Source organism: Diadema antillarum, unplaced genomic scaffold (genome assembly GCF_040938485.1).
Source record: "Diadema antillarum isolate AM-2024a unplaced genomic scaffold, OU_Dant_1.0 seq00000451_RagTag, whole genome shotgun sequence".
NCBI lineage: Eukaryota > Metazoa > Echinodermata > Echinoidea > Diadematoida > Diadematidae > Diadema > Diadema antillarum.
In genome coordinates, this window is record NW_027271424.1 from 855,363 (window position 1) to 999,541 (window position 144,179).

A 144,179-nucleotide genomic window follows, 5' to 3' on the forward strand; every position below is an offset into this window, starting at 1 on the left:
TAATAATGTGAGACACATTTTTTTCTTTTCATGGAAATTTACTGACTGAAATAAATATGCTACTTTAAGCTTAGACAAAGTAAAAAAGATGACAATACCTTGCCTGTAAAGCACTCTTTTCTCTGAAATGCATAAATATTTTCTATGGATGAAAATTAATGCACTAAGGATATATTTCCCACATTATGTGTGCATGTATCTATATATCTCTCTTCCTATCATTCTCTCTCTCTCTCTCTCTATATAATATATATCTATATATATCTATATATATATATTTATAAACTAGAAAAGCACTCTGAGCGCAAACCTCCGCCAAGCATGCAGCTCATTTCCACCACTGATTTTGTTCTTCCATAGAGATATCAGTGATTTCCACCCATACGTACTTATAGCATTGTGTGCTGAAAGTCGCCTGATTTCCCAATATAGAAGCCTTTGTTACGTCATAAACCCTCAGCTGCACGGCGCGCCTCGCCCTAGCAGAAACTAGAGCGCGCACTTTAGTGCGCCCATGCAAACCTCAAATACGCGCAGCCTGAACTCCCAAGTTCATTGACCCTACCTGCCAAAATATCAAAAATCCTTCATAAATTCCCCAAAATTTCTCGGATCACTACCAAAAGTTAATAATTTGTTACTTGTGTCATTCTCAACCTTTCCTGCAAGTTTCATCCAAATCCGTTAACTACTTTTTGAGTTATTTTGCACACGGACAAACAAACAAACTAACTAACACTAACTAACGAACGAACAAACAAACAAACAAACATAACCTCTCTTGGCGGAGGTAATAAAAGTGCACATATATACAATGAATAAATATATATATATATATATATATATATATATATATATATATATATATATATATATATATATATAAAGTAACAGTAAACCCATTCATATTGTAGCTACAATATTTACAAGAAAACAAAGCAGTTGTGGAAAGACAAGAAATGAATATCTCATCTTCTTCTGCATGTAGCATAGGTTGTTTTTAATGATTTATTCTGATACATCAGTTGCCACAAAGAGTCACACATTTAAAAAGATAAGCCAAATACACAATATTAATGGAGATATTTTTGACCGTGATTGTTTTTTTTTTCTCTCATAAGACTCGTACATATTACTCCATACACATATCGTTTAGTGAAGAAGTATATTACATCAAAGTATGTGATCACATACACTTAATATGATTAGCGACACGAGTACTGTACTAAACAATGATATCTGAACAAGTATGTACAATGACATCTCAATGGTATTGAAAACTGCATGCAGGGAATAATCCATGCATCGGATGCGTTAGCATACTAGTTGTTGAGATCCTATGGTGTACCAGAGTCCATGTGCCTTATGAATGACGACCTGGATGTAAAGTGTAGAGATTATACATTTTGTTTTGTTTTGGTTTCTTTTCTTTCTTTTTTTTTCATGAGAAGGGGAGGGGCGGGGGGGTCATTTTTATGATTGCCCGCTGCCCCCTGAACCATGACCATTGAGGACGAATGAGCTCCAAAATAGCCTTCACACCGGAAATACTACCATAACTTACAATAGAGAAATGTACAAGACTCATCAAGACCAGACAAAAAAAAAAACAAAACAAAAAAAACTCTCCTCTTTCATTTGTTGTTTCACGCCATGTGACCCTTCACAATTGAACAATCCCTAAATTGGCAACAACATCAACAACAACAAAAATAATACGTGTAAACAAAATGGAAAAAAAGAAGAAGAAGAATAATGACATATTACAGTCTATGTACAGTATAAAGATTGCATCAGGAAGAGACATGGTAAGGTGCATACCGCGTAATACCAGTTGAAAAAATTAATTAACTTAAAAATCAGGAGCTGATCCACATTGTACATTAGTTCTCCTACAGAGTTCTATTGATTGAATTGTGTGACTCCACAGGTAATCAAAATTTCCCTTTGATTGGCATCTATATTAGTCTTTTATTTTATCATACATTGCAAACACTTTACACTAGTTACAAATACAGCGGGTAGAGATATGGCTTTGGAAAGGAAGTTCAGAAGATTATGTACTTGTACTTTATGAAACGCAATAAACATGCAGGATTGTATCCTACCACAGTTAATTAATCAACTTCGGTGACTGAATTTAATCAAACATATCGTTTCTATTCGTCTGTAGGTCTGCTAATAATCTAGATGCAAAAAGCCTGAAGGTTGATTAGTGTGCACTGAACAGCAAACAACATTCAAACAAAATTTTGCATTTGGAAAAAACAAAAAATCATCAAAATATATGTTCACTTCTTTTGTTTTCTTAGCAGCAAATATAAGGTATAAAAATAAGTCAAGTTTGAGTTGAAGATCTGTTCAGTATACACTCACAGATATGAAATATATTACCATCATTTATTAAGCAACATCAAAATACACTGTATCCAAGATAATTGTAATAGACATGGACTTGGCAATCAATACTCAAGTGCATTTAGTACAAAGGTTTCATTTCAATCACATGCATTTAAATTGTCTTATTTGTTCACAGTACAAACTCACATGATATATGCACGATCAGTGCAGTTTTGATACTAATATGGTTGCTTTACACTCAAATAATTATAACTGCACATCTGTTTTGATACTGAAATGAGTACAGTGAAATAATTGGTACATAAACACCATCAGAGTGAGCAAGGAAAAAAAAAAAGATATTGCACAAACCTTGTCGTAATTTCACCAAACAATTTGCAGTGAAACACGTCAAGGGTATCAGCCATTCCAGAACAGCGAGGCGGTAAAAGTTAACTTCAAGACAACCATACACACTCATCTTAATATTTCTTCAACTCCTTTAATTTTAAATATAAAAATACGTCTGCAAGTAACACAAGTTGTCAATCCATGAGAGGTTCTTAAAGCAAATATTCTCCTCTCGACGTTTGTCCATGGAACTAATTTGGTGACTTCTCATATATATATATATATATATATGCCAAGCTCTTGATGTACACAAAGATGTACACATAATTCCCACATGTCGATATAGCAGCCAAAATGGAACATCCACATTTACACGCATAGCTGTCATGAATATAAGCAGCTATCTAGATAAATGACACCGGGCCTATGTAACTGATTTGTAATCAACTGCCGTTCCACCTGGCCACACCGCATGCTTTCAACTTTACAAGTGTATCCAACAGCTTTCGTTCGGAGCACGTACACGTACGTCCTCAGCAATTACAAGATATTGCAAACCGAGCGTACGAAATCGTCATCTGATTCGGTGATGCTACCCAGATACATGTATCTCCAGCACATGCATGTACAAAACTCGCAAATGTACACTGTGACGACTCTCACTTTGGTGCGAACATCGTCTGCACACACAAAAAACCCTCATGGAATGTGTTCTGAACATTTAGTCTTACTACATCTGTCATATGCCTATTAGAATAGAACATAATCCTGCCTAACTTGGCTGCCTTCTGGTAAAACAGCAAAGAGGCTTGTGCCGCCTTCAAGCTTCTGTTCATATTTTCTATGGGTGTTTTTTTCTCATCATTACCAAACAGGCAATAAAAAAATTTAAAAAAAATTGAAAAGAAACTGAATAGAGGGACTGAGACCCACATACTACATGGGTATTCCGCATCTACCACAGGTGAATTCATGTATTAGACTGACCAGTGCTACATCAAATAAGTAACAACATCACATAGTAAGATATAATATTGCATGTATGAATCTTGGATCATGATCCATACAAGTTGTTCACATTCATGGTATAATTACGCTCATAAAATAACCATAGAAAAAAGGGAAAAGCACAATGGCCTTACAGTCCATTGTACATGATTTTTCTGCATGATTATTTACAATTGGGGTAGATTTATCGCACGTATCTACTAAAAAAGCGTTTGTAGTCTCAACTCGGGCGCTGAAAAACACTGTACAATTACCTCTGCTGAATATTCTTTTACACAATAATGTAAACGGTATGACACAAAACATAACATACAAAAAAGATCGCTGCACATTACTCTGTCTTCTTTGCTTGTGTCCACCACTGAGCGAAGTTGCACACGTTGAACATGGAATGTCTCATGAAGAACAAAAAAAATCTTGTGGCATTACACCATAAAAATTAATTCATCTTAAATGTAACGAAGGTCTTATGCTTCTGTATCATCAATAAAACCACCGATAAATTTCAAACACAGGCATATGCTTCACACCCTTGATATATAAAAAAAGAGAAGAAAACAACATGTGAGGATGAATGCACACCCATTCACATCTGAAATGAGATGTATTCAACCCTTTCACTTCCAAATATTGCCACTCTTTACGTGGCTATTGCATGGCACGCACAATTTTCGCAACTTGATGGGTTATTTGTGAATCTGATTACGCGGTACTGGCCATATGGGGAGCGTCGCGGCAAAGTCGCAAATGAGAAACATGATCATTAGCACTCCCTCTTTTGACACTTCATTTTCCCTCGAGAGGAGATGTCAGATGCTAAATATGATGAACACTTTCTTCAACCCATAGGAAGGGTCTCTTGCTCTGTGATTGAATCTATTGTTTATTGGGTTTTTTTTCTATTGTGCAATTGATTTAATTACCGTGAGTTTGACATGAGTGTTCTATTGCTGTCTAGCACTGAGTAGCGTATGTTTGTTTATCCTTTTTAATCGCATTTCACTGCCTTGTCTTTTGCTAGATGCGAGTGTCTGTCTTCTGGTTAAGGAGGTAAGATTTGCTCCCACGTTTTTTGATTGTTTTTATTTTAAACAGCTGATAAGCATGAAAATAAAGGAAAAATTGTCAGTGAGAACATCGAGAAGTATGGCTCGAAAAAATGTCACGCGCACCATCTGTAATCATTCAATTCCAAAGTAGGTGTGAGTGATTTTGCAGAGTTCAAAATACAACACACAGCATAAAGAGTGCTTGCAAAAGAAAGGAAGGATTGAATAAATGTTGGCAAAATGGGCAACCAACTCCTAGCTCTGTACACTAATCACACATGCATTGATCATTGTTGCATCATTACCCCTAGACTTGTGAAATTCGAGACACTGGGTACCGATGAGGCAAGTTTTTTTTTTTTTTTTTGCAGTAATACTTTCAAACTTCCAGCAATATTGCACAGTTATGAGGGATGAACATTAAAAAGAAAAAAAAAACTGTCAAAAAAGAGAAGAAAGAAGACAATATGAAAAAATCAAATGGAAGAGGTAGTCTTTGTTGCTATTAAGTAGACATAACCACATAATATCAAGCTGCAGTGGTGCTGTGTTCTGCATTATCTATGATCTTTACCGCTATTTCTTGTCACTGTAATTTTTCGTGAGACATGCAAGTTTTTGGCTAATATGTCGCCAAACGTACAAATGACAAATAGTTCATCTATGCCATGATGCATGCAGAAACAGCGAAAATTGCACGGCATCTTTGATGACTAAGAGGTACTGTTTTGCAAGAACGATATACCAGTAAGTAGCCACCTCACTCCTCTGTGCCATCCATGCACTTGCAATGTTGCACACTGGAATATTCTCCCTGACACCAGTTCATCCCTCTCATTGCAAATTTAATAAAAAGCGCTGAAGCTTCGAGGGCATATATAGCACTCACAGTGCATCCCTTTGCACAAAATAATCATTCAAAAAATGAAGCCTTTCCCTAATTCTCTCCATTCATCGTATTAATGGCATTTCGAAGCTCTTCTTACTGACTACTGATAACTGGTGTTCATAAATATAGGATACATTCATGGGAACAAACAGCACAGTCCTAGCTCACATGATATACCAATGATTATTATATTCGTTACCCATACACGTTTTCAAGTTCAAATAAATTCACAAGTTGAGCATTCTTGTTAAGTATGTAACTCCAGGTAGTTCACAAGACACTTCTCTCTCTCTCTCGAGAGTTTTCATATTTCATTTCATATGAAATTTTAAATTTTCTAAAAAGCAATAGTCAATATTGCATGCCATCCTGAAAGAAATCTCTCCGTAACTTTGTTTTATCAACAGACTTTTTCCCCCACACAATGCATATTTTAACCTGTCGAGGACAAGCGGATGTTGCTACAACATACACTGCCCGTAGACACCTGCCCGAGTATACTCGAGACTAGTCTTCAACGGGTTAAAGAGTGTGGGGGTTCTGTATGGGCACATATTCCAACATTTCGACAACACCTGCCCACAAGTTCAGCTTCTGCATCAACAGATCGAAAGATGCGGGGCATTTTTGAAACACTTCATCTAAAACAGCACCGAGATGGCCCATACATGCAAATTCAGATCAACATAGGCTCTTCCTTCAGACTGCGGCTGGGTGCTTGCATCAGCGCAAGTCAACGGGGTATTTCTCACGTTCTCCAAAGCGAGGCAAATTTCAGATTGGCAAGAGGAATGCAAATGTCTTGAGGAGAAACAAAGATTGCACAGAAATATTGCCAATGAAGGTGCATAGTTTACTGACATTAGTCCATCTTTTCCGAGCTGGTCTTTTCTATCAAACATCTATCAAGTTTAGGCATTGTTATCTATCAATTTTTCAGCATTACAACAATGGTACAATTTATCCCCCCCCCCCAATATTTGTGGGTATGATGTTGAATGCCTGTGAAAGCTAAGGCAAGACTTCTGCTGGCCAATGGATACAGAATGATATGGGTACTGCTATCTAAATCTGCTGATGTACAAACTTCATAACTACAAATGTGGAAACTAACTTGTGATAATTTTTCTCTTTTTTTTTTAATGTGCTGGGCTACTTTCTGTGAACTTTGCAAGTTTTTAATTATGTGAATGACAGAGGTTTTGTACATGATGTAGGACATATGAAAACCTACTTTGTGTGTGACTATGTTTGCAGCGGTTCTGCGGAGTGGGAACTTTGCCTACAATTTTCACGTAGCAAGATATGTCATGTTTGTGGAGCAGTGAAACTCTGAAGAAGCAGCAGCACGTCATGAGCTCCTCTCGCGGTTCAATAGCAAGGTGATGGCATACTTTACCCTGGATTTCAGACCTATTTCAGTGACAGTGGCTGCTTGAGAAGGTACAGTCCGACCTCTATTATCCGGCCCTCTCTTATCCCAACTTCTCTATGATCTGGATGCCTCCAAGCAGTGAAGGCCAGAAAAAAAGCGATATAAAACAGAGTTAAAACTCCTACAGAACTCACAGAATTTATCTATTATATTCCCTACAGAAACATTTTCCAATTTCATGACTATGATTAATTAAGTAGACGAGCATTAATTACAATTTTGTTGTAATGTACACTACCTACAGTGTACATAGCTACACTGGGTTGGCAGCCTACTTTTACTCATTGTTTCTCCCATATCCGTCCAAATCGCTTATCCGGATGAGCGTCGGTTCCGACATGGCCGGATAACAGAGGTTGGACTGTAGATGGGTAAAGTAGTATTGTGTGTAGTGTGCTTTGTAAACCCTGGTTCTATCGCTAGATGTTGTATCAATGCAGGGGCGGATCCAGGAATTCTGTAAAGGGGGGGCGTGACTAATATTTCTGGTGCCACTTCCGGGTTTCATTTCATTTTTTTCTTTTTATTTCTTTTGTTTTTAACGAAAAATAAAGGGGGGGGGGGGGGCGTGCGCCGGTTGCGCCCCCCTCTGGATCCGCCACTGCAATGCATGCACACTGGCACGGCAGTACTATTGACCTAGATCATACATAACTTATTCATCACAAGATTCCTCTGACAGATGATAAGAGTACAATATGCCCCTACTAACAAAACTAAATGCAGCTGCCATGAAAAGCAGGACAAGTCAGCTAGGAGATAAATCTCAGCATTTACTTCTCTGATGACAGGGTAAACAAATACTTTGTTGGGCTTGCAACTGATCACAACATCGGCAGCAACCCCATCCCCATCCCCTCCTCCTCCCTCCAATAAAAAGAAAGGAGTACAAATCAAATGATGTTTTGTATTCTGGGATTATGAAAATGTTTTTGACAACAAACAAGCCACTGGGAGGCTAAACATATAATGTAAATTTATGGATAAAATGACAAAAAAAAAAGTGTAACCAGACAATGACAGCTCTGATGAAGTCCATCAATATCAGCCCTAAACATTACAGTTCGTCCATCTAAAATGTTTGCATTGCCCTTTCTCTATACACATGACCACAATACATATGACTTGTTTCTCTCTTTCTGGTCCTTCTTTTACCTTCACGGGCACTGAGCATGTCATCCTTTCTACAAGCCCACAGACAATTAGCTTTGTGAATGCAACACGCATCCTGCAACTTACTGTGTGGTATTGCTGCTCTTTAAAAAAAAGAAGGACAACTGCATATTTTGCAGATGTTTCAGTTTCTATTTTTGACTCCTCGGCTACAAAACCACTGTGAAATCAATCTCACCGTTTAAGTTTTGCTTCCATTACCATATTTTTTACCACTGTAGCATCCTCCTATAAAAACAAATCACACTTTCATTGTCGAGTACTACATGTACAGCATTCATGTTCTGCCCTATGAAATCCGGCAGTTCCCTACTTCTCCATTCAGCCTGGTAAAGGATTAAACGTAAAATCTTGACAACGCCTTGAATTGAACACCATCAATTCACAGTGAAATGATGCACGTTCCCCTTCAACGACTCAAAAGTCTCATAGTGAGTTCAAGCTACCAACGCTTATTCATCCCCTCTGGGAGCGGTGGGGGTGGCAAGAGGGCCGGCTATACGATGCGACACACCCCCGACCGCTTGTTGCGCTTCATCTTGCCCGTGGAGCCGTTGCTGGAGCTGTTGTCCGAGTAGCTCTGGTTGCGTCCCTTCTGGTTGTTGGCCGCCTTGATGCGGTTGGTGTCCGGCGCCGAGCTGGTGGACTTGCGGCCCACGGCAGGCATGTGTACAGACGTCTGCTTGTGGAGGAGGGGCGGGTGGGGCTTTATTGGCAGCACTGTCTGGGACTCTGTAGGGAAAGTAGAAAGAAAACTGCATTACAACTCTGTGGTGGACCTCCTCCTCCAAGCCTACAGAAAAACCACTTCACTATGCTCTAGTTTTTACTGTCACAATGAAATCAAGACATATGTGTGCTTCTTTCAATTATCAAAGTGAAAGTACAAAATGCTTCAAAGACATACATCACATACAAATCTCTAAATTTTTTGTAGCACATAAAAAGAAGAAGAAATATTATTGACAGAGATTACTGACAGATATCTAACCACTATTTCAGGCTTGTTGAAGAGAAAATAAGTCAATGGGGAGAAACAAAGAAATCAAACCAGGCTAAAAGACAAGACATCAAGCGCCAACTCAAAAAGCCCATTCAAAGTCCCTCCTGTTGGTGTAAAGTTCAATACCAACTGCATGGTATGCACAGTGTTTTGGTCAGCAGTGCTTAATATACATTAACTGTAAAACAAAGAATATTAAGGTGCATAAAACTTTTCCAAATTTTGTGAGGAGCCAAGAAAAATGCACATGAGTTTTTAAATTTTTTTTTGGTCTATACAATGCATTGAATGACAGTATTATGCTGTACACCATCATGGTCAGCAATTCGTGAAAGTTTGGTGCTACGAAAAAAAGGCCGTTGGCTCCAATTCCCGTAAGTGTCATGCAGAGTAAATCTTTCTGGTTTTACAGTATATTAAAGACAGTGACTGATGCAGCAGGTCTTCTTGAGACATGCAGAATACTTATATTCTATGACCAGGGGGTCACTCTTCACTGACCTTCTTTGAGGTCAATGTCCACCTGGCTCTGGCTCTTGATGTCTGAGGCGGGGCTGTTGTGCAGGCACAGCAGCGGGGTGTTGCCCCCCTCCACCAGCTGCAGGACGATGAAGCTGGCGTCGAAGGACATGTCCAGTCCGGCCACCGCCTGCCTGATGTGGAAGGAGGTGATGAGGACCCCAGTCTGCACCAGCCACACTCGTATCGTCCCATCATGGGAACCTGCCAAACAATAATAAATAAAGTATAAATAAACAAAATGTAAAGTGCACTCCTATTATAACAAACATGGTTGTAACGAAACTCCCGTTGCAACGAAGTGAAAATTTAGGCCCCCCAAATTATTGTCTATATCATATGTTCATACACTTTATTGTTTGGCCATAATGAAATTTTGATATAAAGATAGAAATTTTTTTTTTGCATGAGTGATTTTTCATGCAGAACCGGGCAAGATGAATTTCACATGATTTTAATGCTGCCAATATGAAAACATTAAATAGTATTACTAATAACAAGCAAAAAATATTGTGTACTTTTATTCTTGCACGAGTTTCCGGTCGAGCGAAATACGCCAAAAAAAATTATCACTTTTACAGTATCACATTTCCAAAGCTAGAAAAAGAACAATTCCAAACATTGCCATACCCCCTTCCCTAGCCCCCACCCCTTCCCTAGCCTCCACCCCTTCCCTAACCCCCACCCCTTCCTTAGCCCCCATCCCTTCCCTAGCCCCCACCACTTTCATCCCTCTACCCCCTCCTCTTTACCCACCTGACACACAAATGCTGCCATCGCTGGTCATCTTGCAGCAGGTGACGATGCCTGTGTGTCCCTGCAGCGTCTTCTCAATCTCCCCTGTCGACATGTTCCACACGATGAGGGTGGAGTCCTCTGAGCCTGATATCACGTGCCGGTTGTGATCTGCCGTCGTCACGCATGTGACCTTGTCATCATGACCCGCCAAAATCTGTTCCACATGCAAAAAAGAAGAAGAACAAAAAAAAGACTAGATCAGAGTCTTATTCATTTACATGGAATACTTTATTTCTAGTGGAAAAGATTACTATGCAGGAGATGATAATTTTGATGCTAATATTTACCATCTTCTGTAGACATCTACTCAATAGATAAATAAACTATACATAATAATCTCCATCAAAAACAATTTCCTGTTTCTTCTTTTTTTCACTTTCCTTTCCCATCTAATTTGTTTTTTCCTTCCACTTCTGCTTCCGCACCCTTTGTGATTGTAAGCTTTTCAATGCTTTTTTCTTTCTTTTTTACCGAGGGACCTATATATCTAATATGCTGCATTTGAATGTCTTCAAGGCTGCTATAAGAGGCTCTGGAACCACCCCTTGCAGGTGGTTTTAGAACCTGATTGTATCAGATTGCCTTTCTCATATTTTGTCTGTTTATACTGAGCTGAAAGACTGCTCAAGGCTGCTTGAGGAGGGTTCAGAAACCAACTTTTGCCTAGTAAAAATGGGGCATTAACTGACTGCAGCCTCAAGGACATAGGCTATGGCTGGTAGGGACATCTGAGCTCTGAGCCCTGATACCGTGAAACATTACGGTAGAGTTCCCTGCTCTGCATGGCCGGCTTCACTGTACCTGGGTCAGTTTCCCCGTCTTGGTCTCCCAGATCTTCAAGGACATGTCCTCTGACCCCGTGATGGTGAACTGACCATCCCTCGTCACCGTCACACACGTGATGACCTTTGGTGCCACACGGGGGAGGAAACAAAGAAAAATGTTAACTGGTCAATCAAGGTCACTCATGAAATGGTTTACTGGCTGGCTTGTGTTAGTTCTGAACTGTCATCCTACAATATTTTAAACACATCTTGATGCAAATACCACCAGCCCACATCCCCATGAGTTTCTAAAATCCCCACAGACTTTCTACAGATTCAACAGGTTTCAGCTGGTAATGAGTTGAATATAACATGGGACTAAACGAACCATCTTAGATACAAACACTGGCTCAACCGAATGGCCAGGTGGAAAAGTGGAATCTAACGGATGACAAAACAGTTCTAACCAGTGAAATGTAATTTAGACAACAAACATAGGGTCCTACAAACATCACAACAAAACTGTCACGGGCATATGACTATGCTGTCTCTTGCAAAGAAATTTCCTATTGTATCTTCGTGAAACATTGTACTAATAGCATACTTGCTCAATCAAGCCATTTTCACATTTACTTTGCTGGAGCTGTGTCAAGGATATGAAAGCTCATACAACTCTTGGAGGTACAGGTGGGAAATCAATTTTACCAAGACTTTCCTGGTTATTTTGACCCAAGGTCATTCTTGAACCACAAACGGTCACTCACCTGCACATGGTTGATGGTCTTCACAGACTCTCCACTGCCCGTCGTCCAGATCTTCATCAGCTCGTTGCGGTCACCGCTGATGGCGTAGGTGTCGTCCGGCGTCAGAATGACCATGGCTGAAGGACCCATGCAGGACAGGAGGACCTGGCCAGAGAAGAACAGATAAGTGTATGCTCCATTCTTGCACCTCATACAAATGTGAAAATTCATTTTGCATCTACTGCAAGACTGCAAGACACTATGGGACCCTGTCTTTTGATAAAAGATGATGTACAAGATCAACACTTGCAAATAAAGAAAAGACATTTTACGTTTTAATTGTGAATTTGATTGACACGATAGTCAACATGCATTATCTTGATTTTCTGACATTCATGTCTCCACGTAGGGTCTAGGGTTCATCAAGCATTCTCTGGCCTAGGACAACAAATTTCCAATGAATCCAGATGCCATGGGGTAAGATTTCACTTTTTTTTTTGTGTAGGCAGGTAGTGACCGCAGATCACTGGTCAAAGGGACAATGTGAACAGGTCACTCCTTCATGGATGGGCACACACAATTATTGATTGTCTGCCATCCAACAGACAATATTTGGTCAATTTCTTCTCTTGGAACACAGTCTAGAAGTTAGAAACTCTCATCACAAAGACCTACCTCACCGGTAGCAGCTACCCACAGCTTCATGTAGTTGCTGAAGTCGGCGGAGAGGATCCGCTTGCTGTCCGACGTGATGAGAACGGAGGAGATCGCGTCCTCGTGTTCGGTGAACGTGACGACGACCACGCCGCTGTCTGTGCTCCACACATTGACTGTGCCATCCTCAGAGCCTGCAAATCATGATAGAGTGGTATTTCAGATTACTTTCAAAGTCAGAGTATTCAACAGTTTATAGAACAAGGAAAATGTAAACTGTTGACTATCATTCCCAGTCAAGTTGGCCAGGTAGTGTGCACTACAAATGCTCTCATCCCATCAAATTGTGATACTTTTATTATAAGACTTCTAAGACCTTAACACAAAACAGAAATTGCATTAGCAGCAACACAATGTCACAAGTCTTTTCTAGATTTACATCCAATCCTTTTCCATCTCATGAAATATCCTCTCGCCCCTCTTTTTCTCTTTAATATTATTACTCTTTTTCTCTATCATTTTAAAGCGACACTTCTACCATCATCAATACTGCAATCTTCATCGCAATAACAATTGCCATCATCATCACAAGCATTATGCCACCACCTCTACTACCATCCCTAACATCATGGTCATTGATGCAATTATTAAACTCACACTCAAAATCTTGATCAAAACCAATACTAGCACAATGGCAATCATTATTGTCACCATCACCATCATCAGTGTCACCATTATCATCAGCACCATCACCATCATCATCATCACATCACCATTATCATCATTATTGTCATCTTCATCATCATCACCATCATCACCATCACCACCACCATCACTAGAACCATCATCATCACCATCACTGTCACCATCATCATAATCATCACATCATCATCTTCATCATCATTACTACCATCATATCACCACCACCACCACTACCACCATCATCATCATCATCACCTTCACCATCATCACTAGAACTACACAGCAGTATCATCATCAGTATCACTGTCACCATCATCATCATCATCATCATATCACCATCATCATCATCACTAAAACCATCATCATCACTGTCACCATCATCACCATTATTATCACAATCTTTGTCATCATCACTGCCATCATCATCACCACCATCACCATCATCATCACCATCATCACCATCACAACCACCATCATCCTCATCATCATCACTGCCATCACCACCACCATCATCATTATCACTGTCATCTTATGTCATCATCAACATTATCACCGTCATCATCATTACTAATAGCATCACTTTCATTATCATCCTCTCTCACCTGAAACAGCAAAGCTGCCATTGTCCGCCATGGCAACACACGAAATTGGTTTGGTGTGGTCGCTGAAGGCGTGGATGATCTGGCAGAGGTCGATGTTCCACAGCTTCAGGCTGAAGTCAGCCGATCCGGTGATGGCAAAGTTTGCATCCTTTGACATGGCTGCCACGAACAAAGTCAAAGACATACAGAATCAGTAAGTTTGATATTTATGTGCCATCATTGGGTATTTCTGGACAACAAATGTCCCTTTGGCAGTGGAGATGGCTTTGGAAAGAAATGCACACCCGAAATCATAATGCTGTCTAAGGCTTGATGAATCACAATATTATTAATACTTAATCCATGACAGTTCAATATTAACTGCACCTATGTGTGTTGCATGTCGAAAGTTAGAGTAAATTATTCTAGAATAAGCAGTGACGTACTCTCATATAAAGATATCAATTACCACGCTTTATCAAACAAGCATCTCAGCCCAAAATGTGTAATTTTGACAGATGTTGGTGACTATAATCAGTGTTATGATTTTGTTTTCTTTTTGGCTACACTCTGATATGTGCAAAAATATTGTTCGTATCTAAAGCTTCTAAAAAGCCCTAACTTTCTGTACCCCGTTATCATGGGCACGATACCCTCAAGCCTGTGAGGAAACTATAATCCCACTTACCTATACAGGTGACCTTGTCTGTGTGTGCCGACTTGCCCTCCCCTTCCTTCGCCTTGGGCTTGGGCAGCAGCCACACCCGAACGTTGCCGTCTGCCGAGGCGGTCACCAGGAAGTGACCGTTGGGGGTGATGGTCACCCGTCGGATGGGGGCCGAGTGGCCGGTCAGCGTCTGTAGGAGCTCCTGGGAGCGGATGTTGTAGACGTAGACGACCTGCTCTGACGTGGCCACTCCGGCATACAGGCCCTCGGGGCAGAGACAGATGTCGACGATCTGGGGAAGGGGATGGGGGTGGATCAAAGGGGGATGGGGTAGGGAGGGAGAGACAAGTTGGTAAAAATATTTTATGATTGTCTTAAGAAATTCATACTTTTGTCTTCTGCATAAAATGCCCTCCTAAAAAAAAGGAATGCCGCAAAGAACGATCTACTGGAATTAAAACAAATACATATTTTATCACAGAAAAAATACATCAAAGTACTAACATGTTATACATGCATATTGCACGACCAAAAAAGACAGTATAAATATTTCTTGAAAAAAAATAGTGGGAAAGTTCTTCTTGTGCAAGAAACCTCTCCTTGAGGTCTACAGATTTCCACTGTCCAATATCTTCAGAAAGATCAAGTTATTCTGACATCCTAACTGGCATCACAGCTGATATGACTTTACCTTTTCATTCGACAGTTTGTGATTTTTTTGTCAAATACTTCTTTTGTGTGTATATGACTACAATTCATGACATTTGTTTCCTGTTTATTTGTTTGACTTCATTGTAATGTCAGGCAAATGCCATTAAATGTTTATCTCAGCATGAAATGGCTGATCTACACATCTCAAATATCCACAGAGTCAACACATCGAAATAAACCAAATACACACAAACATGTCTCGCACCCACCTTTCCTTTGTGTCCCTCCAGTGGGTGGACAAATGTTCCCGTCACCAGGCAAGACAGGTTCAATCGGGAATCCTCGTACGCTGCCAGATACACACACAAAAAATAAATAATCATACCAACAATATTAAACAAGTGGGGAATACACATAGTTCAGAAAGGTTACCGCCATGTCATGGCATCTTGACAACTTCTATCATTTGTCTACTAGAGATTCTACTGCTCCATAGCGACAAATTGTGAACCTAAATCATCATGAATCTGAATCTCTCACTTTATTCTCTCTTCACCATAAACAGAGCACAAACATTCATGCTGCATACCCTCTGATGCAACAGTGGACTCACACATTGACTTTGTTATGACTATTCACTGCCTATATTGAAGAGGAGCATTATCTTCAAGGGTATTGGCAGAGGAAAAGCGATATCATCAAGTTTTGGTGCCAGAAAGAAAGATGCGCACAGGCCCATGGCTGTGGCAGGTGCCTGGTTCTCTCTCGGCAAGAAAACAAGCAGGACAGGAAGTGAATAGTTTGTAAACAAAAAATGTGGGAGATGGAGATGGCAAAAAATGGCACTTACCCCTCAGGAAAAACATATCGTCCCCAGATAGGGCCATCTGAGACATGACCCCTCCTTGCCCTTCAATCACATTCAGCTGAGAGAAGTCCCTTAGACTCCACATCTGCAAATAGTGGGGCAACAGAGACACAAAACATTTAGAACCAACACCTCTTTCAAGGTGTTCTGATTATGGTAAGAAAAAGTGTAACTATTTTCTAAACTGCTATTACATGAATTTCTCAACTTTCAAACTTAACTGACATTTGTACAAAAATGAGCTATTTTCATAAGAATTGTAAATCTTACATGTCCTCTTTTGCAGAGGGAAGCAGTGCATCAACGCTGCTAAATATGCATCTGCGAGTGTGTTTTAATGTGCTTACTGATTATACTGTACTAATGTATTGGCTGAGTATGGAGCATACAGCTGTATGTCCCTGCACCTACAAACAATTGTACACATAAGGGTGTGCATAGCACTGGTTTTGACATTGAAACGATTCCAACTTTCTGTTTTTCAACCAGAGAGAAAGGAAGATGTTAACCTACCCGCACTTTGCAGTCTGCCGAAGCAGCAATGAGGATATCGCTGTACTTGTTGGATGTGACGGCTACGACCGAGTCCATGGATCCAGTAAGACTCCACACTAGCTCCCCATCCTCTATGTTGAACACCCTTACCATCCCATCCAGCGTGCCGCTGACGACCCGTTGACAATCCGGCGTCACGGCAACGCAGGAGATGGCGCCCTCGTGCTTCTGGATCGTCTTGAGCAGCTTGCCGCCGTCCGCTGTCCAGAGCTTCAGGGTCTTGTCCGCCGATCCCGTCACGATGATGCGGTCGTCCTTGGAGACGGCGATGCAGGTCACGTCCTCCCCGTGGATGGCCTTGCAGGACCAGAGCTTCTCGCTGGAGGCCAGCTTGTAGCAGGCCAGCGTCCTGTCATTGGTTGTGGCGAAGATCTGCTGGTTGTCGTACGACACGGCCATCTTGACGATCTCGCTGCCGCATTGGACCGTGGAGATGAGAGAGTCGTGTTGGGTGGGCAGCCAGGAGGTAAGTGGAACCAGCAAGGGGCGGGTGAACTGGTCGCACCATTCCATGGCCTGTGTCACCAGCGAGTCCAAGTCACGTGGATATTGACCTATCAAATGAAGGGTATATTAAAAATTTAAGCGTTCTTTTCATGAGCAGTTATGGTGTACATGAAGCATTCCCAAATTTGCCTGGCATATGATAGATGACACAACTTGGTGATAACAAAAAAGATAGATGAAGACAAAAGTTTTGAGAGAATTCACAGCCTTTTGTCAAGGTAACAAAATAACAACTGCCATCAAAATATAGATTTTATCTTCATCACATACCCAAACTTAAATCACTAGTTTTCAGCATGGTAACAAAACAACTATTGCTGTCAAAATAGATTTTATCTTCATCACCAACCCAAACTGAAATCACTGGTTCAACGTAATGACATTGACTCATTACATGTTAAGCCTGAACTTATTGATGCTGTACCACTCTAGATGACATCAACATACAGTACATGTGAATAAACACTTGGAGAGTAAGGAACCAATCAGAACACACAATACGGTGTTTCACTTGAAACACTTTCAATACAAATATTGGCACACAGTTTCCCAGAGCCAGATATAATACAGTCACAAGAACATAATTGACTTTTACAATGAAAATACCACTCCTAGATGTCATTCAATAGTACTCGAGTGTCCTGTTTCATTACAGGAGGAAGTATGAAGAAAGAAATATTGATGTACAATGTACGATGTACAATGTGTCACGTTGCAAGGAAAGAGAGATTTCCGCCAAGCGAGATGTTTAGCCTTTAACAAAGACAACATGAGAGTCAATATGAGTCTTTCCGGATCCGACTTCAGAATGATAGCAGTTAACTCTTCATGTGCCATGGTGGAAACCCCCTGTGTGCCACACTATTTTGAGATACCAACGTTGTCATGCTTTGAGGAAACATTCTATTTTTCAAATCTATGTTACTTCTATAGATATCTGTTATAAGGTGGACGTATAGCAAGTAAAGTTGTAGAGAAAATGCCAAGCTTTGCTTTGATGTTTTTCTTTCAAATGACTAGTAGATCTCTGGTAAATACTGTAAAGGCATGACTTCTACACACAAAACAGTGACAGAAACTTAGAATTTACACGCAAATCCGGTACGTAACACCACTTGTTAGTCAATCACCACATAAAATGCAAGCTTTATGTGAGAGGAACGGAAGTGCGAGGACCGCTTTCATTGTACTGTGGCATTTGGCGATTAATCGATCGGTTTGGGTGAGTTTGTGTGTTTGAGCAGAATATGTGAAGTTGGCACACTGTCAACTGAGTCGACTGAGTCGGACGTGCGAACGTGGCACATAAAGAGTTAAAGGACAAGTCCACCTTCATATACATTAGGATTGACTGAGCAGAAACTTCAAAAATTCATAACTGTTGAACGGATTGTCCGATTTTCCTCAAACTCTCACTGATGTGTTCTACTAATATTGCTGCATTCACTCAACCCACATGTCTATGAAGGTGAACTTGTCCTTTAAGTACAAAGAACAAATTTGTTGTCATTAGTTAAGCAAAAATAATGACAAAAAATATGAAACTTGGAATCTAGTGACAAGTGAATATGAAATCTGTGTGAAAATGAAACAATGGTACATATATAATGTAATCAATCTTAAGTGTATGGACAATCTAATGCGACAAACAAAGTGGTAAGACCAGTCTAATCTGCAACAACAATGAGTTTAGGATGTTTTTAATTTTGTGGACAGTCATTTTATGAACAGGCACTTAAAATAACTTACTGCTGTGAGTGCAATTACCCTCTCTGGCAGCAGATACTTTGGTAAAAGGTAACTGGTACAAGGAAATTCAGCTATGCTACAGAACTAATGAATGCAGAAAAAACTACAAACAACATACCAGTTATAGCCCTAAAATACAAGCTAAGTAACTGAGTACAGAAAGGATTATTAAGTGTCTGGGCATAAAAAGGGTTTATCAGCTTTATGTCTTATTGTTTGTAATGCTGTCTGTTTCTGTTATCTGTGTCTTATAGAAGTGTTAAATAAAATAAAAAACTTTGACTCGATAGCTCGACTCAAAGTGATGATGATCTGGTGATATGAGAGCTGCTTTCATGCTGGCATATATCTGAGTAAAGGGCAAAAATGAAGGGGAGGGTGTGGGGGAGGAGGGGTGGAGGGGAGGGTGACTACAAAGAGGAATGGGTCACACTACCTTTGAGTGGGAGAAGCCGCCCAATCAGCTCCGCCGCCAGCTGCAGCGGATCGGCCATCAGCGCCTCGGCCGACTTGGCCAGCGCGGCAAAGACCAGGTCTATCTCCAGGTCCAGGACCAGGCAGCGGATGGTGGCCAGCTCCTGCAGCACGTGGTGAACGGACGAGGCGTGCGTCTTGGCCAGCAGGTACTCAAAGTTGCAGACCACCGAGGACTTGAGGGTCTTCAGGTCGCCTGGAATTTATCAGCACGAAAAATGCATGCAAAGAGTCAGGGCCAGAGAAGGACCAAATATTTCTATTGTGTGAGTGGAGGCTGGCAAACTGGCATGTTCTCATGCTACTACTTTGCATCCCTCTAAATAATTTCAGTGACTCAGATGACTACATTGACGATAATGACGATGATGGTGGTGTAAATCAAGCTCTGTGGTTATTTCTAACTCAGTCAAAAAAAATTCCTTGATCTTCTTATAGGCTGTTGCACAACAGCCTCTGAGTAGGACCACATTCTTCCTCAAAACAAGCACGCAGGTCAAATTCATCTTTGTGACAGCCTGCACAGCCCCTTGAAGATTAAGAAAGAAGAAGACTGAAATCATTGCTACCCTAAATGTATTTACCTCCCATCAACACTTTCAATGGTGTTGTTTCCCCTTGACATTATGTACAATATGAAATTATATCATTTCATTTTTCTAGCTTCTCCATTTAAGTATTGATAGAGTGAGATCATAAATCAAATGTTGTTATTTGCCTAGCTGTTGTGGCATTCTGGTCATGAACTCGTATGAGCGTATAGTGACAGAAATGCTGGTCAACATTTCTTTTGGTGATGAATGCAAGTAGAATCAACTTGCCCTCTCAGACGATTCCAACAGGTAATTAGGCATCTATCTTCAGATCATTCAAGGAGCATTTCCAGCACTGCAGATTCTGACATGCTGCATTCTGTTCCCAGCTCCTCCTAATGAGCAATAAATACATTTGAGCAATTCAGAGCTCTCCACCTTCACAATTAATGAAGGTGCAAATTATGTACCTGCATTCGCCAGGTGGTACCACAGCTCGCTCAGTCGGCGCAGGTTGTACTGTGTCTTGCCGTACAGCAGGGGCTGCAGCGAGATGTACCGGCACCCATCCACCTCTTCTGAATCCTCCATCTTCCTGTCATCTCTCTCCCACTTCTTTCCTGTAGGAGGGAACGATACCACCGGTGGCAAGAGGAATTAGAGGATATGATTCTATTCAAAGTACTTAGTACATATGCATGACAGATTGGAATACATGGTATAGATATATTGAAGGTGTCATGTCACTTGTTTGTTTCTTTGTTTGTTTGTTTCATTTCCATCTGAGAAGATGGCTGGATATCCCATATTCAGCTGCGATAGCTGGTCTTCCATCGGGTCCAGATGGATGTGAGGCGGGAGCACTTCACCTGATTAAACACCCTGCTCTTTGCAATGAATAACACATGATTTATGAGTAGAAAGAGAAATACGAACATAAACAGGATGTCGAAAGTTTACTTCACACATTAATGTAAAGCCGACGCTTGCTTAATAGCAAACTACTCTACCATCATGCATAATTCTTGTTTGCTCCTTACAAGCTAACTCTCATGTGTACAAGTAGGGAATTGAGCCAAATACTTAATATGTTGCCCAGTTATACTCCATTACATCTACACGGACCTTGCCTTACTAAGTGATTATTAAGTAAAAATCAACACTGCACTTCAATGCGGATGGTTGACCTAAAAAGATGAAACTTCAGTTCTTGAAATGTAAATTTATATCTCCATTTCTTTCTCTTCTCTTCTCATGCTGACACAACTTGCAGGACACTTGTTGGTTTCAATGCAAAGCACTCTATCCTGGTTGTGCTTGGAATTTGTTGCCGCTCTGCACATCTTTACGCATAGGTGGCCATGTGGCCTTTGTTCCAGGCTTTCAGACATATACATACACAAGCAGAGCACTGTGAATGGCAAGCTGAGAACAACAAAGGAAAATATTCTATGTTATGCTAGAGGAGGGAGTCACATTGTACCTTTCGTCCAGGTCTCCAGGAAAAGACTGGCAAGGTGTTTGTGTGCCTTGATGCTCTCCGAGTTGGAGCTAAGGTAGCGTTGCTGGGCAACCTTCTGTATCACGGAACTGGACCAGGTCATGAGTGTCTTGTTGTCAAGGTTACGAATGGCTATCAGTGGACCTGGGTGAAGCGATAAAAAATAAAAAAAAAAACTTTAAAATCAGAAAATAACTCAGCACTCTGTACATCCAAAGATATGCACTTACAAAACAAAATGAAAACACATCTATGGGTACTTTCTCAAATCTGATGAATTCTGAAAGTGGAGATATCGAAATTATTACACGAAACTGCAAAATGATGTAATATATATAAGTGTCTCAGAGTCAATATCTGTGACATATTCTCTAAAAATATATAGATAAAAGTTTACACTCGTGATATGCTCAACAATTTCAAATTGAATCTATTTTCGTTTTTTAATTGACAGAAAAAAAAAATCATCCAGCATTTCCCAGTCTCAGCTATTTCCTTGATGAGCTGACGTTACCATTACACTAACCCTTGGGATGACACCCCCCCCCCCCCCCCCCCCGCCCCTACACACACAAGTTGCAGAGACTCCAACTCTCCCGTTTTCACCGAAAGCCCATTTTTGCACAATCTCCCATTCTCCAGGTTGAGAATTGATTTCTCCCGCCCTGGCTCTGTGTCTCCCGGTGGAAAGGATTTCTTACTTATTTCTATTGTATGTTGACAAAATAAACCTCAGATAGCACCAGAGAACATCTAGAATCCTAGGAACTTCGCGCTTTGCACACATCAATTTGGAGTCTCCTGTTTGCTAGGGGTTTTGGGCGGGAGAATCTCCAGATCAGAAGGTGCTTGGGGTTGGAGTCTCTGAAGTTGTCATAAAGCAACCACCTATATAGATAAGTAAACTGTTCACAACATTAAGCTACGTGTGACCATAAGGAACGATGCTAATTGTTGGAGTGATAATGATGGCCATTTAAGATGCTGGCCACTGAACCCCCCCCCCCCCCTGACAACAACAACAATAACAACAACAAACAACCCCCTCCCCCCCAAACAAAAAAACAAAACAAAAAAAAAACAACAACAACATCCAAAATGGCCAGTAGTACATACATATGAATCATATGAATTACTGGAACATCAATGGAAAAATTGTCAATATAAAGATATACTATTTCTTGACAAATTAAATTACCAATATAAATTACCGGAACATCAATGGAAAATTTGTCAAGAAATAGTATATCTTTATACTGAGATGAATTTGTGCAACACTGTTTTTTTTTTTGTTGCCATCACTTTCTGATCTTGGTGTGATTTGAGACATAAGGTTTTTAATTCATTTATTATTTTTTTGTTTTGTTGACTGACCGAGGTCGATCCTGATGTTGATCCAGACCCTGTGTGGGAACCGGAGGACCCGGGGCAAGGTGTGGGGATAGACCAGGGCCAGGAGCTCATCGTCACACGAGAGGAGGTCCATCAGCTCGGCTTCCGTCAGGCCGTAGCGGGCCGCGGACAGGTACCTGGGTGGGCATGGCAGGGAATGCAGGCAACTGACTATTGCATCACTTTGAACCGAGTGCAGTTCCACTCTCCGAGTTACAACTAAGCAGCATCATCTTCCACCATTAAAAAAGTTCTTACTGCTCACTTTAATGTTGCTTCAATTAGATTTCTCTGTCTTTGTAGTAGTATCAGTGACACTTGGTTTAATAGGATGATTGTTTTTAATAAATTGTTCACTTTTGGGATTCTTTCTTCTTTTCATTATAAAAGAAGCTCCTGCATGACGGTAACACCTGACACTCACTTTCTGAACTGAAAATGAGAAGCACTACCCATTTGTGGACAACCTTGCATTCATTTCAATTATCAAAGCTACTATGAACTCAAAGCAAAGAATACAAAACTTGTGATATCCAAAGAAACTTGAAAGAATAAAGACATACACCATGAATAATATTAATAGCGAGGTGTGATAGGGAAAACATTACTCTACACACCATATTTTTCACAAGTATAATATTTTGTGAATTGAAATTGGTACAACAATGCCTGAGCACTGAACTTGTGATCAAGAATCGCAGTAATGGAATGAGAAATATTTATCATCCATTTTCAGGAGAAGAGTTAGTGATTTCCCCCCACCCAATGGTGACAATATTTTTGGGAGTTGTTAGGTTCGCAATTATCAGTCAACATGCAGAATTGGCACAAATAAAAAGGCACCATGAACTATACCACGTTTGCAGTATTTGATGTGAGAAAAACCTGATCAAACAAGTGGAACACTGACCTTAAAATTCGAGAGGTGACCTCAGGGCCATTTCTCTCTTCAACGTGTTGGAGCAGAATGCTGGCTGCATCCACGGGGGAGGAGATGGGGTCTTTCCCGTTCCCTGACGGGTTGATGAATTGAGTTTCCCGGCAGAGGAGCTTGGCAAAGATGGGCAGTGGATGCCTGGCTCCCGCCCTCGTCACGATCTTGACTTGCTCTGGAACGAGGAGCCTGCTGTTGTCGGTGAGAAAGAGCCTCACCATCTCGGACAGCTCGCGGTCGTTGAGCGATGTGACGCGGATCAGGTTCGCCTCATCTGCGATGCGCTCTCGGAACAGCTTTAATGCCGGGCTGTCAGTGAGGGCGATGACGATCGTCGTCGACGCCTGAAAGTTTGTCGGCAGCCAGTCTAGATTATCGCCTTCGAGCTCCTCGACAAATTCTGCCGGGAAATCCAGCACAATGCACAGCGGTCGGTTGGGGGAGGGCAGTTTGTCAATCAAGTTCTTGAAGTACGGAATGAGCTTCTCCAAGTCTTGCGGAATGTCGCCAAATTTACTCTTCTTGGGTTTGTACACCTCGTATACCTGGTGGCACACCGATTCCAGCATGTCACGTACAGTCCTACAGGTAGTGGTGGCCCCAAGGAATCTTGGCACAACAATGACAGAATCCCCTAACCACGTGGGCATCATCTTGACGATCTGGGACGTGACCACTGTCTTGCCGCTCCCTGGTTCTCCGTGCAATAAGATGGCGTTGTACGCTTTGTCTGACTTCCCCTGCGCTTGTTTAACAAGTCTCTCAACCTGGTTCACGACCGAGTCGCGTGACACAAACCTTTTGGTGTAGCTATCAGCCACTTGCAGGTGGGACAGCACCTCGCTGGTCAGGCCCGCCCCCTCCTGCATCTGAAGGTTTGACTTCTCCTTGACCACAAACTTGTCCACAAGCTCCTTGACCTTTGTGGTGAACTGCCCGCAGAACTCCTTTAAGTACTGTTCGTGCTCCTCGCAGGTGGCGGGGTCGATGCCGTTGGCCATCCAGGGGATGCAAAACTTGAGGATGTTTTCCTCCGGCAGCATCGAGGGAATCTTCGTGTCTTTCAGTGCCTTGATGCGCTCCTGGGCCTTCTTGTAGATCTTTGGACGGTTGGGTTTGCGGATGTCGACGTAGTTGTGCATCTCCAGTGACTCCACGTTCTGCGGGAGGTCCTCGAAGGAGCGGTACATGCAGATGCATCGCTCAGCGGAGCCCTCGGTCTGGTACACAGCACTGGTCAACTCATTCTCAAGGGCTGAACAGAGAGATCAGAGGAATAAGAGATGGATGATGATTGTATCTCCACGTAGAAACATCAAGGTGTATTTGTGGTATGTGAGATGGGTAGAATACTGGGTGGTCTATTTTTATGCTCACTCTTTCCCCCAAGTACCCCTTGACCAATGCACATTAATTTGCAAGCTAGTGTATTTACTCCATACAGTACAGAACATTCTTTTTGTTTCATTATCACAATGGGCAAGTGAATGAAATAAAAATGACAAAACAAGATACAAAATGGTTTATGAGAAGATAATTAACTCATAATTTTGTAGAATGAATTTAGAAAAGTAACAAAGTAAACCAATTTGACTCATTATTGTGTCCTGAAACTTGTCCTTATTCCTTGTCAACCTGCACATTTCTTAACCCCAGTGACAAAGTTATTCTGACAAAATACAACATGGTAGGAAAATAATGAGAGACTCACAACTATTTGACATGCAGAAGATAACTGTCTCGGTCATGTAATTATGTTATCACCTACTTAACTCTTACCTCACTTTTACTTCAACCTACTCCACCTCTATTACAAAATGTATGCAAACATATACATGTACTATGCAAACAAGAATATCATTTTGAGGCATCCATAGGTTGTCTTGAGAGATAATCTTGGAGCACTAAAAACTGTCACCTTATCAACTGTCCTGACATCTGTCAAGATATTCGAAATTCTCTAACTGTTCCCTTTAAAGTCTTCCTCACATAAGGGAAATATTAGTAAACTTTCCCTTTCACAAGCATTGTTGCGATTTCACAACCACACTGTATTTACATCGCCTGTATTTACACTGCCTGTATACAAATTTATGGTTCTGGTTTTGAATGGCTACAAGGTCCTCCTATAAACATCCAGGGATGGACTTTGGACTTGAGACTTTGAACTCTGGGACGTTGGCCAACCTGACATGTGGTATTTGTGGAGCTGCTCCTCGTTGAGGAGTCCCTCGTCGTGGACGTACTCCGCACACTGCTGGAGGATCTCCAGCAACGCATCGTGGGCCTTCTTCCACTTCAGCAGGTCCTTCTCGTTGAGTTCTTTGTTTTCTGGGCTCCTGACAATCGTAGAAATTGTGATGATGATGTTGAAGAAAATTGTGTTAATCCTGATTAAGTTATCATGAAAACAGAGCAAGATGATAATAAAAAGAAACAGCTACAACACAATAACAATGATGATGATGATAACAATCATCATCATCATCGTCATCATCATCATCATCGTCGTCATATTGATAATGATAATAATGATGGTTGTCACCATCATTATGAGTGATGATAGCTCAATAATAAATCAAGTGACTGTGTAATTCAACACCATCACAATGATACATAATAAACCATTATAATAACACTTAGGGTGTCATCCTTTGATAATTTGATGCATTCGACATGTATTGGTACAGTAAACATGGAGGAGCAGTAACTGTGTACACACAGGGAGACAAATGTACCTATTAAATAATATATTTATATAACAATGGTACATGTACATTTATGTGAAAAGATCTGATGGTGTACAGCTTGAATAGCTAGAAACTAAAAGTAAGTCTATGGGGATATAAATTTAGCTACATTATTAGATACCAGCAATTCGAAACATGGGAAAATACACAATGCTCAATGAATTTTTACTACTGGTAGACATACATATGGGTAAATATATATATAGCGATAATATGAAACATGAGTATAGCACTCAAGATTTCCATGTGAATGGGATTGCAGTTGTTTTCTTCTCCTTTGAGAACATGAAGACTAAGTGAGTCTTAGTCTTAGTTAGCGAAGACTAAGTAATTCATGTGAGTTTCAAAGATGTGAAAGTGTTATACAATAGAATGGACACATACATTGTACATATGAAGAGTTTGTTTGCAAAAACCGATAAGTCAATTTTTGAAGATTTTGAAGTACGATCTCTGTCATAAAGCACAAAATAATACCTTTTAAATGATATATTGGTCACTACATAAAAAGGTACATTTTTGAAGTTATGGTCAAAAGAAGCAAAAATTTTCTTATTATTCTCTCATATTTTTCTTGACCTTTAATGGCAAATATCTCCATTTGGCAAATATGGACTTATCGGTTTTTGCAAACAAACTCTTCATATGTTGCCGACTCAGCAGTGATCTCACAAAGCTAGTGCTAGACTTGTCATGGACTCATTGACGAGCATCAATCCATATTCACATAGCCTGCCCACCAATGCTTTAAAGGGTGTGTACAGTTCTGGTCGAGGTGAGGATTTAGCATTAAACGTTTTGTCAGAAATTCAGAAACCACTCTATACTCTAACCACTCTAAGAGCATGCAATTCTAAGGAGTATTAAAAGTTTATTTGATGAAAATCGGTTTTGAAATGGCTGAGATATAAAAAAACAAGGTGAAACAAAGAGATCCTAATAAAAGGCGTGGCCTGTCAACTTTATTATTATCATTTTTTTGGATATCTCAAGTATTTCAAAACCGATTTTCATCAAATAAACGTTGAATCCTTCTTAAAATATCATGCTCTTTCATATTTTATAAGAGGTTTCTCATTGTCTCAATTAGGAATGTTCAAAACATGAATCCCCACCTCAACCAGTACTGTACAGTCCCTTTAAAGCTATCACACATAAACTCATAAGGAGTAAATAATTGTAAATTATGCATTTGCAATCGCTTTCCCCACATACATAAAAAAAAGTTTATATCTATTTCGATCACAGCCCCTTGTTGAAGTCGCACAGCATGACAAAATATCATTTAGTGAACTGCACAGAGATAGTGCACTCATTCTCCCGTTTTCGTTTTTTTTTCTCCATCCTTTGTTACTGCTACAAAAAGGTCACGTGGGCACAAGTTGCCCTCACGAAAGAACACTCGACCGAGATTCGGTGCACTCACGAGTCGTAGTAGTATTTGAGTTTGGACGAGATCGGCTGAAGTACGTAGACCTGTTCCACTCCATCTCCTTCCTGGATGTACCACTCGTCCAAGACGTTGATATCTTGGAGGAAAATAGAGATATAGATTACAAAGAATCTGCATTCAACATCTCACATCTGATTGGAGTAAGGGCTGAACTTCTTGGTTTTTTTTAAAACGCCCTCCGTACACTTGTACATCCATCAAATTTCTTGAATCTAGGGCACGATGCCAGGAGGATGGGTGATAGACTGTACCCCATGTGGAAGATTGACATTTTTAGAGAATTACAGGGTGTTTATTGAATTAATTGTAATCCACTCTGTTGGAATGCAGAAGGTATCTTCCAAGTTCCTTTATCTGGAGGACATTGTGCAATTTGACATGTACACTTCCCTTGGAAGTTGTTACATGTAGTTCAAACCAACATCATTTCCGTTCAATACTTTCATTGCCGTTGTGCTCTCACAGGCTGCATGCACACAGTCTGTTGGTATTCGTAGTACGTAGCTCCCCTTTTGTTAATGCCTTCAAAATATCCATGGCATTTCTTGTGAAATTGTTTGTTTGCATCATAATAATCATTTTTCAATAAACATGTTTCTCTGTTATACACAAAGAAGTCAAGAGGTTTTCTGATTTTTGAAAGCCATTTCATTAAATCACATTACATAGGTATTCACCTTCAATTTGTCTTCCTAAAAACATGTAGGCCTACCTGTTGAAAGATTTTGAAACATACCCTACTTAATCACACTGTAAACACTGTTATTGAACAAATAACGAAAATAATCGGAAGATCCTCTAATGACAATTCTTTTGGTGGGGACAAGGGTCAGTTAATCTTTCTCCTTTCCCCACCCCTTCCTCTCCTGCCAAGTAATGAGATAAAGGCAGCAAGATATTCAACATCACAGTTGTATATGCCAGGGTCCTCACCTTTTCCAGCCTCAAATGCACAGTCCCTTATGTGGCTGAACTCTGTCGCGTCTATCCTCGAGGGCAGCACGTAGTCTCCGTACTTGTTGCCAATGATCGACTGAGGAGAGCGGATGTATGGAACAACAAATTATATTTAATAGTAGCCATCAGTGACAGCAGTCCGACCAAAACAACAATAATAATAATAATAATAATAATAATAATAATAATAATAATAATAATAATAATACTACTACTACTACTAATAATAATATATATAATAATGATATATATATATATATATACATATATATATTATAAATATACATGTATATAATTATACATATATACATGTACATATTAAAAAAAAAGGCTACTAAAGTTCAGATACTCATGAATTGTTTTAACCTTTCTTACTAAATGCATACTCAAAAATTTTGTTCACTGTACATTCTAAAGTTATGTAATTTCAATACATCTTGATTTTTGCGAAACTGTGATGTTTTTGCTAACAAAGGGCAGATTTGCTGCAATTTGGACCATGGAATTACTAGTATTTGACATCCGGCACCTTGCGAACACTCATACTTTCAATGTTCAATTGTATCTTATGAGCAGATTCAGTCGATATCTTGTAACAACAAACTGTCAGATCACACACAGTGTTCCTGCCAGTTTTGATATTGATATTTTATCATTAATATTATTATCATTATCTTCTTCTCTTTTTTTTTTTTTGGGGGGGGGGGGGGAGGGTTCTGTCACTATCATTGGTAATTGAAATGACAAAAGATCAAAAGAATTATTGATTATTGGTTATGAGAGGAGTATTAAAGCTATAATCAAACATCAACATCGGCAAGCTGCATTGATACACAGACACGAAATACATTGTATACTGTAGTTGTCCTGCAATATTTCATGTACCATTTCATGTAGTGAGGACGTTTCTATACATTTCATGCAAGTTTGGCCTTAATCAAAAGTCGGGGTGTTGTCGATGCTCACAGGGAAAAAAATAATGTATTATGCAGCAGTCTGTTTCACAGGCTGGTCTTGTAAAAGTAATAAAAAAGATATAAAAACTTGCAAAAGCATGAAGCCCTGACCATAAAAATTTGCAAATGATCTAAAAAGAGGGAGTGAGTCATCCTCATGAAGTTTTACTACAAAGACTTTAATGCATTTATACAATAGCTGGCTGGTTACAAAATATTAAAGCAAAAAGTTACAATACATTTATATGCATCTAATGAACTCATAAACATCTTCCACACTGATCCAGCCACCTCATCAGGCCTGTCTTAAATCACAAAAATTATGGCATAATATAGAGTAGATGTCTCTAGTGCTGCATAAATTTTTCACCATTTCCTTAAAACCATCCATTACACTAGTACACAATCTAATGATTCCGGATGCCCAGCCAACAGCTCACAGATTACTTTAGAATAAGAAAGGGCATGGCTGTTATCAAAGCCACGCGGCACAACTTGTATCTTTGTTTTCCTGGATATATTTTCAGGATATACACCTCATCATTCACATGCCTAAAAGTACTTTAAAAGTTTTCTGAGGAACAGAGGAAGGGAAATGAAAAGAAAGCTACTTATGATACGCATTAGCAAAGATTAGGAAGGACATAAAAAAACACATAAAAACTAGCATGAAAATCAACTTCGCTTCCTGCATCAAAATACAGTATATATATATAAGTGTGGGGAAACTATCCAAGTTTTGTCTTTGGTTTTCCAAAGTCTTGATAAAGGCATCTTGTAATGGATATATCATGAATCAGCTAACATGACAATCCAATGGTCAGTCTGCACCATACCCTGTTCAGAATTGTCTGAATTATAATTTCTTGCAGATATAGAAGGTGTTAATTCATGGTAATTTTAATACGTGAATCTGTTGCACCGTCTCAAATCTTTAGTTGGCAGCTTTAGGAGAACACATCGTCCTTCAACGGGTTTATTTTGTGTAGTTTCGCTTGCCACAAATAGCCGGAATGAGCCGTGTCATTAGCAAAACCAAACCTAGAACTTACGGAGCATGCCTAGCGCTGCACTGTCATGTGCCATGAACACAAATATATGCAATTAAGGGGCAAATGCTTGGAGTAAGTAGATAAAGAACACTGGCATTACAGGGGAACTCCAGTGCAATTGAAAGTCAGTCTGAAAAGAAGGAGCACACTTTTCTTAGCACAACAATGAAAATTTAATCAAAATCAGATGAAAAATAGGGCAGTTATAACATTTCGAAAATTCACTAATCTTTCTCAAAACGTTTTTTGAACAGTCAATGTGAAAATACAAATACAATGTAGTGAAAAGATGATGTCATCCCCTCAAAACTTGTGTTATCGTTTGTGAATAAAATTTCAAAATTTTTAGCTTTTCATTCAAATGCGACTGATCATTATTTTGAAGTTGAATACTCAACAGAGAACGAATTATATTTTGCACTTTTACAGCAGAAAAATTTGATTTTTGAGATTTTTTGTACACGATCAATGGAAAATTGTGAGGTAATGACATCACCAGCTCACTCATTTACAAGTGTATGTATTCATTTCAATTGCTCAAGAACCGTCACACAAAAATTAGCAAATCTTTGAAATGTCATAACTTGCTTACTTTTAGTCCAATTTTGACCAAATTTTCACTGTTGTGCTTGTCACAATTTACTCTTTCTTGTCAAGCTAACTAACAACTAGCCAGGAATTCCTGTTATATGGCATGACAGAGCTACAATTAGAATAATTCTTCCTCCAACTCAAAGAAGAAGCAATATCTTCTGTCAAAGGATGTGTGATAGTACAAAATTCTTAACATTTCTAATGTGTGAGTCATGAAGGCTACACTTCTTTTGAGAAAACATGTAACATGTTGGATTTCTCGTACAAAACTTATGTACGCACTGCCATTGGTGCAGAAATATATTAAGGGAAACTCTATTTTTGTAAACACTGGAATTGGAACTTTTTTTTTTTTGGTGGGGGGGCGTGATTGCTGTGAAGCCAATAAAAAGATTCACATGTCAGCACATGTGGATGTCAGCAGACGAGGCTACACCGCATGAAAACATGTTGGAAGGAGACAAATAAAGAACAAAGAAGAAAAAAAAATAGCCCTCAACCTCCTTGCGTGGGTACCCATCAATTTCCTGCATCTCTCCCTGCATCTTCTTTTTTTTTTCGTTCTCTCCATGTAATTACATGCCCGAAGTGAAGCTGAGTGGACCGCAAGAATGAATACGCGGACATCTGTTACTGAAAATGCCAAAGAAGAGAACGCATCACCCACCATCAACGTATGGACGACATGCTACAAATCAGAAAAAAAAAAGGCCAGGACAGAGTTCTCATGTTTTTACATCTCGCAGCCTGCTGCCTCCTCTAAACTGCTCAGGATTGGCGAGGGCCATTTTGCATACTGCAGACAATAAGGTTGGGTGCATGAATTTTTATTTCCCCCCCCCCCAAGTTCTGTTCATTTCCTTGACATCTTTGAGATGGGGAATCGTGACCTTGAGGGTGGCCGTCATGTAAAGTCGTCCCCTGACAAATGGCGTACACGATGTACATACAAACATTTACTTGATGCATGTTGTGTACCAACTCTCACCTACAAGCGTTAACATACTGTTTCTATCTGCATCACAGCACCTTGTTATTTAAGGGAAAATTTAATCTACAATGCTTCAGTACCACGTGATGTTTATAAAAATAAAAAGTGGTACGAGACATCACATGAATCTGTATGGTTTTCACAGCAGGAAGGGATCATATTACATAGGCCTACTGATCACATCAATAAAAGATGTGTTTATATTTTGTCATATTAAAGACAAAGATATTTTAAAACAGACTATCAAAACATATGAATATTGACTTTGTTTATATATCTGCAGTACGAAGGAACCAAAGGCGCCATTGGTTTTACTTATTGCAGGGTGACTGTGTACTGCAAGTTTAGAGTACTACAAGGCACTGCCCCCATTTCTTCATACATATACAAGTACTCTGGTTTTCATGATGTGAATTATCATAAATGAACTTATTGAAGTCTAAAATGACTAGCTTTGCATTTTCTGGGTTGCTTGGGGTGTTTCTTCTGTCACTTTTTGCCTACAGGTACGTTCAGTTTACATATTGCTCCATGATTATTTGTTAAATATGGGCAGCAGTCATTAGCTGAGAAATCTATGATCAATTTCCTTCTCTGTACCCACTAATGACGTCACATCCGAATGCTGTCTGCTTTTCATCGTATGAAGGATGTTAGCCTCGCGAACAGTATGTACTGGCTTTACGGGTAAACAGACAAATAATTAATGAAATGACTGTAGGGCAAGGCTGAACAAATAATTATCATGAATAAAAACAAACCATTAATAGCTTTCAGGACTCTAAAAAAGATATAAACCCTGACCACAAACTGAAGAGTGTGCTTATGCAGCATCTGAATTGTAGCTTATTTGTATTATATGACTGATAATATTTTTGAAAGTATCCAACATTACATTTCCTGTGTTTCTCTCCTTGCCAGACACAATTTCACTCAATCTTCTCTCTCCTCCAACTCATTCCTCCATCTTTTCTTTCTCTTGTGTCCCTTGCTCTCGCTGTCATTCTTTCGTTCTTCTTTCAGGGCCCATCTCAGGAAGATGTTTACAACTGTTGTGAGTTGCACGCTGAAAGTCGTTACCCCAGCAACAGCTGAAATACTCGCCTCATCAGATAGCCTGTTTTCCCCGCCGACTGCGATGATAACGGCAATCATAGCAACTCACAATACTTGCAGACATCTTCGTGTAAATGGGCCTCCAACTAAAACAGATCACTTTATATCACCCACACACGTCCCTCATGCCCCACCCACGCCCGGCCTTACCACAAAGAACGGTCCAAGGGACATCTTGTGCGCATCGCTGATTTCCTGGATGCGTAGTCCGGCCATCTCATGGTCATTGGTGGACGTGTTGGATGGTCCCTGGTGCATGTCCACCAACTGGTCAGCACAAACAAGAAGTGGGAAAAGAAAAAGAAGAAGGAGGCCATCTTACAGGGTTGATATCAAGGACAGCCATGATGTAAAATGATGACAGATGCAAAACACCAGTTCCTGATTTAATACCAAGTTGCAGCATTAACCTTGAAGTGGATCATATAACTGTGTGTTGCAGTCTATGTCATCTTCATCCTGTATCACCAGGCGGTGCTTCTTCATAAATCCAAGCTTGCTACAAGCTTATGTAGACAGGCAGGTAAGCTGCCAGCTGGTAGCAATCTCCACAAGCTTGCCTGCCAACAATTACCAGATGCAACACTTTGCAAGCTGACAGGCTCAGTGAAACCTGCAATTTTACATCAAAGTTTCATGTACACATCAGACATTGGGTTTTGAAATGAACAAAATCTCCTTTCACAAAGTGCACAGCAATATAATGTTTAATTTGCATTGAGAGTAACGGAGCACACGATATGAGCTCATTGTCATGCATAAATTTGCGGAGTGCAAAAACTTCCTATAATTTTACTGCTTATGAGCAATGTTCACTTACTACACTTTGTTTCAGTAGTTTTAACTTGTTACATTTGCACTGCTTACTAAAACACACACATTATTGATTAACAAATCAAGATCATATCCTGAAATAGATCAAGGTGTGGCGTAGCAGGTACTGCAAACGTAGGAAATTTTTCACACAAGTGATTTTTGGTGCTTAGTCAAGTACGATGAATTTTCATGTTTTTAATTCTGTGGATTCACAATATGAATTCACATTGTATACGATGAGCTAAAAATTGCATGCTTTTATTTTTGTGTTATAGTTTCATGTCACATGAAATGCGTCAAAATTTCCACACTGCAAATATGTTCCACTTTTACAGTGGGCCCTAATTTCCCATTGATCAGGCTAGCCCCTTGCACGCTATGCATGTGATCTACTTTTATCTGTGGAATAGCAAAGTTCGGCAAGTCTTGTACAACCCACAATTTCCCCATCTACATGGCATCCAGATCTAGGATTAGCATAAAAAGCGAGAGCTTCAGAAACAGCACTCAATCAAGTAGAGCACTGTTTGTCAGTCCTAAATGGCAAGCCTCTCTACTTTGATATGCAATGTCTGTCTTTATACATACTTTATCAACCCACCATCCTGATTAGGGACTAGAAACACAATGGGTCGGTGGCAGGTTCATACAAAAGTGATCTGGGCGTTCAAAGCAAAAGTCATGAATATGGTGATTGTGTTATATGAAGCTACAGTAAGGATACACAAATAGTTAATCATTCATGGCAGATGGCACATATATGTCCCATCTAACGTTCACTGAAATGGTTAAATCATGTAACTCCAGCAGATTTTGCTTCCTTTTTCTTCATTACCCAATCAGAATATTTCTAATTTTTCATACATTGCGCAGTTAGGGTAGCAATGATCTAGGTAATGCAAAAATCCTGTGCAATTTTGTTTTTTATTTTTGCCTTATAACTTAATATCATCAATACACTATAGTAATCACTGAAATGCAACTCTAAGAATTTGATTTTGCACACAAAGCTCAAATGAAGCACAGTAGTATTGATGTACATGTGATAAACCTGTAGCCCTCTTGAATCTTCAGAAAGCTCTGATATTCAATGATAGTCCCACAGGCAACAGAGTACACATGCCTAAAGCATGCATGTTAAAAAAATAATGATAAACAATTGCTCTATGAGTTTATTTTTGCACGCAGCAAAGTCATGCAGTTGCATGTTTATAGAACATTCACGCACACAATCGTGTAATGTACAGGAATAACAGCGCATAGTTTTTCGGTAATGGCTGATCCATTAAGAGCAGTTCGCTCTTTATCTCATTTTTGACATGTCTCCCTGGCACTCGCCCACTGATTCATTACGCACTTGCCGCAGAAGACTGCCTATATGATGTTAATTTCACACGCTTCTGCATACCAATCAATTAAGGATGTGTTCGTTCGTGCTTGTTGCTCGCACTTCAGGCTGAAAATGATTGAGTGCCAGAATGGCGCTATTGATTCATTCTTGATATAACATAGGCTGACAGCAAAGTTGGGATTTTAAAGGTATTGTCACATTTTTGCAAGCTCCTGAGACATTCACACGGAGTTTACACACACATACACATACAAATGTGACCCTGCACCACAAAACACACAAAAAGTCGCCAGACATGGATTTTTAGTTAAGGACAGATTCTGAAAGAGCAGACTCTATGCTTTAAAATTATGTATAACTCAATTCAATTGGATTCTCCTAATCTATATAAATATTGGAAAGAAAGCACACACTCAGGAAAAGTGTGAACTGAGAAAAGAGGCTTTGAAGTACAGTGTGTATTCAAGCGCTTTTAATCTCTACCAAGCCGTGCTGCCTGTGTGATGAATGGGACAAAAACAGGAAGTAAACCACCGGAGTAACAACAATGAAGGGATTATCAAATTGAACTGAAATTTAAGATGTCTTATTAACACACTCTGTCCACAATTAATGCCAACTTTCAAAGCAGTAGCGTTATCCCTTCAAAAGTTATTAGAGTTGAAAGTGAAGAGTGTGCGCAAGGTTTCTCAGAAATGAAAATTGGACTCTAAAGACACATCTAATCACAGCATTCTACCGACAATGTTCGAGATAAACTGCTAAAAAACACACTTTCCTGACCGTTTTATGATCCCAAATTTCAACATAATGTAGAAGAAGACTTGCTCTTTTAGAAAATATGAAAAAGTCAAGATTGGCTAGGTTGACCCATTTCACCTATTTCCAGTCCTCACTAAAAATCAGTGTGTGTGACTTTTTGTTCGTTTTGTGATGCACGGTCACAAATACTATCAGGTTGCCTAAACATCTAATTTGTCAATCGCAACAGCATTCTGTAGCTGTACTCATTCTCTACACCCTTTATTCAATTGCTGTCTGTTTAATATGATGTTCATCTCACAAAAATGTTTCACCATCACCTCTAACTGAAATGTTTAACACATTCATTGTGGGCGATTCAGACTATTCCTGCTTTAAAGTGGCAATGATATTCGTCATGCTTTGTAATGTGCCAATCAAGTTCACTGATAACACCGATAACATGCAATAACACTATGCATGAGAAATGAGTCCATTATATCATGTGCATAATTTTCTCAGTGAGGCAGATTAAGACTGGGATGATGTGTTTAATATGTGTAGGTGATTATCATCAAGTTCACCCATCTCTAGCCCCTGGATGAACCCGGCACTGAAATAAAAGCATGACAGCACCAAGCACTGTCACCCATGGGGCAGGCTGATGGGCTTAAAGGTTGCATATCGAATCCCTTTTGGAAATGTCATGAAAGTTTGCATGGTTGAAGAATAATGTCTCCCAACATTATGTGTCAAATCCTATAGTAATACACCACAGAGTTTGAAAAAAAAACCACTAGGGACTAGTCTTCAACGAGTTAAAAACTACCACAGCAATGACCAGAAAAAACCTTGTGACAAGTTTTGAGAAAATTGACTTTGAAGTTCAGAAGCACGAGATGTGTAGATAGGATACCAAACTTTTGATTTCTGAACACTTCTTGATTAGCTTTTAAAGCGAAAATTTTCCTTAGGAGTAAACACACATGTGTGCAAGTGTTTGACGAGGGTCATGTGTTTCAAATGTGTGTTTTCTGATGCAAAAATAAATTGGAAAAAAAAGCTCCTGATGCCATTAAGGTTTGAAAATCAACCCCGCCTGTTGAGGCCAAAGGCAAATGGAAGTAATTTCGTGACAGCACAGAAAAATGTGTCGTATTACAGGCATGACTAACCCTGAACTAATACTGCGAGTAGTTCATATCGGCTGCCATGGATTTCTTTGATATTCATTCTTGCATGAAGTTGCAAAATACTTCACACTCCTGGAGGTTTTTTTCCATTAAAATTTTGAAGCTCAAAAGAAATGAACAATGTGTTTTTGTCCTGTTTTTCTGGGTCAGTTCTTGTTTTCATTTGACAGAAAGTAATCCTGAAGCAATGAATTAAAACAAGTCAATATTTTGCTCAAAGTCTGCCAAACAAAATTTGCACACCGAGGAGCGAGGTAATTGAAAGTAATTTTCAGACACAAGCGAAACATTTCTTAGTATCCGCCACATCAAACTTCAACCGCATAATGTGAGAAGTTCACACGCTCATTGCCTGAGAATTTCTGACTCCCTCTTCCGCACAGTTGAACGACAAAATTCATTTATGATCATACTAGCTCAAAACAAATGAGAAAACCTCATTTCTTTGGCAGGTTTTCTGGGTCATTTCTCTCTTCCTCTTTCTAACAGGGCATAACATATCGGAAATGAATAAACAACTGCTGTTGCAATGGTCTACCCAACAATTCTGCCTTTGGAAAAGAGCTAGGCGACTGATCAGAAAAAGTCACTGTGGTCATTTATAGTGAAACGAGTGGTATAACCAGCATGCTGAATTTTGATTGAATGCATTGTTCAGTTCAGGCCAATTGCAACATTTCTTTCTCATTTCCAGTTTCATGCATAATGCTGCAATTGTATTCCATGTATTTAATGACACCACACATCCAATTCACAAACCCTTGAACTTATTCTGTATTCTATGTCCAATGCTTTTTCGCTACAGCCACTGGTATTTTGTTTGAATTCTATGTGTTACCCTATATCACAAGAAACCAATAAAAAAGTTTTTCACATTGGAAATCTTATTTAGGGTCAAATTCTGAAAGAGGAAACACTATGCTTTGAAGAGATTATATATATGACTACAACTAAGATTTGATGTTCATAATCCATCAAAGCAAATGACACAAACATATGCATGGATGAAGGTTACTTTGGATAAAAAGAGCTCTGGAGTTCAGGGTCTGCTCAGGAGCGCAAGGTCATCCTCTATTGTGTGTGGAACAACACAGGGATTTAAATTCCATGGCAACTATTTTGAAGGGATAATCAGATTAATGTAAGATTTGGTATACCCATACTAACAACATTTCATTCATGATCACATCAAAGAATTAAAGCTACAAATGGCTGTAAACTTGAAACTTTGTTGGGTTTTTCAGGCTTACTTTCAAGCAATTAAGGGTGAAAAATGGAGGAGAACAACTTGAGACAATAGATACATCAGTCCACAAAAATCATTAAAAACACCACTTAAATTTATCTTCTTGCTTTCAAATTTTGAGTCTTGATAGAAGAAAAAGGGTAGCTCCTGTATGCCAGAAAACATCATAATAAAAAAAATAATAATTTGAGCTGTTCCAAACTGCTATTTTCAGGCCTACTAGAAAATCAGTCCTCGCGATGGATATCATTTTCATCATCACTGTTCGTGGGTCTTTCTGCTTCTCCACACAGGTTGGGAGAGCCACCATAGTATTGTCTTGCTCAATAATGTGAGCTGTGAAAGGGGACTATTGTGAGTCTACTGTGATGATGCTTACTCTACTGTTGTTACTCAATGGTTCATTTCATCTTCATGGATAGATATAAGCTTTAGAAAGTGCATTTCATTAGGTTGGAAGTAGTAATGAATTAAACATTCCAAGAATAATAACTTAATGATATGTCCAAAATGTACACATCATACAAAATGAGTATATGGTCCTATGCCATAAGATTATGACAATGAAACTGTAAAGAAAAATAAACAATTTAAATCATCAGAATTCTTTTTACCGCACTAGTGATGTATTTCATACTGCACGAAACATTTAGAGGAGAGTGCTCAGTGTCAACAAAGAAATACTGACGTCAATGGGTTAGATAATGAATGCACTCGGCATGATCATTGTCGGCCAATTTGCATATCAAACCAACAAAATGGCCTCTGGAGGGAATTCTGCTGGGAAACAAGATACGGAGCGGTTTTCCGAGAATACAATCAAACAAATACTCGACAATGGATTTCCAGCAATATTCCCAAAACTCAAATTTCCGAGGAAAAGAGGAAGTTAGAATGAGATAGAGAAAAAGAAAAAAAAAACCCATCAAATGAACCACAGTAACAAGAGTAAGGACAGGAAATTCATGAAGTAGATATCATGTGTGGCTTCTGTAGGAAAATTTGAAAAAAAAACATTTAAAAAGATTGTCTATTTACCTGGAAGTCAAGACCATACTGCTGACAAAATCTTTGCAATTCTGGAACGGCATCACGAAGGAGTGTCAGCCTCTCCTGTATGGTATCTGTAGAGGGCAAAATAAGAATAAGAGCACAAAAACCTAGAGCATCATTGCTTTACACAATAAAAGAAACCAAAAAGATGACAATGATAGAGTACTTCAACTGCAGTGCCCCCCTCCCTCTGGCAACGGTTGAGGACAACATCAAGAATCATTATTTTTGAAAATTGTAAGCAGGCTGCAATTTTTTTCTGACAAGTTACCACATGACATGTAAAAAAACAACAAAAAACATCCAAACTACAAATGAACACTTGTTCACATTACTGGAACAAAATATTAAAGGCTAGCGATAAATCTGCTTGAAGAGAACACTTGATCTTTTTTTTTTCTGAACAATCTTAACTCAACATAATGCAGTACCTAAAATAAATGTAAAGGGTGCCCTTACTTCTACTAATTTGAAAAAAAAGGAGATAGCTAGACACAAAGATGATATCAAGAGTAACACCATGAGGAGAATACACTGGCTGCACTCACAGGGTTAGATTGGCAAACACTTTGATACTGATCTCTCTTTAGCAGGCATGCAGGGGTACCACACATGCCAGCCTGATTAGATTGGAAATATAATTGTTGTCATGGGATTTGGGTAATGTTCCTGGAGTAGCAGCCAACTTATTGAAAAACTACAAACATCATTGTTCTTCAGCACATTTTTAAAAAAAATAATATTCTTTATTTGAGTTTCATTCAATGTCAAATCCATATTGACAATAAAATTAATACGCCCACCAAAAAAAAACAACAAAAAAAACAGCTGTATTCTTCTTTCTTGTGCTGCTAAATCATTTTTCAAACATACAGTACGATAAGAGAAATGACATGAAAATCTGCATAATTCTCAGAAGAAGCTATTTTGATCAGCCTAATCAAGCCAATCCGAATGTGCCTTATCACTCACACACCGAATAAGAAATGTGTGCTACTCAATCACTTTTTAACTTAACTTCCTTCTTTTTTCTTTTTTTTTGGCAGAGCACACGCTGTATACATAAATATATCAGATAAAGTATAACTCTTCAAAGGGAAAAAAAATTCTTGATCAACTTGATCAGATTGCTCAATATCCACTTCATAACATAAATTCTCTTACACTCTCTTAAGAATACAGCATTTCCTGAAACATATCATAAAAAAAATCCACACACACACACACACACACACACACACAAAAACAAACATGCATGCACACACACACAAACAACAACTCAAGCTTGACTTTGTACAGAAAGAGAAAGTGCACAGCAAGATAAGGACGCAAAAAACAGAAATATGGAAATACATAGCAGTGAAAGTGAACAAGAGTGAGTGACAGAAACTAAGTGAGTGAGACAAGGGCTGCGTTGATCAACTTTCCCACGTTTCACCGCATGTCAATACCCACAACGAGAATGGGTTTGCCAACGCATTTCCGATTGTGTTTCTTGAGTTGTTGCATTCATCAACTCTGATGTGAGCTGATTGGGAGGCCTTGTCACTGCACAGCTCCATTGCGCAGTTTGACCTGAGGAGCAGAGATGTGTAGTTGGCAGTGGTTGGTGTGGGCAGGTCCCACCTATAAACGCATATCAAAATGACTTTGCAGTCATCAACTCTACAGAAACACCTTTCTAGATAAAAAACGTGTTTGCGCTCGCACTTTTTTCAGCATATCAGAAATGCATTTCTAACTCCATAATCCAAACAGCTTTGCAAAAATCAACTCCCCAAAACTCCCTGAAAAATGTGAAGTGAGCTGATAAATGCACACAAAGAAAGAAAAGAAGAAGAAGAAGAAGAAGAAGAAGAAGAAAGAAGGACGGAATAGAAGAAAACAGATTTTTGTGCCCCATTTTTTTTTTTGTGATGCCCCTATCAACGGAATTTGGATGCAGAAAATAATGGTGGAGACAACACCGTCTGACTACAGAGTAGAAATTCTGGGATCACGAAAAGACATACAATGTACAATGGATGATAACAACAGAAGAGAGAGAGAGAGGGGAGAGAGATAGAAGAGAGAGAGAGGAGAGAGAGAGACAGAGAGAAGAAAAGGAAGAAAAAAGAAGGGGATGAAAGGATTAGAAGGGAAAAGGGGTAAACAGCTGTCGTAAAACGGAAACAGAAATCCAAAGTCTTCCTGGAGGCGACAAGGAGTGAAGAGTCACAAAGGCTGGGATCTTCAGATGCCAGAGATAAAAAAGAAACATACTTAAAAGAGGTAAGAAATAAAGATGAAGGTGAAGTTTGACTACCAGCCGTTACCCTGACAACGCACCATCCGCAGCCTGTCAGTGAGGCACCGTTTAGCCAGCAGCGAGATCAGACCAGGCTGTGACATCAGTCTACATCCACCATCCAAGATGGTAAGATTCTTTGTTATCTACTCATCTAGCAGTCTCCATCCAAACAATGCACATCAATCCAGTAAGCTCACTCTGGATTATTGAACACAATGATGTCACATTTGAGCAAGCACCAACAACAAACAAACAAACAATCAAACACAAGCATTACAAAATCTAAAGAGAATGCTTGAAAAGCTAGAAATACAGTTCAAAAGAAGAATGCAAGAATATTACATGTAGCCATATTGAAAGATATAAATGAATAAACTCCAAAAGCAAATGAATAAATAAATAAATAAATAAATGAATAAATAAATAAATAAATAAATAAATAAATAAATAAATAAATAAATAAATAAATAAATAAATAAATAAATAAATAAGTAAATGAATAAATAAATAAATAATAAAATAAAAGAATAACACCTCAAGGATATGTTACATTGACAGTTCACTAGAAGAATACAGAGCTTTTGTATTACATTAAAACAAAACAAAAGATATTCACAAAAAAAAATAATCCTAGAAAAAGCCAGAAAGAAAGCGTAACGGCATTTTAGGATGATACCACATTTGGAGACATCATGAGAGATACAATACATAATTATATAATATAAAAATCATTCAAAATCTATACATAGACCAAGAACTATCAGGGACACGAGTGTTTCAGGCTCTGCTCTGCTGTAGCAGTGATTTGGCCGTTTCCACTACCATGATGTTTCATTTTCCAATGAGAGAATGTATGGGGCTATCCTTTGTCAACACCTGTAACCAACCCCCACATCTGTTGATTGCACACCTCAAAACAGGCTAAAAATAATCTTACCGAAAAGACTGAAAGTCATGATTGATGGCATGCAATTAAACAAAATGTCCACTTACACAGACCTCAGATTGAGAAATTAAAATGCCATTTAATGTGGACACTGCCAATAAAATCCATAAGTTTCCTCAAACACAGAACAGCTGCTAGCACACAAGCACACGTAGAGGTGTGTGCCGCTGCTGGCATTTTGTCCAATTTAAATCAATGAATTTGTGTTGTATGCTACACTTGAGGAAATTTATACTCTTAAAGAAGTTCATCTCCTGAAAGAAGTTTATACTCTTCATTGTATGACAGGTGAAAGTTCAGACTTGAAACTTCATTTCAGACAACATATTTTTGTCCAACAGTCTGAAAGTCCCTTTTCCCATTGTCATTTTTACTCTTCTTGATTAAACTGACCACCAGAATCTGCAACAGCTAGACTGACCCATGAATAAGAGAATGAAAACTTATTACCTCCGACACCCCTTGGGATAGTGTCATAAATTTAAAACTGAACAAATCAGCCCGAGCATCCCTGCTGAAAATCCCAAGCAGATCACAAGCCTACTTTAGATAATTATGATAATGAAAAATTGAAACTCTGTTTATCTTTTTACATCCCTATGGAAGAAAACCAATTAAGGGTTCCATCCCTGCTAGAAAAAAAAAAAGTGTCAAATTGAAGCCAAACAAACACACGCAAAAATTCTGCAATACACACACACACACACACACACAAAAAGATGACACCCCCTCCCCCTAAATGACTAATCTTATCAGAATAAAAACAGAAAGTTGGTAAAATTACATGTATATGGAATGCCACTTGGTCACTACTCACCTGACTTGCAGCAGCTGAGAATGACCTTGACTACCTTTGAGGTCAAAGGTGGCAGGCTGGTCAGCCGGCCAGTGAAGATGTTGTCCATCTCTTTTGCCTTTGACAGCGTCATTTGGTCGGGGCCAAATCGGCTGCCTGACTAGCTCCGCATGAATAAACAGTCCGCTAGGGGTCTAGAAGTGCCGAGGTCACTGAGTCTACTCGTGTGGCAGTAAAGCTCATATGAGGATATCCTTGGAGAAATGCAAATTTAAGACCTGTGCGTAATCCTCAGAACAAGCAAGAAACCGAGTGCAAAGATTGATCCTCTCATTGATTTCGTGAAATCTTAACATGCTCGCGTGATGCACAAGACGGTGTATCATGTAACTCTGCCCGCGATGTCTACGATCTCTCGGATGTGTCCAAAGAGGGTGCCCATTTGGCCGAATCTCCACATGTGAACTCGTCTCCGCGTGTCACATGTTCCATGTCCACAGATGAGAGGTTGTTGGTGTCAGCAGGGCAGGGGTCAAAGTGTCTCACACACGTAATCCAAATATCCAACAGCATTTGATCCTCCTGCCAAGATGCGGAAATATTGACTCCCTCCAAGTTTGGCAGAAGAGGCTCGAAACGATTCCTTTTATTCCTGTTAAAGAATCTGCTCTTGCATGTAAGCAGCCAAGAACTTAATATTCCCCAAGTTGAGCCTTGTTCTGGGTCAAACAGCTCCAAATATTTGTCTTCATATGATCCAATTATTTCCTGGGAGTGGGGCTCAGTCAGTACACGTAACGCATCTCTCCTCCATCCAACTGTTGGTAATGAGAACCTGGCTGCAGATGCTCTCCACAGAATACTACCGTGCTGCCGTCCCGCGAGGCCGTCCACAACATCACGCGCTCATCGACGCACGCCCGGCAAATTATCTCGGCAGGTCGGGCGGCTGCGGCAATTTTGTCGTGTGTGCGTTGGAGCCTGCAAGAATGGGAAGGACGAAAAATCAATCCATTAGTGCTCTTAATACTGGCGAAGTGGATTCCAATGAGTACCTGCCAAAGTATGAAAAGATGGAGACTGGATGGATGACAACAAGTACTCAAAGAGATATGATGTCCGTGACACCAGGCTCTCATTAAGCATTTTATCACTCTTACAAAACATCGGTAAAGGCATTCAGTATTTGCTGGAAGACAACATCTCGGGTGTAACTGCGCCAAAATATTGAACACACACACACACAAAATACGCTAAATGAAGAGCGTGGGGACCGGGAGAACCATCCGTTGTTTCTTGATCAAGTAAATGAAGCCTACATGGACGTGGACATCCTCATGTCAGGCCCACAGAAGGAGATGAATCGGGGAAGAGTAAGAGAGAGAGGAACTAGTAGTCCATCTCCATCAAGTATTCATCGACACAAGTAATTGCCTTGCAGAATTGCGTGAGGCTGAGGCCATAAATCCTGTCCCCCGGAATGATGTCCACGAGGGGATGCAATGATGACAGATAACGACAGATAACCTTTGCACGAACAAACTATTTTTTTTTTTCACCCTCATCCTCCCTCTAAAAAAAAAAGATGAATCAGATACAGAAAGGAAATCATAAGACAGTATGGGCTATTCTACATTTACATATTAAAGGTCCGTACAGCAATAATAACCCTTACCTCCTACCCTCACGAGTGCATATACATATGTGTTTTCATCTGCTGTCTGAAAACAAGTTTGTCACCATGGCGATTGAGAGAGTTGCACAAATTAATTGCGCCAGTGTCCGCCAAATTGTGTGCGCATTGTGCTGATACGGACCTGTGCAAGTCTTTTATGGGCAGCACAATAGCACACAGCTATTTGATATCTAATGGTTGTGTACATTATATGTACCGTTATGTGTGTGCATATATATTTAAATGTGTGTATGTGTGTGGGTGTGTGTGTATGTGAGTCCATGTGTGGCCTTTATTTGCTAAGCAACCAATGCAACATTACATCATAGATGCTGGTGAATGAAGCAAAAAACAACAGCAAATGTTCTTTGCACTCATCCAACGATCCATGCAAAACTGGATCGGCATAAAGAAATTAATATGACACAACAACTCTTTTCCAAATCACTCCCAATTATTCTAATAGAAACACTTTCCGAAAGACCTTTTGAAAATCTGGAATTATTATTAATACTATCTGTTTCTGAACTTACTGTGTCAGTGATGTTGACATGGCAACAAATTTTTTGGCATTAAGACATTCCAGAATGACGAAATGTGCTTCTGCCTGAGTGTCTTAATACAAACTCATGTCTTTCATCCGTAAACCAACAATGACAAAATGTATCACTGTAATGTTTGTTTGTGCAAGTCACAGCAAGCTAGTAGAAAGAAAAAAGGAAAAGCCTATGTACTATATACATCTAAATCTCAAAAAAGACAAAAGAAATCAGTGAATGTGACACAAAAGATAGGGAAAACACAACACTGGACAACTGTTTGGAACATCAAATAAAAACACGAAAGTGATGTGTCTGGTTTAGCTGCACTAATTCTCACATGTTTACAATGCTCATAATTTTTGCTGCATTCTGCTTTCCTTGAATACAGAGAAAATCAATACTTTTCTGCTTGAATTCAGGATAAATCAGGTATACTATGATACTTCCACATTTTTGCACTAACATTGTACAAAATCAGGCAGGAAGAGAAAATCACCAACAATGATATGACCACACATTGTTAAATATTCTCATGAAAACAAAAATACTCTAAAATTTAAACATTTCAAACAATCTTGATATCATTCAACAAAACCTGATTTTTTTTAATATCATTGACTTTCCCTTTATGCAACTATTCTCAGTGAAAGATACAGTGTATATGTGACTTTATATTCAAATATAAAATGTTTATTCTAAAACACCAAAGACATCTGTAAAATGCTCATACTTCAACCATATGACTACTGCAAACTTACTTAACTCCTTCCTTTTTGCCTGAAATAAAATAGCATATATTGCATTAAAAGTGCTAATGCAAGAAGTTTGCAAGTTTGGACGTTATTCTTAAATGGAGAGATATGTACAAAAATAGAGGGACGTATATTTTGGCAATTTAGAAATAGAAAGTAGTAACTAATTTGCCTTTTCGTAGGCAAATTTTTTGCTGTTCTGGCACTTTTGGAAAGCAATGTTTATGAGCAACGAGTTCTCTCGAAAGAAACATTTTTCCTTGATCTTCGACAGATTGCACTGAAATATTCACTGATCAGCTGGTGCCTCTGCTTCCTTGCTTTAATTCACATAACTTCTTTCGTCTAGATAACTTTTATGAGGCTGTTTTCACACTGATCGAGAAACTTAATTGTGATATTGCATTATAATTACGAAGACAACCATGATAAGAATTATCGTCCCTACACATGACCGAGGAATTCTTCACAGATTCTGCAGTTTCAGATTCAAATTACACACTCATGGTACATGCGAAAAGAGCCTTACATACAAATGACAATCCTTCGAACCAAAATCGACGCAGTGACATCCTATGCTCTTGTGGCAGATGATCCTCTATCCTCAAACCATGCTTTTCTCACTTCTCAGATCATTTCCTGCTGGTTCCGACAGATATCTCTGCCATGTCGGTAGGTACCAGTGCATTTACCACAATCTTGAAAAATGCGGCTTTCCCATTCCGTAAACATTCACAGCCTAGTCTTTGGCACACGCAGTGAGGTAGGGAAAAAAAAAAGATGACACTTTGTTTTCCGGTCAAGTACCAGAAACTGGGTTTGAAAGTACATTGTATTCTACGTTCTAAATCACTACAATAAAAAAAGATATCTGGCGGCAAGTCGGGGAAGTAACAACAAAAGCAGGATCCTACGCGTGATGTAACTGCAAAGGGTATATCAGTTGACTGGAAGTGGCAGTATTTCTTCCTTCTTTCACAGAAAAGAGTAGTAAACAACCATTCACCCTTACATACAAACATAATTAAAGTTCATTAGCAAGTGACACAAAACAAATTTCTTGCCTGAAGTTAGTGCTAAATTCTCAAAACAGCCAACAAAGGGAATAATGGCGGATGCTCCACTGGAGGAGGCTGCAGGCCAAATTTGACATTTAATTCTGCGCACACAGTTTCAGAATTTGCCTTAGATTTGCTCAATAACCGCCATTAACGTGCCCTCATTCGCTGAGTCAGCTTGAAAAATTTGATTACCTCCAAAATACAATTAAGATGCCCTACATGTGCATTACATTTTGTCTGCCTACATACTCTCTATCTCTTTCTTGCTCTTAATTTCCCCTCCCCCTCTCCGTTTTTCAAAGCTATTTCTTGGAATAATGATCTCTGTAAATCCCACCATCACAGTCTTAAAGGGAAAGTTCATCCCGAGGTTATGTAGCTTTGTATGAAAACAGAAAAAATCAGAGAAGTATAGATCAGCAAAAAATGTGGAAAATATGTCTTGGACACATTTAAAAAGTTACCAAACATTACAAGTTTAGTGCAAAATCATTTCTGAGTGTCTTGGTGTTGAGCAAGTCTCTATTTGCTTTATACACAAAAATTCACAATTTTTATATTCCTCCAAGATTTTTTTTTTCAGACCCATTCTTGGTATAAAGCTACAGAACAATACATTTTTGTATGTCGTTCTTAGCACATACTATCCATCCTTGGACAAGTATTTGAGAAAAAAGAAATGAAAATCAGTGAAATTTTACATGTGAAACAAAAAGGAAAGGTGCTCAACAGCAGCATTAAAAGATTTACCAAAATCTCCTTTGCACTATGAAATTGTACAACATAGTTTTGCAGTATGTATCTAATTTTTCTCATTCATCTACTAATCTGCTTCTCTTACTTTTCTACTTCAAGATTCAAGATTCTCCATTGTCTGATAATACAGAAAATCACCCTCCACTGGCAGAAGAAAAAAAGTATCATACTGACAACAATATGCAAATGACTGATAAAGGTCACATAGACGATATTATACAAATATGTCTCTTTATATCGGACATCAATACAGAATGTTGTGATGAAAACCCTCACTAAGCTTAAATCTAATTCATGTATTTCATCTTTAAATGTCAACTTTGTCAACTTGCTCTCGTTGCCCCCCCCCCCCCATATGAAAAGAGGAAGTACACAAAAGGGAGAAGATGTGAAAGTAATAAAAGAAGTATCAAAGAAAAAGAACAAACTATTGAGAGTAGAGGAGGGGGGGGGTGGTGTGGGGGAAGAGCAGGAAGGGTCTGACTGTTAAAATGATCATATTGTATCAGGCAACACAATGCTAGGTTGGACTTCTGCTTAACTCATATCATATTTGATTTTGAAAGTCCCGCAGACTTTGCACATCTCGCACCCATCTGGTTCCTTCAGGGCTATGGGTTGATGTTGTCGAACATGGAGAGGGAGGGCGGTAGTCATGGCGACCACCTCCAAGGAATGACAATCTCCACCTTCATCTCGAGAGTCAACGCTGCCATATATCACCACTCAAGGGTGCTGTAAGATCCTCTTACACACACAGGTACATCAATGCATAAAGGTCCTAAGACCTTTGTTGTATGCCATCAGCTCTATGTATGCCATGGTCTGAAACCCCCTGTGCTCCACATTATTCTGAGACTGCAACGCATGAGCACTTTTTGAAAACATTGAGCACTTTTGGAAAACATTAACACTTTTAGAGCCATATTGCTTTTTACAGAGGTGTTTATGCTAGTATTGCTGTACAGCAAAGTCGTAGAGAAAATTGCAGGGCTTCGTTGTGACGTAAATATGTGTGAGGAATGGGATCGCGCATGACGTTTTCCACGCACTGTGGCATATTGTAATTTAGGATCTACTGGTTTGTATGTGGTTGTGCGTTTGAGCAAATTTCAAACTGCATGAGGAAATTGACTACGCAAGGAAGCCTTCTGAATTCTGGATGACGCACATCATTGACAAACATGGTACCAGCATTTCCAGAAAGTTTTGTCACTAATATGTAAACATTTCATTTCTATCATGATGTCTACTATGGTTCTGAATGTACAACATTTTTTTAAGGTCAACATTTTATAACTCATACAACTGCATGTCCGTCTAACAGTAGCCTTCTTCCTGATGATTTACATGTATGGTTGTAAGATTGTTACTGATGTTGTTTCAACTGAGCAATGCATAATCAATGAACGGGGCAGAACACTACTCAACAGGTGGAAATTGACACCATGGAAGGCTGTAGATGGAGTACACCAAAACAGGGATGAAAAAATAATGCTGGAATAATTACACCAACTTCCTCCACAACAACCAAACTTCAGTCATATATAAAAGGCACTAAGATTTGTCATTGAATGAGGTCCTTTAATCACCCACAGATGGGACAAACTGAGAACATCTTTTGCAACACCAGAGGAAATCTATATTAATGCATACATGTATGTTTCTCTTCAACCCCTTGGGTGCTTTGAGTGCTGATAGGCAAAAAAACCCTCATAGCATTGTACACACTGTCCAATGTGTCTGGCATGGAAAGGGTTAACAGCATGGCAGTATGCTAGGATGTTGAACTGCCTTGTCTGCAGTTTGATTGGTTCCTGTGATGTCCTTAAAATCCACAGCATTTGTGATACAAACAGATCAATTTTGTAATATCCACGCATGATTTACAAATCAGCAAGAGTGTGCAAGCAAAGCAAAACATACAGCCAAACGAAAAACAAAAAGGCTGATCAAGTCATATCATGACATATTCACATATCATAGTGTCATATCAAATGTGACCAAAATCCTGCAAAAACAAAAACAAAAACATGAACCGTAATCATCCTTGGAAAACACTCAATTCAGATCAAACTAGATATTAAAATACTGATTTTGATGAAAAATGGGGGGGGGGGGCAGGAGTGATCTTAATGAGGGAATTCAATTAATAAACTCAACATATGCTTTAGCATTTTATGGTGCAAGACCGCAAGACCATGATATTCGTCAGAACTCACTGCGCTACATTATATCGCCACACAAAACATTGTCAGATGAATATTACATATTAACAATACAAAATAAACAGCATGAAATTTTGTAGTAATTTAAACAAAATAATGCAAATCCTCATCTGCGGGGAAGAAGAAGAAGAAGAAAAAAAGCTACGATACTTACAATTATAAAGACGTGTCTTAACCTACTTTCTGTCCTACTGAGGGAGTTGATTTGAACAGCATGTTAGTCACAAGACATGCATTCTGCAAATGTTTGATGGGAACGTGCAGGAATTAATTTCGAAGATTGCGGGGAAGTATGACGAGGACAACAGCATGTTTTGCAGGAATTCTCCTTGAAATCTCCTTTGCGGATTCCCCACGGCAAAGGAGAAAAAAAGTCCAAGATATCCCCGCGGGAAATGACAACTAATAAGGGCAACACTTGAGGATCTGAGAAAATACTCCAAATTGCAGCATGCATCTCTCCTCCGTATCGCCCGCCTTGTGCTCGATATGAAGTTCACAGTGTCCCTGACATTCCTGGAGGATTTGTCGTTCTCTACTTATCTTCAGGCTAATATCGAGACTGTTATTTCTAATCAGAGCCTCGCATCAAAAACCATTAATCGTCCCAATTCCACATATATGCATCATTTATAGACACTGCCAGGCTTTTGATAGGCAGTTGCTTTTCTCAGGGAATTACTTTGCAGACAGAAGTGATTATGAAATAATACACCTCCTCTTCTGGAAAGGATCTTGCAAGTTGACAGCACTGAAAATTCCTATGATGGTTGTAAATAAAGCCAAGCTATCGACAGCACATGGAGACACGATCTTGCCACAGATTAATTTACATTGCATGAACAGCGTCTTAGGTAAGTAGGGCTGAGAAAAAAAAAATAGTATGCTTCTGATTTCTATCCAGCATTTCCTGAGGGAATTAGTCCTTGGTTGACTGATGACAGAGCATCAATACAATGGAGATGAAAAAAAAAGAAAAGAAAAGAAGCCCAAGAACCGAACGTGACTTGAATTTGAGGTCACGGCATGAAAAAACCTTGCCCTTACCGAGTATTTCAGCAATGACAACTCTTATAATACTTCTCAAGTTTAAACCACCACTGTGCTTATATAAATGTGCCAAATCTGATCAGGATTTGGTTGGACTGTTCTCACAAAGAGGCAGGCTAATCCAAATAGGTAAATTGCCCGGGGGTAGCATGACAGATGGAGCACAAAATCTGTAAAAGCAACTTGACTTATAACAAGGCCTTTGTAGAGAGAGACGGATGAATACAGCTACATTTCTTTTCCACATTACCGCAAACATTTCAAAAGCATTTCTAAAGCATTTGAAAAACAAATTGCTCTATGGAAATCATGTCTGTTGTTGTTTTTTTAATCACTTTGCAGGCATACAGTGTACCACTAGTCTGCTTGGCCAATTCTAGTGAATATGGAGATAAACGCAGCACTGCAGCATATTCATAACTTAAAATTAGGGGCGAAACATATAGATACGTATTTGCCCTGTATATATTTCCCTTCCTTCCTTCCTTCTTTTTGTTTTTTGTTTTTGAATGACAGTTTTGCTGCAACTTCTGTCCACTTGAAATGATTCAATTACAAATTGCACTGTTTTCTCCGGCTCCATCTGAGATGCCATGCCGGAATTGTGTCAAGGAGGCGCATGTATGCAAAATAGCAGCATTGGAAATGTCAAATTGATACCCACAGGAGAGACACTTTTTTTCAATTGGCACGTCCACAATACAGGCATGAGACAGAGAAAAGTTGAAAAAAGAGGAGAAGAGTTTGCGAGGGAGCGAAGCGACCAAGCTGCGAGGGAGCGTAGCGACCGAGCGGGGGGAGGGTGTGGGAGGGGGGTGTCCCCCCTCCGACGGTGAGGACTTTTTGAAATTCAAGGTACGAAAAAACTCATTTTAATGCATTTTACAACTGAAATTTACTATTGTTATGAGGTACATTTTACAGAGAAACATTGTGATAATTGAACTCATAAATGACACTTGCAAAATCTAAAGGAAGGAATAGTATGCTTAACTGTTGAATACCTAGGACCTACTCAAATGTGAGGCCATAATAAATCACAGTAATGTACACCCAGGTGACGTCTTGCTGGATTCAGTTCATACGGGTACAAAAAAAAATCACAGCTTAGCATTGCCATTGTTGGCTGTCTTTACCTCAGTCCATTAACAGTTTACAGTGCGCAGACCAGGCAAAGTATTGCTGATCTTGTACTTGGTCCATGTAGTCTAGTAGAGAATCATATACCATGGTATGTAAGAGAGCTGAAAATAAATCATACATGCAGCTCAGCACTGTTGACCGTCTCTACGTCCATGCAACAGCTAACTTAGACTGCCTATAATACCTTACAGGAGGTACAAAAATTTGTAGACCCGGTTAAGTCCATAAACATTTTCTCGTTGAAGAAAGAAATATTCTCACCGGTCCACAAAATCACGATGACAAATGTAACGTTAGGTCACGCCAACGTAATCAGCGGGATACAAAAGCAGCGCATCGCGTTGACCGAAAGATCGGTCTGTATCTGGGGAATGTTCCGCGGAGACTGCGTCTGGCTTCACGGATCCCTACGGAGGTCTACGCATCGCGTAGACAGAAAGATCCGTCTGTCTGGAGGACTCTTTTATATTTTGCCATAACGCTGTCCTCCGTATACGGAGATCCGTGAAGCCAGACGCAGTCTCCGCGGAACATTCCCCGCCCGACGGACAGATACAGACCGATCTTTCGGTCAACGCATCGCGCTGAATGCTGCGGCAGCATGCATGCCGAAGCTCCTTGATAGTAATGATACACGTAATACGCAGTTACAGCCTCACGTGTGCCCGTGCATCATATCACACCACACTGCAAGCTACACTAGTATAGTAGCTACAAGTTGATCGACACGCACGTTTCACATCAATTTAACGCATGAAACATGCAACATCGCACAGCTGCCCGCTGACAAAATGCACTCATCACCATTCACACACGGCGAGATATGGTGGCTGCAAAAAAAAAAAAAAAAAAAAAGAAAAAGAGGAAAATCACGGAAATTTTCCCGACTGTGTATTTTCTAACCAGAATTTCAAAATCCGCGGAAATCCGCGGATCCGCGGAGAAATCTCATGCCTGACAATATGACTGTGTCCGCGTCGTAACTGTCCGGATGCGTGTAATTCATCTCTCGGTTTATCAAAGCGAGCCTCACAAGGGTGCGTGTCGTTACGACACACATCCTTCTATGCTCAACGACTGCCTCATTTAATTCATCTGATTGTCATTTGCAGTTAAATCAGTGTGTGTATGTGTGTGTGTGTGTGTGTGTGTGTGTGTGAGTGTGCCATCACTTTTACTGTATCCATTATTGTCATTTAAATACTTTCTTCATGAATACTAAAGCCACTGTTTACTATTGGGAGCAGTGATTAAAAAAATGTTCAAGTTATCACATTTGATGCACATGTTTAGTTCAGTTGAATTACTAAACAACCTACCATATAAAACTTTGTAATAAAACCACTAATACAAGTGTATAGGGAGATATCACTAATTTTCAAAAAACAAAAACAACAAAAAACATTACTATAGATGGTTTATTCTAAAAAAATGTTTAATAAAACTATTGTTTGCATTTTGTACATTTAACAATAACTCCGCCCCAAACTCACATTTTTGAAATATTTTGAAGCGCTTAAGCTGGTTTTTTTTTTAATCTGCAAATGGTACAGAGTGGCTTTAAAGTATTATTGTCATTGACTGTACAATAAATATTAACGGATTTGTAACACTGTCCTCAATTATCATTACAGTATGTGATGTGCAATATTCTAGATCAAATGTGAGGGGAAAAATGTAAATACTTCATTACTAGACATTAAACAGACAAACAAACAAGTACACAAAAAATCAGCCCCTACACAATTCATCTACCTAAGATATGAACATGGCATATCATCATACATGAATGTATTTTTGTTATCCTTATAGTACACCAAACTCTTCTCTCTCTCTCAATATGTTTTGTGTTGATTGTCTCTTAAAGATTTCATACCAGCTTATAAAAACAGAATTATGTTGTCATTTGAATGTACTTGATGTTTCCCTTCATTTTACATTGTTGCCCGTTTGGTTTCTGCATTTTTACTGCTTTGCTGCACGACCCAGCATTACACAATATTAGGTGTCATAACCTGTTAGCTCTTTGAAGTGTAGCAAAGAAAAAATAGGCAAGACAAAATGAGTTACCCTGGTAATTAGCAAAAGTGCATATCACAGATACCAACTCAGTTGGCATGGTTCATTTTGGAAACGGCGCTCACATTGCGGCATTCTCAACAGCACCCGTCACCCCGCATCACAAGCTCATTTGTTTTCCCAGTGATCGGCGGATTATTAACCCTTTGAAGATGGAATTGAGTACATCATTGTAAATCCCCAGGGACCCAGTCCGAAGTACACAATTAGAATGGATCCCCGAAGGGTTAAAGCAGTGCAGCCATGCAAAAACCAAAAAAAAAAAAAAAAAAAATGAATAAATGCAAAAATAATAATAATAATATATGAATAAGATAAGTAAATACAGGGATGCCAGTGGCAAATTGCTCTTGGGCCGGAAATTTTTTTTGTGTGAACGAAATTGATGTGCGCAAAGCGCACATCACGAGCGCGAAGTCCCTTCGGCCGGGGTCCAGGGCCCGCTCAAGGGCCCTGGAAGCTCTGGGGTTCTTAGATGCTCTCTGGTGCAATCTGAGCATTTCTGAGGGCTCTTCTTCCCTCAAATCTAATCCAGAGAAATGAATTTGTAGCAAAAATAAAGAAGCCCTAGCGCCGTAAACTCCGTAGTTTTGCTTCGTTCAGCTGACTCGATCGACTCACCATACTCTCTCAGCGCTGTAGCTATAGCGAGAGCGCAGCATGATCCATGCACTGCACATATAGATCTAGTACATCGCCTAGAAACACCATACGTTGTTCGATCGCGATCGCACGTGCTGGTATAACGCTTTCCAGACAACAATGTGGTCGTATTCTAGAAAAAAAAAGGAATTTGTAGCAAAAATAAAGAAGTCCTAGTGCCGTAAAATCCGTAGTTTTGCTTCGTTCAGCTGACTCAACCGACTCACCACACCGTCTCAGCGCTGTAGCTATAGCGAGAGCGCAGTATGATTCATGCACCGCGACCGCACATAGTACATCGCATAGAAACACCACACACTGTTCGATCGCTATCATCGCACGTGTTGCATGTCCCAGCTAGCAGCAGCAACATCGCGCTAGTTTTGCATGACAGTCGTTTTGTGATATTCTCATGCCCAAGTATATGCGAAACATACTACGGAAATCGTGAAAGTGAATGTCCCGTAAGTTTAGATGATCATATTTTTTCGCTTTTCTTTCTTTCTTTCTTTGTTTCTTTCTCGTGTTTTCCGGCTTTCCCACACAGACGGAAATAATATCACGAAGCCGGAAATTGGACACCAAAATATGAAAAAGCCGGAATTCCGGCTATTGCCGGAAAACTGGCATCCCTGTAAATAGAAATATAAGGGCTGTAGCTCTGAGAAGTCTGCACTCCATTAAGTGCTCTGATGTCAAACTTTCAAGAGCCAAAAATACAAGCACAGAATGATTTTCCTGTATGTCTGTGCACACGACATGATTGATCATCAGCTTTTTCAAAATCTGGGATGTAGCATGACTGGATTCAGTGGCATTCTATTAAACTTCACAATATTTGGCCATCACCCTTAAACAACAGACAACAAACAAACATATCTGAAGCACAAGATAATACAAAATGGTAATCACAATGTCAGGCAATTGATGACTAAAGATAGAGTGGAGGTTCTAAATTTGAAGACGGTCTGGAAGACTTCTGCATGTGTAGATTTTTTTTCCCCTCACTTTCTCATGCTGTAAATCTTACTATGAGATGGTGGGACAATCGTGACAGGTCTCTAGGTTTCGTGTGATACACCTGACGACGCAATTCTCCCTATCGCATGTATAGCTGATATCAAGCAAGATATCGCCTCGCGATACCGATAAAAAAAAACAACCAAATTGCTGAACTTTGCTGACTCAGCTGTGTGATGGTAGAATATATGAAAAAGCACCTACAGCATGACAAAAGGTTTTGATACTTCTGTTGTAATCATCAAGAGATCTACAAACATTTATAACCATCATAACATGCTTCTTTTTTATTGTGTTTTACTTCTCGAATGGTTTATTTGAACACAGCTGTCTAAGAGATTATCGAATATGGGGTCTTTTGTAGATTTTCACTAATTTGAAGGTATTAGCATTAAATCATTTTAAATCCTAATCATTTATAGTTCCGTGTTTTACAGTTGATGAGAGTCTAGAAGCACTTTTTAGAGTCATGCAACTCGGATTATGTAAACTGGAAACATTCTTAAAATGTGCCTTTAAATGACAGGATTGGAGACAATGTTAACAGTGTCAAGAGGTCTTCTGGCACATAAAACCAATGGCATCAGTACAGTGCTCACCACTTAATCGGGAAGGGTCGGAGACAAGTTTTTCTCCCGTTTAAGCAGTGCTCCCGCTTAAATGGTGGCCGGTACTGGCCCATGCAAAGCACACAACATGAAGCCCAGTATGTGGGCATTACACTAAACCATTCACAGTTATCAAACCCACCAATAACCATAGCAATAAAAATTAGTACACGCGCGCTATGACATGACACAATACGGCAATAAGAAAAGACACAGTTTTAGTCTTATGATTTTGGCAAATGCGTCATCGGAACAAACCTTCATTCATTTGATCCACAAAATAATCCTCTTTTAGAGTTCAAGATACATACCAAGTCACGGTGCCTACCCTATTAATGCAGAGAAAGAGGCAGCTATGCCAACTTCCACATACTGTTTACCATGTCAACAACATGCACATTGCAACAACACTGATTGTGACAACTGTACAAACACATTTTTCTCATATCCATGCCCCCTGTTATATACTGTCACACACAAACTCACACGATGCATGCATGTATACTGTGCACGAACAGGCAGAGTATGGGCTGCACCTGGGGAAGGTGACTCTCCGTATCGCACTGAAGGGGTGGTACAGTGTAAACGGTGCATGAGTAGAACCTGACAATGCACGATAAGGTGACACTCGACAAGATCTCCTCTGCGCTATATGTCTCACTGTCTAATGGCAAATGTTTAGACTGCAGTCAGCATGATGTATCGGGAGCTGGTTACAAAATAACACTTCTGGTATTAGGATATGAAATCCCTGGATTTTTTTCTAAGGATTTACATCATATTTAGATATTAATACACAGACAAATGAAAGTGTTTCAGCCAGATTTGTCCTGATAAAGTGGTTCATGCTTCTGATTAAGTGGTGGAAATAACCCATGAAAAATCTGTTACATCAAGTTTTGTTGCACTTAAGCGGGTTCCCGCTAAAGCGGTTCCCGATTAATTGGTTAGCACTGTATAACTGGCAAAATTATATACAAATGTAATCAAGCCTGCCACACTTCCTGCCTACCTCTTATCTGTACAATGTAATTGCTCCTACCCTGGAACATGGCTATCAGGTTACCAATTCACTTCGACCTTGAATTTCATTAAGTATAGTGTTTATACTTTAAACAATGTTCAATAGAAAGTGTCTAGACATAAGAGTCCTGACAAGTGCCCTCAAATGACATTAAAGGGTTCATCTAAACTAAATCAACAGATAAATCATTTTTAAAGTTTGATGAGACAACACGCAGTTATACATTAATGATAACACAATCAATCAGTATCATTTAAAAGGCACACAAACTATATAACAATGCTTTCCGGCTTAAACTATCTGTCACTGACTGAAGACCATCAAGATAAGACTGATGAGAGAAAAAGCTCTGACAGAAACATGTAACGATTGATATGGCTTCTCTTTATGTGCTCATAGAAATGCACTGAAAATAAGGAACTAGAGAGAAAAAGTACACTATACCCAGATTAAAGCCACATCTTACAAATGTGCATCATTCACATTGTATCCAAGTATCCCTGAAAGAGAAAAATCTGAAAACGAGTATGAAATGATTGATAACATCTTCTTTTTGATATCAGGAGAAACAGAGCACCATATAAGTGGATTAAGTCCCTAAAAAAAAAAAACAGCTTTGAAGAGTCTGCTTGGTCCTTTCAAACATTCTTACTTCAAGATGGATGTTCTAAAATTCTCATAAAAGAAAAGACCCTCCACAGTCAACAGCCCAGACACCTTTTTCGGATTCCCTGCTGCATAGCCATACACGTAATCTCATCAAACGTTTCTGGGAGAGCTTAGGGAAAAACCCATCAGAAATATGCATATATATTGTCTTCACTGACCTGAACGCAAGGGGTAATATCAATTTTCTCATAAACTAGTTATCTAATGATCAGGAGTACAAGCAAACTGTTCAAATAGAAAGTACTACCACCAAAAAAAACAAAACAAAACAAAACAAAAAACGATGAGAAAGGGAAAATACCACAGGGAAATGATGTGTAATGCCTGGGTTGCAATGTGTGACTTTTTGTGCATCTGTTCCCTGGCCCAGCATAAGTTACCGCACAAATGGTGGAATAATACACACAAGTGTTTCTGGTTATTGCAATGTATGTACTGTCAAACATGATATTTTAGTGGCATGAAATTTCTGCAAATTGGAGCGGCCTTTTTCATGGAATGAAATTATCATGAAGTGCCTCTGGCATTCAATGCATGTGGTGTAGACAAGAGCCTTCGCATGCATTTTAATTTTGCGAATCTTGGCTCTCACGAAATTCGCAAAATTAAAATGCATGCGAACATTCCTCGTTTTACAGTATACGCTGCAAACATTCATGCATACACAACACACACATACACACAAGCACAATTTCTTATTTGTATTCTCTAATAAATTCTATTTACATGAAATCTAAATTACATTCACAACATACACACCCATCTGTATACCATTTATGCACAAACACAGCAAACATGCACAGGATTACAAATTTAAGCTTGTTCAAATGAGAGGGTTAGGCAGACTTTATGGTCTTACGTACGAGACCACAGGTTTCAAGTCAACATCTACTTTGACAATATTAGTATAAAGCGTAGTACCGGTAATTGACATTCATGTGCTTACCAAAGTGTATGATTTACGATTATAGTACCTTCACTTTCAGCGCAAACTGTACATACACGTAACACAAACCAACTACGAAACTACTTTGCAACATCAGAGTGCACCATTAGATGGTTCAGATTTGAGAAACTTAGACTCATAACTAAAGCTGGAAATTTCCGAAGAGCAAACCAATGACATTTGACAGTCCAGGGCTTACAGCAAACAAAGAAATTTCAAAAAGAAAATTTAAACCAAGAAACAAATACCAATCTCCAGCTGCTCACACCAAGAGATAGACTGTATAGATCAAAAATTTGAGGCAAATAAACTTTGAGGAAAATTTAGAAACTTGCAAATTAAGATACTTTAATATTGGGCACTTGCCACACAACAATGCAAGGAGATCATACAGAATAGTCAGGCTAACATTTGCTGTCGCTGATTGCAAAGATTTTTTTCCCTTCTTTGCTCTTAGTACCACATAACTTCACACAAAATGCTGCGATGAGCAATATACAATGTATATGCCCCACCCCAAGCCCATCGTCATACCGTAGATCGTAGATCACAGTCATGCATCAAAGCACGTTTAATTACTCATGAAATGCCAAGACAGAGTGTTTCACTACATGAATCAGTGCCACTTAATGAAAACAGGGGCCCCTCTTCTGACTACTGAAGTAAGTAGGTGACCCTGGGCAACGGAGTGATACATGAAGCTCATAAATTTTCATCCAGCAATTCTCTTTAAAACAACAACAGCAAAAACAAAGAGTGATACAATTAAAAAAAAACCAAAAAACAGAGAAGCGCACCTGACAAAGTATGGTAAAAAAAAAAGATAGAGAGTAATGGCTGACATTAACCTATTCAGGCCCATCATGTCAGAATGTCACTGATATTGTGAGAGAGCAGTTGCACACAGAAGTGACAGGGTTAATCCTTAATACAGTTGAAAGAAATATGGGCCTCAGGTACAGTAATTCATTCCTCAGCAAAGAAAGAGATTAGGGGACTTATGCAACAACTGGTAAATACAGCTGACCAAGATTATGATATCACAGACAGACAGACAGACAGACAGATAAAAGTCTTTCAATACCAACATAGAAAAGCATCGACATACATGTAAAAGCCTGGGGTATGATTGCAAGTCTGAAACGGGGAGGGGGGGGGGGGATGAGAAGAAGCAGCTGTACAGATGGGGCTCCTTCGAGATATGCTATCGCTATAGCCAAAAGCTACACAGCTGAATGTAATGGTGTGACTGTGTGTGTGTGCTGCAGGCAGGATGCCCAAAGGATCACGGCCAACAGGTGAGGAGGAGGAGGAGGAGGGGAAAAAAAAACAACAACAAAAGGATCAACCACAACAGAACATATTGCATGCTGGTGCCCTAATATAAAAAGGGGCCACACACCCCAGAAATGTCACCATTCCCCAAAGTCTCGCCCACTCTGATCAGAGTTGAGCTGAGGTGCAAGAAGCTAGATGGAGTGCATCTTTCGCTAAATGACGTCACAGTGCCTCTATAGCCTCCACAGCACACTGTTCTCGTCTCATCCTACATGCTCTATCTCTCCCTCTCTTTTCTTCCCGTCTCTGTCACTTTTGTGTCTATCTCTCCAGAGCTGTCTCCCTCCCCCCCCCCAGCTCTTTTTTTATATTTGCATAACTTCTACTGTGACGTCATGAAACTCGTCCGAGCTCATGTAAGAAATTACAGCAAGACTATAGCAGTGCATTCGGTAACACACTGTTGATTGCTAAAAATACTCCTCCATCGAAAGTATGCATGATACTGCTCATATGCCATATCAGTTTTCAAGCATTAAATCTTGTAAATCGGGACATGGAAAGCATTTATTCAAGTGATGAAGTTCAATTCAATTCAATTCAATTCAAATGAAATTTTACTTCCAATAACATATGTTTGTTGTTTTTAAGGAAGAACCATAGTGAAGAAATACGATATGAATATTAGCCCTCTTCTAGAAGCAAACTACATTTTTCTACAATTCATCTTTATAAAGAATGTTACGAAGGTGCTTGGAATTTGCCTGTTGTTTTCAAATGCCTAAATCTCCTGCATGCCCTCATGCATCTTAAATGAGTCTACTACATTCTTAAATCTGCACTTTCTCTGGTGGCTTGCCCCATTATCGTTAATATGGTAAAACTGTATAAAATCATATGGGAAAATCGTATGCTATTGGAAAGAATAGAGTCCATATACAATCTGAAGATACCAAAAGCAGGATGTCAATAATCAACAATTGTATTAGGCTCTTTCAGTGACCACTCAGATGAGAGTTAACTGTGAAACATAAAACCTGAATCCTCCTTATAATCATTTATAGACTAGGGCCCCATTTTATCAAAAGATATAATCGATTATAAATTTCCCTACCACACATACAGGCTGCCATAGACTTTTAATGGAAATCAACTATGTGATCAATTATAAGTCTTCATAAAACAGGGCCCAGATCTCTCAAAATTTGTCTTCCTTCTATCATTGTGTAAAGAAAATATCTGTCTGCAAATACACCAAGCAAAGCAAACAGGGTGTACTAGATAGAACCCAGACAGTATCCAGTTTTTACATCTGAATTCTACTTTGTCCCTTCTTAAAATGATTAAACAATTCTTCTATTAAAAAGTGATTGCTAATTGCGTCTAGGATAGTTGTGATATGACACAGTTCATAAAGACATGCAGCATACAGTATGCAGCACACCCATTGCATGCAACCAAGATAAATCACTATGTACAAAGGGTCTATACACCACTCCACGCACTGCCCGCTCTGTATAAAAAAACAGCACCGGGACAACGCTGAGAAGAAATGCATGAATACAAGAAACATTGCATTATGAAGATTCGCCGAGCCGTTAGGGCACATCTCGCGACATTCGCCTGTCCAAATTCGTTCCGTCCTCCTTCTCTATTCCCCCCTCTCCTCTCCCACTCTCCCTCTCTCTCTCCGTGAAAGCTCGCGGGTGTAACCGAAGCAGTCGGTAGTATTCATTATTCAATGAGAGACGCAGAAATGAACGCCGACAATGCCCGCATCCCGGCCTCTCTTTCCAGTGGTGCCTTCGGCAAATCTCATTTACATGTTTCCAAAGCAGGCACGGCTCACGTTACCCCTCCCGTCAACAGACCATGTAATTTTGTCGCCAAATTTCCAAAATTGCATATTCTCCTCCTCCCTCTTGCATAGCCGGTCATAATCAGTCCCTTGTCATCACTGGCCGGTTTTCAAACATGGGACATATGATTTTTTTTTTTTTTTGTAACCCGGGGTACCGAATAGAAATGTGCCATTTCGTTGAATTATAATGTACATATTTTTTGTTAGTGCTGCACCCTGGGTTATCAAAGAATGGGTAAAAGTAATTTTTAGTGCTCTACGGAAGAAAATTTTGTTGCGACAATGAGCTTAACAGTGCAACAGCATCATAACATCAGCGCTCATCACACACATTACACCAGCAGCACGTTTACGGAAGACTTACAATAAGTAATCATGGGATGAGTTCATGGAACAAAATGATCTTATTCTGAAACACTAATCAAATTGTATTAACATGTTTTAGAAAAATGTTGAAGTGCCATTATTAATTGTTATCCTTATCATCATCATTAATTTGTTACTGCACTTTTATCATGAAAATCAAATTCATATTATTATCACCACCATCCCCATCAATGGTAGTGGTAGAAGTATTAGTTTTCATACAAACTTTATTGGCATTATCTTTATTATCTTCTTATCGTTATCATGCATTATCATTACTACTATCACAGCTGTGTATACAACTCGATTAATCTTCCTGTTTACAACATTATCATTATGACAACCTATACAACGCATCATTTCCGGTCATAATTCTTTCCATCTATTCTGCTGCTTTTTTTTTTTTTTTTTTTTCATTTGCAAAATCTGAAAGTGCAGTTCCGGCCACTTGAAGCACGAAATGCCATGAAGTAACCCAAGGATGACACTTGTCAGATGGTTGGATGGATTTGCGTCAAATGCTGAATTAAACATCTCACTAGTCCTTGTCATAAGCACTGCAGATAATGATACTGCGCTAAATTCAATTTCCAAACGACCATAGAGACAATCGTGCACTGATAAAACCCTGCAGCATTTATTTATCAGTCCTATAAAGCAAAGTATTTTACCACATTTCTCACTGGCAATTTAACTGAAATCTATTTCGGCTTCGATTGGGAATGAATTTGCTTGCTTCCTGCATGGCACACAACACCACTTGCCATTGAGGAAATAATAGAAATCGCAGCAAGTGCTCAATATCCCAACGGAGGTCAGGCCTAATGAATACGGATGATGGTTTTATCAGCTCCCCTTTAAAATGCATTACACGCTGGACTGCAGGTGGCGCACATGCGTGCAGCTTCAATTCTTTTTTTTTTTTTACACAACATGTGATAACATCATCACTAATGGATGGGACTGATGAGAGTCAGCGCGCCACCGTAAAATGGCCCATGACATGTCTGATAACATCATTATGAGTACATGGGACTGATGAAATAAATATTGGGGACTGGGAAGAGAAGAGCGGAGTTCACTGGCAGGCAATGAAATGTCACAAGAGGCTTGGTGATGAGCGTCCGCTTGCCTGTGTCACTCCGTTCATCAGACAATCAGAATAAATTCCCCATGGGGAAACAAATAATTAGGTGGAGTCCAGCTTAGTTAACCCTAACTGATATTAGCCTTAAATGTGCCGAGCATTGTCCAGGGAAAGATCGCGAAATGGACTCTATGCAGACAGAATTTACTAAACCATCAAGCACACCCAACCCAACTTTCTATCTTTTGCCAACCAATAGCATAGATGATGATGATGGAAAAAAATATTGTACTGTTCAAACGCATTACAAAACCATTCTGACATGCCTTTGGCGCATGCAAGAAAAAGTGTCAATTCAGACCGATAAGTCAAAAACAATTTGTATTAAATTGTAATCAGAGCTACAGTGCATAATTTGTCATACACAATAGACACTATCACAGTTTTGTAACATTCAGTGACAAATTAGTAGATCACCGGTAATGTCAACATACCAGAGCTACCAAGTCTCACAAATTCTGAGTGAGACTCAAGCATTTAGGGGCCATCTCACGATCTCACGCATGGCACCTATTTTTCTCGCGCATCAGGCGAAGTCTGCAACTTGGGCCTATAATAATGAGCATAGCTCAAAAGATTAAAGTGACAGTTGCAAACGAAGGTATATTTCCCTTTTGTCTTTCAAAATAGTAAAAAATAGTCACCTAAGTATGCATCTGATCGCACCATTAAGAGCTAAAAATTGAAAAAGCTCCCTACCGTGGGAGGCCAAGGGGGGGGGGGGAACCCCTCCCACACCCTCGCTCACGCCCACATTCGCATGCCGAGATGCCGAGTCATGAAAATCTCACTCATACAATTTTTGTGAACTTGGCATCCCTGAACCACCACAAGGCTAAAACCATCAGATTACTTTCCAAACTTTTCTGCAGCTGCTCACAACCAGGAGGAAGAATTGAAGCTGATACACAATAATCTGCAGACAACCATACTAAATGACATTCCACAAATACTTAAATGCTGTATATGCCACATATTTCATGGTGTTTTTGTTTGTGTGAATTGCATGCATGGACTATATTTTGTGAAAGTAACATAATATTGCCTCCAGTAACAGAAATGCAATGTATGGTATCTCCAAGATGGGAAACTGCTATAGAGTTCTTTTCTTCCACAGGGCTGATATGCTATTCCATCTCTGTGGTTTTTGATTGTGAATTCCAACACTCGCAAAATTGTTTTACAAGTCTGTAGTTGCATTCTCCATGGTATACATGCATGTACAGTATTGACTTTATATTGCATATAATATCTAAGATGACTTTTAGTTCCTAGGGTAAAATGTCACATCATTTGATTGGATCTGTGAGGTTAAAGGTGTATTTGCAGATACAAATGTAAACCTTGCATCGTGCAGCATAGGGAATAGGCCTGAGTTTTCAGAGCAAATTATATCATTAGATATACATGTATTAAAAAAACAAATCAATAGATGAATGGATGAATATATGATTGAAAGAATGGACAAATAAATGAGTTGATAATACAGCAAAGCAGCTGATAATATGATTAACTAAAGAATAAATAGATACCATAAATAACAAACTCATAGATACAGAACATCTATATTTCACAAACTACCAAAAAAAAATCCAACAACAAAATCCAAATGACACAATCGAAGACGTTTCTCATTGCTCACTCCCAAACCTGCAGATGGTTTTGAACGGAATGCACTGCACGCCACCAAATTACGAGCATTCTTTGGATAGAAATTGAAAGGGCTTTTAGGAGGATTTGCGCACCCACTCAAATGTTGGTGCGGGCATACGGGATGAAAATTTAGAGCTCTCTGGCGGCTAGTCCTCAAAGCGTCGTAAAACTTGTTGCGAGAGCCTCGGCCCACACACGATTGGACGGCGAGGTGATTTGGCATGAACGACAATAAATGTCAGCTCTCTTGATAAAAATCAATCCACCATCACATTCATTGTTTGTAAACATTCCCCCTGGGTAATGAACGTCGCCAAATGGATCAATCAAACAGCATGCCATCACCTATTGATCCTGCTTTCTATCAAACCAAAACGACGAGAACACTCAAGTACACAATACATAAAGCAGCAAATCGCTGTAACCTCCATGAATCCTTGCCAATAAGAGAATACTGCAAATCCTGTGAGTATTGTACATCCTTTCTTGGTAAAATAGAAGCACTGCGTGTCACCAAACTACACTCCTTTCAGTTTTGCCACATTGCAATAGGGTTGTGTGTGGATACTTAATCATAAAACCAGAGGAATTAAGGAATTAAAATTGTATTGATGCCATAAAATCGTTTTGTAAATCACTTCTTCTGACTGAGTTTACATACAGTACATTCATACATAGATACATACATCTGTATGCATATACAGATGTATATCTATCACTATCATTATATATGCCTACATACAATGTACATGTAGACCTACATATATGCTTATCCATACTAGAAATCAGTTAAAAAGTCAGCTCTTAGGAGAACTTATTTACGCTCAGTAGCTCTGGGAATGTCCAATTTTCATTCCACTTCATCTTATCATTTCAAAGACGTTCAATCTTACCATGTCTACATAATGACTATACACGTATATCTTTATCAATGTCCATTTCTTGTTTCATAAATGTTTCATAAACAGGCATACATACACAGTTTCCAAAATCAAATGCAGTGACATTTTGAGCATTAGGCTAACAAGTCCATGGATCTCTCGATTCCTCATAGCAAAATCAGCAGCTGTTGTTGCTGGGAGACATCTGGCTGCAAATCGTACAGACTTGGCGGGTTAGCTCGTCCCTTCAATAGTGATGATGTCCTGAATGTTTGAATCGGGGAGCTCCTCGACAAATTGGCAACATGCTGCTACATTAGCCTGCCAGTCGCTTAATTCATGGCAACGGGACGACATTGCAGCACAAGCCTTCTTCCCCTTCCACCCCCCCCCCCCCCATGCCGATCTACCCCGCAGGGGACAGACTGATCAAGGCAAGAATTATTACCTTCCCTGAATACGGTGATCAGTCACTCCTGTTTTTTCTCCTTGCCCTTGGTCACCTTCAAATGCATTTCTCTCTTCATCTTTCTCTCTCTCTCTATTCTACTGCCCATATTTTTCAAAGTTCGTCACTCTATCTGCCACTTCATCTCTGCTTAGTGTCAGGATTTGTCTTGGGTGTTTGTTTAGGGCTAGCAGTTAGGTTTTTATTCTTAGCTCGTCCTGTAATTGAGTTTTGAAATTCTGCTTTTTACGGACAACAGCACATCAATTATGCAATTTGTATCATCATGTGGGGGTGCATTATACAAGCACTACTTTTTTTTAACATCATTACTTCCTATTTCTAGCATTTTCATAGTACTGTTTTGCAAATTTAAACATTTTGTCTTCTGTACATATAATGTTAATATATGCACTTATTTCTGTAGACATAATATTTATGTTCCAATTGGAAATGAAAAAAAAATGAATTAATGAATGCATGTAAAAAACACACAGTATTTATTCCTACCCATATATATCACTCTCTTTCTATTCATATCCTTTCCTCTCTTTCTCTCTCCCTTTCTTTCTATTATGTTTCTGTCCATATGTTCCAAAGTCTGTGAGTCTGTCTGTCCTTTTTATCTGTGTTCATAATCCTAACTGAATATATATACATGTATATATTATGTACTCTTTCTCTCTCCATTTCTTTATATATATTGTTTCTGTCCATATGTTCCAAAGTCTGTCAGTCCATATGTCCTTTCTATCTGTGTTTATAAGCCCAAGTGAATATATATACATGTATATATTATGTACATTATTAACATTTACACAACTGCATGCCACAGAAGAATTAAACCACACACATGATCATGTGATGTTGCTCTCATTCTAACAGTAAGCAAAGAAGATCATTACATAGCATTATACCAGCATGATTAATTCCTGCTCATTATCACTAACAAACAAAAGAGCAAAGTGCATGTACGTAGCTTGTATTATTATACAAACAATGATTTTGCATAAGAATATTGGAACTGCACTATCTACTCCTGATGTGAAACTGTTGAAATCCTGAAGGGAAAATAACTCTTTTCTCTTGTAATAGTGTGCAAAAATGTGTGAACATCAATCTTTTTTTTTTGTTTACCACTGAAATGATAGCAAATCATGCAAAACGCGAACTTTTAACAGGGTTCCTTGCAAACATTTGCGATTTTATGGCCACAGAACAACAATGAATATGAAGGAGTATTAAATGGAAAGAAATAGCGACATGAAATGGCATATTATTGACATGGGAAACGATTGCACTGATTAAGCGTCCCCATCATTCCAAGTTTGGGAATGTTACCTTTTGCTTTTAAATCAAATGTTGACAGATGTTTTTGAATGAATGAAAAACAATGCATGCACAGACATGCATGTACATCATGCTCACATACATACATACATACAGACTTTGTGCTAACTGCACATAAACTTAGTTCTCTGTTTAAACACAGAGGTCTGTGTTCAACCCCTTTTTTTCTATCATTTTACTCTTTTTTTTGGGAAAAAAAAAGACATTTTGATTAACTAGTGCAAAAGGCTTGAATGCACTATGTATCTATTCATTCATTTACTCCCATTCAGGCATCACTCCGATGGTAACATATAGTTTTTTGTTTTTCATACGACTAGAATACCCTGTCGCTAGTATTCCGCAGGATATTGCTATTCTTACTGTAAGATCAAATCATTACCGCTCTGGAATATCAAGGGGCAGACTTGAGCACGAAAGACAGGAAGGGAGTAGTGCTGGGGGAAAAACTATGTGATAAAGTGGGTGACAGTGGGGAAAATTGCTCTTGGATATGGATAAAGAAGGAGTGAAATGAATGATAACTGATACAAAATTTGTTTATGCAAGTTGTTTATGCAACCATGTATGCACTTGCGTCATCCAGTGCCGTGGAAATTATGGCACTCTGCAAAGCGTGAAGGAGAGAGGGAGAAAAATATTATGCCTTGCCATCACCCGGGCCGAAAGGAAGATGGAGAAAAAAAAATTGAGACAAAAATAGTACCGTTAAAATCAATACATGCCTCTTCTTCCCATAGTTGTAGAATTGGTTTCTGTGAAAATGGAGAGGAAGGAAGGGGGTAGGGGACCGTGGCAAAAAAAAAAGGGGGGGAGGAACGGCTGGGTAGGAATAAAACATATGGGTATGGGGGGGGGGGTGGAATAGAAGGGGCAAGAGAAGCGAGCTAAAGTGAACTACCACAAGAATTGAGGAGGCAGAAGTGTAGGGGGGAAATGAGAAAAGGGGGAGGAGGAGAAAAGGGAATATGATAGTAAATGAGGGGGTGCAGCAAGAAGGGGGAATAAGAAGGGGGATCTGGAGCCTGGGTAGAAGCCAGGGGAGAAAGTTGAGGGCTTTAGGAGCGGAAGGTGTGAACAAGTGGTAGGAGATGGGCGGTAGTAGGGAGAAGGGAAGAGTGGATGGGGAAAGAGATGTGAAGATGGGGAGGGGGAGAAAAGGGGATAAGGAGCAGAGACAGATGATGACAAAGCTGTGAAGGACTAGAGAGAAGGGGGTCTAAACAAGAGACTGATGGCCATGTTGGGACGAACGAATTGGGATGGGAGGGAGAGTGTAAGGGGAAATCCACTGCCATAGAAATTCGAGAGGAGGAGAGGGAAGGGGGAGGGGAATGATGCGGGGTTGGACAAGAGTTTGGAAGAAAGCAGAGGGGGAGAAAAAGGATACCTTCAGACGTGGAAGAGAGGGGTTGGAGAAGGAAATGGAGAGGAGGAATATGAAAGGGATAGATGGCCCCCTGATGATATTTCTTTTTGATTCTCAAGGGAAGATATTCATGAGAGCCAACCACTAGACAGTCCCTGGATCTCACTTGAATATGAAAGAAGATTTTGCTTTGTGCTGGCAGAAACACGGTCAAGTTTAGCTATACGGCGTGGACCTTTTGTGGAGGAACATTGTGGGTAAAATTGTTTTTGCGTTTTTTTAATGTCTACTAGAACCGGAAAATCTAAACATCCACGGCATCACACAGGAAACGAGCGATTTTTTTTTTTCTTAGAAAGGTTGTTATCGCAAAGTCAAAAGAGAAAAAGACAGAGAATCAGTGCAGTTCAGAGGCTTGAAATCAGGACTGGAAAGACTGGCATATGGAATTCTAATCCATAGACTGATGACAGAATGCCCGTCCTTCGGTGTCTCACTGAGCACAAACATTTGGAAACATAACACAGTCAGTTGAGCCACGAAAATAGGCTCCTCCACCAGCACGATGACAGAGTGCATTGCAAATATCAATTGAGGCTCAATGTACTGACATCGGTGCATTCAACCTTGTACAGGGCCAGACGACTTGCAGTGCTCTTTTGTATCTAGGTGCATTCCAAGGGTGGTTTAATAGCGGATAACAATTATGTAATATCCAAGGCTGCACAATATGGTACTGGTCCGTTGGTCCCTGACCAGTAAAAATCACTGTCAGCTAGACCAGTAACTTTTTCAGGAATGGAGCAGTAAAAAATGGAAAAACTGGGTACCTACTGGTCCAACAGACAGGTTGGACCAGTAGAAAAAAAAAAATGGGTTAGTGTGCAGCCCTGGTGTATCACAGAGATTCCAGCTCTCCCACTTTCGGCCAAAAAGATCTTCCGCTCTACCTTGCTCATGCCATAAAAGGAGAGTAGTGGAGTTTGCATTCAAAGTTGCCTGGGAAGAGTTACATGACCGTTACGACACACTTTCTTACCAAGTTCACGGATTACTATTTTTGGCATTGTGAGTTGATTCTTCGCGATGTACCGCTGTGTTGAGGACTTTAGGAGGATTTCAACTTTCACATTTATAGGCAACATACAGGATGGATGGCAGTGTGTAACCTATTAAATTACAGTGACATCGTAAGGATACACCAGTCATGTGGTCATAACACAAGAAACTACCTACTTGCACAGCTCGCTATAACAATCATAAAACATACCTTCAGGTCATGTAGAGAGTGACAGAAAATATTTGACCAGAATTTCTGTTTGCTGACTGTGGAAGCACTGCAAAACATGCAGCGTGTGTTAAAAACTTAATGCTACATTTACACCTTGTTCACGACGGATACCTATGGATATCTTTGGTATGAATACCAGTAGCTGATTTACATCAGGATTTGCATATCGCTGTGCTTCAAAACACGAGATAGGAGTTGGCCTCCGATTACTGAGAACACCTCAAAGCCAGGCATCTATGCTGTGATATCCTTTCTTTGCATAGAAACTGGAGGTCGCCCTTATCAAACAACTTGTGGCTCTAGTGCATGGACTGGAAGTAAAACTCAACTGAGGAATGAAACAGAACATGATCATGAGCTTATATGGAAGACGTCTGTGGTATATGATATAGTCCTCACTGTCTTTACCCCCCCCCCCCTCTCTCTCTCAATGACAAGCAGAGGTTTTGAAAGTTTGCTAAGTGCAGAGTGGCGCCTACAGCTCCTCCAATCTGATTACAGTCTGAGACATATCAGTGTACAGGGGAAATATCCCAAGACACAAGTAGATTCAGGTATTGTAGAATATGTAATTTGTAAAACACATCAGCAAATGATGCATCACGCGTTACCCCGGGGTACCGTAGTACCCCGGGTTACTGCGTTGTGTAGCGCCACCTCACGTCCACTCGAGGACAGCCGCAGAGAAATGCATGCACTGTGTGTGCGTGTACAAAGTCACTCCCATGCCACTGCATGTTATACGATGCATGCATGGCACGCTGTGCTAGCAATAGCGTGTGCTTCAGTGCAGTGCAGTGCAGTGGCTAGCACCGCTGGCTCCAGCACCAAAGTGATTTCCACTTTTTGGCAACCCAGGCTACAACCTTTTTAAAAAAATAATAATAATAATTCAACAAAATGGCTGATTTTCATTTGGTACCCCGGGATACCATTTATGTCATCAAATGCACAAGGAAAAGCAGAAAAATCTATATCTGAATTGTAACTTTTAGGGGTTTTATTGGTTCAGTCATTTGTTTTATTTTGCTTTGTGTTCAGAAGGTCCATGATAGATATACATATGTATGGTTTGGTGACAAAAAAAAATCCAAGAGCTGCATGGACTGAAAGGAGTTTAAAGCCAAAGATTGTTATCAGCTCACTCTAGGACGTCTATCAAAGTAAAATTGATATTTATGGAAGTCTTATTGTGCGCTAAAATTCTCTTTCAAAGTCTACCATCTATTCAAGCTGATATACTCCATCGTGATGTACCAATCAATCCCATCAACCATCTGCAGAATTGATGCTGCTTCTTTTTCCTTCAGAATTCAAAATGTGCACAGCTATGGGTAGATCGGGTTTTACAAAATATTGCATAGGGAGATGTTTGAATTGATAATACTATAGGTATACGCCATATATTTAGCGAGCCAATTTTGGCAAATCGTGACTTCCCGACAATTTCGCAAGTGGTTCCATTCGCGATCGTGGAGTATTGTACTGAACGGAGAAATGTACATCTGCGTGTCACATTCATATCAGGATCAGAGTCATTATTTTCGCGTGTCTTTAATTTCGTGAATAGCACCTGACTTGCGAAATTTGCGAAAATAAAAACCTCACAAAATATTTGGCATATACATTATTTAGAATTGATCACTGAATATATGAGATAATGGCTGTTTTGATAGCTGTCAGATACGTCAACCAGATTGTGTGATACTTTTAAAACATAGCTTGGATGAGAGGGCATGTAGCCACGACAACAGAGTACCTTGCATGACGGATTACTTTCTCCATGCAGTAATGGATAGCTTGTGCCCAGATGGCTGGAAAGAAGGCTATTGACTCTCAGGACGTCAAACACAAAACTTACCCAAACATTCTCAGAGTGCATCATTAAGGAAATAGGAAAACAAATATTCAGGCGACAAAACCTCCCCAAACCAAACCAAAAAAAAAAAAAAAAAATACTGGTGCAGAGTTTGCTTACTGTCTCAATCTAATTCCGTCTTGGTCTGGTCATTGCGCTCAGTTCTCTATAAATATAACAGCATGTCTGGTCAATCTTTCAGTTTTCGGAAGGGCATCCAGAGGAGATAAAGAGAGGCGCTCGGGATGAAGACGCGTGATGGATGGGGGTGCATTCTGCCCCCCAAACAGACTGACACCGGCAATGAATCATGATGACTGGGTAAATGAATGGGTGAAGAGGAGACAGCCAGTGAGACAGGGTTGGGTGCTTTTCTTTCAAAATTGGACTCACAAAAAAAAAAAAAAAAAAGGAGGGCGGAGAAGAAAATCACCTATTTTCATTGATGCTTTCTACCCTCATTAGCAAATCATTGTTCGGCTCTAAAAACACTTTCTAGTCGAGGGTAGAATAACATGCCAGGTGGTAAACATTAAAACAATGCTCCATATTCAACTTTGAAGTATGTGAACCACAAATGCCTTTGACTAGATTCTCTTTTGTCCTTCATTGACAGGAAAACATGTCTCATGAATCGATGAGATAGTGAAGGGCACTCTGAGAAGTCTACAGGCCTATTTTCTCATTATTCAGCTGGGGGACACTTCAATAGTGTACATGTACATGGAAGATGCTTTCCTGTTTGTCATGGGAGTTTACAATATAAAGATGTAAATATTTTGAGTGTGGCATGGTTGATAGCTTGAAACACAAATAAATTGCGAGATACCCACTCTATTTGCCAGTATAGGAAAATGCACGTGTATAGAAACACACAAAGCCCGTGTAGGGAAAAGTGATATTGTTATTCTTGATGCATCACACTCATCCATAAAGTTTGAATCATTTGTCAGAAAGCAACATGCACACAAAGGTGCAAAAAAACAAACACACAAAACAAAAGCATTCTGTACCATCAAGGTAAATATTGGGAATGCCCTTTCTCCTCCATCACTTTGAGGAAGAATGGCTCTTATCTTTTTCCACACACTCTGTCAAAGAGGTACCCGTCCCACTTACTATGAATCAAAACACTCACTTTTATTGTATACATGTCGTGGTGTTTGATTCAAGGTTAGGATTGATCAATGACAATGCATACAAACCCATTTTCATTTCATTTCGTTTCATTTCATTTATTGCTTTTTGCCCTTTTTTGTGTGCGCAGAAATCTTACAAAGGAAATACATATTCAGGATATGAAAATCAATGGACAGTGCTTACAAAAGAACTGCATGCAAATCAATGATAGTCCTTACAACAACAACAACAACAACAAACCACCTTGAAATCATTGATAATTTCTGAATTTTTCAGGGGCAGATACTAAAATCAGACATGGTTTCTTGGCTTAAATAGCTTGATCCAATAGTATTACATCTTAGACATACACACCAATATTATCACCAACATTGACAAAAAAAGAAAACCCTTCTCAGTCTTGAGCTGAGGCTATGGACACGGAATAAAACAGGTTTTAAAAATACTCCCTTCAGTCTTGCACTGAAACTATCACGGAGCAAAAAAAAGGACAGGACAGATCACACACACACCCACACAATACCGAGATCATTTTCCCTTTCTGTGCAGAGCGCCAATAAGCAAATAGGTTATGTAAGATTGCGGGGCGCCATGGAGACGGCTAATGAGCCCATCATCCAGGATGATTTAGGAGCAAGAGCAGCCTCACGCGGTTAATCATCTGTCAACATAATATCTCCTTTGGCGAAGAAGAGACAAGGACAGAGGAGAGCGCAAACCAAATCATCCCTAATTTCTTTGTTGTTTCAGCATCTTGCTAACACTTCTACGGGCAGGTGGAAGGAGAAACGTTCTGGCATTTCGGTTCTATTCTTTATTCTTTTTATTTGTCTTCTTCTTCCTGTCAACCCTCCCATCACGGCCAAAAAAGAAAACCCCACAATTTTCTGTGGTTTGGTGGTGCACCTGCATTTGCTTTAAAAAAACAAAATACTTCTGTTAAAAACTACTTATTAGTAATGTTTCATGGGGTGGAGTAGAAAATTCTGCTTCAATTGAGTGTTTTATCAGGAATCTATAATTGTGTGCTTTGGTGGCAGAATTTCTAACAGTCTCCCAGTTGCCAATTTTGTTTACTTTCTTTCAAATTGTTGAAATATGCAAAAGATCTGAGTTGCTGCTTCTCTCTTATAAAGTAGCATGTTTTGGAAACTTCTTGATTTTGTGCAGATTTTATGAATTTATACAATTCTACCTAATCTTTGGGGGTTTTTTCCTATTGAAGGTATATATAGCAAAATTCAGGGTAGCCAATTTGACAATGAGAAGAGCGGAGTTTTTTGCAGCAAGTTCCCCTAGGATTTGATGGGTTAAAATATGCCCAAGGTCCATGCTGTGTTGTCTGCCCACACTTATTTGTGATACACCTCTGTGACGCTGATCTCTTGTGACGTTAGCCTCATTATTTTGCACATTGTCTGAGTTAAAACAGCAGTGGCCAAATAGGATGGAAAACTGGTTTTGATGATGAAAAAAAAAAAACAATTGAGTTCACATGTATCTGCCTTTCAATAAACATCTTGGCCACAGGGACCACTGATAAAGTCTTACTTTGAAAGACTCCTGCTAGGTGAATTATTAATCTAAACAGGGTGATATCAATATGCAGGATTATCCATATAGCAACATTCATACGAACTTATAGCAAGCTTGACAAAATCAACTTCATTTCATGACATGGATATTAATTTTCTAACTAGATGCTATGAATAATGCATTCTTCTTTCATTTACAAATGAATTAAAAAACCATGAATAACACTAGTTTTAGCAGGGTTTTGATGAATAGAATGACATCTGATTGATAGGCAACACTGCTCTAATTCAGCCTTCTTGATATTGTAATTGCAGTATTCTACTATCAAGAGTCTGCCATGTAAATCTGTCTGTCTGTCTGGTCTGTCTATCTGTCTGTCTGTCTATAAAGTCTTGCCTGGTCCAGAAGCCGAAGTGTACTTCTTTGTATAACTGTTTGGCAACAGAGGTCTAGTTTTTGAAAGGCCACACTGGCAGAATCATAATCTTTTAAACCAACTGCTTACAAGAAAAGGTACTGCCACAAAATTACCCGATGGAAATTAGAAAAAAAAATCCCAAGTGCAAAGGGTTAAATCAAGAACCTCTTACTTGTTCAAAGCTGAGAACGTTTTTCCCCTTTCTATTCTTTTCTTCTTCTCCTTCATTTTGTTTTGCTAGCATCTTGGAATCCTCTTTCCCTGCCTTTTTGATTAGGTATTGATATACCGGTAGTCTAAAGCAGCCTTCTTCCCCACCGCCTCCCCCTTTCCCTCCCTTCCAAATGTCTTTGGAGACAGTGGGTACACACTGGTGTGGGATCATTGATCAATTTTAATGAAAAGAAGGCAGAGGGGCTCTGAGAAAATTAGGTTAGTATTGACAAATGGTGAAATAAAACCCCTCAACAGCGGCATCTTAAAATGGGATCCCCCTGCAAATAGTACAAAAGGCATGTGTGGATAATGGCAAATTAAAAGCCAGCCAGCAGTCCCCTGTTGTACAATTGCCAAATTTGCACTGGATCCTCACTTTATATCTGCAGATGATGCAAGGGCTCTGGTTTTATCTTTGTTTTTAAAGATAGTCCAAAAGTGTAATGGCACTTTGGCTAACTCCTGCTCAGAGAAAAAACATGCACCAGCAAATGTTTTCGCATGAGCACAGCGTAGTTCCTATAGCTTAATGATAGTGGTACACAAGAACATTTTAAGAACTACCGGTACTTAGTTACACTGAACTTAAAACGAGACAGCTTTTGAGAGAGTCTTGTGTATCTTCAGATCCAGACCATTATTTGGTCAATATATATGCAATGTAACATCCCAAACAAGATAATTCCTCTGAAATAATCTTCCTCATCTAAATCTGAATCCTTGAAATGATATACAGTGGTGTCCTATTACAGTGGTCACACAAGAGTACTTTGATTATACAAGTAACTAAAGTTCATTAAACATACATGTGGGAATTGCAATCTGTAAAGATATGTTTTTGAATTTTACACAATATACTGTAGAACTCTGATTGCAATTGGTACACAGTGAGCTTTAGAGTTTATCCCTTTTGAATGTCAAGATGTTGTAAACATCTATACTGCAATGTTCTTCAACTTAAACTACTTTACTGGTAAACATGTATGTTTGTCATTAAGGGCATCCATGGAAAATTACCTGCTGAGGATTTGAATGCCCTTGCAGGGCTTGAACTCAAACCTGGGACAACTGCTCTAGATCTACCAAAGTACCTTCATGGACATGTGGATTGAGTGAATGCAGCAATATTAGTAGAACACATCAGTGAGAAAATTGGACAATCCGTTCAAACGTTATGAATTTTTTAAGTTTCTGCTCTGTCACTGCTAGATGAGAAGACTACTACAGCTTGTGACATCACAAGTGTAGAATAATATATAGAAAATATAAAGAAAATTCAACATATTTTCACTTTTCTCGCATAATAAAAGAATGCCTGACTTGCCTCTTTCAGAAGGCAGGGGGAATAATATTACCATAAATAAACATCAGTGACAAGTCAAGAAAATGTGCACTTTAAAAAAAAATTGTGAAATTCTCTTCTCATCCAGCAGTGACAGTGCAGATACTTTAAAAATGCATAACTTTTAAATAGATTGTCCGATTTTCCCCAAACTTTCACTGATATGTTCTACTAATAATGCTGCATTCACTCGATCCACATATGAAGGTGGACTTGTCCTTTAAATCTGTCTGATGTCGAGACCAGCGGGAGAGCTGAAATCTTTATCCCATACATATCAAATGGGAAGTGGTCAATAGTTTCGATGTGCGGTCAAAAGTTTTGAATGAGTGGTCAAGAGTTTCGACAAGCAATCACAGGTCAAGTAGTTTTGAAAGTTTTTGTAACATACATTGTACATGTGCATGCACACCTGTAAGATGGAAGCCTTGCTAATGTGTTGGAACAACTTGTGTATTGAAGATGTTGCGAATCTTGCATCCGAATGATCACTGGTTTACAGCTCTGTAGCTGAATGATCAGTGTAGCACACTCTTCGTGCCCCGTACTGTGAACAAGATCAAATTATCAAGCTCTCAGGAAATAAGAATCATGCAATTGGTGACTCATAGATGATCAATTACAAAGACAAGGCTCTATTTAACTGAGAATCATATCAGCAGATTACATTCAGAAAAAAAAAGCAAAAAAAAAAAAAAAAAAAACCCTTCAGATACTAAGAGGTTGGTCAGTGCCCTCCAGAAATGAGAGAATTTAATACACACTAAGGTCATACACTTGTGAAACATTTTTCATCATGTGCTTGTGTACACTCTGGTGCCCGAACAGCTACAGCAGGTTTAAAAATTGTATTTCCTGTATCTAAAACAGTGTTCAATGCGGTATGAATTATACCATGACAAGTTGTTTTGCAATCACCCTTTTTTTGTTTCTTTCTCTTGAAAGAAGTAACAAAATTCACCAAGAAGCAGTGACTTTCACAATGGGGGGGGGGGGGGGGGGGTGGAGGGGGAGACCTTACACTCCATTTGACTGTAACACAAGTCATTATGCTCTCAAGCAATGGTATGGACTCGTAATCGACTGCGGATGTACAAGTGCAACGTGAAGAGGTGTGACAACTACAATGTGACAACAACCAAACCCAGATTCAACCACAGAGTCCGGATCTACCCTGGATATGCGGAAGGCACAAGCTTCCTGCCCCAGCTAGCCTCGCTTCCAGATCTTTGTTGCTTATTGAAATCCATTTGAAATTCCACAAACATGCCATTTTACTATCTCACAGTCATACACGGAGGCAAGAAGCCACCTAGAATTGAACTCCATCTCATGGAAAGGACATTTCCGCCATGTCTCTTCTGTTGGTTACCCTTAAAAAAGACATGACGATACAAGTTGGTCTGGAACCAAGAATAGGTAGTCCCGGATGTCACCTTCAAAAACCGTTGATATTAAACAAGACTTTTCAGATTATTCTACACGTGAATGCCATCGCCCATTTGTTTGTGTGTGCATATCTATATAAATATCAGTCTTTACGCTGCCACAACGATGTTCAGTCACATGTGCAAAGTTTCCAAGTCCACGCCAACCTCAAATATTAAGTCAATGTCAAATCGTTGTGTTCTGGAATGGAATAAATTATATGCATGAGTAGGTGCACATACTCAAACTGCTCCTCAAATTTGGCTGTTTCTGGTGCAGATGAGAGAGAGACCAAAAATTTCTTTCTATTAAAGATCAAACTTTATTTCACAGTAGAAAATAAGCCACACAAAACTAGCATTTCATGGGAATCTACAGGCTTAAAACTTTGTGGACAAGCCCATCAAGAGCTATCCCCAAGGATATGAGGTTTCAGTTCCATCATATACAATACTTGCACTTACAAAAAGAATTTAAAACTTATGATACTGTGGCATTGTTACTCTGTCTACGTGAGAAGCCTTTGTGTTAAAATGTTCCTTGTTGGCATTGAAGCCTTTAAGATGACCCCCCCCCCCCCCCACCCCCCCCCCCCCCCCCCCCCCCCCCCGAAGAAGAGGTTTCTCTGTATATCCCCAATCCAAAGGAAGGATGTTCCATACTTAAATGGGAAGAGGAAGGAACGGATCTCATAAGAGGAGGCAGTATAATTATATACAACCATGATACCCAACATTTTGCAGTTATCGTCACACAAAATACGATATTCCTACTGGAAAAAAACCCAACAACAACCTGTAACCTTTTCAGGATTCCATGTCTGGGAGATTCCTGCAAAAATTAAAAACATAGATTACCAACAATAAGGCCTGGAGATGTTATTTTGTGCAGTTTTGTTCACTTTGGTCATTCTATGCCATTGTAGGTATAGACCCATTCAGTTTTAAAACACTGTAACTTATGTCGGCCATAACTGGGGGCTTCCAAGAGAAGACGAACAGACGATTCAATGGGATATGAAATGAGTCCTCAGGTGCATTGCTACATTATGTGAGTACATAAATCTACTATTGTTAGATATACTATTAATTCCATTTAATTAGGTTTCTACCCCATTTACAGATCAAATTTGTATGAATATTCCAAGCGTACCATTTACTTTGACGAGAATCTCATCCATAAATTTGCATTTCAGCACAGAAACTGCGATCCTCTTTCTGCGATCTGACAGCCAAACTTTTCTTGAGACTGAGAGAGACATGTTCAGTATCCACCACACAGCATCGTTTACTTCCCTTCCTAACATTAATCTGCCAAAAAACGCCTTTCTCAGCAATTTCTTTCAGCATATCGGATAGCTTGCTGAGATTCTGCAGAAGGGACACAGAAAGACAGAAAAGATTGCAAATCTATCTTCCTCATCTTTCCCGCATCACTGACGTCAGATGCTGCGGACAACCGCAAACATTGCATCACTGGACAAAGACTTTTCAAAGCATCCGAGAGACGACAGACGCGACCACCTCAGTTTTTTTCGATGACTCTGTACTCATGACTGAGGAGAAATAACCATCATGATAAGGAGTCAGATATAGGCAAACACATTAAAAGTGCAGGCATTGTGTGGGGGTAAGAGGGGATGGAATGGAGAGAGGGAAGAGGAATGGAAGGATGAGGAGGAGGAGGAGGAGGAGGCGGAGGAGGAGGGACAACATTCAGGGTGTGTCAATGACTCCTCTGAAAGTACACATTTGCAGAGGAAGCTCACAATCTGACAACTCGCTGAAGAATCTTCTCTGGTTCACTCCTGCATGACGATACGCCATCTTGCCAATTTCCCTCTTTTTTTTGTGGGCAAAGTGTGGTGGCAGGGGCGTGGAGGAAGGGGGTGGAAAGAAACAAGGGGGGGGGGGGGGGTTGGGTGCAGGACAGGGAGAGGGAGGAGGGATGTGAGTAAACTTTCTTCACTGGAGGCCCAGGTAAAATTTACCTTCCAACAGAGCACTTGGCATCTTCAATCTTCCGCTCCCGAGAGGAAAAGTGCGATGGCTATAAAACGCGAGGGGCCTGTATCACATGACGTAGAATGCTCCCGCTGCCAACGCGGGCATTCCGATTAAACAATCCATCATGCTGAGCAAAAGATTTACCTCACTCCAAGGGCCCTCGTCTCATCTCCCGTGTAAGTGCCCATCACACGCTGAATGAACATCACATCTCATATCACGGGCACACCCATCACCTGAATGGATCTTCCGAAAAATGTTGGGAGTCCCCGCAGTGAAGCGTCAATGAACGCTTGTCATCTCGCTCCAGGAAGACTGATGTAACTCCGCCCAGTTGACAATGCAAATGCTCAAGGTACTGATTAAACAGCCTGGTACAGTTTACTTTGTGGTTAACTTTGCCATAAAGTATAATGTTAGAATGTAAGCTTGATTGCAACAATCAGTACCATTTGGTTTATCCACATCCAATGATCTGGCATTTTCATTGGACGGTGTTAACTTTGAATTTGTTAAAGTTACTTTCAACTTGTCCATTTGTGAATTGACACACATAATCTGCTTTGGGCATCTGATGGCTATTGTTCATAGAGTCATGTTGATGGAATTGAAAATTACGCTTACCACAATGGTGAATTTTATTGTCACAGGGAGGTGTATGATCAAGCACTCTGCACCATATTACATCAAAGTCTACATGAAAATTATTCATTACGATACGGCAACAACGTTCTATGTCACAATAAGTTTCTATACATAGTATCTGATGACATCACAATACATAGGATGATTAAATCATGAGAGGGAGGATGACAGAATTTCTTTTTGCTAAGATATAAGGAAGTGATGTTGAAGAGACTTGATATATACCGGTAATTTAATACAATTAGCTGTACATATGAGTGAATTTGAGATTGTAAATTGCACAAAAGGTTTCATCATCCTGGCAGGGTGTGTTTTTTTTTTTCATCTAAATGCTGAATAAAAGCAAAATTTCTAGACAAATTGATTGCTATCTCTTTTGTTGAAGAAGTTGCACCCCCCCCCCTAAAATTGTTGCCTGGAATTCACATGTACAGGAAGTATGGCTAGAATTAGCATGCATTTTAACCCATTATCATTACACTGGCAACTCTTGATGGTCACTGCATTTGTAATATTGGATAAAGATGAAATGGAACTTGTTAAAATCATTATTATATCTGCTGAAAATCAGACAGAAAATGTTCAACCTGAGAGAGAAAAAGAAAATTTTACTCTGTTAAAATCAGTAAATCAGTCACTGATTCAGCAGTAAGTAGGCTTCTGAAAAGATTGCACCTGAAACCAAGTATGGATGATGAACACAGGTTTTCAAAGAAATATAACTTTTCACCATACACGGTGAAGCACTGACACTGAATGGTAACAGTTTGATTGAAAGATAAAGCATCAAATCGAAGAACACAGTTTTGGGGACACAACGGTTTAAACCAGCTTAGAATTGAGCATGAAAAAAAAGTGACGTTTCAACCTGTGACCTTGTCATCACCGCTTATAAAATATCATAATCTTTTTTCACTGCTGCCATGAAGGCATAGCTGCCAACAACAATCATGCATCAAAAATCAGGGAGGCTTTAAATTAGAGCAATTGAGGAGGTACTTGGGTGATACATGCCACCTCAATAGCTGACAGAAAATTCCCAAATTACGGAGGCATTTATTCTCTCCTGTCAGGGCAGGAAGAGATGATGTTAACCGCGAGCCTCCTCTAGAATAAGTAAGACTTAGCAGCTTTGCCAAAGTGATTTTGATCCCGCTGCGCTGTATGATACGCTCTGCTAGCGTCACCCTTGAGATCTACCGTTCCTTTGTTTCAGCACATGATATTAGGACAGAGCTATAACAACAACAAGGGGAATGATGCAGGTTTCCATGGCAACACGCATGGCAATCAGAATCTGACGGGATGCCCCCAAACATCTCTCCCTCTCTCGCACCACAGCTACGCACTCGATCTGTTGACAAGGATAAATGTCCGAACGGCATGCGTGTGCCCAAGCTGGGTAAATCGGGAGACCTGTTGGCAAGGTGAAATATTGGACTGGCGCTCTCGCAAGCGGTTGCAAAATATGGCTCTTTCCTGACTACTATTGATGGCGGTGCCATTAGGTTATGGGGATAAAGAAGGGAAGAGAACCAGCCTTTGCTCTTTCTTTCCTACTTACAAATGCACTGTGCAGTGATTTCAACTCTTGATCCTCATGACACTGATTACAGTTTGTAATTCCTGTATTACCATGCAACTCAACCCAAAAAATAAAGAAAGAAAGAAAAAAATCCAGCCAAAGGAGAATGCATTTTCATCTCCCCCCCAAAAAAAAAAAAAAATCCCTGACATATGTTACTAACAAACTGGACATGGCAAATGTTGAGACACTGTTTGTTATATTTCCTTTGCTCCCTGTGTCATCATAGTCCCATATTGTTGGCCATGGATGCTGACAACCAGCATTTACATATTCTGAGGCCGGAAAAGCCCTATTTTTTGTGAAAAAACAGTATTCTTCACTGATCATGCAATAAAGATATGTGTAGTAATACAATTTGGGAAAAACAGTATTTTCCATGACACCTATGTTTAGTTATACTCTTTGTAAAAAAAAAACACACACACAAAAAAAATGGTACAAATTACTGCAAATATGCAACAGTTGGTAGTGAGAGTCACAATTTCCTACTCCTGATTTGACACCTCTTACACAAACATGTAAATTGGGCATGAAATAGACAGCTGCGACGTGATTTTCAGTCCAGGTGATGTGGAAAATATTCAGTGGGAGATCAGGACATTGTCTACACTGTGTTTGATCCGAACTGTTTACTCCAAAGAGAGGACAAGGCAGAAATATTCATAATTTATCATGACTGTTTTCTTTAATACTACGTCAACTCTCTTCTTCATTAAAAAAAATAATAAATAAATACAACACAAAAATGTGTGAATATCATTCTAGTGGAATTATTCACTGTCATTGAGCAGCTTTTCAAAATGTGAATTCTGTAAAAGCTCAAATTTACACACATTATGCATGCAACTAAAGTAGTGTGAAAATAAAAACACAAGTATTTTTTTCTTTCTTGCATGTAATAGCCATTTTAAATTTTGATTCTGCAAAATTAAAAATGTGTGAAATTCACTTTATTCAATCAAAAGTGACAAATTACTCATGTGGAAATATCCACTTTTCCATGTTTTATCTGTGTGAGAAATGAACTAAAGATAAATTTGACTAACATTCCTAACAATATACTTGAAAAAAAAGGTATCTAAATTAATTTCTGATGCATTCTATTGTTTTATGAATTTCTTATGTGTTTCTTGTTGTTCTTCCTTTTTTCATAAAAGTTATCACAGAACCATTTTGAAGCAAAATTATGCTATAAGGAATTGATATTAGCCAATGAAAGTGAAAATAATCTTACCTTTTTTAGTAAGATAAAAAAACTCCATTTGCATTGACTTTGTACACAAAATCACATTTTTTTTTTGCCATTTTCTGTCTGAAGAGTTGTATAAAACGATGTGCAGTGTTGTAACAGTATGCCTAATTTTTGCAAAAACAATGTCATACAATGTGCGAGACTTGAAAGTAAAAAGTTAGTGAGTGCATGGTAAAAAAATTCTGCATGGCGGAATAGTCGTGGAAAATGTTGAGGGGGTTGATTTAACCCCCCCCCCCCCCCCCCGGCAATTTTAGGGTGGAACACTTTCAAAATGCCTATTCAAAATGTACACAAAGGTGCTTTGGTGATTCTCTTTAATAACTTTTAATACTGAGTAGGCATAAACATAAAATCATGTATACTGAACAGTTTGCTATAATTGGGGTTTATAGTTTTTAAACAATGTGCAGTGCATGTTTGCAAAAATTGGCTCTTCATTGAGCTCAAGAAAATTAAAGTAGCATAAACAGCACTTCTGTGAATTGCATTTTGGATCAGCATTTTGGAGCACCATTTCAAAGTGGTGATTCTGCTTTCGCAACACTGAATATAAACGCACCCTGAATTTCCAGAAAATTTTACCACCATTCTAAACAAATGACTGATGTGCAATTTCACTACAATCTAACACAATAATTTTAGGTGGTCCCCCCCCCCCAGAAAAAAGAAAACGCACGCAAGTTTTCATCATCAAGCATGCACACAGCTTATTGCGCATACTTTTAGCATTACTTCAAGATGCAGAATGTCTGATGGTTGAAACCTAACTCTTCCAAAAAAGACAGATATATGGGAAATACATCTGTCACTAGGTAAAGAGTGCTACCTGTGCATATGTATGGACAACTCATCACGACATTGAATATGACTTTGGAGAGAGAGAGAAAAAAAATCCCTCGGGGCTACACTTTTAGCGAGATATTAATCTCTTTCACAGCCACGGTAGACGGCACAGAAACAAGCCACTATACCATTGCTGCTACCAATCATAATGAAGAAACTGAATATCTAATTCCTGCTTACTACTGATGTACATAACAAGTATAATGTGTTTTAAGATCAATGTAAAACTCATACAAAAGCCTGCAACCCTACATCAGAAAGCATTAGAATGCACACTCCTGTTAGATTGTTGTGTCCCCATAGAATTCTAAAGATGGATTGTATGCACATGTAGACTAATCTACACAATGAGATAAACACACACACATATGCACAAAAGATATGTACAATATATATATATATATATATATATATATATATATATATATATATATATATATATATATATATACACATATACACACAGTACGTATATAATATATATATATATATTTCATGGACTATGCATAGAAACAAGTCGTATACCATATGCTTTCAGTGTCCCAAAACCAAAGGTAATCTCTCAGTGTATGAATCAAAATCTGATTATTCAGTGTGCATTCCAGCTTGTCCAAAAACACACATGAGGACACACCTTCATACCTATATCAGTTTTTTTCTTCTTCTTTTTTTTGTCTGCCAAATAAATAAAGCAAAGCTAGATACTTTTACCATCACATCAGACTCATGTGATTCACAGGCCAATAAAACTTTTAACCTCAGACAGGTTGATATGGATGTATCATGTATCATCACATGTTGCATCCTCCGGTCAATATTATTACAAGATGAGATGTGTACAGTTACAAAATCATACACACACTGTGTATTACCATTCTAAATGTGTGTGTGTGTGTGTGTGTGTGTACGTGTGTATGTCGGTTTGTGTCACCTGTTTATATTATCCTCTAGTGGTTGCCTCCTCCCCTTTCAGTTCATGTCTATTAGCCTTAAAGGGATGGTGCAGTTCTGGTTGAGATGGGGATTCAGATTTTAACTTTTTTTGTGTGTGTGAGATAATTAGAAGCCACTTAATATGAAATATGAAAGAGCATACAATTTTAAGAGGAATCTAAAGTTCATTAAATGAAAATCAGTTTTGAAATATGGCTGAGATATAAAATAAACCAAAGTAAAACAAAGTGGTCCTAATAAAAGGTGGGTCCAGTTTCGAAATATGGCTGAGATATGAAATAAAACAAAGTAAAACAAAGTGGTCCTAATAAAAGGTGGGTCCCACCTTTTATTAGGGCCTCTTTGTTCATGGAGTGGGAATAGTAAACGGCATGGAAACGACACTTGAAAACATCGTGGAGTAGTTGATTTTGCTAGTGATATCACACATTTCCCACGGACACCTGAACAGGTAACACTCGGGGACTAAACTTTGATGGTGGTTATCAGAGAAATAAAAATGGCCTCTCCCAGCTGCACTTTTGCAGCCCACACATTAGCAACATGCCAAACTCAGTGCACAACAAAGACTACATGGAGCATTCAATGGGCCGACCTACAGGAAGAAGATTCCCACATCCTTTCAGGATCTCCAGTGAGGTCATCACTGATGAATTGGCAGCCGAAACTTTGATGATCATCAGAGAATTGAAAAATCAAAAATCCTGTCCACATTTTCAAATGCTGAATTCATCATCTCATGTGTATTTTGTCAATATTATCAACTTGGAATCATCATCCCCCTGCAGAAGGGCCCTAAAGGTTTGCACGCTTGAAAAATTAAAAAAAGAAAATGATGGTTTCATACATTACATGAAAGAGCTTTCACGCTCTGTTAAATCACGTCACAAACGAAAATTTAATTTTGGGGTCGAAATTTCATGCTAGGGCCCCTTCTGCCAGGCAGGCAACAAATTTCTGTATGCAATGCATCCATACTGGGAGTGAAAGAACGAGGAAAGATATGGGAGAATATGCGTACATGTAGGTAACAGAGGTATAGAGCGAGTAGAAAGTGTCTGTACAGGACTACGGTCTTGAAAGAAGACGAGATGATTGCCTGTGTGTATTCGATTCCACTTGTTCATGTTGATAAAAATGCATGGACATACATAAATGAATGAATAAATATGTAAACACTTCTCATAAACATACATAACTGCATTTAACGCATTGATATATGAAAATATATTTGCGGAAATTACAAACATACTATATGTATTTAAGATGCGTGTGTATATATTACAGTTGTAAATATATACAATATAAACACATACAATACATATTTGTTTGTCTTTATATATACACACATGAATTTAAGCATACACATACTCATGTATCATAGATTCTATAGATGCTAATTTTCTTGTCTTTTTTTTTTCAATGAACAGTGAATAGTATCACACACCAGTGGATTTCAGCTATTCTTCTTTTCCTTTGGCTCCAAGTCATTAACAGAGTGGAAGTAGTTGTGGTCACATTAGCAACTAAAATCAGGGAAATACCTCTGAGCCTGTCATGCAGTTTAGATTTTGGCCTCCAAACGGTTGTATCACATTTATCAAATGAGGAAATCACTATAGGGTGCCAATATCCTCAAACAAAAACTGAACAGATGAAACAGGATTGATATGCTTTTGGACTTCTTGCTAATCTTACCGATAGTGACCAAATTGCGCAAAAACGTAGTATGACATTTACTCTCCACTGCTTAGCTAGGTTGACGGGGGACGGGTGGCAGTGGAGATGAGGGAGAATTATTAAAGGTACTGTAGCTAGGAAGCCTTAGAGATCTTACCTTTCAATGAGGCTTTACTCCATGCATCAGAATAATTTCCTGTATTCCAAAATGGAGGCTTCCTCGGCAAGTCGGCAGGCGGTGCGCTAACCAATTTATCTGCATTTAGTATGCATAGCAACCGGAGTCCATCCCTGCTCGCATCACACACCAACCGGACTCTCCCGAGGAGTCGACACACAGCGATGCAACAAAAATAACGATGATGAGTAGAAAGATATCCTCTTCTTGATCAGCAGTCCCTTTTAATTTCTCTTCCTCGTTGGCGAAGACCTCTCCTTAGTGTCCGATTCCTCAATTAGTTCTGCCGAGAAGCCTGCAGAGATGATGCGAAAACGGCAAAGAGAGGAAAGGAGACTGTGAGATGTGTGCCGCTGCGAGAGCAAGGTGGATGGGATGGCGGTATAACGCAAAACAAGCATCTTAATAGCAACGACTGAAGCAGTGGTGGTTCTGTCTGCAACAGGCTGGGCAAGATTTTTTTTTTCTCTCTCTCTCTCTCCTCATTTCTCTCCCTCGCTCTTCCCTATGGCTCTTGTGCACCCTACTACTACTCCATAAAACATCAGATACGCCATCCTACAGCATAGAGAGTGTGTGGACGGTGGCGGACGGACGCACACACACAAACACGCACCCAGATCTACCCTGTGCATCATAATGAACACAATGCTACACTTGGATGCATACATACACACACACACACACACACACACACACAAACATATATACACACATACACACCCACACACACCTCCACACACACTTATTAATACAGATGCACATAGCAGTTGAGTTCAAAGGTGCATTATGAGTAGAGATCTATGTATGTGTGTGTGTGTGAAAGTGAAATGGATGGTATGCCGGTGTGTACATACACATTGTCATATTCGCGGTATAAACTTCAGCAGAGCGCCTGCGAGAGTAATTTCGAAGCATGCCATGCACCCTGCAGTTCGGCTCGCTGACACATGAGAAGGCGTAGAGAGAGATGCGCCATGTATATCCCAGTGTTGACGTATTGTGTATTTTACGCTGTCAAACAGTGGCAAAAAAAAAGACAGCAAATGCAGTAAGGGATGCCAGCAACCTTGGCTTCATGTCACCAGGAGGAGATAGTAAGATATATCTCTCTCTAAATCCACTTTGCATTTTGATTGCTACCTAAAATGCAGATGCACAACACTTTTATCCCTTGCTTGGAGCGCCACGAAGATGGAATTGCAAAGCTGACGCATATAGATGACAGCTAGAGTTGAAAATTACAAAATTGAAGCATTTCCATAAACATCAAACATTAGAAATAAGTTCATTCCTTATTTTTTTTTTCTTCCACAAATAACTTCTTGGTTGTCAAAATATCAAGATGTAAATTTCATTATTTTGTTTTTGTTTTTTTAAGTCTTTATTAGTTCTGCTGGTGCTCTTTCAACAGATCTCCCCATAATGTTGTGATTAGTTTATCAATGCAGTGAAGTTCATTGAGATTTATCTTATTTCAGTGTCATACCCTGTCAACTGCTTATTATCATTTTTGTTTGATTTTTTTGCTTATTTCTACATAAATGTATTCTTTAATGTTTGCTGTTTTTCTGTAAATGAAGAGTTTGTTCGCAAAAACCGATAAGTCCATTTTTGAAGATTTTGAAATACGGTCTCTGTCATAAAGTACAAAATAATACCTTTTAAATGATATATTGGTCACTACATATAAAGGTACATTTTTGAAGTTATGGTCAGAAGAAGCAAAAATTTTCTTATTATTCTCTTTATTTTTCTTGACCCTTAATCGCAAATATCTCCATATGGCAAATATGGACGGTTTTCGCGAACAAACTCTTCAAATACTTTTATTGAGACATTTTCTTTATCATCATCAGTCTTTTCAACTGCTGTAAATTACCGTCTGATCTCAATTTTTTTGACACATTTCCTCTTTTTCCAAGTCTGGGGATATCATGCCAGACATTACGATATGAAAGCATGTGGGGAAAAATGCACAACCATGAAATCATAGAGAGACATTATACCTCTTAAAATATATGATTTATCTCCAAGAATGTGTTTGTTGTTTGCAGATAATTTTTTTCTGCATTAACTTCATGACAGATTTTGATGACAGTAATTTCAAATATAAATGGGAAAAAAAATCATAATACAGTATACCCGGTACATAGATATATTACACGTAAATACAAAACCTTGTTTGACAAGATAAATGCATTTTCCATTTACTGCAGAGGCGAGACAATCATAAGTAACTGCTTGAAGCAATGAGTATCTTTCTGTTTCTTTTACGTATTTGTTTACAATAAGATCTTTTTAGTGTTTTATACACCACTGTCCATGATATGGAAGAACTAGAATACTAGTGGTTTCAAGATTCGTCCACAACTTATTACCTCCGCCAACGGAGGAGGTTATGTTTTCTTCGGCGTTTGTTTGCTGGCTTGTTTATCTGTGTGCAAAGTAACTCAAAAAGTTATGAACGGATTTGGATGAAACTTACAGGAGAGGTTGAGAATGACTCAGTAACAGACGATTAAATTTTAGTAGTGATCTGAGACTTTTTATGGATTTTATGAAGGATTTTCGATATTTTGGCAGGTAGGGTCAATGAACTTGAGAGTTCAAGCTGCGTGCATTGAGGTTTGCATGTGCGCGTTATTAAAAAGTGCATGCTCTAGTTTTTGCTAGGGCGAGGCACGCCGCGCAGCTGGAGGTTAATGACGTAACAAAAACTTCTATTTTGGGAAATCGGGCGACTTTCAGCATGCATACATATGGGTGGAAATCATTGATCGCAGTGGAAGAACAAGATCAGTGGTATAAATGAACTGCTTGGCGGAGGTCTGCGCTCTGAAAGTGCTTCTTTAGTTTTTAACAAATACACGAAAGAACTTTTTTGTTATTTAGTTGTTTGTTTGTAGGGTCTTTGTTGGGAGAAAATGTATATGAAAATTGGTAATAATGAGGCACAATCAATGATGTGATGAGGATGGACATTGTGACAATTTTAACAACAAAATTATCTCTTTAATTTACTGCACAGATGAGCAGTCTTCTGAAAAGATAATTGCTTGTACTGATTGTACACCACTTCAGACAAAGACCACCTGTATTCCACCGGTTTCTTTGTAGTCTGGGTCTCGCACTCTTGATTATTGTCTGTCTGTCTGTCTGACTGTTTCTCTCTCTCGTCAAGCTTATTTCCGACTGCTTGAAACACGAATACCTTGTGCTGCAGAACTCTGGGCAACTGTATCATTGGCAGTGATCTGGTCCCCATTCCATTTACAGTGACATTTACAGTGTATTCTGAAAGCACATGGTCAGGAGTCTGCAATAATGCCCCGCCATTTATTGAACACCACTCGCGAGACACCGTCTGAAAGGTACGCACGCACTCGCAAGAGAAGTACTCCGCAATCGATCTGGATTTATTGAATAACGGGGATATACTTGTATCCTCGAAGTTTTTATTGCGCTGAAATGAATACCTCATTCTTTGGAAAATTGCGGAATTATTTCGAGTGGAATAACCTTTCTGTGGTGACCAATGACTTATTCAAGATGCTTTATATGATTCAGAATGATTACAGAATGAAACAAGGCAATTTTCCATTTTTTCCCTTATTCTATACATCATGCACAATTTCTCCTCCCCTTCCCAATAAATGAGAAAATTCAGATATGTACTATGTTTAGAAAAAGAGCAGTCATTCTGTCTGCTGGTATTACACTGAATGTTTCAGAAAACCCATTCTTGCTACAGTCACATGACAAGAGTAACTGTAGTTTGTCGCGGTGTCTGTGAACAGCAAAATTCATCAAAATAATTTCATAGGCACTATAAGAATACTCTTAGCCTCTCTTCAATGCATGCAATATATTGATTAAAAGACAGATCTCCTTCAATTTTCTCTGTATTTTCTTTCTCCTTTCTTTTTTTTTTCCAATTTTGTTTCCAATTCTATGAATGAAAAGCATTACGTACATGCTAGGTTAACTGGGAGAGGCTAATTTCCAGCTATAAAATATTATGGTTGTGTGACCACTCAGCAATAAAAAAAAAAAAAAAAAAAAAAAAAAAAAATCTTTCTGATAAGTAAATCGCATTATAAATGTATATCAATTGTGACAAAAAGATTTGAAATTATGGTTGATTTGCTCATTATTGGATACCGTACAGAGACAATTTACTGAAGACGATAAGAGCAGAATATTGTTTGTAAGCACCGTCTCATCTTTCCAAACAATCCCACCCATGAGCATCTGTGTGCTGTCCTACACTCAATCTGAAAATATGTACAGTCCCATCCATGCAGGTCTGTGTGGTGAGATAAATCTTTGCTCTGACAGTTATAACGAAGGCAATTTAAAGATACAAACCAGTGTCCTACATGACTTGGCAAATGAAATATAATCACACACCGCCTGAAGGCCTCTATGAAAACAGGATCATACTTTAATTAAAGACTCATTGTGATGTAGAATGTGTTGGTCAATCTCCTGGGTTGGCATAACAAATAAAAAGATCCATTGTGCTGTAAAATATGCTGGCCAATAAACTGGGTTAGTTTAGATGGCGACTGCATTATGTTCGATTTCACTGGTTAATTTGGAGTGTTTTGTCTGTGAGTAGCATCACAAGTTGATAGTCTACAAAATTATTAATGAGCATGTTTGGTCGTGTATAAATGGATGCATGTATTGTATGATAGAGTCTGCAGGTGAATATGGTATTTCATTCGGTAAATTGGCACCTCGTCTACAACCACCCTGTCCACTGTCCACCTAGTCTAATGCTATCTCGTCTAAACTCACTTCGTCTACTACCAACTCGTCTACCAACCATTTTGTCTATATGCCAATTAGTCTAATTGTCATTTCGTCTACTAGCCATTTTATCTAATGTCCAATTTGTCTAAGTCACATTTCGTCTAACACCCATTATGTCTATTGACCATTTCGTCTATTAATCATAAGGTCTATGAATAAAATAGTCTACAGCTCATTTTGTCTAATAGCCAATTGGTCTACAACTCATTGTCTAATAGTCAATTAGTCTAATAACCAGTCAGTCTACTCCCAACTGGTCTACTGCCAACTGGTCTACTCCCAATTGGTCTAATCCCAACTGGTCTATGCACCCAATTGGTCTACTCCCAACTCGTCTACTCCCAATTGGTCTACTCCCAACTCGTCTACACCCAAGTGGTCTACTCCCAACTCGTCTACTCCCAACTAGTCTACACCCAACTGGTCTACACCCAACTCGTCTACTGCCAACTCATCTACTGCCAACTCGTCTACTGCCAACTAGTCTACTCCCAACTGGTCTACTACTAGTTATAGTTTTTTTTTTTTGTTGTTATTTAAGTCTACTTCATCCAGATTCTTTTTTTTCCAGTGAAATAGGTTGAACACTCTTGGTGTCCCATTTGGTTTAAATTTTTATGTTCTAATTATGACAATTTTTTAGGAAAAAAAGATAATGTCACAGTGTGAAAAACTTCCTGTGTTATTTTTGTGGTGGATGTGTAATTTATATCAGAAGCAATCATGCAGCATTTATATGTCCAAACTTCAACACTCCATCCATTCAACTTTGATATGATACACAATCATAAGTATGGTAGAAATGAAAAGGAACACATTAGAAGTACATTATCAGTATTCTTTATTCTGTCTGCCACGTACTGATGTATGTAAACGGTTAAATGCAACACAGTACTAGTATACGCGAGCATCCGGTGTCAATCCATCCAACTACACGCCCACATCGCGCGGATCGTTAGTACCTTCACTAGTGTACCAAACGCAATGAAAATCATATTACACTCGTACTCGATAATTCCTCATTCGGGATCCCGCCAAGATCGCTGCATGCATGCGCACGGAGGTACGGGTGGACTGGGGTGGTCGGTCGAAATGTAATTCTGTTTCGTATGACTGACAATTCGTTTGTGATGGAGGATTGTAACTGAGCTAGTTTATCATTATTTAGTTATTTTACGGCCAGAATGTAGACTGGATAGTCATGTCTCACCATTGATTAGTATGTCTTTATATTCAGCATGTGCGGAATAATTAACAACTATTGATTTTTGTGCTAAACAAGGGCAGGATTTAATATGAATAGTTCATGACAGTGAGACGGACTGGACACTAGACAAAGTGGTATATTCATTATTGGCATGACCAGATGGAAATTATCAGTTTGGGTAAATTGTTGAGAGTAAAACTATATCAGTTGGGGGTACACCAATTGGGTATAGACGAGTATAGACCAATTGGGAGTAGACAAGTTGGGAGTAGACCAATTGGGAGTAGACCAATTGGGAGTAGACCAATTGGGAGTAGACCAGTTGGGAGTAGACCAATTGGGAGTAGACCAGTTGGTAGTAGACCAATTGGGAGTAGACGAGTTGGGAGTAGACCAGATGGGAGTAGACCAGTCGGGAGTAGACCAATTGGGAGTAGACGAGTTGGGAGTAGACCAGATGGGTATAGACCATATTGGGTATGGACAAACTAAGGGTTGGACGATATGATAACTAGACAAAGTGAATGTAGACTACATGACTTGTAGACGAGGTGGGAGTAGACTAACTAGTAGTAGACAAAATAGATATTAGACGACATGGCAAATAGACATTGTGAGTGTAGACGATTTGGCTATTAGATCAATTGTTTTGTAGACGAAATGCTCCTTAGACGAGTTGGGTATTAGACAGTACGGGTAGTGGGCAAAGTGACTATTAGACAATATGGGTACTGGACAAAACGAGTTGTAGACCAAATGGGTATTTGACGAATCGGTAATAGACGATATGCCAGTAGACCAATTGGAAAATAGACATAGTGGCTGTAGACGAGGTCACTATAAACCTTTCATTCTGATCAAGGACAGAGAAATTTGATATGAGGATATGATCTAACATAACAGGACAAATACATCAATCACTGTCTCATGTTCTCAGATATGACAATTAGTGATGGAGGCTCACAGTTAAACATCCTCTGAAGCAGAGGAATATATTGTAGTCCCATATATGTAGGTTTGTGTATGTGCGTGTTTGAGTGTACATTTCTACGTACGTGTAAACCTGTGTGTGTGTGTGTGTGTGTGTGTGATTATTATTGTTTTATGGATTATTCTTGTTTTATGGATGATGGATTATGTCTCATAACTGTAGGAACATTTACATGATTTATGACAGATGTTATGTAGAATGTGTGTATTTTTTTGAATTGTTATATTCTCAAAGGAAATGGAATTAATAAAAAGATCACTGAAAACAAAAAAAAAGTGTGTGGGTGACAGCTAATTAGAACTGCCTATTAAATGCAAGGTGACTATACTGATGCAAAGAGGAGGCAATAATTCATACATCTTGTAAACAGCATCAAATAGCTACAAAAGTCAAACAGGCACAAATACAATGGACAGAAAAATTACTGTATGCCTATACGCCAAATGTTTCACAAGGTTTTTATTTTTGTGAGTAAGGTGCTGTTCGTGAACTAAAAAACATGCAAAATATTAACTCTGATTCCGACATGAACGTGACGTGTACAATTCTCCGTTCAGTACTGTACACAACAATCACAAATTCAACCACTCACGAGATTGTCGGGTAGTCCCACTTCCCAAAAATTTAGACTTGCAAAATATTTGGCATATACAGTCAAGAAACATATTGAATTCTTGATTGTTACACACCAAGAGGTTGATAAAGCTTCACTGCAGTATGACATATAATGAGCCAGAGAGATACCACATGTGACCCGCTTCAACAAAAGGATTCATAAGTCATTTAAATGGCTGAGCCAAGAAAATTGAGTTTGAAGTCAGATCATCAAAATCGGTCTAAACCATTGAATTTTTGTTGTTGGCATAATGTTGTGCATAGTCTAATGTTTTGTCTATCACCTGCCGAAATTTCGAAGCTAAATGATCGCAGGAAAGGCAAGAAATTAGCGTTTTTCTGGGCCATGATTTTCTGACTTTCGACGGAACAGAAACACCAACTTTGTATACAGCACTGCAGTATTCCAAGGGCTGAGAAGGCCTTTTTTTTCTCTTTTTTTTGTTGAAAATCAGTATTTTCATCTTTGCTGCAATAGACACATGTAGTAATACAATTTGAGAAAAACAGTATCTGCCATGAAACCTGCATCCCCCCCCCCCAAAAAAAAAAAATGGGTACAAAGTACAGCAAAACAAGTAACAGTTGGTATCTCTGCAAATTACATCGCAAGCCAAAACCTTACAAACACTGGCTTATTAACGAAGCCATTCATGAAAGTTCCACCCATCCCCATACAACAAATCAAAGGCATATCCGCAGCTTGTACAACGTACAACATGTGCATTCCTGTACTATCTTTTTTGTTATGTGTCACAGTTGTAAATTCAGACACACACATACATGTACATACATTGTACAAACACAACCTATCCATTCTTGTCCCGTTTTCTTTTTCACCCCTTCCCCTCCTAGAATCCCCCTCCCCCTCCCCCTCCCCCTTACCCCTAACCCCCTCCTCCCAACTAACATGTGACACACACATGCTCAATCCTGCATCACATCCATGCCCAAACTGGAAACCACATTGGTATGTAATCAAGACACACATTAATGTGAATCACAGGCCATCGATCCTCACAATAATGAAATGAATTGATTCCAAGAATAGCATCTGCGCCTTTATTCTCTCCCTATACAGCTCCCTGCCAACTGGATGTGGGCCGGTTTAGCTTGGGATCTAATTATATACAAAACTCTTGAGATGTGGTCATTCAATCCGGCACAGCCATCCTCGAAAAATTTTAAAAGAAAGGGGAAGGAAACAAAACAACAGATCGGAATTAACCGAAAATTGATGCCTCAGTGTTCTCCAATCACAACGTAATGCGTTCCCCTCATGTCTAATGGGATATCATAATCCAGCCTGCTAAAACATTAAAGAAACAGCCTCACATCCACAGTGCAAATGCCCATAGGGTAACATGTGAGACACTCATTACCAAGCGCTAGTCTCCGATTCCAGACACCAGTCTGTGCGAGGTCAGAACCTACAGTTCTTGGACAGTGTCTTTTCAGCCTTGCCGATGAGGTGATGTACACCTGATTTGGGTATCAATGACTGAACAAATTGGTATGTTAAGGAAGAAGGAAAAAAAATTGCTTTTGACAAAACAAACAAAATATTTGTAGAAACAGTCCCAAATGAAAAACAAAGAAACATACGTCCATGGTTTCCTCATTTGCACATTTGGGAAAATAAAAACATCATGTCACACACACAAGCAAATTGTGTTGGGCAAAACACTTCCCTTCAAGGACAAAATTCCTTCCACTTAAAATATACTGTCATGATAATGTACATGATAGCTTAATATGAATACATTACACTTTTTTTTTCATCTCAAACATTCCTCCTGACTCCACAACAGGACGATATTTGTGCAATCTTTCGCTGGGTTGACGCTCTGTTATAATACATCACTTGAAGCAATCATGCAACGTGGATCAATATATCGCTGGCCCCTGCATGCACCCTGTTGCAACAAAAGCATGTGAAATGCCTGATAATATAGATACAAGAATTTTATACCTGCTGTACATGTGTGCCTGAGCTGCGGCTGATGCTTCCAGGCACTACCTGTAAATGCCACCCAACCCTTGATTCCCTGTGTTGCTGAAAGTATGTAACTCATAAGTGATCATACCCATTAAGATATAAACCCTTTAATATACAAGTATTTTTCTTTTCTAATAACTGGTTCCTGGGACAAAAGTAATGAGGTTCATGATTAGTAGTTTACAGAAATCCACAGATTTCAAACCTTGATTCGGAATTCTGACTTTGAACTTTGTTCATCACAGTGCAAATTGCAATGTTACAGATATAGACTGCTAATAGTCCCACGTACTGTAAAAGTGGATATTTTCGCGTGACTAATTTTTCGCGCTTGGCCGGGTCGGAAGAGTTTCGCGTGTTTTTAATTCCACGGAATCAAGACATCACGCACAGGCACACGTGACAAGCAAAAATATTCGCGCGCTTTTATTTTCGCGCTAGTTTCTGGTTGCGCGAAATGCGCGAAAATTTGAACACCGCGAAAATTTCCACTTTTACAGTATTGTATTTGACATCTCTTCGCCACAACTGATCAGGTCACCAGCAAAATCAACAGTTTACATAGGCTGCCAAAATTGTATGTACAGCCGTCTTGATTCAAACTAACAGATATCCTGCTGAGTTGAGAGATTGAGGCAGGACAAACATGGGGTACAGGCCTTAACACTTTGCTGTTTCTCAATGTTTCACCTCTGTTGTTGATGCCAACATGCAAAGAGATGAAAGAGTAGGTTCTAATAGCACAGCTGCTAAACTCTACGTGTTGCAGCAAAAGCTCCTTTTAAGTTTGTGTGTCCCTTTTGCAACGTTGAAAATAAGATTCCTTACATAAAGCTGGTATACTGAAGAGGCAGGCAATTCAGACTTTTCCTCAGAATAACACGAATGGAAAATTCTTTATGATGGAGGGGGAAACAATGTTATCTACAGAATTCCAGTGCATTTATTTAGAACCCCCCCCCCCCAAAAAAAAAAAGGGGGGGGGGAATCCAACCATTATTCTCGGTACAAATAAAAGGGGAGCATATACACTTTACTTGAAAGATGGTTTATAGTTTTTCATTTCTTTTTTTATTCTTTTTTAAACTCCCTGGTGAATCACCATGACAGTTTATACACGATGTTGATATACATTATTCTTTAACCATGCAACATTTTGTGACATTGGCAAAAAGGATTGATATACAACCTTTAACAGTATTGAATCAGTGGTCATGATAATTTAGAAGCAATAATCATTGGGCTGTATGCATATTATCACGAAAATGCACAAATAATCTTGCATGGAATTGAAATACTCAATAAATCTTCCATAAAGAGCACTGCTCATTTCTCTTCACAGAAATCTTGGCCACGCCAGAGTTTTTTCACTGGTACAATAGCATGCATTTTTAAAGCAAAAACTGATTTTGAAAAAAAAGTCTTCCATACCAGGGGGTGGAGCTTTTTTTAAAACTGCTGCAAGTGGTTTTTGCCAGAATGAAGATAATTTCATTCTGTTTACACTATCAACAATGGTCATATTGACATTTGTGGTCACAGATTGTCTTTTTATAAAGAAATCTTTCCTTATCTCTTTTACAAAAGACCAACTTTGACTAGGGAATATGATCATGATTACGGGTATTAGCATGTAATCAACTGCTCAGAAAAAGTTTTCTTGATACATATATATAGAACCGTTGTAGATGCAGAGAGGCTATATACCACCCACGCGTTCTGGAAAGACAGCATACCACAGGCTAAATACCACAGCTACCGCATCCAGCACAGATTATCAGAAATGAACTGGACAGATCGAAACCGAGAGCTTGCTTTTCCAGCCTTCGAAAAGGAGGGGGGGGGGGGTCCGATGTGCCCCTTAGTGGCCAATCACTATTAACTGAACACTAAATGCCACATCCCAATCATGGAAATGAAAAGTAGCTATTCACAGACATCTCCCAAACATACAACTGTATATGAGATAGAGGAGCATGAATAGTTTGTTAGTGGCATATGGTGGTTGTGATATTTACAAACATGCAGGATCCCTATACACAGTCTCTCTGTTTGGATGAAATCCGATGAATTCCAGTCGATGGATGCCGGAGATGCTGATCTCATGAAATGTCAACTCATGTACGATATCATTAAAGCATGGATCTATGCTATCGTGACTGGGTTCATGTGTCCCACTCAGAGGTAGCCACAAGTGTACTCCACTCAGTGCATGAGACAGACACTGGCCAAACACAACAGAATCAACTGCAAAGACATTATGAAACGATGGGTCTCGGCTGCTCTGACCAATTTCGTGCATATTTTACATTCAGCTTGACTATATAAATACACATGAATATATAATTCATGTGTATTTAAAACAAAATTTGTTGGGTCTTGTGATGCAGAGTCAAAAATTCATGGTTTATCATTAGCAAACACATACGAGTAGCATGAGAAGTAAGATTATGTTTTATGGATGTGACACTAATGTAGAACATGAAAACCATTATCTCATTTCCATTGAATACAAAATTATTTTAAAAATGAGATTTGAAACTGTCAGATTAAAAACAAAACCGAACAAAACCAAATCAAACCTGGCAAACACTTCAATTACCCCTGCCATTTTTACCTCTCGTACATGTACAAGTTTATTTACATTTAACAATTGTAACCTCCTGGGCCATCTTCTTCTTTTTTTTTAATAATTAAGCACCGATTCATACAATGGCAGTCTTCATTTGCCAAACTGTGGTTGGTCCTGACAGAGATGTACTGATGGTTCCAGTTTATCCCACTGAGGACAGACTGATTTTGCTACAACACACATTTCTCATACACAGCTGCCGGAGTATTTTCGGGACTCATCCTCAACGGGTTAAGTTAGCGAGTTATGAAGAAGAGCATCAGATTCTGTTCATAGTCAGAGTGAAAAAGTGATATGCAAATATATCACTGTAAATAAAGATATTTTTAAGTTTTCACAAATTGGAGTCAAAGACCTTTTACGTGGCATGAGATTTTCGTGAATTGTCACTGGCATTCAATGCATATAGTGTAGATAAGAACTTTCATGTGCACTTCTAATTTTTTGAATCTTGGCTGTTACAAAATATGCAAAATTAAAAAGCATTCAAACATTTCTGATTGTAACAGACATCACGAGGCAAACGACAATATAGACTATTAGAAATTTAAGAGAGAGAGAGAAAAAAAAAAAAGATATCCAACTTTTCACGATACAATTTATAATGTTCCCTGACTGTGTGCCCCCATTATCATTTGCCTAATGATCAAATCCTCCTGAAATTGTATCAAGAAATGGAAGAAATGTTAAATTCCTTTTTGTATGAAATGACAGTGATGCTACTACCATGGCCACTATAGACTGGCAGGGATCGTCATGAACAGATTAATTAATGGTTGCTGGTAGTTAAGAACGAGATGGTCGTAAAGTTTAAAGGTGTTGGTATGGAATACCGTACTATACAAAGCAACAAGATTCTATAGACTTCAATATGTGCAGGTGTTTTCATTTCTATGTAATTAACCAGCGATAAAAAAATTGCAGGCATAGTCTATGATATAATAAGTTTGTTTTGTAATTACAGATTATGGCTTAATAAACATGGCAAGCCATGCATTTCATACCACTGTTTGATTTATATCTACCATATTTCTTGACATATGTACTTTATCAGGTATGGGTACTCTCCTCTTTTTATTTCCATTGGAAAATATGTCTTTTGTTCATTTTCCAAACCTTTTTTTTTCAGAATCAAGACATTCAAACTCTCTTTCTTAACAGCAGAGAAAAATATAATTTCATAATACGTACATTGTAAATTTGTAAACTTAGAATCAGTAATGCAATCCATGCATTTTTGAAACACTATCATGTTCACATCTCTATCTTTTTTGGACAGATTCTATTTTTTGCACACACTGTAAAAATCATTTGTAGATCAGTGCCACAATAAGGCTTATGAACTTGATAAATGAATCCAGCAATATAGCTAAAATGAATTCACCGTTAGAGAAATACATGGCCCAGCTCGGCAGACAGTGACAAAATACTTTGTACTTTGAAATCAGTAATGCAATCCATGTGTTTTTAAAAGCACTATTGTATTCGGTCTTTTATTTATTTTTTTTTTTTTGGGGGGGGAGGGGGACAAATATTGTTTACTGCACCCGCTGTAAAGTACCTCATAGCTCGGTGCCACAAAAACGTTTGTGAACTCGATAACAAATCTAGCTATTAAGCTAATAAATTCACAGGCAGAGAAATGCGAGGCCCGGCTCGGGCACGCAGTGACAAAAAATGCATTCTGTTTCCATGGGAACCAAAGGCATGATGACAAAGTAGAGCCATGAAACTTGACTTCCACAGGCAGTGTGGGTGTCTGGTGAATCTCAAGCGTGACTCGCAAAGCCTTTTCTCGGATACTCGTCAATTAATTTGACGAGCGCAATTGCGCGGGCATTTGTTGGCAAGTGTGAATTATTCAAGACGGGGGTATGACGATCGGGAAGAGGAAAGCTTTGACTCCCATCAAAAAATATCATTGGTCGCCTAGAAACCGGCTTTCATCATCCTGAGTTTTCCCCCGGGTATGCAATATCCATCATATTCCTATAGCAACGGCAATGACCTGACCTACAGCAATATACCGAGTCCTGAATTGACGAACGGTTTTAGTACTTTCCCTGTGATGTTACACTCACTTATATTATCATTATTATTATTATTACTATTATTTATAGTGCGCTTTTCCCACAAGGCCCAAAGTGCTTACAATCAATTCAAAACATGTACGACAGTATGTAAAATAATGGATAAATGTTACAGCTACGAACTAGTTGCTACTGAAAAAATGTGTTTTCAAGGCTTTTTTGAACACACTGACTGATGGAGACTGTCTAACGGCAAGTGGTAAATTGTTCCAGTGCTTTGAAGCAGACACACTAAATGTCCTATCACTGGCTAAGGTGCGAGTAACAGAGTATGTGAGACGAAGCAGATCACTAGATGACCTCAAATTTCTAGTAGGTGTATACAAAGTCAAACAGGCGTCTAGATATTTCGGAGCTTGATCGTTAAGGATTTTATAAACAAACAAAACTAATTTGAAAATTATCCGTTGCTTCAAAGGAAGCCAGTGCAACGACTTCAGAAGTGGCTGAGATGGGTAGTCCCTAGAAACCTGAAACACTAATCGGGCTGCCCAATTTTGAAGTCGCTGCACACGATCCAGTTGAGTTGAAGGAATGGAAGAGAGAAGCCCGTTACAATAATTATAGTGACAATGACGCTAGTAGGAGTAGGAGAATGCTTTTGGAAAACATACCGGGAAAAGGCTACGATAGCAGAGCAAAACTTGAAGCAATAATTACGTCACAAACACAGACATCATACCAGAATCCTTCACTTGCAAAACATTGAACAATTTGAAGCAAATCAAGTATTTGTTACTGGAACTGACAACTCAAAAATCATTACATGTCATGGAGTTATGAACTAAAGGCTTACCTTTCACAAAACTTTTTTTGTCAATGTTTAAAACAATGACAGAAAATATGAGGAATTCTTACAAATCATCTTATTTCTCATTCTCAAAGTCATTGATACCGTCATACCCGATCAGACAAAGCACACAACATTTTTCATTATACCCATTTAAACACAGTACACTTATATATAGTGACTGTGTTGGTAGATTTTCATTATAAACACATGAAGCAAAGGCATAATATGCAAAGCGAATACACGTTCCCATGTATCATGTGTATTGGTAGAAATCTATGACACAGATATATGAAAAGAACATTATTTGTAAAAAAATTTCAAGAGTGGTTAGTTACATATGTGACCGAGTACCACATGAACAGAAATAGAAATGTTGAGTAATATTCCTTTTCAGGAGCAAAAATTAATGATTTCCCATATTGAAGCCAATACACTATGTATTTGTGTCACACAAGACAATATTTCTATCAAAGCAAAGGATGTATTTTCCACTGACTCTTATTCATACCACATATCTCTTACCTTAACCCGTTGAGGACGAGTCCTGAGTATACTCGGGCAAGTGTCTATGGCAAATGCGTGTTGTAGCAAAATCAGCCTGTCCTCAACGGGTTAAAGACATCGCAATCTGTTCAATTGTGCTCATTTGACCTGACATGAACAGGTGAAGGACAAAGGTAGCTGGTACAGGCAGAATTTAGGAGGGCATTAAATATCTAGTACGGTTGACATCCCAAAGTTTCCTCATGGCCTGAATATCATTCACAGTTTGTGCCAACATAGTACATGGTCTGACAGTCGACAACTGAAACTGATGGACAAATTTGGTACTTATATATAGTACCCCTTAATTGCTTCTCGCAAAACAACCACAGCAGTAAATACACATCTTATACGAACCAATGCGAAAGCTGGCAGAAACCACAAACTTTTCTACAAACAAAGAACTATCATCATTTGAATAACCCATTGCATAGAAATTCACAAATGTTAGTCCTTACCTACTGTAGAAAAATTAAGCATCCAAGCGGTGGCCAATGTACAATTCCAAAGAGAGTTTTTCACTGATGCAGATCCCGTGGGTTCGCGGGACCCTAATGTTTTGCCCATTTGATGAGGCTCACAGCCGCACAACACAATGGCATCTGCGCGCAGCAGCTAGGATCAGCCAGATATTCTCTGAAGGCCGCGGCAAAGCAACGCAAATCGGGCGACTGCCGCTCGGCCGGCTACCAGGCACTACGAGCTCCAGATGAGTTCAACTCCCATCTTCCTGCTGCGGAATACCGTATTTCCTTTACCAAGCTTTCCTGCCTCCCAACCCCATGTTTCCGGCAACAGAATTAAAAGGAAGAAGAAGAAGGAAAAAAAAGCCAGCTCACTCCTTGCCCTAATTTTGCCCTGATTTTTACAATGTTGTTGTGTTTCTCTTTTATACAGACAGAGAGAGAGAGAGAGAGAAAGGGGGGGGGGGAGGTGGAGAAGGCGAGAGAGAGGGGGAGAGAGGTGAGAGAGGCTAAGACAGTTGGTCTGAGAAGAGACTCACCGTGTTAACTTGCTTGAGGCAAACTGCCGCATGTCTCACGTGCACGACCCTTACAAACCGAGCTGGACCAAACCAGGAAGAGACTGGACTAAATGCACATCGTAGTCATGCACCGTGGAAAATGGAAAGTGTCAACTCAAAAGTCATACAAGTCCACTTCACAACCAGCGCCAAAGAGCCTCTCTCACGAGTCCCCTTTCACACCGAAGTTGGAATGAAACAAAAACAAGGTGGACAAACAGCGAATGATTACTACAGGCTAAAAAAAGGATCCTAGCACTCACATCACCCACTTGAAACCCAGATCGGCAGTAACTCAAATCTATGGGCAACAAAGACTTTGATTTCAAGATGCGCTGTGCCTGAGTCATTTTCAGTCTCTTTTCTTCGTTAGTTTTCACTCAAGAACAAAAGGACATTAAATTTGCAGTTATGATTACATTATCTGTGTGCCAGAAGGGCCTTAGAGCACAAGTGACATTCAGTTACTAACAACATGGAAGCATACTTTACACACACACACACACACACACACACACACACACACACACACACACACACACACACACACACACACACACACAAAGTGATATCTGTATTTCATTCATGCATACTAGTATTGGAGAAACATGGCTATTTCAGTTGTTTTTGTTTTTAAACCAGGGTCCAAGACAGTAACACATGCACCAACACACACTGTAAAACTCAATGCATTCCCGGCATGAAATTTTCGCAAATTGCCACGGGCATTCAACACATATAGTGTAGGCAAGAACTTTCGCGTGCATTTCAATTTTGCGAATCTTGCCTCTTTAAAAATATCGAGACTTGCAAAATAAAATCAGATGAGGTGATGACATCATCACGACAAGTCCCAAAGAAAAAAAAATAGAAGAAAATGTCATGTTCAAAGGCAATTTTAACTTTTTCCTGATGAAACAGAAGGATGGAAATGTGGGCTCCCTTTTGCATTGATGATAGGTTTCTGATTCCTTGCACAATGTCTGAAGGTTCTTTCACATGATCAATAAAACAGTAAGGCCTGTATTCACGAGGGTAGTTTAAATTCAGTCCATGGTTTATGCAAATTTCTCAGGTGTAGAAGCGCATGACAGGTCGCATATGCTAACAGATATCCAATACTACCCTAGCGTTGATACTCACATGTGAAAAGTATGCTTATTTCATGCTTGTTTCAGTCCATGGACTAAATCTAAACTATGGTTTTTGACTTAAAGGGATCGTATGTTTTGGTTGAGACCTAATTTCAGGTTTCTTACGTTTTTTGGTGAGATAATGAGAAACCTCTTATGAGATATGAGAGAGCATGTGAGTCCATGTGGAATTCAACATTTATTTGATGAAAATTGGTTTTGAAATGGCTGAGATATCCAAAACAGAGCGATTCTAATAAAGTGTGGGACCCACACTTTATTACAATCACTTTGTTTTACTTTGTTTTTGGATGTTTCAGTCATTCCAAACCCGATTTTCATCAAATAAACTTTGAATTCCTCTTAAAATGGTATGCTCTGTACTATTTCGTACGTGTTTTCTTGGTATCTTGCAAAAACTTAAAGCCTAATTCTCATCTCCACCAATACTGTACTATCCCTTTAAACCAACTTTATGAATATGGGCCTAAGAGTCTAGAAAAAAACTCAACTTTTTTTCTATTTCTTTGTAGCTTCAGATGACAACTTATTGTGCCTATTGAGCATGTATCACTGCATACAAGTTTCTTTAATATGACTTGACTGCAGCATTAATACAGCAGAACTTCACTTTTGAGGTGACTGAATGCTACCCTTAAAATGTTTGAGGAAATCTTTTGCAAGGAAAACGAGAAGTATAATGTTTTCGTTTGCTCACAACCCTTGCGCCAAAGGACACGTACGCACCACTCGAGACATGCTATACGATTCGAATGCAGGCTTGTAATCTCCGGATCGCAAGTCGTAATCTTAGGCATTCACGGATGAGTCATTTCAAGTTTTGACATCCGATGTGTGGGATTCCAAATAAAACAGGATCCGAGTGGGAAGTGGAGCCACAGACTGATGTAGATGGTTTTGAATGCCAGGGACATTCTGAAACCTGCCTCGGAGGGGTATATGTACGTACATGTGTGAATGTGACTTGGCTTCGAAGAGACATTAATTTCAACTGACAGCTGCAGCGGCAGTGCTTACTGTGTTAGTCATGAATGAACTGTATGTGAAAGTACAGCTGGACATAACCATAAATACACTCACTGCACATATGAAGAGCTTGCGGCATGCTTCCAAAAGGCGCTAAATCCATCATTTTTCGTTGGATTTAGCGCCTTTTGGTTGCAAGCTCTTCATATACAAAAGGTCACATTATGGGTCATGTTCTTGGATGGGCTGCTTACGTACTCCACTTTGCATTTTCATAACTTTGTGAGTTTTTATCCCTGTATAGCAATTTTTTCAGTGAGTGCCGGGATAATCAGTGGGAAATCTATAGCATGAAATACACATGTCTCAATAATCCCTTCAGAAATGTCACAAACATACATTGTATCTCCATCGAATTACAAAAAAAAAAAAAAAGAAATCAACTTTGACCTTTGACCTTGTGACCTAAGAATCCCTTGGATGATATCTGGAGAATTGTAATTGTAGCATGGGATGGCTTAGTTTGAGCCCTAACAGTGATATCAGTTAACATCAATTTAACATATTAGAACACCGTTGCCAGGCGAGTATATCCAAGAGTTACCAAATTCAGACTGCACACAAAGGCCTTTTTAGAAAAGCTTGAATATTTGTGAAAATGGCAGAAATACAGATTACCAATATACTTGATACATTTACTACTCTTCTTACAATTTAGCAGGTGTCATGTAAAAAAGGAAGTGGTTTATTTCACCTGTACATCTATGTAACATTTTGAGGGGCAATATTTCAACTTGGCCAATGTGAAGTTGAAAGGAATCTGGTCTAGAAAAAGGCTAGAGTCAACAGAGGCAATATTGTGCTCATCTCGTAAAAGCTTTTTTCAGACACGTTTGTGACATTGCAAAATTCATGCTTACATTAACGCTTTCAGACACACTATATGCATTTGTATGAATTCCACAATTTGTTAGAGCCCTTCCCACGCAAACCGTCCAGTCACATAACAGGCACATGAGTGAAACGGCCTTGTTTGCGACTAAATGCATCGCAGCCGAAACCCTTGTGTTGTCTGCAAAATCTCCCTCCTGTACACTAGTGACTTTGTGCACTATACCTTTGCTGCACACTGCAAATATACATTCCCTTCTTACCAATACAATGCATCAATGAGACAATTCAGCCACACATAAAAAAAAAAGAAAAATCGTACAAATAAATATCTAGTCATCCTAAATGATGACCAAACTGTCACTTTATCTTGATATGAGCACTTGGACAAAAATGTAGGCCTATATATGCATACCACACAACGTATAGATGAAAAAAAAAATTATCTGATCTGAAAGAGGTATCAAACATGAATCTAATGTACCTTTTATATTTTATGTCTCTCTGCAGCCCCTTCATTCCTTGATTACGGTCTAATCTTAGAAGATAATTTACACACACACTTGAAGATAAGAACACAGATTGCGAACACTACATTGGTACCATAATGATTTAAGAATTCAAGTCAGGATAGATACACGTATACACCAATATCACATCAAAAGGGTGTACAGTGTTGCTGATGTTTATCCCTAAGAAGGGTATTTTTTTCTGTTTAATGTTAAATAGGGGTTCTATTTCACAAAATTGGTTTACAACATCAGTTACTACATAAATGTAAAAACCTGCAATAACAAAAGACATCAGTTAGGGTATCATTCCTCAGTGCCATAACAAAAAATGTCATTTAAGAATGCAAATATAATGTGCATTTAAGATCCTTTCTGAGGTGTTAGGATACGGTTGGGTAGCATATTTGTCTTCGAGTAACCCCCCCCCCCCCTTGCCCTTCCTTGCAACTGGCCCCCTGTTCAGATGCAAACCAGTTTATACCAAAACTTGATAAAGAAACAACATATAGAGAATCATCGTATAGTCAGCAGACCATTCAGACGCTAATCTTGACTGTTGTGGAAAACATCATACAGAAGCGCAGTTTCCCACTGCACATATTGTTATGGCCATGATGTCACTGCTAGTTAGAGGTTTAGGGTCACCTTTCATGCACGCTCACATTAAGTTTAGCCCAGTTATATGGTTCTATGGTCGCCATACGTTCAGACACACATGGAAACGATGGAATGCTGATTCGTCATCGAGTTCTAGTTTGAAAGGATGCTCTCAATCATTATACGTCGTTTCATTACACGTCATTTCACTAGTCAGCGTTCAGCCATATAAATTCATCATAAAGCTATACCATTTTGGTATAGCTACACCGTTTTAGCATGAATCTTTTGAGTCTGGACACCCTGTAGATTCCTGTTGTTGTTTTTTTCTCTTACCGCATGGATTTGTAAGGGAAAGCAGACAAAAGTAAAGGCAAAGAAGACAAGGAAAAAAGAGGGGAAGTCCCCATAACAAATCACAGACTGTCAGTCTCACTGACGGTGACACTTAACGATGCTTTAAACATTATTTGTTTCCCTCATGGGCACACTCAATGCTCGCTTGCCAATATCTAAAATAGCACAAGAGAAGATATGCGCCTAGATGCGAGGTGCGAATCATTGCCTACGTACAACAACCACCATCAAATGTCTATAGGTAGGACATTCCACAAGAGTACAATCATAGCAATAAATGAGTGAAAATACTGCCAAAAACCCAGCATTTTTAGAAAACATAAATCAGTCAGTCAACTGATTTGTCACTTTGCACCACAGATCCAAATGCGTGGTCAAGTTTGACCACAAAACATAGTGTGAGCAAGACATGCTGAAATATGACTTCTTCCCAAATTGGTTTTGATGAGGACCTCGTCTTTCCTGGTACAAGTTCAGAATAGATGTAATCTCCTGGATATCTCTCGATCAGAGACATGAGTAGGAAGTGCTTGTATTTTGATAAAGTATCAATTTTGTGGTATTCCTAATGTGAGGCAAAATAAGGGACACTGTGCTCAGATGACACTAAACTCCAGGGGCCATAATGATCAGACATTACCTTGTGTCGGATGACTTTCTAGTCGGCAGGTCAAAATGTCAGTAATATCAACAAGATCTCAAATTTTTATCACCTTTCACATTTATGTCACTGCTCGAGAGAGATGCAATGTAGGTATGACTTGTGCTTGCAGTAGGTCAATTCCACGGAAAGGTTGCATTTTATGAAAACCAAACTATTGAGTATAAATGATTAATGAAGCTTAATCAGATGATCTGGTATTGTTTACGCAAAGCAGCCTTTCACAACGGATATTTTGATACCTCATTTGTGAACATCGGTGAACGTGGAGTGGAGTTCTGTCCGAAAAACCTTCATTTTTCATGAAAATTGCCAATTTTTGCAGAATTTATGTATCATTTCTGATACACTATTATGACCATAATACAGCTTGTGTAATTCTCAGATGGCTTATCTTCTGAATGTTCTTTGGTCATAGATTGGTTTTATGATGTTCTAGAACTTGTTGCGGCATCAGTAAATATTATTCTCTCAAACTCAAAATGTGGTAGTTGATAGCATCCCATAAGACACGTTTTTGTGTCCCATCAGTCACACTGGTTTTCCCTATCCTGCTACTGTACCAATGAGTAGATATTCATACCACTTGGCTCAGGGTAAGCACCAACCCTTTGCTACATTCAGGAAAGAAAATATCTTTCCAGAGACTCTGTGTGTAAGAATATTTCAGAACTTACTTTCCCATGTGAAAAACGGTGGTCCTCAAATGTCCCATAAGTCACGACAGCAATTTTTCGTTGCTGTACGTAATGCAATGATACTTTTTGATGGTGTTTTCATAAACTGTGATATGATGGATCTAACCATGAACTGAGAAAAATGCATTTGATGCAACTATTTTCTCAAAATACTGGTTTGAAATTGCCGAAAATTGTCACTTTGTCCCATAAGTCACAATGGAATTGACCAGTAAACAATTCCCTTTAATGGAAACATTACAGCAATGCTACAAGAACCGCTGAGAGAATCTCTCAGGCATTTTTTCCTTCCTTCTTTTTTTTTAGTTCGCTTCTGACGACGTGACTCTCATGAACTCTTGGAAGCATTTTGAAAATGGGCAAACCTAATTTCCCCCCAGTGCGAGGCTCTACACAAGTTGACAGGTACTCAACGCATTAATGCAGTTAGCTCGGTCGCATCCTGCCTCCGTCGTGCGGCTGGGACGTGAGAAGGGTTCCACTGGTACGCCCACTGGCATTTGGCCTCGGAGATAATGCGCAAATACACAAATCTCAAGAGGACGAGAGAACAAGTTCTCTTGCTCGGCGCGCATTTCGTGTACGAATGAAAACCTGTTTTGCGTCGATGTTCCCACATGTGAGTAGTGTTCAACCACCAACAGAGACTTTATCAACCTACAACACCGACTCACAACTCACTGTGACCGCTGCCGTTACTACAATCACCGACACCCGGGGACATATTGAGGTTTACGAAGGATTATCTGAGACCCTGAAGCTAATGAAGTTGTCCTGTTTCTGAGCCTTCCTGATATCTGAGAAACGCACATTTGCGAGAAGTCCTACCCCACTACGCTGCAAGATTCGATGGGCGACTGGCTACTATATGGAATGGGGAAACCTGCCTCCTCAGGACAGTGTTTCATGAAAGTTGTTAGCCGTGGCAAGTTGTCTGTGTCTGCCAATTTCAGTAAAATCCTTGATTTTGATTGGGTGAGAAGCTTCGGTCATTGACTGTTAATACTATGGTAATTGTCACAGACTGACAACTTGTCCCTGACAACTTTCAAGAAACGGTGCCCAAGTCTCTCCTGCATTGTGGGATGTGCCACAACATTTTATCCAGTGAAGATGAAACATGCCATATAACAGAACATCATATATCAAAGAGCTTTGATCTATTTCTCTCCGTCTCTTTATTTATACTCTCTATCTCCCCCTCTCCCTCCATCTCTAATTTGCATATCTCCAATCAAACATTATTTTTAATCATTTGCCTTGATCATTGACTGTATCTAATCCCTCTCACTCTTTCTCTCTTATTAATAATCTGTTTGTATCCACCTATACTTTGTATCCATCTATCTATCTACCTATACATGTACACAAATCATTCTATCCATCAGTGATCTCCTTGCCTATATATCTATTTGTCTTCTGAGCATCAATGTGTTTCTATTCTGCCCACCTAACAATTTATTCATTTGTCTTTTAAAGGGATCGTACAGTTTTGGTTGAGACCTAATTTCAGGTTTCTAACATTTTTTGGTGAGATAATGAGAAACCTCTATGAAATATGAAAGGGCATGTAATTCTTTGATGAATTTAACGTTTGTTTGACGGAAATTGGTTTTGAAATGGCTAAGATATCCAAAAAAGAGCGATTCTGATAAAGTGTGGGACCCACACTTTAGTACGATTGCTTTGTTTTACTTTGTTTTTGGATGTTTCAGTCATACCAAACCTGATTTTCATCAATAAACTTTGAATTCCTCTTAAAATGGTATGCTCTGTACTATATCATAAGTGTTTTCTTGGTATCTCGCAAAAAGTTAAAAGCCCAATTCTCATCTCCACCAATACTGTACTATCCCTTTAACCTATTAATACATCAATCTGTATGATATGGAGTTTCTATCTCTACCTCTTTGTCTGTCTTCATATATGCATTTTCATCTGCCTCCGACTGGTATTTTTCTATGCTGGCCCTGGAGAAATCAGTTACATCTGATAGGTAGCAAACATAGGATACAACATGTTTTGCACCGCACATTTCACTCATGTTCGCAGCGATCAATCGCTGTTAGTGTCTGTCATCTCGGACCCTGCATTGCATCAGAGTTGTATTTGATCGATAGATTGACATTGGCCGTAATTCAAGTGCGAACTGCGCGATGAACAAACTAAACCATCGGCTGCGATGTTAATTTCCTGGGGATGCTTCGCTGATTAGCAACAGGATGAGGAAATCCTACCTCCCCATTTTCTCCGGGATTGTTTGATTTCTGTTATCGGACCCACCGGAAAAACACTAAACAAGCAACAACTGGGATATTACATGTAGACGCTGGTTCACAATCTGAATATGTCGACTCAAAAAGCATATGTTTATATCATTAGTATATGGGTCATTGTTTTCTTTTTTTGTTTGGGGGATGAGTTCATGCACTTATACTGCAAACATTGAAATGGAAAACAATCTAAATGAAAATAACAGTCTGGACTATTCTGACTTTCAAAAAAACAAAAGAAAACAAAAGAAAACACACACAAACAGTCAAAGGAAAGGAATATTGTGCTTCCATTGTTTTCAGCTTTAGCCTTGGTGCTGTTCTCAATATCAATTTTGGCAGCTTCAGATACCATGATTATTTGCTTTGTCTGTGCAAATGACTTGTTTTACAGGTTTTTCTTTACAAAATTCTCACTCAGACAAAAAGTTTTGATGTCCTTTATATGCAAAGGGGCCTCCACTCTGTGTGTTTTCCACAGTCATAATTACGGCGCTACTAGAAAACCACTAGGTAACATCATAAAACAGTGTTGTTGCATTTACAATGTACTCATATACACTGTATAAGATACGAATTAATACACAACTAAACATCATTCTCACTTCCATAAGTATCAATTACCTTGACTGTTGATAAAGCAATACAACAATTCTGTCAAAGGAAAAAAAAAATGCCATAATAAACAGAAATTACAAATAAACCATGCAATGAATAAAGAAGTATTAGCTTAATCATACATTGTAACTGTATGTAAATAGCCACACTGAAACTGACTTTACATACTTTTGCTACACTGACACAAGGAAGCTATATGAATCTGTCCATCACATAGTTTTATACGATGAATCTTGTGGGACAGATAAAACATTCTAAAATTTAACCACAGCACAAAATTTTCACGTTCATCTCTTCTGAACTAGCTCATATTGCTTTCAAACTAGCTAACATTTCTCAGAATTGATACTGAGAATGCATGTGCACATCTTTTTGTTATAAAATCATAATTATTATACACCTCAGCCTCCCACTGATCGCCTATAACTGAAGACTTAGAAGTTTGTGAAGGTTTGATGACAAGTTTAGTGACGTCAAGACAGCCTGGAGAAAACAATATTCAGACCAGACATTTCACAATAGAGTGGGAAAGAACTTTTTTTCTGTTCGAAAATTGTCTTCCCACATCTCCCTCATACTGCATACCAAACCCACTTTACGTTTTTGGCACTTTTTTAAGTCATATCATCTGAGGCAATTTTTCCCCAAGGTACAAAATAAAATAAGAGCTTAGTCTTTTGCCTCTTACATAACTACATGTGAATTAAACAACGTGGTAACAAGCATGACCTACCATTCAGAGTGAACAATGGACAGTCTCTCCCGAAATATCACTTCACTGTCAAAATCACAGTCAGCCATGCGATTGACAGATCCTTCCTGCTATCGCATGGTGTGCCAGAATGTCCCTTGTATCAATGGAGCAATGCACGCTGGGATAGGTTTCCTTGAATACTACAAGCAGTCATAGTGGGATAGGTTTACATGAATACCGGTACTATAAGCAATTATTGTGAATTGATCAGTTGTCATACGAGAACTCACCCAGGCTCATAATGATTAATTCATCAACCCAACCACTAATTGGGTATCTATAAACGTCTTAGTTAGACACACACACACACACCAACGCAAAGAACTAAAAATAGTTGAAAAATTATATGTGCTGGCACTATCTTTATCTTCCGAGCACACAGCATAACGTACAGAGAATGTGGCAATAGCTAAGCTCACTTTTCATGCAGAGTTTGCCTGCCAGCATAAACTTGTGTGGCGTAGGTGGGTGTTCACACATGGCATTGTAGGATTACAAGAAGTGCTCCACATTCAGCGCCACATAAAAGTTCACTCATGGGTGTAGTACTGTGACAGCAAAAAGTGTAATTCATGTCAATATACATATACTGTGCATCTCAATATCAAAAAATGATGCCTTTGTAGGACAATTAATTTCTTGAAATGGGATGAATCATTTCCATTATCATGACAGAGACAGCCTGTAGAAAACATTTTGACCTCATTGTCTATCAACTTTGATTTCAACATCACACTGTGCATTTTTGGTTTTAACTATCAAAAAGATGAGCACTTTAAAAAAGACAGAATAGTGTACGCCATGACTGCTATAAGAATGGAATCTTTACACTTGTGAATTCCTGCAAAGCTTGCTGGATTCTTCACTTTATGATATGCTAATCATCAGCTTGTCATCAAAATTCAAGGCGTTCTCTTAAAATACATGGTAAGTGCATGCTCAAAAAGTCTTTATGACGGAAATATTTGTGAGTACTGTAAGGTTTACAAACATATTCCATTGTCACCTTCCCTAGCCCATATCCACATATTTTATTCAACAACGTTTTATCATAATTCATTAGGTGGTCTTCATAAATGCATAGTAGTTGCATGCCTTAAAGTCCTTACGATGGAAATATTTGAAAGTGATATGAAATTTACAAACATATTCCATTGTCACCATACCCCCAAACAATTCAGAAGATAAAGATAAAATCTTGTCTTCCACTATACATACTTGGTTGGCTGTAACTCCAGTCTGAGCACAGCACTTTAATTCTTCCACAGCGCAGGTTCATTGACGCAACTCCACAAAACCACCATCTTCGAGACGCAGATGAGTTTGTTGACACATGCTACGACAAGCGCTGTCAGCAAAATGACACATTTGTTTTCCTTTCATTCACTTTTCACCTTTGGCCACAGTGAGTGGCCTAAGCATCGAATGAAATGGCAATATGAAAATCTTGGTTGTTTTTTTGCCTGTGATGATGTGCCTGACAGCATCAAAGATAGCGCCTTCTTCTCTAAAAACTTGCACTGAAAGATATTACAACTGACCCAATATCGCAGATCAAATAGCCGCAAACTCGGATTTATTGATTTAGAATTATGAAAAAGTAAAATAATCTAAGGAAAGGCAGGAAGGGGGGCCTTGTTGTTTTGCCCTGCTGTCTTTGTGTAGGTGGACACAGGTGATGGAGTGAGTTTAAAGGCAGTAATCCTAGCTTTCGAGAGCATCGTGGGTGTGGGATTTCAAATCAAATCTGGGTCTGCGCGGCAAACAGCTGCAATTAGAAAGTTGATGTGATTAGCTCAACTAGCAGCTTTAGTTTTAAGATCATACAGTATACTGATTTTTGTTGTTGTTGTTGTTGCTGTTGTTGGTGTTCACTTCTGGTAAAAAGAATTCAATCATTAATCTTTTAAAACAAGACCGGATGAAAGCCTAACAATGAAATGGGGAAAACGTGCAGAAAGGTTCAGTCAGGAGGAGAAGACTACAGGTGCTCTGTATTATTATCTTTTCAGTCAAACAATTAAGACATTACAAGTAGAGTTAATTGCTTGTGCACGAATGTTAAAATGGTACAGATCACAATCATACACATGTATGCATAATGTCTAATATGGTCAGGGGAGCAACATATGGGCTAGAGCTCACAGAAGTAAATATTTTTTCTGTTACCCTGAGATGTGAGCCTTCATATGCAATGACCTCCTATAGATAGAATGCATATACATGTACATCGTAAGTACAAGAGTAAACACATCTAAAATCAAAACTGGAAAATGATGGGATTATTACATGAAATCATAGAATAGTTTCATAACTGGCAAATATCAGCATCATGCACACTGTGAAATATGTGTGCTTCGAGTGCTCAAAAATTCTGGCAAAGAACGAAATTAGGGTGTAAACTGGCACAACTTTTTGGGGAATGAAAAACGGAAAGCGACCTTTAATGGCAGGAGCAGCAGGTGGGGTGGTCTCTTGGGGCAGTACACCACGGAAATGAGCAAATTATGGGAGAGGTGTTGAAGTGTTTCCGCCTTTCTCGAAAAGATTGACAGGCTCGAGTTATGGGGGGTGGGGTGGGGAAGGGTGGAAGGGTGGATTGTGTCTGTCACATCGGTCCATATTGACACTCATGGGATCTTGAGACAGTGGGGGAGGTGTATCCCTCCCTCCCTTCTCCCCCCCCCCCCTTTCCCTCAATGGGTGGCAGATTGACAGGAGTCAAGTGTTCTCAAACTTCCACAGGTGAACTTGGCAGAGGTACAAGAATGAGGTAGCCAACATTTTTCGGGGGCAAAATGAGCCTACTTGACAATTTAACAGGATATCAATTATCCCACACAGCAGAAGATACAAAGTGTTAGGTGTGGTGTCTAATACAAGCCATTCCCTCACTTCACAGCCTCCTATTAATAATGTGTGGACTGAGTAAAGATGTAATTTATATTGAACTTTAGTGTGAAGTCCTATTTTAAACCCAAATATTACATCTTATGAATAATCCAAAAGGCCCTTTGATGTTTAACTTTGTAGAGGACAAGACAAGAGATGTTACTCTGTCAAAATTGATAATCTTGCAATTATTTTTCCTTGTTTATTTGTATGTATATTGTATTATGTTTTCAAAACTTATAAACTTCTCATCAAGTCTGTATATGTTCTTTTTCTTTCTTTTTTGAAGAAAGAGTCCTCAGAAGGATATCAGAATCAAACTGACACACACACAAAACAAAATCATTGTTGCAATTCGGGCTTATTTCATACTTTTGTTGTCACCTGACTGAAATAGTGTTATCACAGCATTATTTCACATATTTCTCATGCATTATGTATCCATTTAAGAGCATATTATTAAAAAAATGGTAGTTTCTGATGGCATATATGAAAACTATGTTTTACTTTTTAGCGCAGGCAATCAAAGGGAGAGGGGAGATGGTTCACTGCAACTCATAACATCTTGGAACCATGAAAATACATCCCTTAAAAGAAAAAAAAAAGAAAAATCACAGCCTTTGGTACAACTCAAGTCACATGAGGCATTTAATGATTTTTCCCCTTCTTTCTTTTTCCTGGCCTGGCTGGGTGATGCCTTCGGCGCAACGCAGGAAATAAGAATCAAGACGTAATTTCGGTTCTCCACCTTCAAACTCAGAGGCACTCTAATCTATCACTTACCTGAGCACCCTGGGCTATATTTAGACCCTGCCGCTCCTGTCGACGAGTTGCCCTCCATTTCGCATGTTTTCTCTTCCATTTTTTTTTTGTAGTTGTTTTTGAAATGTTCTACAAGGATGTTCCACCATGTAGCAAAACCTGAATTTTTGGAAGACTACAAGTCTTTCATATCTTTTAATAATAGAACTTTTCAAATTCGGTGGACGGCATGGCATATTTACAGAAAATACATGGTTTTTGAAGGGTATCTAATTGCCACCTAATTGTAAATTTGTAAATGTTTCCTCATTTTTGAACCATACCACAATTATTGCAATCTTCAATGTGATGAAATGCAATAACATAAATTGCTTGATATTCAAAGCTGTGTGAGTATTTTGTATTTTCTTTTTGAATACTCCCTCAATTCAAAATACTGTACTCTCTAAAAAAATCGAGTGAAAATATTCACTCTTAAAAGAGTGAATACAAAAAAGAGTGAATTTAGAGTGAAATTGGAGTGAATCTTGAGTGAAAATGTTTATTTTCACTCATTTTGGAGTGACCTCAGGGATCACTCGAAGATTTTGGAGTGATCCCTTAGGTCACTCTAAAACGAGTGAAAATGAACATTTTCACTCAAAATTCACTCTTTTTTGTATTCACTCTTTTAAGAGTGAATATTTTCACTTGATTTTTTTTTTAGAGAGATTGATAACTAATAATAATATTCAAAGCTTTTGCCTATATGTATAGTAATGTACATACGAAGACAATCAAATTAAAATCTGAGGTGCATTGGTAGAGTTTATGGGTATGGAGACGCAGAAGATTTGTTCATCATTTTCTTCTACCACAAAATCACACAAGAGATAAAACTGTTTTGGAGTTTTTATCTAGACCATACTTTCCTACACACTGCATGATCTCTTCCCACACACATCTACTGTAAAAGTGGATATTTTTGTGTGACTAATTTTTAGCGCTCAACGGGATTAGAAAAGTTTTGCGTATTTTCAATTCCGCGCAATCATATGAACTACTGGAACCTATGGCCAGCAAAAATATTTACGTGCGTTTATTTTTGAGCTAGTTTCTGGTTGCGCGAAATGCACAAAAATTTCAACACCGTGAAAATTTCCACTTTTACAGTAACCTTCCACAGCAGAATGTATAAAACCTTTGGAGTGACCTCAGGGATCACTCGAAGATTTTGGAGTGATCCCTTAGGTCACTCTAAAACGAGTGAAAATGAACATTTTCACTCAAAATTCACTCTTTTTTGTATTCACTCTTTTAAGAGTGAATATTTTCACTTGATTTTTTTTTTAGAGAGATTGATAACTAATAATAATATTCAAAGCTTTTGCCTATATGTATAGTAATGTACATACGAAGACAATCAAATTAAAATCTGAGGTGCATTGGTAGAGTTTATGGGTATGGAGACGCAGAAGATTTGTTCATCATTTTCTTCTACCACAAAATCACACAAGAGATAAAACTGTTTTGGAGTTTTTATCTAGACCATACTTTCCTACACGCTGCATGATCTCTTCCCACACACATCTACTGTAAAAGTGGATATTTTTGTGTGACTAATTTTTAGCGCTCAACGGGATTAGAAAAGTTTTGCGTATTTTCAATTCCGCGCAATCATATGAACTACTGGAACCTATGGCCAGCAAAAATATTTACGTGCGTTTATTTTTGAGCTAGTTTCTGGTTGCGCGAAATGCACAAAAATTTCAACACCGTGAAAATTTCCACTTTTACAGTAACCTTCCACAGCAGAATGTATAAAACCTCAACGAGAGGGAGACCTTCACACTGAGAACGTTGCCAGATCAAACAGTACTTGGCTGGAAAGGAAGAAATTTGACATTAAACAAAAATAAAGGTTTAATGCAATATATTTTAACAACTTTATACTGCACTACTTCCTTTCTGGATTTCAAAATACTTAGTATGAGAATGTTTGAAAGATTTGAGAGTTGTTAATTTTCATGATGCATGATACTATAGTGTGTGGTATGTTCACATCCACTGTGCTAAAAGAGCATGATCAACTGCCAATACCTAACTGCACAATGATGAAGTTTAAAGCCAACTTCTATCAGAATTTGCATTCACACCATTTGTGCAGAAGTTTTTGTTATTTGTTTGTTTGTTGTTCTTTGGTTTTTTTGTTTTTGTTTTTTTGCTGACTGCTTTTTCAGTCAAGTGGGAAAAGTTATGTATCATTGCAAAGACAAGAAGATAATTTCAGAGAATTTCATAATACCACGGTCAGAATATCAATGTTTGGCACAACTCTATCTGATTTTCTTCCATGACAAGTTATGTTAGGAGAGAGAAGGTTCACAGATCACAAAGATGATGCAAATAAACCTATTATGATTTGATTCAATTATTTTGTCTGCCATCAGAAAATGTACACCGTAGACAGCATTGTATTGGAAACGTTTCCAGAACTTTCTACATGCAGGACCAATCTATCTATCACTCACAATTAGAAACTTTTTCACTGATACTGGTGAGATTTAGATCTGTGACGCGGACGCTAAGACGACACAGCCTCCCAGGTTGAACGATGGAAACAGCTGTCTCGCGTATGTGCAGAAGCGTCGTCTTTAGCCTTCACGTTGCAGATCTAAAGCTTGCGATTCCTCAATGAATGACGAATCATCAGCTATGACTGTGTAGAATGTTAGATGGCAGCTGCTCCTAGAACTAGAGAAGAAACGCCTAACGGGTGCATTGCACTGAGCTAGTCAAAACAAAAACACTATGTACAGCGGATTATGATAGACTTTGGAATGAGGAATTAAGATCGTGGCAGTCTGTGAGGAAGTGCTTCAAAACAAACAAAATGAAATTTGAAGCATAACCACATTTTGCTTCCCATAAATGACTTTGCATGTGTACTTTGTGGGTATCTCTCTCTCTCTCTCTCTTCTTTGTCTGTCTGCCTCTCAATAGCCACGGTTACACTGTCAAAAGTTTGCAAAGTTTCAGATCGCGATCTCTAAGATCTCAAAGTTTTGCCAGTATGACCACAAAAATCCCTACAAAACTTCTCGCGGAACTTTTTGCAAAAATTCCCACTCATTCTTTTTCAGACAGGACGTGAAGATATCTTCTTTAGACAGGACATGAAGAGATCTTCTTTTGACAGCATATGAAAAGATCTTCTTTAGACAGGGCATGAAGAGATTTTCTTTGGACAGGACATGAAGAGATCTTCTTTAGACAGGACATGAAGAGATCTTCTTTAGACGGGACATGAAGATATCTTCTTTAGACGGGACATGAAGAGATCTTCTTTAGACAGCACATGAAGAGACCTTTAGACAAAACATGAAGAGATCTTCTTTAGACAGGACATGAAGAGATCTTCTGTAGACAGGACATGAAGAGATCTTCTTTAGACAGGACATGAAGAGATCTTCTTTAGACGGGACATGAAGAGATCTTCTTTTGACAGGATATGAAGAGATCTTCTTTAGATGGGACATGAAGAGATCTTCTTTAGATAGGACATGAAGAGATCCTCTTTAGACAGGACATGAAGAGATCTTCTTTAGACAGGACATGAAGACATCTTTTTTAGATGGGACATGAAGAGATCTTCTTTAGACAGGACATGAAGAGATCTTCTTTAGACAGGACATGAAGAGATCTTCTTGAGACAAAAACATGAAGAGATCTTCTTTTGATGGGACATGAAGAGATCTTCTTTAGACAGGACATGAAGAGATCTTCTTTAGACAAAAACATGAAGAGATCTTCTTTAGATGGGACATGAAGAGATCTTCTTTAGATAGGACATAAAGAGATTTTTTCCTTTTTAGACAGAACATGAAGAGATCTTCTTTTGACATGACCTGAAGAGACCTTCTTTAGACAGAACATGAAAAGATCTTCCATTTATCAGGAAGCCTCATGTAGAATCATGGAGACTTGGCACTTCTGTCTTCTGCAAAGCACATCATAAATTCAAGAGGCACATTTTCACATCTATAGCTCAGAACTGAAGTGCATATTATGTTTGTTCTGACCATGATTTGTGATTCACCAAAAATGACAGTGATGCATGGACATGTCAGAAACACTTCATTAAGATCGGTCATATCACAGTGGGACAAGAAGATGGATTCCTTGAATAAACCCATCAGCCCCCTTCTGCAGGCATGGTCAATTTCTTCTGAAAATGTCTACTCGTGGACTGCAATTCATTCGAGTATGATTCAAGACATGTATACTCCCTGGTTTAGAAGCATAATTGTCCTTCAAAATTCCTCGCTTATTCATTTTGAGTGCCTCAAGAGGTACTCTATTCCATGGTCAAGTTTGGTCACAAAAATCCAGCAAGTGGTTTTCAAGAAGATGAAAATATGACTAAGTTTAAACGTTGAGTGTTTACATTCCGTGTTGTCTATACCCATCTACACACACTATGCATGATTAACAACAAAACAAACACACACACACACACACACACACACACACACACACACACAGAGATGCTTATGATAAAAAAGGAACAAATATGTAGATATCCTTCCTCGTTCAAAATATCTGAAAGTGTTTGGTATGAAGCTATTATGGGCATGGGCATGCTAATGATGTTATATGAAAGTCTAACAAATTAATTTTGAAGGATCAATATTTCCACTGCATTAATTAGGGACACACTACATTGTGGACATGCACCGTACTGGCGGTAATCTACAGCTATAGCCATGTGTACAACTGTAATTTGCACTTATTTTAAGAGCACTAGAGATTACCTAGCAACAGCGTATAGTGGGGATTGTGTTACTTAGTACTGGTATTTATAGTCAGAGTCGTTTCCATGGTAATGGATGTACTGCGGCCAAACATCAAGTAGATGATACATCGTACAATCTCTAACTCGTAAATTAATCGCACAAAAGAACAAGGTCTGAATCTGTTGACACAAAACCTGTGATGAATCTGTTCAGAATTACTCAAACACACGCACACACACACACACACACACACACACACGCACACACACACACACACACACACACACACACACATATGAACACAAACAATACAAAATACAATCTCACCAGACTCTTTCATTATACATGGTGTTCACAACTTACAACAGAACATCACTAGAAATTGGGTAATATGTTGGTAACCTTCAAGAGAAAATCACGGCAATGCAGCAACCTTCTCAGGTAAGATGCCATACAATATCCATGAGTTGTTTTCTAAGAGGTTTTTTTTTTCTAAAAAAATGAGACTCTCTGCTAATGTGTGTGTCTATTCAAAGTTTACAGTCAAAGCTATAGAAAGCAGAAGGCATTCACCAGCACACTACACGACCTGTCACAATTAGGGTAAATGAAACACAGCGACACCAATTGGCTTCTACAGCCACTACTGTCAGCGCCTGGGAGGTGGGCGGCCTGTTACCATGGCCGCAGTAAACAATCAGAAATATGGCAGCCGTGGCCGCACAATGGAACTAATTGACGTGCCATGATTTGCGGAACGTAACATCAATATTTTGCTGGCCTGCGATCTATATATATATTTGTAGTGGGGATTTTTTTTTTTTTTTTTTTTTTTGGCTGCTGAGCTCAGGAGACGTGTAAATAATCCAACTGCCTGCCCTGCACAGCAGGATCCATGGCTTGCAAGGTAGAGCAATTATAAACATGTCAAATTAGAGAGTAATTTCCACTTTGCAAAACTCACTGACTAAGGGAAAAAAACTATGGAAAGATAGATAAATTTCAATATACAAGTAACAAACAAATACCCAATCTCATACTATGCATTATAAAAATTCACGGTGTAGCTTGCTTTAAACAAATGTTCAAAAGGAACATGCTATACATAAATCACTACTGAAGTATGATCAGGATGTAAACACTATTCCAGCTCTACAATATAACGCCTTTCTGCTTTCAAATTGATGACATGATATATTTGATCTGAAGATTTATGAAGACATTGCGACACATTACCAAAAGCCATGGAAATATATGCTAGATTTTCTTAATTACATGATGGAGTTTCAATCAGGGAAAGAATGATGGACATCAGATATACAACAATTATCCCTAAAACATTTAAGTGGTCATGAACAGACCTAAACTAGTGAGAATATGACATCTCATGTGGTGATAGCTTTATGAAAATATTTCCTTCACTCTCTAAGTTTAGGAGCTTCCATTACCTGTCTGATTGGAAGATGCAATACATATTCACAAGACTAAAGGAAACTTAAAGGGGAAAAAAAGTCTTTCAAATTTCCCTGCTCTGCTGCATGCTGACACAGGCTCAGCTGAACAATTAGATCTTTCACCCCAAAAACCAAACGTTACCTCACGACAGAAAGTAGCAGCAATTTAGCAGTCATCTTTAAGAGGGACGTCAATTTCTTTCCCATGATGTGTGAATGAACAGATCAACTATATGCAATCAATTCCCATGCAGCGTATCCTCATTGGATCATGCACAATAATGCCACAGATAGAAATTTGTTGATGCGCGAAGGCAGGAAACGCTGAATAACTGCTCTGGCGCCTGCTCTCCCTCGAGTCGGAGGGAGCTTGAAATTGGGCTTGATCCTCCAAGCAAGTTGGCTTGTCTTGGTGCTTGTCTGTGCACTGATTTCAGCAGACTGATGATTTCACATGAGGCAAACCATCCCCTCACCTTACTATGGACAAGCTGATTATATGTGGTGAATGAAAACACTGGGGGAGGGGGAGGGAGCTACTGTAAAAGCTGTTATTTTCACCATACAGATATTTTCGAGAATGAGGAGGTAACAGACATTTTTGAAAAATGTTGTTTTCGCTATTTGACATCGAGGCTATTGTAAGTGCACTAATGCCTGTTTGTTTGCATCGCCACTTCAAAGTCCATGTACTTGGTATACAATCAAGTGCACAAAGATAAGAACAGATGGCAATATTTTTGCATGTTGTTACATTTGTAGCCCAACAGTCATTTGCAAAAATCATGAAAATAACAGCTTTCACACTATCCTTTGACTATGTTATTTGGATTTAAGGTCAGAACTGCCTATAGGCACATCGGTCATAACAGTTCATCTCTATAAATAATAGTCCCTACTGTTGGGGAGTAAATTCACAAATTCTGCATTTGTAGCTTTTTAATGTAACCTACGAATGACTTTTACAGGACGGCGATGTCCTATGAAAACAACATGTCATTTCCTTTGGGTATTAAATGTTCAGCCTATTTTCAGTTTTCCATAGTAGGATATTGAAATCAACATGCCTGCAGATATAATGACCCTGTTAATGCCTCAATTGTGACCCCCCCCCCCAAAAAAAAAAAAAGAAGACGAATATGACACCAAAGACACACAACTGAGGCAATGTGCTAAAACCAAAAACATGATATTAAAGTGTCTTTGATGTGGTACTCCAGTCTCATGTTTACTACAAGAATTAGAGCATACCACTATGATATGCATGACACTGTTAACCCCGGCAGTGCTCTCCTCACCACCATCTGGCATGTACATCTGAAAACTGACAGTGTACTAGTAATATTGTCAATGAGTCGAGATTGCCTGATCCCCCTAATCCCTAATGTGTCACCACATCCTGCCAGTTGGATTAAGGTGTGTTGCTACACCTGAGTGGGCTTGCTAAATCTACAACTACTAGATCAAGTTTAAATCCATGGGATCACTGTATGCTGGTGAAAAAAGCTTCGCAAGTTTATAAACTGAGTTTCTAAGCACGTAGAGGATTAAACACCATTAATACAAAGTTAAGCTTCACATGTGTCCATTCTTGGCAGAAGCTATGCCCACGCTTACAGTTCCATGACCTGGCCACAAGTTTGTGGTTTCTGTCATATTTCTTCATTATTTTTTTTTCCTACTACGCTGGAGGGGAACATCTGCCATGGTAATACTCAAACAGATCATAATCGTAATTGCTCTTTCCAATCTAATTACAGACCTTGACTCAGTACTAGTTTCATATAATTTATGAGAAGGCAGTGCCCACGCTTTAATGGCCACGGGCAAAATGCACAGCAGTAGCCTAGAGATTACTGAGCTTGAAGTTGCCAAACTGAATTTTACTTTGTTTTGCTTTGTTTACTTATAAACATCAGAACTAATCATGTTGCACCCAATCCTTCTCAGCAAGACAGGCCATATTAAATTTGGATCTAGCATTTTTACAAATTTCACTTTTATTCATCAGCATAGACTTTAACCAATAATTCATTTTCCTGTTACATACATGCAACATAAATTCAATATTTATTTTCATCTTATACTGTCATATCTTAATATGTTGCTTGATATGTCTCTGTCATTTGCAAAATCTTTATTTAATCATTTGCAATTCTATATTATACAAATGATGCACAGGATAGAGTGCGTTAGTGTAGGCGTAGTGCACTCGAGGGTATTTACAATTGTGAAACATGCACGAGGCGAAGCCGAGTGCATGTTGCACTACATTGTAAATACCCGAGAGTGAGCTACGCCTACACTAACGCCACGAAATAATCCTGTGCATCATTTGTTTTATAAAACGGGTCGAAAATTCGAAAACTAACATCATTTTTCAGCGTTTTTCACGTACCTTTGTGGGTCAAGACGTCCGAAGATTTTACGCACGTCGCACTCGCGGAAGTCCCGCACATACAGTATAAGTATAATGGGGGGTTGGGTTTCCGGACACCCGCATGAAAACTTACTTATTTTACATAGAATATGCACCCTTTACCTTAAAGACTTGATATAGACTCCTCATATAGGCCTACTAGACAACATACTCTGAAAACGGCGTGAGAATTAACCTGCTAAATCGTTGGATTTGCTCTTCAAAGTGACTCCATGTACGCGTCCGGTCCCATAACGCTTGGTCTACTGTACTGTACAAAGTGTACGTATAGTACGGTACACAGTATACGTACGTACGCCACATATGTTATGCACAAGGGATCGAGAAGACAGGCCGGCCGGCCGGCAGCCCGAACTAGAGTTTAGTTGTTTACAGGATTGACAGCGCGTACGCGTATGCATGCAATTCATCAAAGGAGCCGCCGCGCGCACAGACGATCGGCAATCTGCCATAGGATTACAGGCAGTGCAATTGTACTGAAGTAAAGGAAGGAGGTGTGTCTCATTTCAGCGCTTCCTATTGGCTACATTCTTGAACCCATTTTATAATTACAAATAAAGCATACTGTATATTGTTACATGGCAAACTGGTAATCATTTCCTAATGTCACTAAATCATGGAAGTAAAGTAATTACAAATTCTGACTTCAGTGCACTGTAAAGAGAGATGGTGATGTCTTTCACTAAAAATTATAATTTCACCAAAAATCCAAAAGTGAAGAACATGTAAAATATGTCCATCATGCAAAGATGCAAGAGTTATCATGTATAATATCATTTGCATAATGGGTGTGCATTTTATCCATCTTTTAGTTTTAGTACCGTATTCGCCGGCAATATGGCCGCACTATTTTTAACAAAAATAAAACAGTACAGTCGGGGTGAGGCCTATACGCCAACACAAGCAAATTACTGTATTGTCTTTCCAACTCAAGAGAATCACCTGCCTGACTGACACTTATAATATAATAATGTAGGACATGGGACCATGAAATGTGCCAATTGTTGTTGTTATTGTTAGGAAATGCGTGGAATAACAAATAGAAATAACAAAGTTTCTTATAAAAAGATACCGTAGAAAAATAATGAGGTTTTGATCAGAACAAAATCCCTCTGATTTGTTTTTCTGTTTTTCAATACCAATGTCGGGATGCGGCTTATCCGGCATTGCGGCTTTATCGCTGGCAAATACAGTATATCAAAGTTGCTCAGATTTGGCCTGTAAATACTGTAAAACGAGGAATGTTCGCGTACATTTTAATTTCACGATTTTCGCGAGAGCCAAGATTCACAAAATTAAAATGTACGCGAAAGTTCTTGTCTACACTATATGCACTGAATGCCAGTGGCAATTTGTGAAAAATTTCATGCTGCGAAAAAGGCCATCTGCAGGCTCCAATTCGCGAAAATTTTATGCCATGAATATATCATGTTTTACAGTATCATAAGGATTATATTTGACCAGTAGGCCTACTGAAGTACTGTATACGCTATAATTTTCGCGTACATAAATTTTCGCGAATTGCCGCTGTCACACATTTTCGCGAGTGGTTAAATTCGCGATTGGGGGACCAGAGAAAATACGAAGTGGCAAAGAAAGTGTGAATTTTCAACTTACTAGCAAATAAGAATGATACTAGTTATACACTGCATGAAAAAGACTTGCCAAACTCTGCGAACTATTAGTTCTGACGAGTGGTCCCCTTGTGATGATGGATTGGCTCTCTACAGTATTCGTATTAAAATAGACGTGGACGTGCGTAAACAGGCTTAGCCAGTATGGTCTGTTCGGTAAGCCGTGACATGGTATACTAGTACTGAAATGTTCGTATCATCAAGGCAAGGGATTCATTTTGGAAGGTAATATTTTCATGTGTTGTTAATTTCGCGAATAGCTCCCAACTCGCGAAATTCGTGAAAATAAAACCCCCGCGAAATATATAGCGTATACAGTATCCCTGCTGACTTTCTGGCCTCCTTTGCTATTTTAAACACAGCAATGACTCTAAAACTTTCAGAGTTGCTCAAATCTATGGAGATAATTTTCCACATGAGTTGTATTTAGAGGCTCTGACATGGGCCCAGTTTTCAAAGTTTAAGCACTTCACTCCATCTTAAATGGTGAATGCTTAATTTAAATCTAATGTAGAATTGTGATCAATCATGTAAATATCTGATATATGCAACCTAACAGTTTCTCTCACCTGATCTAATCTGTGCATATTTCAGCCTTTCACTTTCCAGCATATTTCAGAGGGATAATTCATTCATTGTAAATGACAAATACAAATCTGTTCTAACTAAAGATTATGACTCGCATTATGCATATCAAAGCTATTGCAGTCTCCTGTCAGTGCTAATTTATGACTTTCATTATGAAACAAAAGTGACAGATGTAAGGAAATGTATGCACTGAGGTATATAATCCTCCTCCTTTTATTTCCCGTGTCCTCTGGCGACATTGCAAAATAGAAGTAACAAGATCTTTTACATGTACTCACTCTATATTTCATACGGTAGACATAACTCGACCATGAAAGACATCTGGCTCGAATCATATCAGGCGATTTCTGTCTTCACGCTTCTTAAGCCCGCCGATTTGAAATATGCATTCATATGGCTGCTTTTTATTTTGACTGTAATGAGTGGGAGTAGATTTGGTGGAAGGAAGAAGGTGGGGGAGGACCTAGGGGATCGTAAGGTAACCCATAGCAACTGTGCAGATTACATTTCGACCATGGAGATAGGAGGGAGATTAATGGTAGACTGTAAATCAACTGAAAAGCACTTCATTCCTTCAAGGTTACTACAAATTATTCTTTTACTATACACATCAAATTGATAATATGTTCGACATGAAATATTTTAGGCAAAATATCTATTTTGTATTTCATAATTTTACTCAAACTGCAATAATCATGATAAATTTTTAAAAATGATTATAGATATTTTTCAATATTCAAGTACCATTGAAAGGCCCAAGCACACTCACACACAGCATGATGCACTTACAATGATTACAACCTGTACCTGCACAATATTTTCCATTTTGGTTTCTTACTTTCCCTTTCTTCAATATTCTATTCTATTCTATTCTCGGGCCACCATTATTTCGAGCATTTACTGGGCTGACGACGTGCAGTCTACTGTATTTTTTTTCCTTTGTGAACACTTCTCTTATTTGCCATTGATTAGGCTTCCTTGATAACAAATTTACAAATTATGTTTGCATTGTGTTCTGCTGTCAATAACATTTCAATATAATCATCGCTGATGTTACATGTTGTGTTGTGTTATGTTATGTTTAAATGTTATGTTATGTTATGTTATGTTATGTTATGTTATGTTATGTTATGTTATGTTATGTTATGTTATATTATATTATGTTAATTTATGTTATGTTATGTTATGTTATGTTATGTTATGTTATGTTATCAATTATGTTATACTGGAATGTTGAAAAATGCAGAAATAAAACTAAACCCAAACTGTTCAGATAAGAAACTGGCAACGGGCAATGGGTGGATGGATTAAGACCCTCCCCTTCCCCCCTCCTCCCCAACAACCCCCTCCCTCCATCCCAAGCGGTCAATCAATCTTGTTTTTTGGCAAACCACATGTGACCCCACTCTGCGATTACTGCCAAGGTGTCTGCACACAAACATGCTGGGGTGGATCAAGGACAACAGTCAGTCAACATCAGGCCGATTTCACGCAACGCTTCTTGCTTCCATCTCTCCTCGCAAACGGTACACACCTTTGGTTCCGTTGATGCAGGGGAGGCGTCAAAGCACAGAATTACTCAACGATCCTCCACAATCTTTCAAATACCGACACCTGCTTAATGCATAGCCATGCACTTATGTGCACATACATGTGTGTACATGTAATTCAACATGAACGTACACACATTGCCCACATACCACATGTAATGGGAATGCCATGCATGGTTACACGTGTACGTGGTCACATAATGTTCAAGTTCTAAATATAATTCTTAGTGTGGTGATTGCTAACAACTATGACAAATGAGAGTATTACAATGGAAGTCTGTTGCCTAGTCCGTTTGAATATAATCTTATGGTTTATACCACAAATTTCCCCATATCATGTACAATGTAATGTGGCATCTCAGGGATAACAATGGGTAGTCTTAGTCACATGACCATGGGTAGTCCTGGTCACCTGGAAATGAATAGTCTTTTGGTCACCTGACAGTGGGTAGTCTTGGTCACCTGACAATGGTCAGTCCTGGTCACCTGGCAAGGGATAGTCTTTAGTAACCTGACAGATGAGTAGTCATGGTCACCTGACAATGAGCATTCTTGGTCACCTGATAATGGGTAGTCACAGTCACCTGATAATGGATAGTCTTGGTCACTTGGCAATGGTCACCTGGCAATGGGTAGTCTTAGTTACCAGACAGTGGATAGTCCTGGTCACCTGGTGGGCAGTCCTGGTCACCTGATAATGAGTAGTCTTGGTCACATGCTATCATCATTGATTAAGAAGATTAAAACCACTCATGATGTCCCAGTAAGGAAAGGATACAAAAAACATACAGAGAATTCAACATGTTTTCATTTTCAAGCATATGAAAGAGTACTTCATCTACCTCTTTAAGAAGACAGGGGAATGATAATCCTTACCATACATCAGTAACAAGTCATAGGAATGGGTACTTTTCATGAAGACTCACATTTTGTGAAATTCTCTACTTTATATCATTGCATTACTGTGACATTGTTGGTTAAAAAAGTCATGACATTGAACAGATTATCCAATTTCCATTAAACTTCACACTTCTGCTTACAAAAGACTAGAAACAGCTTTGTCAATGTCGCCATGGGATGCTCTATTACAAATGTTGTGAATGCTCACAGCCTGATAACTTTTAATAATCTGTTGACTTTCTTACTTTTGAGTCTGAAGAGATTGCATTTCCTCTGGGGTATACAACCTCCTCTGTAAGTTCATTAACCTCTATTTAGCCAGACTTGGGGGAGTTTGGCATCATCCCGAACCCTTTCAGTGCCAGGGACTTTGGCCAGTGAATACAACGCTATGTTGTTTTCTGTGCCAATCAGCACTTAAAGCACACAAGGGTCTAACCCAATGAGCATGTCTGGGAGTCCATGAGTTAAGTATCTTTTTTCCTCAAACATTTAACACCCCCTCTCCAAGCAAAGACAAAGAGCATTCCAATCAATTAACCTTCCCATCAAAGAGAGTGCGCTCACCTGGGTGAACTTTAAGAGGGCAAAGAAACTGTAAAGTCATGTCAAGGCACTGCTCCTTCTCCCCTCCTCCCCCCCCCCCCCCCCCCCATAGGAGCCACACTCTGCCAACGATCTATGCCCCATCTGACGCAGGTGTTTCTCTACCGGGGAGTCATCACCTACCACTTGGCATGGGATGGGGTCGCAGGCTTTGGTGTGTGTGCTGTCCTTTCCTACGATTTATGTCTAATGTCGTGAGATTTGACACCATCCATGCTTTGTTATACCAGTAGCAAAATCAATATGCTATACAAGCCATTTATGTGTGTGTGTGTGTGTGTGTGTGTGTGTGTGTGTGTGTGTAAATTTATGGAGCTATTTACTCTTTTGTATGTGTTTGTATATGAGTACAAAACTGATTGCTTATTGATGAATAGTTTGGACACACATAAAAACCAAATTGACATTCACCCATCTTAGAATGAAGAAAAAAAATCTATTGTTCATCTAACATTACATCTGTGACTTTCAATTGACATTATTAATCAGAAATGTATAACTGTCGGAATTCTTACATGAAAACTGTCAAACTAAAGCTTTCATAACACACAATATAGTCGGGTCTCTTAATTTGAATTAGGAAACAAAGTACACACTTTTCTGTGGTATGATGCTTATCCTTTTTTAACAGTTTTTACTACTTATTGTTACTGGTTCATGAAGTAGAGCAGAAAATAATCTTTATTATATACCTCATAAGTGAGATTTGTATCACTGATTGGTCAAAAGTATATCACGTGACAAGGTGTAGTCCCGTCTATCTTGCCCTGGGGTTTTCATGTAAGTGATAGAAAGGCAAAACCCTCGTGACAGAATTCGTAAACCCTCCGCGACTTTTGTACACATAACAAGTACACTAGACTTCGCGCGCGGTGTCCGCAACCCCTCCACCGTCCAAGGACGTTCACTACGCGCATCGTATAAACACATATATGCAAAATCATCGCACTAGCGTACAGCGCAGCAGGCATGTTTCAACGTGGCACGGTGATCGAGCGCTCCTCCGTGATTTGAAGTGAGCTGGATCAAAGATCGTACACTTTGCAATTAGAATTTCTTAGGATCCCGAAGCAGAGACAAATCTCAGCATGTTAGAAATATCGAATTAAAACACGAGCGACGGGAAACTGGATGTATATTGTAATCTTCTGCCAAGATTCTATGCAGGAGCTCGCCAAAGGCCTTGTGACTGTGAGTGAGTAGGGCCTACAATGTACCGTGCGTACTGGGTAGTGTACGAAATGCACGAAAACCATGCAAGCAAGCGCAGGCTGTGGCCTGATTTTAGGGCTAACGTTTAGGCCTAACAGTTAGAATTTACTTCGTATTTGCCTAGTCCTAGATCTTGGTTAAGTCTTAAACGATGAGGTATATAAAACAAATATTAACTGCTCTGTATTCGGATGGTGGTGGAAATTATCATTCCCGAGGTGCTTTTCATACCGACCCTTCTATCAAAGGGTCGGTATGAAAAGCACCTCGGGAATGATAATTTCCACCATCATCCTCATGAGCAGTCAATATTTGTATAATATGAACCCTACCCTCATCTTATATTTATGTTTGTTTTAGTTGCAGGATGTTTAAAAGCTAAATTCTCAACTGATATTAAACTTGACAAGACATTTAATAGATAATTAAGTTCTAGTTTCAATTTGAAATTGAAAATATCTTTAATCCCGAAATTTCTCTCTGATTTTGTGCAGATGTAATTCAATGGGTTCCATCAAATCTCTCTCCAGTATAGGATATGCAGTTAATTCAGAGGTGCCAATTTAATGATATTGTATTTTTCCGCAGCAAGATTCACCAAGAACTTAACCCATTAGTCACTGAAACAGCCAAAGCCAACAGTCTTATTAATCTTTAAAAATGCCTGAAACCACCCGTCCATTTTTGAAAAAAAGTTTTATGCTTTACCTTTTTTTTTTCTTGTTTTCATATAGAATATAAAATCATGTCATTTGAAAAAGGTCAAAGGTCAACAAATTATGTCAGAATTACCTATGTGGCACAACATTCTCCTGGTAAAGTCTTAGGCTTTCAAATAATCATAACTTATAACAGTCAAAAATAAACATGCAGATCATTATGTAAAGATTCTTCAGTGGCTAAAGAGTTAATGGGATAACACAAAGAAAAGACAAAGATGTTCTTAGATATTCTTTTCCTCCATATGGCCAGATACTAAAGTGGAATTTGATCTGAAATAGATTGACCTATTCAGTCTGACCCTACTTCATCTTCTTTAGTGGAATTTTGAAGAGAAAACATGAGGATTTGACAACAATAGCTCTATCAAACACTCTCGGAGAAACCATGCTAACAACCTTTGCCTCACACCTGTCATCAACACTTAAGAACACTAATGTGTCAACACCCACATTAAGTTGGGGTGACTGTAATCTTTCCTCTTGTTTTCTGGCCCACAGGCTAATATGGAGGCGGAAGGGATTCGACAGCAAAAGAGTGGAAAATAAAACATGAAAATGATTAAAAAATTATGAACAATTATGAACAGTGTCACATTGAATGTGGGCGGAATGCCAACATATCCTTTTGATGTAGACGATTATTCCTTGGTTGGTGAAAACAGGAACATTGCGGCAATATGCGCGGTCAGCCCGGCAAAAGGTCAAGAAGTTTTAAAAGATTGCGAAGATTTTATGATGTTAAACTTCTTTTTTTTGTCCCATCATGCTGACAGCCAAAGGAGGTGGGAACTCTTTCCACCTCCCTGGGCAGCCCAACTTCTCAATTTTTGGATTGAGAGGTTACGCTCATTAATACGTTTGTGCAAAGAAGAAAGAGTGCGCCATCTGATGGCTAGTAAGTGCGCCATCTAATGGCTAGTGATTGTGATGTATTGTAACAATGAACACCTGTACAACACAATAGTCGTGTGCTTCTAAGGCAACGCCCGCAAACAGGTGGTGGACTGGTCACGTGACAAAGATCACAAAGTTTCTGGCAGTTTCTGGCGGTCACACTGGCAAAAGATTACGAAGTCTGGTGGAGGTGGGGGAAATATCCCTGGCTGGAATGGGAAGTTTTGCGAGAAGTTTTGTGGGAAGTTTGCAGTCACATTGGCAAAACTTCGAGATCTTAAAGATCTTGATCTTAAACTTCTCAATCTTTTGCCAGTCTTACCGTGCCTAATGGGTCCACGTCATTATCTTTTCTTCCCACTACTTTCTGTGCACATGTTAAAGTGGGGGGTGATAAAAGGTTGAAGAATTTGCTGTATGAGAGGAGCACCTTGTCTCTCTGATCATAGATAACTTCTATATTCAAATTCTTGATTAAGATATCAATTTACAATATACAGTTTGAAATATCAAAAGAGAAAAACCAGAAAATTGGACAGTCATCTTAACAATCCGCTGATCATCTACTCCGTTAAATGGGCTGGAAATGATGATGGGAAAGAGTCAAAAGTTCTGGCACAGTCATTGAAATTGGTGCCCTGATGACCCACTTGGGCTAGTTCTTTAACCTGTTGAAGACTACACGAGAGTACACTCGGGCAGGTGTCTATGGGAAATGCAGGCTGTAGCAAAATCAGCCTGTTCTTAATGGGTTAAATAAAAATAGGAGCATGGGCTTTGGATGAACACATTTTATTTTCTTCCTTAAATTTCACAGGTAGAGATTGAGGGAGAGTCCATCTTCTTCATAGCCATGAAACTGGAGCCATGATTAAATATGCACTGCCGACAATCAGAGAAAAAAAGTGTGTCATGTAAACGCTTTCTTTGTTACCGCTGATAACCTGCTTCTTTCGACCTACATGCAGACAGAGAGAGAGAATGAAAAGAAAGACGGACCAAAGAAATGGTCATACCGGTCCATTTCAACTGACTACATGAAGACTTTACCCCTCCATCCCCAGCTCCCCCCCCCCCCCCCCCCCCATACTGGGTTCTAGCAATCAATCAGTTTCGAGATTCTCAAATTTTGTTTGGCAGTTCTCCGGCACAAATTACAAAATATGCTCCATGTAAATGAAATTAGAATTTGCTGTGGCTGTGGTTTTGGAGGTCTTTGTCTTCGGGTTGTTGTTCCTGTTACTCTCTCTCCCTCTCTCTCTCTCTCTCTTTCTCTCTCTCTCTCTTTCAGTGCTCCTTTGATTAATCGGTAACTTGAAAGAGTCTGATGTTGGAGGGAAAGAAAACCAACAACAAAAGTGTTTTGTTTACGCATGGCTGAAAAAAAAAAAGACATCAGAATCCTGAAGACCACCTGCAATTTTGACGAGACACCAATGTATCTTAATAAACTGAACTCAGATATAAACTTGCCAAACCTTTTTGGCCAAAAAGTGCATTTGTCCTGGTCTATGGCAGCAAAAAGCCAAGAAAAATCAACCTTATAAAAGTGTTGGTATTTTCCCTGACTGTCTAAGCCACTGAACTTATATGATAAATGCAGTTATGAGTTTTACAAATGTCAATATGCATTTAAACTTCAGGTTTGATTTCCTATGTAATCATTTTGTCGAAAGCTTTGTAAAACCTTTTTCTTTTTTAACCCATTGAGGACAAGTTCCAAGTATACTTGGGCAAGTGTTTATGGGAAATGCATGTTGTAGCAAAATCAGTCCATTCTCAATGGGTTAATAAGTACTTTTACTCACATACTCTTGCCATGTCATATTCAGCTAACCTTCATGAAATTCTATGTGCCAGGAAGATGTTTCTGCAGATACACCCTTCTGTTAGACTATGCATGAGGATTCTCGAAATGGAGATAAGCCCTTCTGCCATAACATGGTTGTAAAGACCACACACTCTATGTACCATTGATTGGAAGGAGGTTGTCAGGCAATGTCACAGTTGTTCAAAGAAAGTAGTATGTTGATGCACCAAATTTTTGTTCTCTTCATTATTAAAAAGTCAAAATTCAGGCAATCATGAGGAAGAGAATCTGTTTTCATAAACTAGAGAAGCACTCTGAGAGCGCAGACCTCCGCCAAGCATGCAGCTCATTTCAACCACTGATCTTGTTCTTCCATATATAGAGATATCAGTGATTTCCACCCATACGTACTTATAGCATTGTGTGCAGAAAGCCGCCCGATTTCCCAATATAGAAACCTTTGTTAGTTCATAAACCCTCAGCTACACGGCACGCCTCGCCCTAGCAGAAACTAGAGCACATACTTTAGTGCGCGCTTGCAAACCTCAAATACGCGCAGCCTGAACTCCCAAGTTCATTGACCCTACCTGCCAAAAATATCAAAAATCCTTCATAAATTCCCAAAAATTTCTCAGATCACTACCAAAAGTTAATCATTTGTTACTTGTGTCATTCTCAACCTTTCCAGCAAGTTTCATCCCAATCCATTGACTGCTTTTTGAGTTATTTTGCACACGGCCAAACTAAGTAACTATCTAACTAACTAATTAACTAACGAAAAAACCAACGGTAACGAAAACATAACCCCCTCCCTTGGCGGAGGTAACAAACCCCTGTAAGTACCCAGGCAAGCAGTGGTAACTTTGCAAAGTATTCTCATCAGCAGTCATTTAATCTATCCAAAATGGACCAAATAACATGTTAGCAAGCTCACTCACATGCAGCAACATGCTACAGTCCAACAGAAAGGCCACGGTAATACAAAAGAGATTAGGAGGATTAGGTAATCTTTGTTCATTGGCACAATGTGCCAGGCATCAGAGCCAATCTGAGCAAAGCACATAATAAAGGGCTAATGAATGCAACCTTTCATGTATGGTCTCACACAGCCAAGAGATAATACCTTTTGCTCCATCTCCTTCTTAATCCCCATGTCTGCCAATCCCCCCCCCCCCCCCATTAATATCCCCAGAACATGAAGAAGATGGCACAAACAACTTCCACTTGGGAGGCATTCACATACTGTATGGCTGCTTATAAGTATTCTCATCAGCAGTCATTTAATCTATCCAAAATGGACCAAATAACATGTTAGCAAGCTCACTCACATGCAGCAACATGCTACAGTCCAACAGAAAGGCCACGGTAATACAAAAGAGATTAGGAGGATTAGGTAATCTTTGTTCATTGGCACAATGTGCCAGGCATCAGAGCCAATCTGAGCAAAGCACATAATAAAGGGCTAATGAATGCAACCTTTCATGTATGGTCTCACACAGCCAAGAGATAATACCTTTTGCTCCATCTCCTTCTTAATCCCCATGTCTGCCAATCCCCCCCCCCCCATTAATATCCCCAGAACATGAAGAAGATGGCACAAACAACTTCCACTTGGGAGGCATTCACACACTGTATGGCTGCTTGCCCGTTCATCCAGAGAGTAGCTGACCCGTTACTATGGCAACGTGCCTAAAGCTGAGGGGAAAATTGATCCATCTGAAAAGTTAAGAGCAGGGCTCATGTGAAACGTGAACAACAGATCACCCAACAAGTCTCCAGCCCAATCCACTCCCAGATGTGTTCAAAGGTAGATAACGAACTCTTCCTCATCGTGACGTAATCATTCATTGTGCATTGAAGATCAAAGCAGCTATTTCCTACCTTGTTTCATGAGGAAAGAGTCACTTTAAACATCATACAATGACAATCTAAAACTTTCTTTTTTCACTTTATGGTTGGATAATATTTACAATTCCTTTTCCCCTTTACATCCACAAAGATTTCAATTTCATTTGTTTTGTTTTGTTTGTTTTTTATCAGAAACACCCAACATTATAGCTTTTGAGGAGTTGGTGTCCTGGGTGAATGATGAATGGAATCTGAATAGTGCAAATACTCGAGAAATTGTCAATGATTGCATACAGGTATACTCGAATGATCTCTATGATAATAATAGTAATATCAATAGTAGAAAACAATAATAGTAATGATGATAATAATAAGGTCTTATTTATCCGGGGTAGCCTCTTCAGTGTTGCCACTGCTCAACCAGAGGGTCCTGCCATTATGATTACCCTAGCGTTGCCAGGTACCCATTTATACACCTGGGTCGAGAGGGACATGGTGGGTAAAAGCATCTTGTTCAAGGACGTAAAGCACTGGGCAGGAATCGAACTCGGGTCCTCCGACTGGGAGTCGGGAGTCATATCCACTATGCCACAGCACCCCTTTCTCAGCTTCTTTTGTGTACTAACAAACAAACCTGATTAAGCAAAAGTGTATTTCTGAAAATGTAACACATATAGATCCATTCTAAGGAAGAGACTGAGCTCTGTAAGTTCACATCTATGGAAGACAGCAAACAAAAGAAGATGAGAAAGTTTGTATCATTCCTGATCATTTTAACTACATGCCCACCACTGAAGTGGCATGGAGTCTTTTTCACACAAACAGCCACCAAATTGCATCTAGCTTATAAATATACATTAAATCCAGCAATGTGCAATCAGTTACCTGTTGTTCTTTTCTTTGATTATTTAACAGTAACCAAAGAAACCTTAATGAACTACTCCTTAATGTCACAAAGAGAAAGAAAATGCAATTTGTCTGAATATCTAAGTATGTTAAAATCTTCATTTCTATTCATCTCAATGCACATCTTCATATCATTTTATTTGTTAAGTGGGGGATATTTCAATATATCCTACAGAGGACATCTGGGGCCCGTTTCATAAAACTTGTCATCAGTGACAAGTTGTCATAGATGTGACAAGCTACTGAAATACTTGCATCTGATTGGCTGAGAGCAAATTTGTCATAGAAATGTGGCAGTTGTCACGGATGACAAGTTTTATGAAACGGGCCCCTGGTGTCAATATTTCTACATGGTTTCAATCCAACAATTCTTTTTTTCATTTTAATTGTCTGTCTTCTATGAATTCATAACGTTGCCTTCCATGTGGCAGAGATAGTCCCAGTGCATGCAAATAACTGGATGGTTTTTTTTTTTTTTCGAAAAGTAAGATTGGTGCGTGACAGGTTCTTCCTCAGCCCTTTCAGTTTCAGTTCCAGTTTCAGTGACAGGGGAAAGGATGCTGGATAGCGGTTTCTCGTGCGCGGGAGTGACGCGGAAATTAAAGATTTGATTGGAAACGGAGATACACAGCGGCATTCCTCCCAGTTTTTTCAAAAGCGTGGGTAAAGTAGGAGACCTGCGATGGGACGGGACGGGCCGGTCCTGAGCGTCCTTGATATCTGTGTTAATGTGGCAGTGCCGGTGCAGACTTCCTCCCCGATACCTCTAATCAGGCCCTGTTGTGGGTAATCCAAACCAGTCACTCTCCTCCCTCTCTCTGTCTCCTCTATATTTCTATCCCTCTCTCACTAAACATATATGTAACTCTCCCCTCCCTCTCTCTATCTCTCCATCTCTATCTATCTCTCCTTCCATCTATATCTCACTATCTATCTGTCCATCTCTATCTATCTCCATCTCTCCATTTCTATCTCTCTCTACCTATCTAACAAGGGATCTCTCTCTCTCTGTCTCTTTTTTCTCTCTCTCTGCCTCATCTATACCTCTCTATCTGTCTATCTCTATCTATCTCCATCTCTTACATCTATTTCTATCTCTCTTTTTGCCTATCTCTCTATCTATCAAGCTGTCTCTCTCCCTCTGCCTCATGGTGATTTGAAGTAAAACAGGGATCCTATCCTCATCAGCTTGGAGCGACCTTGGCCACCTGTTTTTGCTTGGTCCTTGCACCGTCTCCCTTACAATACATTCTAGATGCATTTTTGTGAATACACCTTGTGCATTATGCTCCTCCAATTCAAGCAACAGTTACAGACACACAAAACACCTAATCTCACACACATACATGTACACACATACACACACACACACACACACACACACACACACACACACACACACACACACACACAAACACATACACTCAAGCACTCATGTACATTCACCTGCAAAAGGAGACAAAAGCATTCTCACACACACATGCACACATGTGAAAACACAAGACTGCATTATTATAAATCCTTCCAGAGTGTTTAACAATTTACATATTAATTCTAAATCCTATTATAATGCACAGACTTTCTACACCTTGAATTATATGGTGGGACTTTAAATGCATGCATATCATTACATATTTTACAACGAATCAAATTTTGGTTCATAAGATGCCAAGTACAAATGTTGCGTAACCAGTCAAAATGCAATTCATAAAGATTATTCAAATCATCCGTCTATATCTCTAATAGATACATGTACATATTGCGGAGCCCCTCTGTAGCAAGCAGAATTTTTTGTTTGCCATTGTCAAGTATATGCCGAAGTTTGTATGCAAACTTTGAGGTAGCGCTAGGGAAATTTATATCGCAAACCCTGACACTGGAGCTGGAAACTAAGGTATAGAGGCTCTACTCTCAGTCATGCATACCACTCTTTTCTTTTCTCACCGAGGCATTACACTTAATGCTTTCAGAGAAAGAAATCACATGACGTGCTGACGGCTACTTCGATACCTCTAAACTTTAACCCGTTGAGGATGAGTCCTGAATATATTCAGGCAAGTGTCTATGGGAAATGCGTGTTGTAGCAAAATCAGTCCATCCTCAATGGGTTAAACACTACAAAGCTTATTAAGTTGTCAGTGTGTATGGAAAGTGAGTTCTTGTTTCAATAGCAGATACATATACTTGACGAAAATAGTTTGTATCCCACAAAAAAAAAACAGAAACAAACAGGTTAATAGCATCGTGATAGTGACATGAATCGTGACCAGAGCAGACTACGAGAGAATTCAGACACCATTGGGGTGCCATGGCAACCACTGTGTTCCATTTCCGGTGCACTGAGAAGAAAATAGCAAAGGAGCATGCAGCATCGTTCTTGCACTGAACGCATGCACCAATTTTCTGCTGTTCTGTTACACTGCAATCACTCATGCAACATACATGTAAGTCCTACACACACCCGTGCGAGTACTGTGTTATAAACCCTTTAAAGATTACCGAGGTACTGTAAAAGTGGAAATTTTTGCGGTGTTGAAATTTTCACGGATTTCGCGCAACCACAAACTAGCACCAAAATAAAAGCATGCGAATATTTTTGCTTGCCATATGTTCCTGTGCGTGATGTCTTGATTTCACGGAATTAAAAACACGCGAAACTCTTCTTACCCGGCCAAGCGCGAAAAATTAGTCGCGGGAATATATCCACTTTTACAGTACTTTAAGTCCTCCTCCTCTCCATACATCATGTCTGCAAATTGCTTTTTTAAAAAGAAATACTGTATATCTCCGATTTCTCTGCAAATTAATTGAAGTGCCAATCATGCAAATACTGCTGTAGAGATGCACAGAAGCCTGCATACTGTATTTGCAGGAAAAAAATGTACAAAATCACCCCAATTTCCGAAATATCTGCCACAGTCCCACAGAGTATTTTTGGTGAGTGGCAAATCAAACAACCTATACATGTATGACAGAATCCATTACAACCTACCCACAACCAGTCCAACAGACTGGAGAAAGAAAGACTTTGCAGACATCAGTCCAAGTTTTTGTTTGTTTGTTTGTTGTTGTTGTTTTTTTTTTCAATTTAGACTCGTACCATCACCATAGCAACCAAGGCTGGCGTTGTCAAGTCAACATAGGAACCAGCAGGCACAAATTGCACCATTGAGAGAGAGGGATGAGTGCAGGCAACTTTTTATTCTATAGGGGCAATCAAATTTATGGACGGTTCTTGATAACGACTAGAGGCCGTATCCACCAAAGATGAAGAAGGATGCTATTGATTACTCTAGTGCCCTTCTGTCACCCTTGAACTATTTTTGTTTTTTGTTTTTTTCATCAACTTGGACACTGTGGGGAATAAATGAGAAAGTGCATGAAATAACACAGGGTTCTATGCTCCATGGAACGTTCTCTACAGAACCCACTTATCACCATTAAGTGTCTAAATGAAATCCCTCAAAGAAGACAAAGGGGAGGGGGGCATCTTTTGAATTATGTGATGATTCTCCTTCTAAGATTGGCAGCTCAGACTTTCTCTTCAGTCATACAGCTGCTGCCTTTGTAACAAGACTATTTTATATGTTTCTAGGGCTCAACACTAAGTTGTTTTTTTCTGTAGTGGCCCATTTAAGGTCACTAAAATCTTTAAATCTGAAAACCTGCAACCCAAAAAAGAATTGTTGTGGCCCGTAATAAGAGCAAACCTAGCAATCTACTTTGAGTCTTAGTTGTCTGATTGGACAAACAAAAGATTAAAGGTTTCAGTGGTGCTACATCAATTTTTAGTGGCCCCATGCCACAACTAATGTTGAGCCCTGATTTTGCTCAAACAGTGAAGTCACTCAGCAACACATCATCAATGCTACTAGGCTCAGAAACTTATATTCAACCTCATGAAAGAACCAAAAATGAATCAC

The 144,179-nt window shown here is 39.1% G+C and overlaps 1 protein-coding gene across 1 annotated transcript; it reads right to left on the bottom strand.

Annotated features, from left to right (window-relative positions):
• Positions 1-7,923: 7,923 nt before the first annotated feature.
• LOC139732823 (NACHT domain- and WD repeat-containing protein 1-like) lies at positions 7,924-105,320 on the bottom strand. Its single transcript, XM_071643665.1, has 24 exons — positions 105,217-105,320; positions 89,047-89,362; positions 44,163-45,122; positions 40,095-40,180; positions 33,860-33,976; positions 28,977-29,076; positions 28,017-28,119; positions 26,028-26,179; positions 23,817-25,095; positions 22,889-23,043; positions 21,497-21,658; positions 20,484-20,633; positions 19,443-19,676; positions 16,709-17,304; positions 16,178-16,280; positions 15,597-15,676; positions 14,698-14,968; positions 14,031-14,189; positions 12,748-12,920; positions 12,094-12,237; positions 11,367-11,471; positions 10,524-10,719; positions 9,750-9,971; positions 7,924-8,977 (listed from the first exon to the last, which is right to left on the bottom strand). Exons 3-24 carry the CDS (start codon positions 44,272-44,274, stop codon positions 8,742-8,744), a joined length of 4,935 nt encoding a protein of 1,644 aa, XP_071499766.1. The 5' UTR covers positions 44,275-45,122; positions 89,047-89,362; positions 105,217-105,320; the 3' UTR covers positions 7,924-8,741.
• Positions 105,321-144,179: the final 38,859 nt, after the last annotated feature.

What these genes read in the sequence shown, in the direction of transcription:
- LOC139732823 (XM_071643665.1), bottom strand. Translation starts at nt 44,274, where the DNA reads ATGACGCTGTCAAAGGCAAAAGAGATGGACAACATCTTCACTGGCCGG. An exon ending in TCTCAGCTGCTGCAAGTCAG is followed by an intron (nt 40,181 to 44,162) that starts GTGAGTAGTGAC and finishes TGCCCTCTACAG; the next exon opens with ATACCATACAGGAGAGGCTG. An exon ending in TGGAGGGACACAAAGGAAAG is followed by an intron (nt 14,969 to 15,596) that starts GTGGGTGCGAGA and finishes CCCCTTCCCCAG; the next exon opens with ATCGTCGACATCTGTCTCTG.